We start from the raw sequence: 144,179 nt of genomic DNA, 5'->3' as shown, positions 1-144,179 counted from the left end.
ACTGTGGATTCAATATCCGCACTGCAAGTCAATGTCTGCTGTAGACTTTACACACAGCACATGAATGAGTTATTTTGGCTGGAACAGTATGTGCTGCGCACAAATATGTCACATGTGACACTACCCTTAGGCTACGTTCACATCAGGATTTGAGCTACCGAGGCAGGGATACGACAAGAAACTGTCAAACTGACATGCCAATATATCCATAGTCGGACAGGCACAGGTCCTGTTCATTTTAAAGGGGCACTGCAGCTGAATTTAACTTATCCTGAGGATTGGGGATAAGTGATTGATCTCCAAGGCAGGACCCCGTCTAACTCAGTGAGGAGCGTGTGTCATCTACCGCTAGACGGCACCCACTCCATTAATTTCTATGGGAGCACCAATGATGCCCTAGTGCTGGACTCGGTCTCTTTGGAGCTCCCATTGAAATCAATGGAGCACATGCTGTCTACCGCACAAGCTCCTCAGTAAGAGCCGGGGCCTGTTCCGGAGATCACAGGGGGCCCCAGGCGTTGGACCCCAGCAGTCGGATCCCCTGTGATAAGTTAATTTCAGCTGCAGTACCCCTTTAATGGCCCAAGCGTGGTCAGCTGACTACATTCAAACCATTGAAACGAATGGGGGTCCTTGTCTGTCCAAGTACATATATCTCTACATTTCATTTTGAGTTTTCCGATGTATTTGTGCCTCAGAAGCTCCAATTGGGATGTGAACTTAGTTATAGGATGTGTAAGTTACTGCAGCTGACCCCATTCAAGTGAAAGCTACAATTCCTAGATAAAGCCTATGGACAAGAGCGGTGCCATTTCAAGAACAAAGCAGCCACTTTTTCTAACAACTCCTCAAGGGGTTATCCAGGGTTAGGAAAACAGAGCTGGTTTCCTCAAAAAACAGAATCACACTCATCCTCAGGTTGGTATTGCCGCACAGTTTTATTGAAGTGAATGGAGAAAAGTTGTAATACCACAAGCAAACTGAGGATTATTTGTAGTCCCCCAACACGAAGGCCAACCCAGTACACAGCTCTGGTCTGCCATTAGCTCAGAACCAAGCTTATCTTTATGTGAAGGGGGTCACCTCAGAAGTGGCTGTCACTCAACTTGATGGAAAGAGAGAATTTAGGTCAAACAGCAGGACTCAGCTGTCAGAGCCATGACCCGGTGACATCTGCTGCAGGACAAGAAGAATGCTGTAATCCGAGCCGAGGTGACATCACTGTAGTACTACCCCCCCTATATCTCCAAAAATATCTTGCAGCAAGTATACCGACACAAAAACACTATCCTGGTAACATCAACCTCTCATGTATTTTGCAGACTCAAAACAATCTACTGAGTCCTGCAAAACAAAAGGCTATGTTTGGAAAATAGACCATATGCAATCACTACTATTTTATTTTTATTTATTTTTTCACAAGCAAAAATGCCAGAAAAACTGCCACAGCTTTTCCTGTGTTTTGGCGTTTTTTCTGGCGTTTTCCCTGGTGTGTGGAAACAGACAGTTTTGTCCCGAGGCAGTTTTCTCAGTGTCTTCAGGTACCACTCAGTGGGTCGGATGCTGAGCGCCCGGTCCACAGAGTGTAAGGAGATGAGGAGTTATGTATAGCATCTCTACTCACCTCCCCGGCAGTATAGTACCCCGGGGGGCATATCTATAGGTAGCTGTATATAGTGTATACAGAAGACGAGGTCCACTTGCCTCCCTCGCTCCCTGTCGAGTCTGTGTAGCTCCGCCCCTAGTGATGACATCATTAGGGGCAGAGCTACAGATGGGAGCCAGGCTGGTAAGGGTGTGAGGCTCTATTCACATTGTTCGTTTTGTATAATGTGAACAGACCCTTCTGACAGTGTCCTCCCAGACAGGGAGACTCCAGCTGTTGCTAAACTACAACTCCCAGCATGCCCACAGAGCCAAAGGCTGTCTAGGCATGCTGGGAGTTGTAGTTTTGCAACAATTGTAGGTTCACTGTTTGGGAAGACATTGCATTATGGGCGATCTCAGCGGAGAGCGCCAAAAATGTCCTAACTAATTTTTTGTGTTTCTTTTTTCTTCTCGTTTCAGATCCGTGTATGCAGAGGATTACGGCGGATTCAGAGGACTACTATGGATGAACTGGATTTTTTTTCCTTTCAATAAACTGGTTAATGAATGCTGTGGGGGAGTGTTTTTTTTTTTTTAAATAAAATTATTTTTCCAATGTGTTTTTTTATTTTTATTGAATTTTCAGACTTAGTAGTGGAAGCTGGTCTTATCGACGGAATCCATTACTAAGCCGGGGCTTAGCGTTAGCCCCAAAAACAGCTAGCGCTAACCCCCAATTATTACCCCGTTACCCACCGCCACAGGGAAGAGCCAGTAGCAACAGGTCCGGAGCGTAAAAAATGGCACTCCTGGGCCTAGGCGGTAACGGGCTGGCTTTATTTAGGCTGGGGAGGGACAGTAACAATGGTCCTCGCCTACCCTGGTAACATCAGGCTGTTGCTGCTTGGTTGGTATCGGGCTGAGAATAAGAATATGGGGAACCCTATGCATTTTTTAAAAATAAATAAATAAAAAATGCATAGGATTCCTCGAATTCTTATTTTCAGCATGATACCAACCAAGCAGCAACAGCCTGACGGTACCAGGGTTGGCCAGGACCATTGTTACTGGCTCTCCCCAGCCTAAATAACGCCAGCCTGTTACCGCCTACCGCCCAGGAACGACATTTTTGACGCTCCGGACATGTTGGTACCGGCTCTTCCCGTCACCCCTGTGGTGGTGGGTACCATGGTAATAATTAGTGGTTAGCGATAGCTGTTTTTGTGCTAAGGCTAAGCCCCAGCTTAGTAATGGATTCTGTCAATAAGACGGCTTCCACTACTAAGCCTGAAAATGAAATTTAAAAAAACATGACACATTGGAAAAATTATTTTATTTTAAAAGACACTCCCATACAGCCCTCGTTAGCCATTTTACTAAAAGGAAGAAAAAAAACTGTTAATCCGCTGTAATCCTCTGCATACACTGATCTGAAACGAGAAGGGAAAAAAAAGAATTGATTAGCACATTTTTGCACCCATAATGCAATGTCTTTCCAAACAGGGAGCCTCCAATTGTGGGCATGCTGGGAGTTGTAGTTTAGCAACAGCTGGACTCTCCCTGTCTGGGAAGACACTGCCAGATGGGTTTGTTCACATTTTACAAAACGTACATTGTGAACAGAGCCTCACACCCTTACCAGCCTGGCTCCCATCTGAAGCTCCGCCTCCTAATGATGTAATCACTAGGGGGAGGAGCTACACTGAGGGGACTGGAGGAAGTTAAGCCGACTTCGTCTTCTGTATACACTATATACAGCTATCTATAGATAGCTGTATATAGTGTATACCACCCAAAGGGATAACCTACACTGTCCTGCAGTGTAAGTTACCTCTTTCCTTGCTGGGCTGGCGCATAGCGCACAACGCTGAACTGAAAAACGCCAAGTGTATATGGCATTTTGCAGTTCCCTATTGACTTGCAGCCAACATCTGGCCGCAGCGTTTATTCACAAAAAAAAAAAAAAAAAAAAGAAAAACGCCATGCGGCAGAATGGGCGTTTTTATTGGCGTTTTTGCCAAAAGAAAAAAACAAGTGGAAACCTAGCCTTAGAAAAAAGGATGCAGAAGGGATGGAAAAAATTGTATTTTACGAAATTTCTATTTTTTTTGAAGAACAACATTTTTAATAAATTTTTAACCCCTTAAGGAGGCAGGGTTTTTTCATTTTTGCACTTTCATTTTTTCCTCCTTACCTTTAAAAAAAATCATAATTCTTTCGATTTTGCACCAAAAAATCCATATGATGGCTTATTTTTTGTGCCACTAATTTTACTTTGTAATGACATCAGTCATTTTACCCAAAAATCTACAGCGAAATGGAAAAAAAAATCATTGTGAGACAAAATTGAAAAAACAAAAATGCCATTTTGTAACTTTTGGGGGCTTCCGTTTCTACGCAGTGCATATTTCCGTAAAAATTACACCTTATTTTTATTCTGTAGGTCCATACGTTTAAAATGATATCCTACTTATATAGGTTTGATTTTGTCGGACTTCTGGAAAAAATCATAACTAAATGCAGCAAAATTTATACGTTTAAAATTGTCATCTTCTGACCCCTATAACTTTTTTATTTTTCTGAATATGGGGCGGTATGAGGGCTCATTTTTTTGCCCCATGATCCGAAGATTTTAGTGGTACCATTTTTGTATTGATCAGACTTTTTGATCGCTTTTTATTCATTTTCTCATTATATAAAAAGTGACCAAAAATACACTATTTTGGACTTAAGAATTTTTTTTGCGCGTACGCCATTGACTGTGCGGTTTAACCCCTTAAGGACCCAGCCAATTTTCAGTGTAGGATCCGGCCATTTTTTGCACATCTGACCACTGTCACTTTAACTCCTTAAGGACCGGGGTTTTTTCCGTTTTTGCATTTTCGTTTTTTGCTCCTTGCCTTTAAAAAAAATAACTCTTTCAATTTTGCACCTAAAAATCCATATTATTGCTTATTTTTTGCGCCACCAATTCGACTTTGTAATGATGTCAGTCATTTTGCCCAAAAATCTACGGTGAAACGGGAAAAAAAATCATTGTGAGACAAAAAAAATAAATAAATAAAAGAACCAGTTTTGTAACTTTTGGGGGCTTCCGTTTCTACGTAGTACATTTTTCGGTAAAAATGACACCTTATCTTTATTCTGTAGGTCCATACGATTAAAATGATACCCTACTTATATAGGTTTAATTTTGTCGTACTTCTGGAAAAAATCATAACTTCATGCAAGAAACGTAATACCTTTAAAATTGTCATCTTCTGACCGCTATAACTTTTTTATTTTTCCGTGTATGGGGCGGTATGAGGGCTCATTTTTTGCGCCGTGATCTGAAGTTTTTAACGGTACCATTTTTGTATTGATAGGACTTATTGTTCGCTTTTTATTCATTTTTTCATGATATAAAAAGTTACCAAAAATGCACTATTTTGTGCGTACGCCATTGACCATGCGGTTTAATGAACAATCGGGCGCCCCCGATCTGCTATTGGTCATCGCTTCTTGACGACCATTAGCAGGGATAGGAGGGGTGGCACCCCTGCCACCTCACACCTATTCCTTCAGGGGGATCGTGGGTGTCTTGGACAACCCCGATCCCCCTTATTTTCTGGGACACCGGGTCACCATAGACCCGTGTGACTCGGAATTGCACAAATCGCAAGTGTGAATTCACCTGCAATTTGCAGCGATCGATGACATGGGGTGTCTGATGACCCCCTGGGCATTTGCACGGGATGCCTGCTGAATGATTTCAGCAGGCATCCCGGTCCAATCCTCGCCCGGCGGGGACCGGAATTTCCCACGACGTACTCGTACGTCATGGGTCCTTAAGTACCAGGGTGCCATAACGTACGCGTATGTCAAGGGTCCTTAAGGGGTTAATTAACTATATATTTTTATAATTCGGACCCCATATGCTTATTTTTATTTGTTTGGTTTTTTTTATGGGAAAAGGGGGGGTGATTCAAACTTTTATTAGGGAAGGGGTTAAATGATCTTTATTAACTTATTTTTTTACTGCAATGTTATAGTCCCCATAGGATAACATTGATCAATGATTCTGCCACTTGACTGCTCATGCCTGGATCTCAGGCACTGAGCAGTCATTTGGCGATCGGACACACAGGAGGAAGGTAGGGGCCCTCCTTGTGTGCTCCAGCTGTTTGGGACCGAACAGCCCACTGAGCTAGCCGAGAGTAGTTTACTTTAGACGCAGCGATCAACTTTGATCAATACAGATCACGGCATCTGCAGCATCGGGTCACTTAATTGGATGATCGGGTCGCTGCCGCGGCGATCCGATCATCCAGCACGGCAGCCGGAGGTCCCCTCCCCTGCCTCCGCTGCCTTCCGGGAGTCTTCTGCTCTGATCTGCTTTCCCGCAGACCAGAGCAGAAGATGACCGATAACCCTGATCAGTGCTATGTCCTATACATAGCACTGAACAGTATTAGCAATCAAATGATTGCTTTAAAAAGTCTCCTATGGGGACTATTAAAGTGTAAAAATAAAAGTAAAAGTAAAAAAAAAAAAATGTGAAAAAAACCCTCCCCCAGTAAAAACATAAATTGTCCCATTATCCCTATTTCACCCCCAAAAAGTGTAAAAAAAATATTTTATATACATATTTGGTATTGCCGCATGCGTAAATATCTGAACTATTAAAATAAAATGTTAATGATACCGTACGGTGAACGGCGTGAACGTTAAAAAAAAGAAAAAAAAAAGTCAAAAATAAACATTTTTATTCTAAAAAAATATTTATAAAACATTTATTAAAAGTTTTATATAAGCAAATATGGTATCAATAAAAAGTACAAATGATGGCGCAAAAAATGAGCCCTCATACCACCGCCTATACAGAAAAATTAAAAAGTTAGAGGTCTTTAAAATCGGGGGATCTTAAACATACTAATTTGTTAAAAAAGTTTGTGATTATTTTTTAAGCGCAACAGTAATAGAAAAGTATATTATCATGGGTATCATTTTAATCGTATTGACCCAAAGAATAAAGAACATATGTCACTTTTACCGTAAATTGTACGGCGTGAAAACGAAACCTTCCAAAATTAGCAAAATTGCGGTTTTCTTTTTAAGTTCCCCACACAAATAGTATTTTTTTGGTTGCGTCATAGATTTTATGGTAAAGTGAGTGATGGCATTACAACGGACAACTGGTCGCACAAACAACAAGCCCTCATAGTAGATGAAAATATAAAAGAGTTATGATTTTTTGAAGGCGAGGAGGAAAAAATGAAAACGTAAAAATAAAATTTTCTGCGTCCTTAAGGCCCAAATGGGCTGCATCCTTAAGGGGTTAAAAATGTATAAAGGGGACATTTAATTGTAAAAAATGATATATTTTTATAATTAATTTTGTGAAACTTTATATTAGTAATGTATTTTAATTATGTGTTTAATAAAGTGTGTGTTTTTTTAATTTTAATATTTTTTTTTTTACATCCTTTATTTTTTTTTATAGGTGCTACTACTACTCCCAGCATGGAACAGACTGTTCAATGCTGGGAGTATACTAACCTGTACACTCCAAGCATTGTACTAACCTGTACTAATAGACAGATCGCTCCGGGTGTCGCTTCTGACACCCGTTGCGATCCTGCTATTAGGGCTGGGCGGTATACCGGTTCATACCGAATACCGAAATTTTTGGGCTGCACGATATCAATTTTTCCCATTCCGCAATACCGGTTAGGCCCCTAGCGCTGCGCTGTCCCACATCGGGGAACTAATCATATGCGACCCGCCAGCTCTGTTCTGCTCCCCCCCAATTAATTATCAGCCCAGTGGGGTACTACTCACATATGTCAAGCACTGTCCTCCTCCTCTTTGTTGGGGGCCGCTGGTGCTGGAACTCACTGTACGCCAGTGGTCTCCAACCTGCGGACCTCCAGATGTTGCAAAACTACAAATCTCAGTATGCCCAGACAACCAACGGCTGTCCGAGCATGCTAGGAGTTGTAGTTTTGCAACAGCTGGAGGTCTGCAGGTTTGAGACCACTGCTGTACGCTGTATCCCTATGCCGGCTTCTTACATGACAGTGGGCTCAGCCTATCACTGGCCGGGGCGGGACATCGCTCCGGCCAGTGATAGGCTGACGGCTGTCCGACGATCCAGTCCCCAGCGTAAGGCCGATGTAGATAAATTAAAGTTTATTTTCTTTTTCTTTTGCAGCCCGGGAATAGGGATACAGCGTACAGCAGTGGTCCCTAACCTGCGGACCTCCAGCTATTGCAAAATTACAACTCCGGGCATGCTGGGATTTGTAGTTTTGCAACAGCTGGAGGTCCACAGGTTGGAGACCACTGGCGTACAGTGAGTTCCAGCGCCAGCGGCCTCCAACAAAGAGGAGGAGGGCAGTGCTTGACATATGTGAATAGTACCCTGCTGGGCTGATAATTAATTGGGGGGGGGGGGGGGGAGCAGAACAGCGCTGGCGGGTCACATGATATTGAGGGAGGGGGGGGGGGAGCAGAACATCGCTCGCGGGTCACATGATTTTGGGGGGGGGGGGTGGGTGAAAGAAATACCATTATATACCGTGAAACCGACATAAGTGACAAAAATACCGTGATACACATATTTGGTCATACCGCCCAGCTCTACCTGCTATATAATCTATAGAAGCGGCTGGCCACACTTCTCCGCTCCCCTGCACTGTACAATGTGATGTGAAATTCTCTTCACATCACAGATTCATATTTGCCGCTCAATTACAATTAAACGGCCCCTTTATACATTTTTTATATTGCCGGCTACATTTTTATGCCCGCCCACATAAATTGGTCCCCGTTCAAAAAATGTATAAAAATTTTGTTAAAAAAAATATAAATTTTGTTAAATACAATGTTTTCTATCCCTACTGTATCTTTTTTATTAATTTTTTTATGGTACCCTAAGAAAAAAAAAAAAAAAAAAAAGTAAAAACTGCCTGCAAAAATGCTTGTTAAAGTTAAAACCTACATGGTGATTTTCTATGGGAGAAAAATGCCACGATTTCAGTTAAAAAATGCCATAGACTCAACATGCTGCAATTTAGAAAAATTGCCAAGAGGCAGGAAAACTCCGAAGAGGAGTGAAAAAAATGCCAAAAGGATAAAAAAAAAAAAACTAACTGAAAAACGCCAAGTGGAAAAGGCATTTTGCGTTTTCCTATTGACTTGCAGCTAAGTTTCCACTTGTTTTTTTTTTTTTTTTTTTTAGAAAAACGCCAAATCTGCCGCATGGCTTTTTTCAGCGAAAAAACGCTGCGGACAGATGTTAGCTGCAAGTCAATAGGAAAACGCTAAAATGCCTTTTCCACTTGGCGTTTTTCAGTTGGATTAAAAAAACAAAAACTAACTGAAAAACGCCAAGTGGAAAAGGCATTTTGCGTTTTCCTATTGACTTGCAACTAACATCTGGCCGCAGCGTTTTTTCACTAAAAAAAAGCCATGCAGCAGATTTGGCGTTTAAAAAAAAATAATAATAATTAAACAACAAGTGGAAACTTAGCCTCATGGAGATTTTTCAAAACCTGTGTAGAGTAAAAGTTAACCAGGTGCCCATAGCGACCAATCAGATCGCTTCTTTCATTTTTGAAAAATGAAAGAAGCGATCTGATTGGTTGCTATGGGCAACTGCTCAACTTTTTCTCTGCACAGGTTTTGCTAAATGTCCTCCTATGAGGCTACGTTAACACGACAGAATTTGCGAGCGTAATCCGGCAGAAAAATGTTGTGCTTTTCCGAGTGGTCCTAGCGCCGGCATTTATGCAGATGCCTTTTACTTGCAAAATGTTCAAAACATTTCTGCCATTTAGACATGGCCTTAGGGTCACACTACGGACTCTCCGCTTGGATGAATTCAAGGCGGAGATCCTGGGGGCACCCAGCGCAGACTGATTTAGGTACTAGGACTGCGTAAATATTGGTGGTCCTCACAGATGACAACGTATTCCGCCAAAAGATTGAACATCATTTATTCTTTCGGCAAGTGAATTTTAGTGGTGGAAAACTCTGCCACTGAATTTCTGTAGTGCGAACTGTGCAGCGGAATTTACAAGAGAATTCCAAAGAGGAATTCTGCTCTGGGAAATCCGTAGTGTGCAAATCACCAACCTGAACAACAACAGTAAAAAATGTTGTCTTATTAACATTTCGGAAACTTTGAGAAATTACATACATCAGAATGTGTTATTTGTAAGTGAGAAAGCCAAACCAAACCCCAACTCACTATCATTTATAAAGAAAAAACCTGACATGTCAAATGTTTTGATGGGTCAGGGTCTGTGTACTAAGACCCCCACCAATCACTAGAATGAGTGGAAGAAACTCTCAACTGAGGGCTTCTATTTTCATTGCAGGAGACGGACTGTATAGAAGTCCATGGAGTCTGTATCCTGCAGCGAGAGAGGAGGAAACATCACAGGCCATGTGATCAGCTGACAGAACTGAAAAAGGGGTATTTTCAGGCTGTGATTCACGTTTGATGGGGGTATAAAGGTGGAATACCCCAAAGATCTCATTGAGGGGAAATTACATTTAAGTTTGCAGCAGGATACATGTGTAAATTTGTCAATTCTGCAACTTCAAATTCACAGCGGTTCTAGTATATGTGAATACACTCTTTGGATATGTTCACAACCTGCTGCAGATTTTTAGCTGTGGAAATTCCGCCGTTGCTCAAATCTGCAGTGAGAAACACGTGGCAACCCCCTGTGTAAACGCACCATGAGGCAGTGTTGGCATACTGTTGGTTAGAATTTTGAAACAGCTGGAGGCATCCTGGCTGGAAAACAATGCTCTAAGGCCTGTTTTACATACTGTCCTATTACAACTGCAAGCCACGGCCTGAGCGAGGGATCAGTGACGCAAAATGATACCTAGACTTGCGGTCAGGCCAGGACTTCCAACCTTAAAGGGGTACTTTTTTAAATCAACTGGTGCCAGGGAGTTAAACAGATTTGTAAATTACTTCTATTAAAAAAATCTAAATCCTTCCAGTACTTATCAGCTGCTGTATGATCCACAGGAAGTTCTTTTCGAATTTCCTTTCTGCCTGACACCTCTATCCATGTCAGGAACTGTCCAGAGTAGGAACAAATCCCCATAGAAAACCTGTCCTGCTCTGGACAGTTCCTAAAATGGACAGGGGTGTCAGCAGAGAGCACGGTGGTCAGGCAGAAAAGAACTTCCTGTGGATCATAACAGCAGCTGTTAAGTACTGGAAGTATTAAGATTTTTTAATAGAAATAATTTACAAATCTGTTTACCTTTCTGACACCAGTTGATTAAAAAATAAATAACATAAAAATAAAGTTCCACCGGAGTACCCCTTTAATACATCTGTCAAAAAAAGGGCCTAGGGTCAGAGTCTGAAGTAAACTTATATCTGGTCTTTCAAAGTGAATGGGCGCGCCGCTATTGAGTCCATCCAAAAAACGACAAGGTATGTGATTGACCCTGGTGGTTCAGGTGACCGTCACAACCTGCAAAATGTAATGTAAACTGTGGGTTAAAAACAGAAGAAAAAAAATTCAGTGCCAAAATTTCAAAAATCACATCACATGATCCGAGTCACATAACAATCCATTCTACAAATGTCTTTGTGGCTCCTGCAGCTGTTGTGGAACTATAAGTCTTATCATTCCAAGTGGCTGGAAGGCCCTGCTGGGATCTGTAGTTCCACGAAAGGTGTGGATAGATAGTGACCCACAATGTCGTCTCCTTGGTTACTACACACCAAGGTAACCTATTGCCATGGTAACTCATTTTCCTCCCTTTCCCAATGTCTCACCTCTCAATGCCCCCAGACTCCTTCCCAGACCGGTCCCTCTCAGCCTCCGCCATTGCAAGGGATTGTCACAAGCAGGAACTGCCGAGGCCGCCGGGAATTGTAGTTCAGTGCATTCGCTCCATAGGGTAGAAGGCGCCGTGTTGGACCACAACTCCCGGCAGCCCCGCGACTGTAATCAACGCGAAAGCGAGGCGGAGGCAGGCTGGTTGCCTAGGTAACTAAATACAAGCAGGCATGGAAGCAGGTGGCTTCTGTAGGCCTCAAGTGACCAGTATAAAAATACTCCTATACCCACAGTCACACTCTTATGTCAGCAGACAGTCAGCCATCTTTACCCAGTGACGGGGTTTACTGGGTGCTATGGGCTACAGTAGCCATTACCCTGTCACTTGTCATACAAAAAAATGGCCCTTTGCCAGAGGCCACAGACCTGAGCAACAGTCGTGCATAATTAGACTTACTATATTTCCCTAGAAAAGTGTTTTCCAACCAGGGTGCCTCCAGCTGTTGCAAAACTACAACTCCCACCATGTCCGGGCATGGTGGGAGTTGTAGTTTTGCAACAGCTGGAGGCACCCTGGTTGGGAAACTGTGCCCTAGAAGTTCTCTTTATGGTTGCTGTCTATTAGACTCAACTTGTATGAGTGTAATACATTGTAAATATATCCTAATACTGGTATTGGTGCCGGTATCGGACATTTGCATCAGTACTTGTACAAGTGCAAATTTCCTCAATACCCGCAGACCATTAAAAAAAAAAAAAAAAATATCCTCTGTTCCCTCCATTATCCAGAGTGGTGCAGGACCTGCAGGGCGTGACAACGTAGGTCCTGCACCACTCCGGATGACGGAGCAAAACAGGAGGTCCCTGCACCACAAACAGAGCAGAGGATGCTGAGACCTCAGTGAAGGAGTGAAGGGAAGGTGATTGGGATTTTTATTCTCCTATTTTAAAGTGGACTTATTTGGGTAAACTACCTGATAGGAGGTTCCTTACCTACCTGGCTACCTATCTACTGGGGGCTTCAACCTAAAGGGAGAGGATTCCCTACCTACTGGGGGCTTTTATGTAACAGGGGTGTTTCCTTACTACTGAGGGCTTCTACCTAATAGGGGGATTCCCTACCTACTGGTGGTTTCTACCTAGGATTTCCTACCTAACTACTGGTTGCTTCAACATAATACAGGGGATTCCCTACTAACTACTTTGGGCTTCTACCTAATAGGGGAAGGATTCTCTACCTACCAACTGGGGACTTCTACCTAATAGGGGGGGGGGGGGGGTTACTACTTACCTACTGGGGGCTTCTACCTAGTAGGGGGCATTCCCTACTAACTACAGGGGGCTTCTACCAAATAGGGGGAGGATTCCATACCTACCTTCTGGGGGCTTCTACCTAATAGGGAGAATGTTCTACTTACCTACTGGGGGCTTCTACCTAATAGGGGGGAGGATTCCATTCCTACCAAACTACTGGGGGCTACTACCTAATAGGGAGGGATTCCATACCTAGATATTGGGGGCATATCCTAATTATGAGTGAGGGTCTCATGTTTGACTTCTGCCTTAGGCTTCACAAAGTATAAAGCCACCTCTGATGTCACATGACATAAAAAAAACAAGTATTGGCAACTCATACATGGTCTTAAATAAACAGTATTGGGCAATCCCTAATATATATATTTATTTTCTGTACAATGAAATTTGCATGTTTGATGTTGTCTGGTCACTATGGGACACGTAGACTACATTAACCCCTTAAGGACCAGGCCATTTTACATCATAGGACCAGAGCGTTTTCTGCACATCTGACCACTGTCACTTTAAACATTAATAACTCTGGAATGCTTTTAGTTATCAATCTGATTCCGAGATTGTTTTTTCGTGACATATTCTACTTTAACATAGTGGTAAAATTTTGTGGTAACTTGCATTCTTTCTTGGTGAAAAATTTTGCATTTTTCTAACTTTGAAGCTTTCTGCTTGTAAGGAAAATGGATATTCAAAATAATTTTTTTTAATTCACATTTCCAATATGTCTACTTTATGTTTGCATTATAAAATTGACGTGTTTTTACTTTTGGAAGACACCAGAGGGCTTCAAAGTTCAGCAGCAATTTTCCAATTTTTCACAAAATTTTGAACCTTGCTTTTTTTCAGGGTTTGAAGGGTCTTCATATTAGAAATACCCCAAAAATGACTCCATTAAACTACACCCCCCAAAGTATTCAAAATGACAATCAGTAAGTGTTTTAACCCTTTAGGTGTTTCACAGCAATAGCAGCAAAGTGAAGGAGAAAATTCACAATCTTCATTTTTTTACACTCGCATGTTCTTGTAAACCCAATTTTTGAATTTTTACAAGGGGTAAAAGGAGAAAATGTATACTTATATTTGTAGCCCAATTTCTCTTGAGTAAGGACATACCTCATATGTCTATGTAAATTGTTCGGTGGGCGCAGTAGAGGGCTCAGAAGCGAAGGAGCGACAAGGGGATTTTGGAGAGTACGTTTTTCAGAAATGGTTTTTGGGGGGCATGTTGCATTTAGGAAGCCCCTATGGTGCCAGAACAGCAAAAAAAAAAATGGCATTTTGGAAACTAGACCCCTTGGGGAACGTAACACGGAATAAAGTGAGCCTTAATACCCCACAGGTGTTTCACGACTTTTGCATATGTAAAAAAAAAATAATAATTTTTTCCACTAAAATGTGTGTTTCCCCCCCCAAATTTCACATTTTTGCAAGGGTTAATAGCAGAAAATACCCCCCAAAATTTGTAACCCCATCTCTTCTGAGTATGGAGGTACCCCATAAGTTGGCCTGAAGTGCACTACGGGCGAACTACAATGCTTTGGCTTTTTGAGAGCAAATTTTGCTCGGGGGGCATGTCGCATTTAGGAAGCCCCTATGGTGCCAGAACAGCAAAAAAAAAAAAAAACACATGGCATACCATTTTGGAAACTAGACCCCTTGAGGAACGTAACAAGGAATAAAGTGAGCATTAATACCCCACAGGGGTTTCACGACTTTTGCATATGTAAATGCTCAGAAGAGGAGGAGCACCATTGAGCTTTTGGAAAGAGAATTCGTTTGGAATGGTAGTCAGGGACCATGTGCATTTATAAAGCCCCCCGTGGTGCCAGAACAGTGGACCCCCCCCACATGTGACCCTATTTTGGAAAGGAAGGACAAAGAACTGTAAAGTCTCTGTATGAAATATTCCAATGTCCATCTGCAGAGGCTGGGTACGGAACTGCACAGTGGCAGAGAGCCTCTCACCGTTAACTGTAGAGATGAGGAACGGCTTGGGTAGACGGATTACTGGAATACGGTACTTGTCAAGCAAGGAGGCATGAATAAAGTTGCCAGCTGAACCGGAATCCAAAAAGGTGGTAGTGGAGAAAGAGGACTTGGAAGAGATGAACAACTGCACGGGTATGGTGAGACGTGGAGAGGATGAATCCACACCTAGCAATGCCTCTCCCACGTTTACTAGGTGCGAGCGTTTCCCGAGCGTGGTGGACGGAGAGGACAATCTTTAAGGAAGTGCTCGGTACTGTCACAGTACAGACACAGGTTCTCATCTCTGCGGCGGCTTCGTTCTTGCGGAGTCAGGCGTCACCGATCCACTTGCATGGCTTCCACGGCGGGAGGCCCGGTAGCTGGTTGAGGTGAATGCAGAAAAACGGGATCCAGACGAGGGTAGCATCTAGGTCGAGCTTTTTCTTTTTGAAGGAGGAGTTCCTCTTGTCTCTCGGCGAAACGTTTGTCAATCCTAGTGGCCAGCAAAATGAGGTCACTAAGGGTGGAAGGTAGTTCACGTGCAGCCAGAAAGTCCTTTATCTCACTGTTGAGGCCCTTCTTGAAGGTGGCACAAAGGGCTTCATTGTTCCAGTTCAGTTCAGAGGCCAGGGTGCGTAACTGAATAGCATAGTCACCTACGGAAGAACCTCCTTGGGTCAAGTTAAGTAAGGCAGTCTCTGCGGAGGAAACCCGGGCAGGCTCCTCAAAAACATTCCGGAACTCTTGGCAGAAGTTCTGGACGGAAGAGGTGGCTGGATCTGCGTGGTCCCAAAGTGGAGTAGCCCAGGCCAGGGCCTTCCCGGACAATAAACTGAGAATAAAGGCTACCTTGGCTCACTCAGAAAGAAACTGGTCGGGCAGCAGCTAGAGGTGGAGAGAGCACTGCGACAGGAACCCACGGCACTGCTTCGGATCTCCGTAATATTTATCAGGCAGTGACAGACGGATCCTGGAACCTGCAGGCGGAGGTGTAGCTGCAGGTGCAGACGGAGGAGCTGGCTGTTGCTGAGAAGGCAGGAGCTGCTGCATCAAAGCAGTCAACTGGGCCAGCTGTTGACCCTGCTGGGCCACAATGGTGGTGAGGTCCGCTAGGCTTGGCAGGGGAACATCAGTGGGATCCATGGCCGGATCTTACTGTCACGTACCGGCAGGACTAGTAGTGGATCCTCTAGACCAGAGAGGCGATGGCGCAGGTTGTACTGGAAGACAGGTTCTAAGTAGTTACTGGTCTTCACCAGAGCCCGCCGCAAAGCAGGATGGATTTGCTGCGGCGGTAACTACCAGGTCGTATCCCCCAGTAACAACTCGACCTCTCTGGCAGCTGATATGGCGTGGCACACAGGGAGTAGGCAGGAGTGTAGTCGGACGTAGCAGAGGTCAGGGCAGGCAGCAAAGGTTCGAGAGCGAGTAGTCGGTAGCAACGGGTTCGGCAACAGGCAAGGCAATATCACACAATAGGGAACGCATTCTCAAAGGCACAGAGATCCGGCAAGGGCAGGAAGGGGCAGGTAACATTTATTGGGAAGTGGCCAGGGGTCAGCGCACCAATCAAAGGTGCGCTGGCCCTTTAAATTTACAGAAGGGGCCGTGCGCGCCGGGAGGCAGAGACTGATGGTGCAGGGAGCCAGGTAAGGCAGACAGGGACATGGCACGTGAGCGAAGACCAGCCGCCACGGCAACCGCGTCCCTGACACAAGGGAACCCGTGCTCCCGGTCAGCACGTCTGACCGGGAGGCGCCGGGATCCCGAGCAGGAGCGCACGCTGTGACACATACCTGCCTACGCTCCCCCGGTGTCTCTGGTAACCCACTCCGGTCTCCGCCGCTATCCTCTTCCTGGTTGCCGGCGGTCGGCGAGTCATACTGCACTCAGCCAATCACCGTCCGCAGCGAAGTCCCGACTCGGCCAGGGATAGGCTGAGCAGCAGTGTGACGTTTTCGGCCCCGGCACCTATGAGGATGTCTCTGTGGCTGATGACGGCGATGCAGGGGACTGAGTATTGTGATGTCACAGCTCCGCCCCCTTGTGATGTCACACCCGACCCCCTCAATGCAAGTCGATGGGAGGGGGCCTGGCATCCGTCATGCCCCCCATCTGTACAGCTGAAAGACGGGGGTGAAGCAGGAGAGCTCGTGGAGGTCCCCAGTGGCGGGACCCCCGCGATCAGACATCTTATCCTCTATCCTTTGGATAGGGGATAAGATGTCTAGGGGCAGAGCACACCTTTGAACTTTACATTTTTAAACATTTTATCTCCATCTGTTGTTTAGACTGGATAATGTTAATTGCTATGGGATAACAAACAGGACATATAGAACCTTCTGTGCTCCCATGTCTACTACTTTATGTCCCATGATCTCAGGAATCAACACTGTGGGGATGGGGCATTGTGTATTCACATCTCCTGGTCCATATAGGATACTATAAGGACATAGAGGGAGATTTATCAAAACCTGTCCAGAGAAAAGTTGCTGAGTTGCCCATAGCAACCAATCAGATCGCTTCTTTAATTTTTAACAAGGCCTCTGCAAAATGAAAGAAGCGCTCTGATTGGTTGCTATGGGCAACTGAGCAACCTTTCCTTTGCACAGGTTTTGATAAATCTTCCCCATAATATATACATTGACCTCTATAGCTTTAGTACAACCTTACAGCAGTCTATCTAGACTTGAAGTTGAGAACTACACTGATAACAACCAACTTGAAAATCTAGTCCGTGTTCCGTGTAAGTGTTCCAAGTTGCAAGAAAAAGTAAGTGAACCCTTTGCAATTACCTGGATTTCTGCATTGACTACTAATAAAGTGTGAAGCAATGCTACAGAATTTTTTCCCAGAGGCTGCACAAATCTTATTTGCAGATATACTAAACATTTGGCAGAGGTGATTGATCTTTGGGTTATCAAAATCAAAGGTCAGCTACTTTATTTCCGTGCACTGTGGATGTTTACTTGATGGGGGACATTTATCATCGTTGCTTTGGTAAGCAAGTTCTGTAGGCATTTTTTTTCTTGCTTTTGCTTATGTGTGACATATTTATTATACTATCATGGTGGGTTGATAAATTTGGCTTACATAAGCAAAAACCAATAAATCACTTTTGAATACCATTTTTTTTTTTAGCATACATAAGCAAAAACCAATAATCGACTTCAGAACACAAATTTGTCACCTGACCCTGCCGCACAACTACAACTCCCAGCATGTCCTTACAGTAAGGACATGCTGGGAGTTGTAGGGGGGCGGGTGACAACTACAACTTGTGTGTGTGTGGGGGGGGGGGGAGGGGTGACAATCTCCCGCACCACATGACTACAACTCCCAGCATATCCTTACTGTAAGGCCCTGCTGGGAGCTGTAGTTGTGCGGCAGGGGGCAGGTGACAAGCACCCGCCCCCCTACAACTCTCCCAGCATGCCCTTACTGTAAGGACATGCTGGGAGTTGTATTTGTGCCAGCCAGGGAAGCGGATGGTAATGGGCTCCGCTCCCTGGCTGCAGTGATCAGAGAATAACTGTAATTTCATATTTCCTGCCGGGTCACGTGACACGGGACCCAGCGGGAAATATGAAATTACACCAAACTCCGCTGCGCTGTGGTAAGGAGCCCGGGCTGACATAACACTGCAGCCGGGCACGGAGATGTGCAGAAGCCGTCCCTGCCATCTCTCGGCGTGTACCGCAGTGCTGAGGGATGGCACCTACACATCTCCCTGCCCGGCTGTGGGAGTCCCGGGGGGGCTGCTGAGTTATGTCAGCTCGGGCTCCTTACCAGGCGCTGCTGAGATAATAGTTGATGGAGCCCGGGCAGCTGAAGTGTGGCTAGCCCGGGTTCCTTACCACGGCGCCGCAGGATGTATGAGGAGCCCTGGCGACTGAAGTGTGGCTAGCCTGGGCTCCTTACCACAGCGCCGCAGGATATATGAGGAGCCCGGGCGACTGAAGTGTGGCTAGCCCGGGCTCCTTTTAACATCTGGCGGAGCCGCGGTATCCGCGGCTCCGAGGTATGTTAAAAGGAGCCCGGGCTGGCATCACTTTGCAGCCGCCCGCGCTCCTCTGATTCTATCCCCGCTACCCTAAGATAATGATGGAGATGGGGACACTGCTGTACATACCCCCCCCCCCCCCCCCTTGTCTTCCACCCGCCCACGCCGCACATTGTCCACCCGCTACAATACTACAACTCCCAGCATGCCCTCACTGTATGGACATGCTGGGAGTAGTAGTCTTGCAACAGGTAGCAGACAGATGGGAGATGTGTGGCGCAGGCGGGTAGTAGCTTTTTCTGCTCTATGTTTGAGTTGGAGTAAATTTAGTCAATTTTTAACCTTGCTGCGACTTTTTTTTGCACAGTTGCGACTGTCGCAGTTAATAAATACCAGACTACCCTTAGTCCATTATAAAATTATAACTACGTAGTTAAGTTTTGGAAAACTTGCTTTTCTCGCTTTCCAGTCAAAATGTCGCACGGAAAATCACGTAGTCGCAGGTGTGACATTTGTGCGACATTTTTAGTAAAAAAAAATTAATTAAATCGCATGATAAATGTCTGTCAATGTCCTCAATAAAAGACATGAGGAGTCCAACAGTTTGTGTGTTCTTAGTTTAGTTACATTGTGTTTGCCATTAATTGTGACAATTGAGATAACAAACCATATTCTATTATTAATTAGTGTACTTATTTTATGCAACTGCATATGGTAATGGTGGAACATAAAGAGAAACTTCACTCACTCAGGAGCATGGAATCCTCAGCACTTCTGTACACTAGGTATATAAAATACAAAAGCTTTATTTCTTTCTTGACTGTAAAAACATCATGGGGATACAAAATGGGATAAAAACAGGCCGACTCGTTTCGGCAAACAAAAGCCTTTCTCAAGGTCCTCACTAGAAGAAATATTCAGCCGAATAAATATACACCTTATAGCAAAAACCCCTCCCCATTAGCACATCTCTTCCCAATTAGGAACTTGCAGTAACCCTTCATGAGCTGACTCATAGTAAATGACTGAGTATCTGTGATCATGTAATACTGATTGACTTCTAACTTGCAGTTATACGTTGCTCATAGCAACCTTTGAATGAGGGTCACACCTAATGAAAACAAGGCTGGTTGGGACCATAATAATCCTTCAATAAAAGCAAATGTATATGCGTATATAACAAAAAACATACAGGAAGCATATGAATTAATAAAACAACATGACATCTGATCTATAATTCATACCCTTCGGGGCTCGGGTCGCCATTTTCATGATCCAGTAAATCTCTCTTGTATGTAATTTACAAACCTTATCTCCTCCTTTGGGTGACTTGATGACATGTTCAATCAGTGTGACCCTCATATAAGCAACGCTACCTCCGTGTTCATCTCTAAAATGTTTGATGCGTGTGAATACTGCTCCCCGACTTTGCGCCCACAACATGTTCAGAGATTCTACGTTTTAACTTGCGAATTGTGGACCCTACATATTGTTGCCTGCATTTCAAACATGAAATGGAGTAAACCACAAAATCGGTTTTGCATGATATGTAGGTTTTAACCTGTTAAGGACCCTTGACGTACGCGTACGTCATGACACCCTGGTACTTAAGGACCCATGATGTACGCGTACGTCATGGAGAATTCCGGTCCCCGCCAGGCGGGGATCGGACCGGGATGCCTGCTGAAATCATTCAGCAGGCATCTCGTGCAAATGCCCAGGGGGGTCATCAGACCCCCCTATGTCGGCGATCGCGGCAAATCGCAGGTGAATTCACACCTGCGATTTGCGCAATTCATACGGGTCTATGGTGACCCGGAAAATCAAGGAGATCGGGGTTGTCAAAGACATCCACGATCCCCCTGAAAGGATAGGAGTGAGGTGGTAGAGGTGCCACCCCTCCTATCCCTGCTATTGGTCGTATAGACGAGACAACCAATAGCAGATCGGGGGCGGGGGGGGGGGTTAACTTTCGGTTTCCCCGTTCTGCCCACCCACAATAGGCAGAACGGGGAAACCGACAGAGGAGCGGGGACGAAGTCCACTTACCCATCCATGGCGGCGGAGGCGGCGATCAACGGTGGAGATCGGCGGGCGGCGAGGTCATGCGGCTGGCTCCCTGTATCCTACGGGAGTCGGCGAGTTGCTTAGCAACATCTGGAGGGTTACAGTTTGAGACCACTATACAGTGGTCTCTAAGCTGTAAACCTCCAGATCTTGCAAAACTACAACTCCTAGCATGCCCACACAGCTGTTTGCTGTCTGGGCATGCTGGGATTTGTAGTTTTGCAACATCTGGAGGGTCACAGTTTGGAGATCACTGTGCAGTGGTCTCTAAACTGTAGCTCTCCAGATGTTGCAAAACTGCAAATCCCAGCATGCCCAGACAGCAAACAGCTGTCTCGGCATGCTGGGAGTTGTAGTTGCGTACCTACAGCTGTTGCATAACTACATCTCCCAGCATGCCCTTTGGCGATCAGTACATGCTGGGTAGCTTTGCAACAGCTGGGGGCACACTGGTTGGAAAATAATGAGTTAGGTAACAGAACCTAACTGAATCAGTGTGCCTCCAGCTGTTGCAAAAGCACAACTCCCAGCATGCACGGTCTGTCAGTACATGCTGGGAGTTGTAGTTTTGAAACAGCTGGTGGTTTGCCCCCCCCCCCCATGTGAATGTACAGAGTACATTCACACGGGCAGGTTTACAGTAAGTTTCTTACTACAATTGTGGGGGGCTTTTTCTCCTTCTCCTTTTGAGGCCTAAATTGGTGATTTGCACAGGGGTGGCTGATTTTACAGCGGTTCTGACATAAACACAAAAAAATAAATACCCACATGTGACCCCATTTTGGAAACTACACCAGTCATGGAACGTAACAAGTGGTATAGCGAGCCTTAACATCCCACAGGTGTTTGACGAATTTTCGTTAAAGTTGGATGGGAAAATGAAAAAAAAAATGTTATACTAAAATGCTGTTGTTACCCTAAATGTTTCATTTTCACAAGAGAAAATAGGAAAAAAAGCCCCCCAAAATTTGTAACCCCATTTCTTCTGAGTAAGAAAATACCCCATATGTGGATGTAAAGTGCTCTGCGGGCGAACTACAATGCTCAGAAGAGAAGGAGCGACATTGGGCTTTTGAAGAGAAAATTTGTCCGGAATTGAAGGCCACGTGTGTTTACAAAGCCCCCATAGTGCCAGAACAATGGACCCCCCCCCCACGTGACCCCATTTTGGAAACTACACCCCTCACGTACTGTAATAAGGGGTACAGTGAGCATTTACACCCCACGGGTGTCTGGCAAATTTTTGGAACTGTGGTCCGTGAAAATGAAAAATGTTATTTTTCATTTGCACAGCCCACTGTTCCAAAGATTTGTCAAACGCCAGTGGGGTGTAAATACTCACTGCACCCCTTATTAAATTCTGTGGGGGTGTAGTTTCCAAAATGGGGTCACGTGTGGGGGGTCCACTGTTCTGGCACCACGGGGGGCTTTGTAAACGCACAAGTGGGACACAATCATGAAGTGGAACGAAATTTATTGGATATTTCAAACTTTGTTAACAAATAAAAAACTGAAAATTGGGCGTGCAAAATTATTCCGCCCCTTTACTTTCAGTGCAGCAAACTCTCTCCAGAAGTTCAGTGAGGATCTCTGAATGATCCAATGTTGACCTAAATGACCAATGATGATAAATAGAATCCACCTGTGTGTAATCAAGTCTCCGTATAAATGCACCTGCAATGTGATAGTCTCAGAGGTCCGTTTAAAGCGCAGAGAGCATCATGAAGAACAAGGAACACATCAGGCAGGTCCGACATACTGTTGTTGAGAAGTTTAAAGCCGGATTTGGATACAAAAAGATTTCCCAAGCTTTAAACATCCCAAGGAGCACTGTGCAAACGATAATATTGAAATGGAAGGAGTATCAGACCACTGCAAATCTACGAAGACCTGGCTGTCCCTCTAAACTTTCAGCTCATACAAGGAGAAGACTGATCAGAGATGCAGCCAAGAGGCCCATGATCACTCTGGATGAACTGCAGAGATCTACAGCTGAGGTGGGAGACTCTGTCCATAGGACAACAATCAGTCGTATACTGCACAAATCTGGCCTTTATGGAAGAGTGGCAAGAAGAAAACCATTTCTAAAAGATATCCATAAAAAGTGTTGTTTAAAGTTTGCCACAAGCCACCTCGGAGACACACCTAACATGTGGAAGAAGGTGCTCTGGTCAGATTAAATCAAAATCGTACTTTTTGGCAACAATGCAAAAAGTTATGTTTGGCGTAAAAGCAACACAGCTGATCACCCTGAACACACCATCCCCACTGTCAAACATGGTGGTGGCAGCATCATGGTTTGGGCCTGCTTTTCTTCAGCAGGGACAGGGAAGATGGTTAAAATTAAAGGGAAGATGGATGGAGCCAAATAAAGGACCATTCTGGAAGAAAACCTGATGGAGTCTGCAAAAGACCTCAGACTGGGACAGAGATTTGTATTCCAACAAGACAATGATCCAAAACATAAAGCAAAATCTACAATGGAATGGTTCACAAATAAACATATCCAGGTGTTAGAATGGCCAAGTCAAAGTCCAGACCTGAATCCAATCGAGAATCTGTGGAAAGAACTGAAAACTGCTGTTCGCAAACGCTCTCCATCCAACCTCACTGAGCTCGAGCTGTTTTTCAAGGAGGAATGGGCAAAAATTTCAGTCTCTCGATGTGCAAAACTGATAGAGACATACCCCAAGCGACTTACAGCTGCAATCGCAGCAAAAGGTGGTGCTACAAAGTATTAACTTTAGGGGGCTGAATAATTTTGCACGCCCAATTTTTCAGTTTTTTATTTGTTAAAAAAAAGTTTGAAATATCCGATAAATTTCATTCCACTTCATGATTGTGTCCCACTTGTTGTTGACTCTTCAGTTTTATATATTTATGTTTGAAGCCTGAAATCTGGTAAAAGGTCGATTAAGTTCAAGGGGGCCCGAATACTTTCACTATGCACTGTATTACCCCTTGTAAAAATTAAAAATTTGGGGGAAAACCAGCATATTTGTGAAATTTTTTTTTTTTTTCATTTACACATCCAACTTTAACAAAAAGTTGTGAAATATCTGTGAGGTGTTAAGGCTCACTATACCCCTTGTTACGTTCCTTGAGGGGTGTAGTTTCCAAAATAGTTTGCCATGTGGTTTTCTTTTTGTATTCTGAGCATTGTAGTTCGCCCGCAGAGCATTTTACATCCTAACATGGGGTATTTCCATACTCAGAAGAGATGGGGTTACAAATTTTGGGGGGCATTTTCTCCCATTACCTTTTGTAAAAATTGTCAATTTGGGGAAAAAACTGCACTTTAGTGAAAATTTTTTTTTTTCATTTACACATCCGACTTTAACGAAAAGTCGTCAAACACCTGGGGGGTGTTAAGGCTCACTGTATGCCTTGTTACGTGCCCTGAGGGGTGTAGTTTACTAAATGGTTTGCCATGTGGGGGGTTATCTGCTGTTCTGGCACCATAGGGCTTCCTAAATGCGACATGCCCCCCAAAAACCATTTCAGCAAAATTCACTCTCCAAAATCCCATTGTCGCTCCTTCCCTTCTGAGCCCGCCGAACACTTGACATACACATATGAGGTAGAGGTATTTCCTTACTTGAGAGAAATTGGGTTAAACATTTTGGGGGGCTTTTTCTCCTATTACCCCTTGCAAAAATTCAAAAACTGGGTCTACAAGAACATGCCAATGTAAAAAATGAAGATTTTGAATTTTCTCCTTCAATTTGCTGCTATTCCTGTGAAACACCTAAAGGGTTAACAAACCTTTTGAATGTCATTTTGAATACTTTGAGGGGTGCAGTTTATATAATGGGGTCATTTATGGGGTATTTCTAATAAGGTCCCTAAAATCCACTTCAAAACTGAACTGGTCCCTGAAAAATTTTGATTTTGAAAATGTTGTGAAAAATTGGAAAATTGCTGCTATACTTTGAAGCCCTCTGATGTCTTCCAAAAGTAAAAATATGTCAACTTTATGATGCAAATATAAAGTAGACATAGTGTATATGTGAATCAATATATAATTTATTTGGAATATCCATTTTCCTTATAAGCAGAGAGCTTCAAAGTAAAAAAAAAATGCAACATTTTCAAATTTTGGGAATTTTTCACCAAGAAATGATGCAAGCATCGACAAAATTTTATCACTAATATGAAGTAGAATATGTCACGAAAAAACAAATTCGGAATCAGAATGAAAGGTAAAAGCATCCCAGAGTTATTAATACTTAACTCCTTAAGGACACATGACGTACCGCTACGTCATGTGTCCAGGTCCTGCGATATAACGCGGGGTTACACGGTAACCCCGCATCATATCGCGGCGGGCCCGGCGTCATAGTGAACCCGGGACCCGCCGCTAATAGCGCGCGACACCGATCGCGGTGCCGCGCGCTATTAACCCTTTAGCGGCTAAAAACGAAAGTGAAAGCGCCCGGCTAGCTCAGGGAGCTGTTCGGGATCGCCGCGGTATAATCGCGGCATCCCGAACAGCTGTACTACAGGAGGAAGGTCTCTTACCTTCCTTCCTGCAGTCCGATCGCTGATTGAATGCTTCAAGCCTGAGATCCAGGCTTGAGCAATCAATCACCGATTTCACTGATTGTTGCCATGCAACGGCAAGGCAGCAGTCTGTGAATGAAATCAGCCATTGCAAGCTGATAGGTCTCTATGGCACCTATCAGCTTGCAAAAAATAAAGTGTAAAAAATAGTTAACCCTTTCAGGTATTCCCTTCTGAATTAAAAGTTTGAATCACCCGGCATTTCCTAGTAACAAAATAAAACAGTGTAAATAAAAATACACATATGTGGTATCACCGCGTGCGGAAATGTCCGAATTATAAAAATATACCGCTTTTTAAACCGCACGTTCAATGGCGTACGTGCAATAAAATTCCAAAGCCCAAAATATTGCATTTTTTATCACTTTTTATACCAGAAAAAGGTAAATAAAAAAGTGATCAAAAAGTCTGATCAGAACAAAAATGGTACCGCTAAAAACTCAAGATCACGGCGCAAAAAATGAGCCCTCATAGCGCCCTGAAAACAGAAAAATAAAAAAAGTTATAGGGGTTAGAAGATGACCATTTTAAACTTATACATTTTCCTGCATGTATTCATGATTTTTTTCTGAAGTGACACAAAATCAAATCTATACAAGTAGGCTATCATTTTAACCGTATGGACCTACAGAATAAAGATAAGGTGTCATTTTTGCCAAAAAATGTACTGCGTAAAAACAGAAGCCCCTAAAACTTACAAAATAGTGTTTTTTCATAAATTTGGTCGCACATTGATTTTTTTTCCCGTTTCACTGTAGATTTTTGGGTAAAATGACTAATGTCATTACAAAGTAGAATTAGTGACGCAAAAAATAAGTCATCATATAGAATTTTAGAGTTATGATTTTTTAAAGTTAAGGAGGAAAAATTGAAAATGAAAAAACAGAAAAAGCCCCGGTCCTTAAGGGGTTAAAGTGACAGTGGTCAGATGTGCAAAAAATGGCCGGGTCCTACACTGAAAATTGGCTGGGTCCTTAAGGGGTTAATGGGATAAATACAATTGTTTGTATCCGAAATGACATGTCCTGACTCTGTCATATACCGGCATACTGAACAGGGAGACCGCATGGGACACTGCCAGTGTTTTTTTTTTACCAATTATTACCCTGCCTAAGGTTTAAAGGATTTCTTATAAAATGATTGGGTGAGTCTATTGCCTATAGTAGTATTTCTCTTAACAACACACCGCCGTCCAGATTTAAGGATTTCACACAAATTTGAATGTTTCAGAATAGATAAATTATTATGTATAATATTTCTAATCTGTATAAACTGGTTAGAAAATACAGTAGAAAAAACACTGGATTTTTAGCCACTCCCTCTGTATGGTTTAATGAATGTCGGGTTTTACCCCCCATATGTAAATATTCTGATCTGGGTTTTGACCTGGCAATGCCCTCTGCTCTAGAAATAGTACGGTGATGATAGCCCCTATTCTAAAGTCTCTCCTTAATAATAGCACATTCCTGGTCAAACAAATGGTCATTGGAACAGGCATGTTGTGCCCTGATAAACTCTCCCACAGGGAGATTCTGGATAGTATGATGTTCATGACTGCTATTAGCATGTAATAAAGAATTACCCAATATGGGTTTACTATGTCATTTTGTTTCTAACTTGTTGTCTCATCAACAAAATAATGAATATCTAGAAACACCATATCATGCTTACTGTAACAAAGGTCTGTTTTTATCCCATTTTGTATCCCCATGATGTTTTTACCATCAAGAAATAAAGCTTTTGTATTTTATATACCTGGTGTCCAGAAGTGCTGAGGATTCCATGCTCCTGAGTGAGTGAAGTTTCTCTCTGTCTACCTTGTTTGCGGCAGCAATGTCCTGACAGCACCTGGATCAGCAGGGAATCTTGGTTTTTCCTGTGGCAGAAGGTGAGCGGACTTCTCCTTTGTTTGCTTTGAATGGTGGAATATGCCTCAAGGACATCTCTAATAGGAGCCACAGCATTATGCCAGTAGCTGCTCAGTAGTTTTGCTGAGCTGTAGTTCCCTCACTACTACTATATTGACCGACTACTCAGTCTGCCTATGAACAGCCAGACTCCACCACCATCACAACCTAGAGATGTCTTCTAATGAGTATTCTCCATTTGTTTTCCTCAGGTGGCACTGGCATCAGTCCCTGTCGAAAACAGCTACATGGCCACCAAGAGTATCATCAAAAAAGAGGGCAATGAGGAAACTATTATTAGTCAGCGGTGGATACTCCTGGTTGCCAGAGATTGCCTATTCCTATGCCACACATCAACCTCAGGGGCATGCATATTTAATTACAGAAATTCTATCATAGTAAGAAATAGCTAGAGGAGAATTTGATGACACTGAAATGACTTTGTTCTTCCCAACAGATTTTATACAGCAGAGATGGTAAGTGGCCTCCAGTTCCTTCATGAACAACATCGTCCACCGGAATGTTGAACTTTCCATTTTCCAAAGGCACTGTCAAGCAAATGGTTTACAAAGCCAAGACCAACAAAACGTCCATATTTTCAACTTTGCTCTGCAAAGATCCTAAGAAGCATTGGGGTGTGTGTGGTAACACCTGAGAGCATCCACTCTACCACCATCGACTGGCAGAATCTGGAGGAGAGTACATTCACCGGGTAAGCCATACGAGATACTACTGCAAAATCAACATCTGCAGTGACCAGGGGACACAGAAATCCCTCAGCCCGGATTTAACTATCCCGTATTTAACTATATGTCACCAAGCTGGGCCTGGTAATGTATGTTCATGTTTTTCTTATAATATTATTCTTAGCTTGGGGGTCATGTTCTTCTTAGCTTGGGGGGGGTCACTATCATGTTCTTAGCTTGGGGGGGGGGGGGTCACCATCATTTTTCTTTTCTTCTGTCTCTGGCATTGAATATCTCTGCTTCTCTTTAGATGGTTGAGAAGATCTGGACGGAGATGCAATCCATGACCACCTGAGGAGTGGCCACTATCATTAGAAAAAGGAGTTCCAATAGATATAGAAGTTTTTAACACATCTTATCTTTTCTTATGTCTTGCAGGATTAGCCTGCACCTACTGGCCAGAACTTCTGGCCTCGTAAACCCATACCTTATGTGTCTACTGTTGTATGTCACCTCACCTGCTCTAAACGTCATCTCGCTCTCCTTACCATCACTGCGCACAACTTTGCAATCGTGTTAACGCTACAGGCCCTTGACTTGGCTTCTTACAATCCTGGGCTATAACAAAAAGCAGAGGCGCTCCATGGTGCAGGTTTCCTAGATAATATGGAAGGGGAGTCAGCGGCTTACCGAAGCAGGTTGTATACCCGCATACACAACAATGGTGAGCGTATATCAGGGAAATCCAGCCTGTCTGCAGCCTTCCTGAATAAATAGGATGAACAACAAAGTGACTTCAGCAAATATCAGGAATTCAGCGGCGCTGTACAGGACTTCAGACACAGGAGCCGGCAGGAACGTATAAAATCCTTTACTAGGTAATCATGCAACGCGTTTCACTGTGCATGCACAGCTTCCTCAAGCATCTGCCTGAGGAAGCTTTGCATGTGCAGTAAAAAAAGTCGCATGATTACCTAGTAAAGGATTTTATATGTTACTGCCGGCTCCTGTGTCTGAAGTCCTGTACAGCGCAGATGAATTTCTGATATCCAATCCTCTGACATTACTGCAGCCTGAAAACCCTGTACACCCACAGGAGCAGCCTGTGCTTAAAGGGGTACTCCACCCCCTAGACATCATATCCCCTATCCAAAGGATAGGGGATAAGACGTCTGATTGAGGGGTCCCACCGCTGGGGACCCCCGCAATAGAGCATGCGGCACCCACCTGTTACTGCTCCGGAAGCGCTGGAGGGCCTGGCTCTTGACCAGGGGAACGGAAGATCGTGACATCATGACTCCGCCCCCGTGTGATGTCACACCCCGCCCCCTCAATGCAAGTCTATGGGAGGGGGCAATCAGACATCTTATCCCCTATCCTTTGGATAGGGAATAAGATGTCTAGGGGTGGAGTACCCCTTTAACGTCACTTCAGCACAGGCCAGGTAAGTACTGCACACATCACATCCACTACATGTATAGGCACCCACACTTAGACACATAGTACAGGTAGATGAGATATCGGCTCATTACTGGGATTTATTCTTATTGCCATTTGGGTTCAGGAGGGAATTTTCACCCCTCATGGGGACAATTAGCGCATTCTTCACAGGAGGTGTTCATCTTCCCCTGGATAAACACAGACTAAAATAGGTTAAGTATATAAACATAATAAATAAATTGCACATGTATAAAAATGTATTTTATTTATTTTTATTTAAACCCCATGCTTACTGCACAGTTTGGATGACATCTCTGTTTAACGCTGTAGGCATGATGGGAGTTGTAGTTTTTCAACAGCTGGAGTATCAAATGTTAAAAGGTAACCACAGTAGATTTAACCCCCTTTATTAGGGAATTCCATTTATGGCCATCTTACTCAATGTACCTTTAGGGCAGTGTTACCTAACCTGTGGTTCTCCAACTGTTGCAAAACTACAATTAGGTGTAGCGGGTTTACCACTGCAAGTTTCACTACCATTCACATCAATAGGTCAGCTGGCAATCAAAATCTGCCACTATCGCAGATTTTCTGGGGATCCATTTAAGTAAATGGTTACAAAATTTGCAAGAGGAAACTTGCTTAAAATGTTATCAACGTGTGAACTTACCCTTAGTGTTAGTGTTTACACCTGACAGCCAGATTTCTTTTGATTAAATTGCATAGTTTTGGCAACATATTGCAAAAGTCACAGCAAAAATGCAATGTAACAGAAATGTGGAAGGCCAGAGAACACAGGAGGACTCTACACAGTGACTTTGACGCAACATAAGTTGCACATCATACTGCTTCCCAGCTATTGAAAGTGAATAGGGTTGTTTTGCAACCTACATGTGGCCACAGTCATGACCCCATTTACTTTTCCTTAGCTGTGATGCAGCAGTGCAACAAAGTAATCTTTGGCCATGTTACCTGTGACCATAGAATCTGTGTGAAGAAAAAGTTACCATGAACATAATCTAAAGCACTGCTTCCAAACTCTCACACTATCAAGGAACAATGGAAGATGTACACTGCTCAAAAAAACAACACACTGGGGGAAGATTTATCATACAGCCTGAAACCCTAATTGTCTGTTTTTTCCCACAGCAACCAATCACAGCTCAGCTTTTGAATCTTAACGAGCTCTTGTAAAGTGAAAGTTGAGCTGTGATTGGTTGCTATGGGAAAAAACAGACAATTAGGGTTTCAGGCTGATAAATCAGGGCCAATGTAACTCCATGTCAGTCAATCACACTTCTGTGAAATCACACTGTCCACTCAGGAAGCAACACTGATTGACAATCAATTTCACATGCTGTTGTGCAAATGGAACAGACAACAGGTAGAAATGATAGGCAATTAGCAAGACACCCCCGATAAAGGAGTGGTTCTGCAGGTGGTGACCACAGACCACTTCTCAGTTCCTATGCTTCCTGGCTGTTTTGGTCACTTTTGAATGCTGACGGTGCTTTCACTCTAGTGGTAGCATGAGACGGAGTCTACAACCCACACAAGTGGCTCAGGTAGTGCAGCTCATCCAGGATGGCACATCAATGCGAGCTGTGGCAAGAAGGTTTGCTGTGTCTGTCAGCGTAGTGTCCAGAACATGAAGGCACTACCAGGAGACAGGCCAGTACATCAGGAGACATGAAGGAGGCCGTAGGAGGGCAAGAACCCACAGCAGGACCGCTACTTCCGCCTTTGTGCAAGGAGGAGCAGTGCCAGAGCCCTGAAAATGACATCCAGCAGGCACCAAATGTGCATGTGTTCACTCAAATGGTTAGAAACAGACTCCATGAGGGTGGTATGAGAGCCCGACGTCCACAGGTGCGGGTTGTGCTTACAGCTAAAAGCAGGTTCACACTGAGCACATGTGACAGAGTCTGGAGACGCCATGGAGAACGTTCTGCTGCCTGCAACATCCTCCAGCATGACTGGTTTGGCGGTGGGTCAGTAATGGTGTGGGGTGGCATTTCTTTGGGGGGCCGCACAGCCCTCCATGTGCTTTCCAGAGGTCGCCTGACTGCCATTAGGTACCAAGATGAGATCCTCAGACCCCTTGTGAGACCATATGCTGGTGCGGTTGGCCCTGGGATCTCCCTAGTGCAAGACCATGCTAAACCTCATGTGGCTGGAGTGTTTCAGCAGTTCCTGCAAGAGGAAGGCATTGATGCTATGGACTGGCCCGCCCCTTCCCAAGACCTGAACCATGTCTCGCTCCATCCACCAACGCCACGTTGCACCACAGACTGTCCAGGGGTTGGCGGATGCTTTAGTCCAGATGTAGGACGACATCCCTCACGAGACCATCCTCCACCTCCTCAGGAGCATGCCCAGGCATTGTAGGGAGGTCATACGGGCACGTGGAGGTCAAAACACACTACTGAACCTCGTTTTGACTTGTTTTAAGGACTTTACATCAAAGTTGGATCAGCCTGTAGTGTGGTTTTCCACGTTGATTTTGAGTGTGACATATCCAGACCTCCATTGATAATTTTTGTGTGATTTTGTTGTCAGCACATTCAACTATGTAAAGACGAAAGTATTTCATACGATTAGTTCATTCATTCAGATCTAGAATGTGTTATCTTAGTGTTCCCTTTATTTTTTTGAGCAGTTTAGTTTTGCAACAGCTAGAGAGCTGTCAGGGCATGATGGGAGTGGTATTTTTGCAACAACTAGAGTGCTGGCAGGGCATAATATGAGTTGTAGGTCTGTAACGGATGTAGAGGCACAAGTTTAACACAGAACATTGCCCTAAGGGGATCATTTAGAGATTAAAGTTCCCACATGCAGGAGATGTAGCATTTACCAACACTACCTCTCTCACAATGTAATACAGAAGGCAACAAGATTTGTAGATACAGCATTAAATGTGGCTGAAGTGGAAAAAAAAGACTATAGCTCTAATAAGAGGCCTGGGTCCTGAATGGCAAATCTAATTAAAGGGGTACTCCGGTGGAAAACTATTTTTTTAAATTCAACTGGTGCCAGAAAGTTAAACAGATTTCTAAATGACTTCTATTTAAATATCTTAATCATTCCAGTACTTATCAGCTGCTGTATACTATAGGGGGAAGTTCTTTTCTTTTTGAATTTCCTTTATGTCTGACTACAGTGCTTTCTGCTGACACATCTGTCCATGTCAGGAACTGTCCAGAGTCGGAGCAAATCACCATAGCAAACCTATTCTGCTCCGGACAGTTCCTAAAATGGACAGCGGTGTCAGCAGAGAGCACTGTGGTCTGGCAGAAAGGAAATTCAAAAAGAAAAGTACTTCCTGTGGAGCATTCAGCAGTTGATAAGTACTGGAAGCATTAAGATTTTTTTTATAGTAATTTACAAATCTGGCACCAGTTTTTTTTTTTTCATCGGAGTACCCCTTTAAGCGATAACACCTAGCAGGATCTTTCATTACATACCTAGACAGACATGTTATTCAGGATCTTTCATTACATACCTAGACAGACATGTTATTCAGGATTCTGCCTATATTGAGGCACTGTGTATAGTAACACTGACACATACCAGTCCACACCACTTACTAGAATTTCATCATCATTTTATTGTAATATGATGCTAAATAATGTACTTCGGAAAGATGATAGATGGGAGGAGTACAGGTAACCGGCATACACAGAGCTTCACATTAGTGCGTAAATCAGTGTCTGCTCTACACACTTACAAAGCTGCAGCTGAATATCTGGTCATATATGAATACAAATAAAAGCATGAGCGGAGGGGGGTTGTTATGGATGAGCTTCAGGGTCAACCAAGAGAAACTTAAGACTGAAATATAATATAGAGTAATGGTTGTAGAAGTGCCTTACATACTGTAGGTGCTCAGTGTTAGATGCCACACTACAGGACACCTCATAAAATAGTCAATAACTCTGCAAACACTCATCTTGTGCTGATCTTGGGTTATAGTGTCCTATACTTTAGTCACATCCAGAGCTGCACTCAAGGGATACAAATCCAGCACGTGAGCCTAGGGTATCTGCTGTATGTGCAGAACTTCACAAAGGTTTGCTCCATTGTCATTTATTCCCTCAGCTAATATGTTTTAAACAGCTAGGAGAAAATCCACCACAGGAATAGTCTACTGCATGTGGACAGAGTTGCAGAAACCACATTGAAATGTATAGGATGTAGAGTGCCCATTTATTTTTACGTGGATGCTGAAATCCATGTAGCACACACCAGGCATATTGTTCGCCTTTCTGTGCGGCACTTACTGTAGCAGTGAAATGGATGAAATGCTAGGAGTTGTAGTTTTGCAACAGCTGGAGGCACCCCGGTTGGGAAACACTGGACTAGGCAGTTGAAATCCAACATGCCTGTCTTGTGTTCAACTTCATTTGTTAGGGCAGGCACCCATTATAAGGCTGGGTCCACACTACGTTTTGTCCCATACGGGAGCGCATACGGCAGGAGGGAGCTAAAACCTCGCGCTCCCGTATGTGACCGTATGCGCTCCCGTATGTCATTCACTTCAATGAGCCGACCGGAGTGAAACGTTCGGTCCGGTCGGCTCATTTTTGCGCCGTATGCGCTTTTACAACCGGACCTAAAACCGTTTTAGCTCCCTCCTGCCGTATGCGCTCCCGTATGGGACAAAACGTAGTGTGGACCCAGCCTTAGATGGTCTATCTGTGGGTTCAGCTGACACATCTAATGAACAGGGTGGCTTTTAGGGTTTGCATTAGGTTGTATTGCATTGTGTTAGATGTTGTCTTTTAGATCTGTACACTACATCTACTATGATGCAGCAAAGCACAGCTTGCTCTGTATAGACACTGAACCAGCAGGGGATAGCAATGAAATGCAAGCACATGCTGGGTGACAGCTAATAGCGAACTTGTAGAACTGTGAATGCAGCTTTGGATATGACTGGAGTAGAAGACATGACGTAAATCATTTGTATATGTCACAATATTACAATGTAACTTTAGACACAGCACACTGTATTCTCACACATTACTCCAGTTGCTACTGTAGTGAATATACAAAAGGGCTGCCTTCATTGTGTGCGCAGCAATTATGTTATAAATGGCTACCTAGCTGCTCTGAAGCGGCATTCCAGGTATGTACTATGATATCATAGTCTCTTCTAAGTCAAGCAGTCTCCTGAGAACAGACATTGACCACTGGCGGATCGGTAAGTGCTTCTTAAATATATAAATTAAATGTCTCATATAATTTTTTTCCTTATACCGGAGTCAATAAACAATTGCTTCTATTCTCATTGCCCACTGTCTTCATTATACACCATGGTTTTTTCTGGATTTTAACAGGGAACGGCTTAATGCAGCTCACCCATTAAAGGGCTGGCGCTGCCAGATTACATTGCATCTAGGTGCATAAAAAGCCTAGCAACCAATCCGGAATCAGTGTTTATCTGTAGTGCAAGTCTATGGACCTTGGTTATGAAACACGTTAGGCACAGTGCCAGCTTTATGCTGCTCCAAACTTATATGAATTAGATTTAATAGGGATCATATGCTGCAAAGAAATTTTGCCTGGAATACCCCTTTAACGCTTATTTTGTGTGGAATTTGCAGCTGACATAAAGTCCAATTGATTAATAGAACATGTTTATTCTTTAGACAGAACATGGATCCATGGTGGAACTTCCATAAGCTGCGACTGCTATTGCCAACAAGTTGAGCTGTGATGTTAAACACAGCCATTCACAAAAGTGGTGCTGCTACTGTAGTCTCATACAACCCCAATAAAGGGGTACTCCACTGGAAAACATTTTTTTTAAATCAACTGGTGCCAGAAAGTTAAACAGATTTGTAAATTACTTCTATTCAAAAATCTTAACCCTTCCAGGACTTATCAGCTGCTGTATGCTCGACAGGAAGTTCTCTTCTTTTTGAATTTCCTTTCTGTCTGACCACAGTGCTCTCTGCTGACACCTCTGTCCATTTTAGGAACTGTCCAGAGCAGGAGAGGTTTGCTATGGGGATTTGCTCCTGCTCTGGACAGTTCCTGAAAGGGACAGAGGTGTCAGCAGAGAGCACTGTGGTCAGACAGAAAAGAAATTCAAAAAGAAAATAACTTCCAGTGGAGCATACAGCTCCTAATAAGTACTGGAAGGATTAAGATTTTTAAATAGTAGTAAATTACAAATCTGTTTAACCAGCTGATTTAAAAAAAAATGTTTTCCAGTGGAGTACCCTATTTGCACTGGGCCCCGACTCGGCCCCAGCTGAGCTGCTGTGTGTGACGTTTTGCACACAGCAGGTCAGCTGGTAGAAACACACCCCTCCATTCAGCTCTATGGGAGAGCTTTCCTGTGTCACTGCCTCTCCCATAGAGATGAATGGAGGGGAAATGTTTCGACCAGCTGACTTTCTGGGCACGAAACACACTCTAGAAGTGCAGAGCTGGGGCCCCACACGGGAGATAGCGCGGTGTCTGACCCACCACGATCTCCTGTACAGGGCCCTGGCTCAGCCCTGTGTATAGGGGACAACTTTCTTAGCACTGGACATCATTGTTTAATTTTTATTTATGTTAAACTGAAAAACCCTTTTAAAAGGGTCTGGTCACACACAGTATATCTGCTGCAGATTTTTCACGTTTTAGTGAGGAAAATATTCACTATTTACAGTAGCAGAAAAGTGAGTCAGATTAAAGTGGATGAAATACATGCAAAAGTTGACCCATAAGTAGACTTTTGAGCCTGCGCCAAGTCAATTTTGGCGTCAAAATTCTTGAAAATTTATTGTGATATTTTGCTGCAGCAAGATCCGCAAGTGAGGACTTTAGACAGATTATTAAAAATTTTTGTAAATATAATTTACATAATTCACACTGGAAATCCACACTAAAAACCAAATGATAAGGTACAGAGTTTCCATAGTAGATTTCAGTATGTAAATGCTAAGGATTTCTTTCCTGCAGCATTTCAGCTGTGGGTGACCATACCCTTAGACACATTTCTTAGTAATGCCTTTATTAGATGCTCACTTAATAAAGCTGGCCTTACACATGATAATTTGGTCAGTATTTTAAGCAAAAACTAGGAGTAGGTCCAAAAACACAGAAATGGGTGCATGACTTTCCATTTTAGTTTTTTGTGTTGGTTCCACTCCTGGTTTTGGCTATATATAAATTACCAAAATAAAGAGCAAATGCTGACCAAAATACAACATGCAAACCCAGCCTAAGGTTCACACAGTAATTTCTCCTCTTTTTGGTCAGTAGTTGTACCAAAACCAGGAGTGGGTCCAAAACATAGAAAAAGGAGCACATTTTACCATTACAGTTTCATTCTGTGTCCTATACACTCCTGGGTTTTGGTAAACTTACTAACCAATATTCCAAAGAGAGAAACCGAACTGGCACTCCTTACTGTCCTTTCGTCATTTAATGACATATGGCCCCTGAAGTGGTAAATGCACTGAGGCAAGCACTAATATGGTGGTGCAAAAAGCCTTATAAAGCAGGACATCCAAAGTAGATCCACAATAGAAGAAATGAAAAGGATGCACTCACCAATATTTCATCTTTGAAATACATGGTGAGTGCAGCCTTTACTCACCAATATGATGCCCAAAATAGTGCAAGCTTGAAACCTCACATTCTGCAATGGATTTTTTTCCACTACTAATTTACAGGAAAAATCTATAGCAGTTCCTACCCTACAGCAGTCCTTCTGTAGGGTAAAACATTGAGACTCCAAGATGCTCTGCACTGTGCATAGTTTGTATTTTATATCCAAGGTCCTGTATGGTTGCTATGCCTTAGTGCAAACTTCACACCTAAATACAAATTCATCACCATCTCCCCAAAAAACTCATCCCTTAAAGCAGCTGGAGGCGATATAGCTATAATTTTAGACAGCGAATATCCTTTTCATATAGATTTATATAGTAATATTCAATAATAATAATGTCACTATTTTCTATCCTGACTTTCAAGTAGTAGCTAGACGATGATATATTGAGTATACTTGGTCCTGTGTTAGGCTGTAGCAGTGAGCACACGTAGGAATGTGTATATTGATTGGTGTGACTACAGTTGGCTACTGAAGTGGGTTTTCGATCTGGACTGTGCAGCACATTGGTGTCATTTTCCTCTTCTGGTAGGGCCACCATGACACAATTTCCCCTTTGGTCCCATATATGTCCCGGGTTTACTTGGTGCTTTTATAGGTTGAGTTTTTAGTGCAATTGGTGTCTCTTTTGTTGGTGGTGGCACTGAGACTGTAGGAAGACTTGGGGCCTTCTCCTCAAGCTTCATCTTTTTATTCTTTTCTATTGCTTTTATCTCTAACATGTCAGGAGAAGGTTCCGCACTCATTTTTCTTTTAGAAGGTGATGAAACGGTGGATATCCGGAACCAGTTCTGGAAACACACAGCCAGTAGTAGAACTGGGTTATTTTATGGCAAATATTACCCACAATCCCACAACATGGTACAAGTACATTTCATTCCCTAATGTCCAGGCAGCTGACTTCACACCCTATGAGCCCCACTTCTTTGACATAACACCCCATAGGGATGTCCAGTTCTCAAAGGAGAGGTGTACATAGAGCTATGCTCACCCTCCACTAGACGATAAGGAAAAAACATTAGGCATGCTTGACATGCCATAAAGTGATAAATATTAAAGGGTCTAACCACTGGGTCTCTATTGTTGCTGTAACCAATTGGATATACAGTACTCCGTGAGAGTGGGAGCTGCACAACATAGTAAATTTCTTTTACAGACTATGAAGGATATGGAAACTGCAGTCAAAATAGAAAAATACAAATACTGTCAATTATGCAAATACATTTAACCCCTTAAGGACCCAGCCATTTTACACCTTAGGACCCGGCCATTTTTTGAACATCTGACCACTGTCACTTTAAACTTTAATAACTCTGGAATGCTTTTACTTATCATTCTGATTCCGAGATTGTTTTTTCGTGACATAGTCTACTTTAACATAGTGGTAAAATTTTGTCGATACTTGCATCCTTTCTTGGTGAAAAATCCCAAAATTTGATGAAAAAATTTGAAAAATTTGCATCTTTCTAACTTTGAAGCTCTCTGCTTGTAAGGAAAATGGATATTCCAAATAATTTTTTTTTATTCACATATACAATATGTCTACTTCATGTTTGCATCATAAAATTGACGTGTTTTTACTTTTGGAAGACACCAGAGGGCTTCAAAGTTCAGCAGCAATTTTAAAATTTTTCAAACTCCCAATGTTTCAGGGACCAGTTCAGGTTTGAAGTGGATTTGAAGGGTCTTCATCTTAGCATCTTAGAAATACCCCACAAATGACCCCATTATAAAAACTGCACCCCCCAAAGTATTGAAAATGACATTCAGTAAGTGTTTTAACGCCTTAGGTGTTTCACAGGAATAGCAGCAAAGTGAAGGAGAAAATTCACAATCTTCATTTTTTACACTCGCATGTTCGTGTAGACCCAATTTTTGAATTTTTACAAGGAGTAAAAGGAGAAAATTCATACTTATATTTGTAGCCCAATTACGCTCGAATAATCACATACCTCATATGTCTATGTAAAGTGTTCGGCGGGCGCATGAGAGTGCTCAGAAGCGATGGAGCGACAAGGGGATTTTGGAGAGTACGTTTTTCTGAAATGTTTTTTTGGGGGCATGTTGCATTTAGGAAGCTCCTATGGTGCCAGAACAGCAAAAAAAAAAAACCACATGGCATACCATTTTGGAAACTAGACCCCTTGAGGAACGTAACAAGGAATAAAGTGAGCCTTAATACCCCACAGGTGTTTCACGACTTTTGCAAAAAAATAAATAAAACAAATTTCACTAAAATGTGTGTTTCCCCCCAAATTTCACATTTTTGCAAGGGTTAATAGCAGAAAATACCCCCCAAAATTTGTAACCCTATCTCTTCTGAGTATGGAGGTACCCCATAAAATGACCTGAAGAGCACTACGGGCGAACTACAATGCTCAGAAGAGAAGGAGTCATATTTAGCTTTTTGAGAGCAAATTTTGCTCGGGGGCATGTCGCATTTAGGAAGCCCCTATGGTGCCAGAACAGCAAAATAACCCCAACATGGCATACCATTTTGGAAACTAGACCCCTTGAGGAACGTAACAAGGGGTACAGTGAGCATTTACCCCCCACTGGTGTCTGTCAGATCTTTGGAACAGTGGGCTGTACGAAATTTTTCATTTGCACAGCCCACTGTTCCAAAGATCTGTCAGACACCAGTGGGGTGTAAATTCTCACTGCACGCCTCATTACATTCCGTGAGGGGTGTAGTTTCCGAAATGGGGTCACATGTGGGCTTTTTTTTTTTTTGCATTTGTCAAAACTGCTGTAACAATCAGCCACCCCTGTGCAAATCACCTTAAATGTACATGGCGCACTCTCCCTTCTGGGCCTTGTTGTGCGCCCCCAGAGCACTTTGCGCCCACATATGGGGTATCTCCGTAGTCGGGAGAAATTGCATAAAAAATTTTAGGGGGCTTTTTTCCCTTTTACCTCTTGTCAAAATGAAAAGTATAGGGCAACACCAGCATGTTAGTGTAAAAAATTTATTTTTTTACACTAACATGCTGGTGTAGACCCCAACTTTACCTTTTCATAAGGGGTTAAAGGAGAAAAAGCCCCCCAAAATTTGTTAGGCAATTTCTCCCAAGTACGGCGATACCCCATATGTGGCCCAAAACTGTTGCCTTGAAATACGACAGGGCTCCAAAGTGAGAGCTCCATGCGCATTTGAGGCCTGAATTAGGGATTTGCATATGGGTGGACATAGTGGTATTCTACGCCTGTGATTCCCAAACAGGGTGCCTCCAGCTGTTGCAAAACTCCCAGCATGCTTGGACAGTCAACGGTTGTCCGGCAATATTGGGAGTTGTTGTTTTGCAACAGCTGGGGCCCCATTTTGGAAACAGTGGCGTACCAGACGTTTTTCATTTTTATTGGGGAGGGGAGGGGGGCTGTGTAGGGGTATGTGTATATGTAGTGTTTTTTACTTTTTATTTTATTTTGTGTTAGTGTAGTGTAGTGTTTTTAGGGTACAGTCACACGGGCGGGGGATTACAGCGAGTTTCCCGCTGCGAGTTTGAGCTGCCGCGCAAAACTTGCTGCATCGCAAACTTGCAGCCTGATACTCACTGTAAGCCCCCTGCTCATGTGAACGTACCCTGTACATTCACAGGGGGGGGACCTCCAGCTGTTGCAAAACTACAACTCCCAGCATGCACAGTCTATCAGTGCATGCTGGTAGTTATAGTTTTGCAACAGCTGGAGGCACACTGGTTGGGAAACACTGAGTTAGGAAACAGACAATATTTCCCAACCAGTGTGCCTCCAGCTGTTGCAAAACCACAACTCCCAAACATTCTCAGGCATGCTGGAAGTAGTAGTTCGGCAACATCTTTAGAGCCAGATGTTGCCGAACTACAACTCCCAGCATGCTTGGAGTTGTAGTTTTGCAACATCTGGAGGACTACAGTTTGCAGACCACTAATACAGTGGTTCCCAATCTGTGCCCTTCCAGATGTTGCAAAACTACAACTCCCAGTATGCCAAAACTGTCCAGGCATGCTGGGAGTTGTAGTTCTGCAACATCTGAAGGGCCAGATGTTACAGAACTACAACTCCCAGCATGCCTGGACAGTAAGGGCATGCTGAGGATGCGTAGTTTTGCAACATCTGGAAGGGCACAGTGGTCTCCAAACTGTGGACCTCCAGATGTTGCAAAACTGCAACTCCCAGCATGCCCAGACGCCAAGGGCTGTCTGGGCATGCTGGGAGATGTAGTATACAGGGTACCATTACAGCAATGCATGTTGCTTTACGGTGACGTGCATTGCTGTAAAGGGCCCGACCGCGGATGAAGAGAAACTCACCTGTCGCCGCCGCCGCCTTCTTCATCGCCGGGATCCGGGTCTTCAGGGACGAGGTAAGTACCAGGGCCGGGCCCCAGCACTCCCCTGTCTCCCGCCGCGTCCTCCGGTCTTCCTCCCGTCCTCTCCGGACTTACAGGGGCCGGGCAGGGCGGGAGGAAGTAACCGCCCCCCCCTGCGATTGGTCTGTTAGCTAACCGATGGATTGCAGGGGATCGGAGGAGGTGGCAGGCACCTCGCTCCTATACTTTAGCATGGTCCTGGCTGTCTGTGACATCCGGGATCAAGCAAAATTACCGGGCGGTCGGGTCCCAGAGACCCGATCAGCCCGGTATCGCCGCAGATCGCAGGGGCGATTTCCCTTGCGATTTGCGACGATCGTCGACATGGGGGAGCCTACATGGCCCCCCTCGGCGAAGCATTTCAGGAGGCATCTGGTTCCGATCTCTGCCCAGAGCGCGGCAGGGACCGGAAAACGCCAGGACGTACAGGGACGTCCTTAAAGCCCAGGGTGCGGGGACGTCCCCGTACGTCCTGGGTCCTTAGGGGTTAAAGGGGTACTCCAGTGAAAAACTTTTTCTTTTTTAAATGAACTGGTGCCAGAAAGTTAAACAGATTTGTAAATTACTTCTATTTAAAAATCTCAATCCTTTCAGTACTTATTAGCAGCTGTATGCTACAGAGGAAATTCTTTTCTTTTTGAATTTCTTGCACCCAGTGTTATCATTGTGATATTGTGGTGATGCCCATCCAAATCTGCATATAAAAACTGCAGTAAGCATTTAGAATATGCCATCGGTGGGTGAACAATGGGGATTCGACCACAGGGTCCATCATTTTCATGAATATAGGTGCCCAGTACACAATGAAGAAATGCCTGCATGGGCAGAGAGAAATTGCAGTTAGCATGCTCAATGTGCCATAAGTGGCATGGAAAGACCCCTTTAAGGGCAAGATAGGGTGGAAATATAACTGATGTCTCCCCAATATCACCTCTTACCTAGCTCATCACTTGTTGCATTCACCAGGAACACAACTTCCCCCTAACCATCTCCTCACCTGTGAGTGCGTCTTAAGTATGTGATACTTCACACCGCTTTCGGAGCTGAACTCCTTCTGACACAGTAGACATCTGTATTTCCCCCCAGAGTGACTGCCCTGCAAAGATAAAACAGCCAGATAAAGAAAATGTCTCAGAAGAGGCTAGATACTCACAGTCACACTGAAAATGGAAGAAGTAACTTAATACCTTGTTACAGTTTGCAAGATGAGCCTTCAACCCAGACACACTGGAGTATATTGCTTCACAACACTGCCAACGTAAAGTATGGGTGAGTGATGGGAGAGAGAGGCGGCTACAATTATCAGTAATCTGTAGGCTAAATAAATCAACAGAACAAATCTCTCTCTGATGGTTTGTTAAAATGTATCAGTGAAGGTAAAGTGTATCCTATTGTAGTAAGCTTCTAGCTTTGAGAAGTTTTAGTTCTGTGTAGGTGTTTAGCCTCTACATATAAACAAGGGTGTTTTCATTTACTGATAAAAAGCTGAGATCTTGCACATACATTTTTATTTTACATTTTATCTAAGTTTCCCCTCTCCACAAACCACATCCACTCACATTATTGGGACAACAAATGAAGCCGTTTTCCTTCACAAGTGCTTTCCAGCGATCCAGGAGCTGGGGGTTAAAGGTCGGCAGGCCAGGGCGGAGGTAGTTCAGCTGTCACATGACATGCATGTTAGACATCCTTGCTAGATGGCTGCAGAATATATTCTACAGATGTGACATGATGGCAGGCAATAGCTGTAGACAGAGCACTTACCTATCCATCTTATACCTACAACTTCAAATCTCTGAGCACTGTACCTGTAAATGTTAGATGCCACACATTCTCATAATCTGCCTCTCACCCTCTTGCTGTCAGGTACCAAATCCTCCTTCATTCTTCTCCTGCTCCCTTCCTTTGCCAGCTCGTCCTCCGCAATTTCCTGCAAATGGAAGACTGCGACTTGCGCTGAGTGCCTCCGGACCCTACCACTTGGGGTCCGCTCAAAATCCTCCACCACCTCTGTCTGCCTTGACTCAGGCTCTGGTTCCTCAGAATCCTTATAAGAGAGACACGGAGTACAATAAGACTGTATTCACAAGTATTTACTGAGCCTTTGCCGCAGATTCCATCATATTTGAGAGGAAAAACAGCACGACATGCAGTACTATACCTCCTGTCAAAATGATGGGCACCACAACAATAGCCCCGCTTTTCCTGTCTGAAGGTTTATCTAAATCTTTAGAAATCTTCTCTGACACCAAAATAAAGACATGGATAAGGGATAGGCAGTTGCAGCCTGATAAGTACATAGAAGACAGGAGGGGAGGAAGTTGCAGTTGTTTTCTTTCATCATTTTGAGAAGGAATGCTGTGTGAGGGGAGAGGGGGCAGCAAGGTAAAAACAACCGACTGGCTGAGAGCACAAAGCATTGTGACTGTATTTTGTTTTACAATGTTGAGATAATCTGTGGCAGAGAGTACTACTGTACATGGTAGTGATGCTCATCCTATTATCAATGTAAGTCAGGAGTACTACCTACAGAGCAGTCACTTACCGCACAATGCTCTGAGCGCACATGGTAATCTCTTCCAGCCTTGGACTGGTAAGCCTTGTTACACTGAGGGCAGGAAAAGTGCAGCTTCTCCCGCTCACACTGCTGAGTGCCGCAACGCTGGGTGTGGTACTGATACCCCATCAAGCTGGAGAATGTGGCCGAGCAATTCTGGGATCACAGAAGTACACAATATACACAATTTTACTGCTGCATGTGGGAAGGAGACAGGAATATACAGTATTATACATTAAGCTTTATACCTGCTTAGGGCAGCGCAATTTTCCCATCTGCTTTAACATTTTTCTCAGGCGCTCCCGTTCTCTGGGATCTTCAAGTGGGTTACTGTCAGAACTGGAAGACTAAAGGATGTAAAAAATTATGAGAATGCAAAAACATTTATCCAGTCCTTAGCACTACACACATTTTAAAGCATCATTCCACCAGGCTGCAAAGCTGAAATCTCCTATGATCTCCTGCTTTCGCAAAGTTTGCACAGAGCATACTGTAACCATACACTGTTAAAACTGTCAGGAGTGTGAACATTGACAAACTTGCTTACGGTTTCCAATCTAGACTGCAACTCAGGATCAGGACAAGTAATGTAACATATGTATACAGTTATTCCGACAGCAGAATAGTGAGTACAGCTCTGGAGCATAATACAGGATATAACTCAGGATCAGGACAGGATAAGTAATGTAATGTATGTACACATTGACTCCACCAACAGAATAGTGAGTACAGCTCTGGAATATAATACATATAACTCATGATCAGTGCAGGATAAATAATGTAATGTATATACACGGTGACTCCACCAACAGAACAGTGAGTATAGCTCTGGAATATAATACAGGATATAACTCAGGATCAGTACAGGATAAGGCTGGGTTCACACTACGTTTTTTCCCATACGGGAGCGCATACGGCAGGGGGGAGCTAAAAGCTCGCGCTCCCGTATGTCACCGTATGCGCTCCCGTATGTCATTCATTTCAATTAGCCGACCGGAGTGAAACCTTCGGTCCGGTCGGCTCATTTTTGCGCCGTATGCGCTTTTACAACCGGACCTAAAACTGTGGTCAACCACGGTTTTAGGTCCGGTTGTAAAAGCGCATACGGCGCAAAAATGAGCCGACCGGACCGAACGTTTCACTCCGGTCGGCTCATTGAAATGAATGACATACGGGAGCGCATACGGTGACATACGGGAGCGCGAGCTTTTAGCTCTCCCCTGCCGTATGCGCTCCCGTATGGGAGAAAACGTAGTGTGAACCCAGCCTAAGTAATGTGTGTACACAGTGATCTCACCAGCAGAATAGTGAGTACAGCTCTGGAGTATAATACAGGATATAACTCAGGATCAGTACAGGATAAGTAATGCAATGTATGTACACGGTGACTCCACCAACAGAATAGTGAGTATAGCTCTGGAGTATAATAGAGGATATAACTCAGGATCAGTACAGGATAAGTAATGTAATGTATGTACACGGTGACTCCACCAACAGAATAGAGAGTACAGCTCTGGAGTATAATACAGGATATAACTCAGGATCAGTACAGGATAAGTAATGTATGTACACAGTGACTTCACCAGCAGAATAGTGAGTGCAGCTCTGGAGTATAATACAGGATATAACTCAGGATAAGTAATGTGATGTATGTACACAGTGACTTCACCAGCAGAATAGTGAGTGCAGGCCTTGAGTATAATACAGAATATAACTAAGGATCTGCATAGGATTATTAGGATAAGTAATGTAATGTATGTACACAGTGACTGCACCAGCAGAATAGTGAGTGCAGGCCTTGAGTATAATACAGAATATAACTAAGGATCTGTATAAGATTATTAGGATAAGTAATGTAATGTATGTACACAGTGACTGCACCAGCAGAATAGTGAGTACAGCTCTTGAGTATAATACAAAATTTTACTTAGAATCAGTACAGGATAGGTAATGTAATGTATGTACACAGTTACTCCATCTGACCTTTTAGTAGCTGCAGAGTTTCGAGATTATCTTACCTTATTGACATGTTCTGCCATGGTGTGATAATTCAAACCGGCTTTGGACCTGAACTGCTTTCTGCATTGTTGACACCTCAGTGCTTCTTGCAGCTAGTTATGAGAGATATGTAATGTCAGTACATGGATGGTTCTTCAGTTGCTATGTAACTACCCCCTCTCAGTTTAATGGAAATGGCACATTTCCTATAACACTAGTGTCCCACCAGTTTTTGGAGAACTACAACTCCCACCTCAGAGAAGTGTTTTAATGTATAATAACTCAGTTTTTATACACCTGAAAGTCCTTGTGATTCCGTTCTTGTTATACCAGATCACCCAGCTTTCCTAGTCTGCAATGGCAAATCTGCTTAGTTATAAGGTATGGGAATAACCTTGTAAGACCAAGATGATCTGTCATCCTGTTGTGTGGAAGAGCTGAATAACAAACCCTGTAGGAGCTATAGTGAACCATTTTGGTTGACACCCACGTTTCTAAGAGTACAGAATAGCTTTTTTAGCAAATGACTATGTATTGCAAATCACTACTACAGGAACTTATAACGTTTCAGGCTGTCTCACCTGTTCACATACATCCATGTGTTTTCTCAGCCCTGCTAAAGTTTTGCGTGTAACAGATGAGCAGTTGGGGCAAGTCACCTCACCCTTCTTACTGCTCAGACGTTGGCACTTGTCGTCCACACTGCCTAGTACAAGGGGGAGAAATGTGAGAGCAATCTGTACCCAAAGTAGAGTATTCACAGAAAATACAATAAATTTCACACGAGTGAGGTACACCGCTCACAATTTTGTAAATATTTTATTTCCGTATATCTTTTCATGTGACAATACTGAAGAAATGACACTGCTACAATGTAGTGAGTGCACAGCCTGTATAACAGGGTTTAATGTTGTGTCCCCTCAAAAGTGGAAATGTCCAAATTTGGCCCAATTAGCCATTTTCCCTCCCTGGTGGCATGTGATTCATAAGTGTTACAAGGTCTTAATATGGTGTTATCTCTCTTACACTTTCATACTGGTCACTGAAAGTTGCCCCCTCATGGCAGAGAGCTCTTTGAGGAGTTGAAAAAGACCCTAAAACTGAGCTGCAGCATGGTCGGCAACACCATACAGCGATTTCACAGGAAAGGTTCCACTCAGAACAGGCCTCTCCATGGCCCACATTCTCAGCGTCAAATCCAGAGGTAGTCTTTGGAAAAGAGGTTGAAGGGGTGAGGGAATCAGCCTGTCAGCACTCTACACACTGCATCAAATTGGTTTGCATGGCTGTTGTCCCAGAAAAAAATACTCTTCTAAAGATGAAGCACAAGAAAGCTCACAAACAGCTTGCTGAAGACAAGCAGACTAAGGACATGGATTACTGAAACCATGTCCTGTGGTCTGATGAGAGATACATTTAGTTCAAATCGTGTCAAGTGTGTGTGGCGACAACCAGGTGAGGAGTACAAAGCCAAGTGTGTTTTGCCTACAGTCAATCATGGTGGAAGGAGTGTCATGGTCCGAGGCTGCATGAGTGCTGCTGGCACTGGGGAGCTACAGTTCATTGAGGGAACCATGAATACCAACATGTACATGATCCCTCCCTTCAGAGACTGGGCTGCAGGACAGTATTCCGACACGATAATGACCCCATACACAACTCCAAGATTGCCACTGCCTCGCTAAAGAAGCTTAGGGTAAAGGTGATGGACTAGACAATCATGTCTCGCGGCCTTGACCCCATTGAGCATCTGTGGGGCATCCTCAAATGGAAGGTGGGAGAGCACAAGGTCTCTAACATCCACCAACTCTGTGATGTTTTCAGGGAGAAGTGGAAAAGGACTCCAGTGGCAACCTGTGAAGCTCTTCTGAACTCCATGTTCAAGAGGCTTAAGGCAGTGCTGGATAATAATGGTGCCCACACAAAATACTTTGGGTCCACCTTGGACATTTCCATGTATGGGTGTAGTTACTTTTGTTGCAAAGGTTTAGAGGCTATTGGCTGTATGTTGAGTTATTTTCAGGGGACACAACATTAAAGGTCATCTGTAGTGTAAAATAACTTTTCCCCTAAGTTATATAAGTTATAGATCGCGGGGGTCCGGCCGCTGACCCCCCCGCGACCTGCTGTACGGGGCCCCGGCATTCTGCCGGAAGGGAGCGTTTAGTCCCCACATGACGCGGCAGCTGAAATGCCCCCATATATCACTATGGGATAAATGGGGGGGGGGGGGGGGGGCGCGTGTCAGCCACCGTGTCATTCTGATGACAAACACGCCCTTTTCCAGCAGAATGCAGGGGCCCCGTACAGTAGATTGCTGGGTCCCAGCGCCCGGACCCCCACCATCTATAACCTATTATGGGATAACTTATTTTACACTACAGAAGTCCTTTAAACACCGCTTATCCAGGCCACACACCCACTTCTTTACATTGCAGCAGAGTCATTTCTTCAGTGTTGTCATGTGAAAAAATAAAATAAAATATTTACAGAAATGTTAGGAGTGAGACAATGTATATCACATGAACATTATCTATTCCAGTTTTTCTTGACATCAAACCATACAGGTGGGTTGTCTTGATGGGAAACTATTACTAGACAAATCCTTTCAAAGAAGTTTATCTGAAGAAGTAAACACTAGTACTAACAGTGAACAGAGACATGCTATATGCAAATTATGTTTTCTCAGTCGCTCTTCATTAGGGGACACAGATACTGATGGATATATGAAGAATATACCTGCGGTATATATACTGAGGTAATCAGTTTTATCTAGTGTTAGTAGGAGGCAAGACACAGGTCTGGGAGCTCCCCAGACCTGGTCTATTATTTTGTTATTTTCTAGTTAAGTATATCTAGTTAGGTTCTTTTTCCTTTGTTCTTTTTTTTAGGTTGGGCGACAGGAGCATGGCGCTACCTGACCTCCCACATGCGACAAAGGGGCATGGAAAATAGAGTATGGGCCGTCAACCCCTTATCGCGCAACAGCCAGCACCTGGAAGTTGTACACTGGGTCCGGGTCCCCCACTGCCCCTATTCGCCTCGCTATGGCAGCTCTGCTTGATGCAGCGTGGCCATAAGCTGGCTGAAGAGTGAGTATAAGGGTGAGTATAAAAGATGGATCCGCGGGTGAGTATGTACTAAAACGCCCTCCCCCGCTCCTCTCCCTCATTCCTCTTTGAAAATGGACTCTGTCCTTTATTGGGAGATTTCTGTGTGGGGCTCGCTCAGAGTATCCTGGGGGGGGGGGGGGGGGGGGTTCTGTGTTCTGCTTTCGGCAGTTGGCACATGTGGGGTTAACGGCACAGCTTCTCTGTGCCTCTGCACTGTACATGCTGCGATGGGTCTGCTGCTTAGCAGCAGACAGCACAGCAGCCCTCATTCCGTCTCATGTAATTCTCACCTGCAGACTCAGAAGACTTAACGGTTGGGAGTTACAGTGATCAGTTCTGTCTCAGGGCAGCCACCGACGATTTCTTGCGGCAGCTCCATGCTCTCTCCGCTGAACAGCTTTATCAGCTATTCGGCACTCCGCCGGCTTAATCAATCTTCTTGCCGGCGAAGGCATCTATCATTATGGCGGTGCGTAGCTTTGACCCTTTTCTTCCCTAAGAGCGTGATCCAGGAGGTCAGGACCTCCTCTTCCCCCTTTCGCACGCTACAGGGGTCATAAGTGCTCTATTGGCCGTCAGTCAGGGAGTCAGGGGCTGTCTCCTCCCTCTCACTCCCCTCTCAGGGCCGTGGGATTCTCCAGCCCGGCGGGTGTATTCCCAGCCAGGCACCGCTATTAATCGGAGTGGTAGGCGCTTCTACAGAGCTTGCCGCTCCCGTCCGCTTCCACATGTGTAGCCGGCGGACACAGGGACTTCGGCAGTGTAACTCAGTAACTCACATGTCTGTCGCATCCGCGGCTATCGATCCGGATTCACACTTCTAGTGTGCGATCACCGTGGATGTGTCCTGCGTGGGCTTGGACTGGACCCGATACCTGTAAGCCAGACAGTGGTCTGCGTGGTTCCTCTGCCGCCTGTCACTCATCTCATAGCTGCTGCATTAGTGGCTGGAGTTCCTGTACTTCACTGCTAGTGCGAGGTGCCCGAAGGGGTGACCCGGTGTATACTATGGACCCTGTACCAGCAAGCCAGACCGTTCTATGCGTGGTTCCTCTGCCGCCGGTTGCTTATCACAGGACTGCTGTGTCTGCGGCTGGAATTCCCGTACCCCATTGCTAGTTTTGCGGTGTCCGAAGAAGTGACCCAGTGTGTCCTATGAACCATAAACAGGACGACGGGGATACAATCAATGGCTCCTCAGCCTCCCCCGATCTCCAGGGTGGCAGAGATACTATCCATGGCTCCTGGGTCTCCTCGCCCTCCCACATGTAATACAAGGATCACCCGTCGGGGCTGTTGCTCCCTTTTTGCCACTGGCCAACACCTGGTGGTGTGCTCTATCGATGAGCCAAACCGTTGTCTGCACGGTTTCCGCCGCCGTCATTCTCCCATCACAGGGCTGCTGCGTGTATGCTGGGGTCTTCCGTAGCTTGTTGCTGGTGTGCGGAATCTAGCAGGGTGTCCCAACAGGTACAAGGGACTATATGCCATTCAGCCACTCATTGGTCTGCATTATCTCTACACCACCAGGTCGCCCATCAGCTAGACCACACTCCAGTACCCCACCTTCGGTGGACAGGTTCAGAGGAGTGACTCTTCAGGTTGAGGGCTCGTATATCAGTCAGCCAAGCTTTCCTCTGCATGGTTTACTGCTCCATCGGGTCTCCTACCAAACACCTTCCACACCACAGCGGAGGTTCGGGTAACCCACTGCCAAGGTGAGGTTCGTATAAGTGTATTCGTGGGTCCTATACAATGCACTACATAGTAACTCATAGGGTTCCCAGCCCTACCAGGTCCCTCACCTCATGCCTGCCGCTCTTTCGGCTGACATCCACTTCTGTGTTTGGTTCTGAACACTGTGCCCCGGCGTGTTCCATGGTCCCTTTGCCACTTAACCAGACTGTGTCTGCATGATTTCTCTAATCCACCAGGTGGCCTTCCCCATACCTGCCACTCCCCCGGCTGAAGTCTGGTGACCCGCTTCTTGTGGGGTCCCGGAAGAGTGACTCTATGGTTCTTTAGAACTTATACTGGGGATTGAGACTGTGACTGCATGTTTTCTGGCACCTCATGGATCCTTCCTCCATTGTGTCTGCGGCAACAGTCTTGGTGTGTAGCACCTTTGGACTATGGGGTGTGAGTGGTTCCTTCAGGTTCAATAGACCTTCGCAGGGCCAACAGCCATCTTTGTTCACCTGCCTTAGGGTGTGACATTGGTCTGCTGAGAGCATGGTTATGGCGCAGTCTCTGGTGCTATGCCTGTTTTCCATACGACTGGACATGAGCTATGCCAACAGTTGCCACCTCTTCAGGCCCTTTTTTCTTAGGGTCTAAAGTTTAGCACCATTGGGGTCTACACCTCCAAGCTGTACACCTCCATTGCTTTGACCCATTCCTGCAGGGTGGTGTTTGCATGCTCCTTCAGTACCTGGCATCCTTTGGCACTCCCCCTTCCATAGGGGGTACAGCGATCAGGGGGCTCGGCATGGTCAGTGCTTGAATTTTCACGAACGTATCAGGTTATAGCACAGCGGGTCACTGATTCTTCCCTGGGTGGCTCCTGTGCTTTCAATCTAGGGGATCCATATTGCCAAGCCAAAGTCCAACAAATACACAAATAAATGAAAGCACAGCAAATGGGGATTGCGTTTATCCAATCTCTTTATCCACAATTCTTCAGCTGTTATACAAACAGAAATGTATGGACAAAATAAAGGATAATCACCCAGTGACAAAGTAGCAGTAGTTCGTCAATCAGGCACTCTTAGAATTCATCTGCCTCCACCGAAGTCTCCTGTTCCTGGCCATGATCTGTGGCATCTCCTGAGGGCTGGAAGTCGGGCTTGCTCAGTGCATCCGAGTGCCGACCATCAGGCTGGCGATGTTTCAGGAGATTGATCTCCCTTTCTCAAGCCTATCACGTGAACACCCACCACCATGTTTAAATATATATCACTTCTCGTAAGAACATTAGTTCTATAACAAAGTAGAAAAATACATAAAAACATCAGTGAATACAATACACATTAAAAACAATCCTTCAGAGTAAAGAACTATTACAAAAATACATTAAACAAGCAATTTTCATTGATCCCACTCGGTGCTCGCGTCCCTAGCCTCTGAATCAAATATACCTTGCATCTCAGTAAATTATTTTTTAACTCTTCCTGTCCTGAGCTCTCTACTTCTTCCAGCACCATCCTCCTTAAGTCGCATACCTGATGGCCATATTTAAAAAAAATGTCTCGCCAGGCTAGTCTCACCAAATTTATCTTTCTTTTCTTCATCTTTTTTCATTACTTCTACTTTTTTCTTGTAATTTCTAATAGAGCTTTTTTGTTCATTTATTCTAATTTTAACTGTCCTGGATGTTTGACCTACGTAAGACATTCCACACGGGCATTTAATTAAATATATAGCGCCTTTGGTTTTGCATTTAAAGAAACCTTGAATCGCAATACGTGTGCACTTTGTGGAATGTGTCACAGTGTCACCTTCCATGATCCCATTACAATTCTGAAATGCTCTGCAGGGGAATGTTCCCCTATTTTTCGCCTTCAAAAACATCTGTTTGGATTTTCTCTTCTGTTGTAAATCAGATTTTACCAAGTGAATGGCTATTGACTTCCCCTTTTTATATATATTATTCAAACCAAGATTTATTAAGGAAAAAGCAGAATACAGACAATTAAGGCCTTCCAGGGCCTGAGGTAAATTCGGTAAATAATTAAAACAAGAAAGAACAAGGTTCCCCAAACATGGGGCAGATAACATTAACCACTCTAGTAGCGAGTATAGCAGTAACATGGTAAGTATAAACTCACTGTTGTATAGAAACCATAAAAAGGGGGAAGTAGGTGACAATGGTATACAAAATGTCTAAAGATAGATGGGAAGGAAGGTAAGAAAGATGGAGTAGAAGGGTCACAGAAAATAGTTGGGTCAGGAGGGAGGAGGTATTGGGGGGGGAGGTAAAGGGTCCGGTGGGGGCGCAGGGGAAGGGGGGGGTCTTGGCCAGGCCAAATTGCAGAAAAGCGGGAAAGGCTGAATAAACTATCCAAGGGCGCCAACAATTGATGTACTGATCAGTGGTGGCGTTAAGGTCTGCCAGGCATTCCTCAAGGCCCTGAATATGCAGGACTTCCCTAATCCAGTCCGAGACGGTGGGGGGAGACGATAATTTCCAGCGTCTCGGTACGACACGTCTAGCTGCAGCAAGTAATATGCTCACTAGACCCTTCTTCAACTGTTCAGCCGATCCCGGCAGCATGGAGAGTAGCAGGGCTTGGGGAGTGTTTGGGACATGTATGCCCGTGATCTCGTGTATAGCGTCTCGTATCGCTGACCAGTAGGGTGTCAGTAGGGGGCAGGAGTGCCATATGTGTATGAGCGTGCCCGTGTCCCCCCTACACCTCCAGCAGGTGGGCGAGACCGAGGGATAAAAACGATGGAGCAGGGCCGGAACCCTGTACCATCTGGACAACAACTTATAGTTTGTCTCCTGCAGAGCTACTGTTCTGGAGGCTTTATGACATAATAGGAAAAACTTTTCCCACTCCTTAACACTGGGAGGAGTAGGCAAGTCTCTTGACCAACTCCGCTGGTAGGGCAAAAGGGACTGGGGGTCACGGCTGTTAAGTATAGAGTATAGTAGAGAAATTACGTGAGTGGGGCCTGTAGGGGATATACATAGTTGTTCGAAAGAGGTCAGTTCTCTGTGGAGTTCACCAGTGACCCTCCAGGTGTTATAGAAATGCTGCAGTTGAAGATATTGGAAGGAGTGCAAGGTGGAATGTGCGGAGTCGCCCAAAATGTCAGGTAGAGTCTTCAAGGATGAGGTGTGGAGGACCCGTGTAATGGGGAAGGGAGTGTGCTTGGGTAGTCAGGAAGTCACTCCCCGAAGACCCTGGGATGAAGTCCGGGTTGCCTATTAGGGGTGTAAGGGGACCCAGAGGCCTGAGTAGACCCGTGTTGGTGATATGATGGAAGCAAGTGTGGAGGAGTATCCTAGAAACAAAGGGAAGGGAGGCTTTATTGGCTGCCATCCAGTAGGCGGGCCGAATCCAGGGGAGAGAGGTGATGTGGAAGGGGGCTAGGGCATTTTCCAGTTGTATCCACAGCTTGGTCCTGGCAGCATGAAACCAGTCTAGAATGCGGGTCGCTGCCGATGCTAGGTAATAGGCGTAGGGATCAGGGAAGGCCAAGCCACCCGTTGTTTTAGACTGTGACAGAGTGCTGTTGTAGAGCCTATGTCATCCCTGAGACCACACAAAGTTACTGAACAGTGTGGACAGGGGTTTGAAAAAGATGTGAGAGAGCATCACTGCCCCTTTTTATATATATAAACCTCGGGCATTCCTTGAACAGCACTCCATATTTTTCATCAACCTTTAGTAGCTCCCAATATTTATTAATCACTTTTTTTGTCAATTTAGCATGTCCGTCATAGGTCGATAGGAACATAAATCTATCTCCATTTTCAATTTTTTTCCTTCTTAGCTGTTTCCTTGGTATTTTTCCCACCTGCTGTGTGACCTCTTCCAATTCAGACCTCTCATATCCCCTCTGTATACATTTTTCAATCATGTTGTTTTTATTCTTCTGATATTCCTCCTCAGAGCTACAGATCCTCTTAGCCCTGACCATTTGTCCTTTTGGTATCCCTTTGAATACCTGTGGGGCATGTGCGCTCTTGTTGTGAAATAAAATATTTCTATCACTCTCTTTCACATAGAGTGTTGTCTCTAATTTGTTATTAACATTTTTCACTTCCAAATCAAGGTAATGGATGTGGGTCGCACTTGCCTCACAAGTAAATTCAATAAGAGGATGACAGTGACTTAAATACTCTACATATTCACACAACTCCTGTCGTGTGCCCGTCCACAGGACGAACACGTCGTCCACATATCTTAAAGGGGTAGTCCAGTGCTGAAAAACGTATCCCCTATCCTAAGGGCTGTGGGCCCCCCCCTTGATCTCCTGTACGGGTCCCCGACTCGCTGGCCAGATAGCGGATGTCGACTACCGCCCGAAGCGGCGGCCGACACGCCCCCTCAATACATCGCTATGGCAGAGCCGGAGATTGCCAGAGGCAGCGCTCCGGCTCTGCCATAGAGATGTATTGAGGGGGCTTGTCTGCCGCCACTTTGTGCGGTGGTCAACACGCCCCCTTCCCACGGGGTGCCGATGCCCCGTATAGGAGATTGCGGGGGGGCCCCAGTGGTCGGACCCCCACAATCTGAAACTTATCCTTAGGATAGGGGATAAGTTTTTCAGCACTGGATATCTCCTTTAACCATTTACTCACCTTACCTCCCAATGGATGTGCTGGAACGTATATCTCCTCGAATTTAGCCATGAAAATGTTAGACAGACTAGGGGCTACTGGAGACCCCATTGAAACTCCTTGTCTCTGTAAAAATAATTCATCACCAAACCTAAAATAATTTTTGGTAAGTATAGGTTCCATCAAACCCATTAGGAAACCTATTTTCACATTAGTAAGTGTGTTGTCTTCAATCAATTGTTCCCTGTTGGCTACCATACCTTCATCAACCAGGATATTAGTATACAAACTTTTGATATCCAATGTGCAAAGTAGGTATGTTTCGTCTGTATTCATTTCTGCCACATGATCCAAAAAATCATTCGTATCAGATAAGCAATTTGGAAGATTTTTTACTACTTTTTGTAGGTATCCGCCCACATACACAGCAAGGGGTGTAGGACTGAGTTGACCCCGGAGACTATAGGGTGTCCCGGGGGGCAACTCAGGTCCTTGTGGACCTTAGGAAGTAAATACAATACAGGAACACGAGGTGTTTCATTAAACAATGCATTCTTTAGTTCATGTGTTATAATTTCATCGCAAGCAGCATCTTCTAACATCAATTTTATGATTCAATTTTATGAATCTCTCTAAATGCTTCATACTTCATACTCTCTCTTCCTTAGAAAAATAAGATTTTAATTTATATCTCTCTTTATCTCATTTCATTGTAACTTCACTAATCACCAATTGTTGGAAACTATCTAATAGGCTGCTATTCACACTGGGGAAGAAGAAGAAAGAAGAAGTTGCTCTTCTTTCTAAGTTTGTCCGGCATACACTCCATATCCATAGTTTTCCTCATATTTCGGTTAATGTCGAAAAAATACATTTTCAAACGAATACTCCTACAAAATTTATAGAAGTCAACAAGAAAGTCAAAGCTGGAACTATTGGTTGTTGGTACAAAACTTACTCCTCTATTAATAAACCTTTCCTGTATCTCAGTCAATTGTATAGATGAAATATTAATCTTGAGCTCACCAGTTTTGGAGGTTTCCCTTTGATCTTTGACTTTGTGTGTGCCCCGTCTGTCACACCACTTGTTTTTGTTTTTTCTTTTGTTTTAGTTTTTTGGCGTGCGCCTAAAAAGTTCTGGGCTGCGTTTCTCGGTGCTTTTTCACTTGTACTGTAAGGACCCCCAAGACAAATACAGTAGGGGGGCCGCATGGAAACATGAACCATAATATAAGGTTTGATGTTGCGGCTCCTGTCCTTCTGTATTTGTCTAGGGGCTTGTTCTAATGTCCTTAACTGCAGATTCCTCGTGGCTGGCAGTTGCAGCTCCTTCTCCGCTGATTGGCTGTAATGCCCGTGCTACTGGCAGTTTTCCTCCTTTTAAAGCGGGTGACGGAGAGGTTATAGTCACTTCAGCCTCCGGATCAAGAGAGAAGAGGACCTCGCTGCTCCTGTCTTAATTTTTCCTGCACCATGGAAGATATTTTTCACCAGCTATTGTCCAGGGCTGAAGCCGAGGGTGGTTTACCTTGGCTGCGTCGCTGCTTAGACTCCTCGTCCCTCGGTGATGACGTCCTGCCTTCAGCTGACCGGCCTTCTTCAATTGGAGTCTGCGATGCAGAGGCGGGGCCTAGATCGGCTCCACTTGCTGGCACTTCTTATGGTCGCTCTGGTATTTCATTAGCTCCCCCTGCTGGACAGTCTTCCAGAAGATCTTCAAGGAGCAATACCAGGAGCATTAGAAGATCCTGTAGTGGGTATACTCCGCCTCCCGCTGTTCATAGTGGTAGTAGGTGTAGAGGATCCCAGAAACGCCAGCAATCTCCCATAGCAACTGATGTCCTTGTTGACAGTCAGCCTCTCCAGGACCAGTCAGCTGTGGACACGAGATCATCAGCTCGAGCTGAAACAATTGGTGAGATGTCTGTTAACCCTCCTCATCTCTCTCCTATCTCTTTAACCCCTTCTCTTCCAACTTTGTCTGTTCAAACTGATTCTGCTGTTTCTGCTTCTTTGAGGGATGAATTTTTTTTTATCTCTGAGGATTTTTTGGCTAGGCACTCATCTGCTTCTTCTGCTTGGTCTGCACCTGATGCAAGTTTATCTGCTCCTCCACCTGCTAATATACGTCCTTCTGTTTCAGATTTTCCTCTGTCTAACAATGTTTTTCCTATTTTGGAGAAGGGTTCTGGTGTTAGTCAGACTTTTCTTAAGGAATCCATTCCTTGTGAATTGTCACCTTTAGGTTTTCACCTTTCCAATTGTGTTAAAGAAAAAATTTGGAACCTTGAGTACATTGATATTATGTCTTTGGGTCCGGATTTTAAAGATACTGTCTTGGAAGAAGGGAACTAAGATAAAAAAGATGTAGACAAAAAATTTCCTCCTACATTTAATTCCTGGTTGTATGCTTTTTGTATTTTTTCATCAGTTTTGGGAGAGAAGAAACCGCAACTCTGCTCAGGTTTATTCCGTCATTTAGAAATTATTTTGGAAGCTTTTAAATCTTTTGGCGGAAATTCTTGGTATAATTATGATGTCAATTTTCGCCAGAAATTAGCCGTTTTTCCCAATTAAAAATTTGGTTATAAGGATGTTGGTTTGTGGCTCAGTATGATTGCTCCTTCAAAACAGTTTTTTCGCCCCTTACCATCCTCCTCTTCAGTGCCTTCCATCCGTAAAGGACTATGTTTCTCCTTTAATGAAGGAGTCTGCAAATGGCCAAACAATTACAAGTATAAACACGAATGTGCCTTTTGCAGCAGTCCGCTTTCCATGTCCAAGTGCTTTAAAAAACTTCAATCCGCAGGTTCCAAAGAATTTATTTCAAAAAGCTTGGACTCGGGTGAACCTTCTAAGAATGCAGCCCAGCCGTTCCTAAACTGCTATAATAATAGAGCTGCAGCTAAATTTATTAGTGAAGGTTTTCTACATGGCTTTCCTGTCCCTCAATTTTTTGGGACTTCTATTGTTCATGAGAATTTACCCTCAGTGAAAAAATATCCTTCTTATGTTTTAGAAAAAAAAAATTCTGAAATTTCTCTGGGCAGAGTTGCTGGGCCTTTTCATTCTCCACCTTTCCCTTGTTTTAGAGTCTCCCCTTTGTGCATTGTACCCAAAAAAGAGCCTAATTCTTTTAGGCTTATTCATCATTTATCTTTCCCGCACAAGTTGTCGCTGAATCATGAAATTGAGAAGAGTTTGGCTTCTGTACATTATTCCTCTTTTGATGAGGCCCTGTCTATTCTCCATTCAGCGGGACATGGCGCACTTCTTTCAAAGGTGGATATTAAGTCAGCTTTTCGCTTGCTTCCTGTCCACCCGTCAGGTTTTAATTCTCTGGGATTTTGTTTTAATGGTCTTTTCTTTTTTGACAAATGCTTGCCTATGGGTTTTGCCTTATCCTGTAATTATTTTAAATCCTTCTCTACTTTAATTCATTGGGCTGTATCTTATTATTCGGGTTGCCACACACTGATCCATTATTTGGACGATTTTCTTTTCATCGGGCCTGCTGATTCTAATGTTTGCCAACATTTGTTATCTTGTTTTATTACCCTTGCTGATTATTTTGGCATTCCGTTGGCCTCCGAAAAAACAGTTTTACCTACTACTTCTATTGATTTTCTCGTAATTCTTATTGATTCCGGTTCTATGGAGTTTTCTATACCTGTTGACAAATTGTCTCGTTTAAAACATTTAATCCTTTTATTTCTTTCTAAACAAAAAGCAACTCTTTGAGAGTTTCAAAGTTTATTGGGCCTTCTTAATTTTACTTCTAGGGTTTTACCTATGGCCCGTGTTTTTTCTAGTAGGATGTATGCAGCTACTCGTGGTTTTACTTCCCCTCATTCCCATATCCGTACTACTTCTTACCTAAGAGGATCTGCGCATATGGTTACAATTTTTATTGTCCTTTAATGGTCGAAGTGTGTGGCAGTCAGAGTTTATTTCTTCTGATGCCATTCAGCTGTATTCTGATGCTGCTGGATCTGTAGGTTATGGTGTTATGTTTGGAAATCATTGGTCAGCTTCTTCCTATTAAGTGGATTGAGAATGGTTTTACAAAAAAAACATTTTGCTTTTAGAATTATTTCCTGTTTTGGTTGCCCTGACTATTTGGGGTGGCCTTTTAAAAAATTCTAGAATTCTACTCTATTCTGACAATAAAGGTGTTGTCTTTTGTATAAATCGCCAATCCGCTAAATCTATTGAGGTTATAAAAATGTTATGTCAGATTGTTCTTTGTCTTTTACATAACATTTGGTTAAAAGCTTCTTTTATCCCTGGTTGTATTAAAGGGGTATTCCAGGCCAAAACTTTTTTTTTATATATCAACTGGCTCCGGAAAGTTAAACAGATTTGTAAATTACTTCTATTAAAAAAATCTTAATCCTTCCAATAGTTATTAGCTTCTGAAGTTGAGTTGTCGTTTTCTGTCTAACTGCTCTCTGATGACTCATGTCCCGGGAGCTGTGCAGTTCCCCCATCATGCACAGCTCCCGGGACGTTACATCATCATTGAGCAGTTAGACCCCAATATCAGGCCACACCCCTACCCTTCAATTCCCTGGTTGAACTTGATGGACATATATCTTTTTTTGACCATACTAACTATGTAAGACAGAAAACTTCAGAAGCTAATAACTATTGGAAGGATTAAGATTTTTTTATAGAAGTAATTAACAAATCTGTTTAAAAGGGTACCTCTCATCAAAAAAACTTTTGATATATTATAGATTAATGTATGCAGAATAACGTCACAATTGCATGTTATTAAAAAATATTTAATTTTCCACTTTGAAGAAATGACCACTAGGGGTCTCCCTATCAGTCCTGGCAGCAAGCATTTCAGACTCATGCTGGAGTCCTAAACACTACGAGCTGCCAGTCTGCTTTGTTCACAAAGGAGAATAGTCAGAGCTGCCAGCCTGCTTTGTTCACAGCCTGTTTGGCTGTGAATAAAGCAGGCTGGCAGCTCTGAGTGTTTAGGACTCCAGCATGAGTCAGAAATGCTTGCTGACAGGACTGATCGGGAAAAATACAATAGAAAGAAGCATATTTTTCATTAACATGCTATTGGAAATTATTCAACATTCATTAATCTAAAATAGAGGTACCCTTTAACTTTCCGGAGCCAGTTGATATATATAAAAAAAAAAGTTTTGCCCGGAATACCCCTTTAATTCTTCTGCAGATGCTTTATCTAGATTTCAATTTCAGACTTTTCGGGTACTGAACCCTTCTGCAGACATTCAAGGAACCCCTTGCCCTTTGGATCTATGAAACGTAATTTTCCATTAATTTTGGATTTACTTCAAAATTCCCTTTCGTCTCAATATTGAGCAGCTTATTCTACTGCTTGGAGACGATGGAAGGGTTTTTGTTGTTCTAATCATTCTGATTCTTTTACTCAGTTTTCTTTTGTATGTCATCTTTTCTCTCTTAATCTTTCTTCTTCTTTTGTTTCCAAGACTTTAGCTGGAATCTCTTTTTTCTTTAAACTTGCTGGCTTTCCACCCCCTTTCTCTGGTTTCCTTTTCAAGCAATTCATTAAAGGTTATAATAAGTTTTCTTTAGACTCTCGTAGACCTATCTCCTTGGATCTATTAGTCAATCTGGTCAATGCTCTGTTTTTCTGAATTTGAAATTCTTCTTTTTAAATCCGCTTTTGTATCAGCTTTTTTCGCTGCTTTTAGAATTGGTAAATTTACAGCCATCAATGCCAAATCTAGTTCTCCTCTACTTATCTCTGATGTAGTTTTTCGTGACCAATTTATTCTCATTTTTATTTGTAAATCTAAGACTGATCAGAGAGGTAAGGGACATTGACTTCGTATTAATTCTGTCCCAGTTTTGTTTTTTGTCCCTTTTAAACTCTTTTATCTTGGGTCGAGCTTCGCCCTAAAATTCCAGGGTCTCTCTTTATTCACAATGAATGTAGAGTTTTGACCAGATTTCAGTTCTCAAGTGTTTTACGTAAATGTGTTTCTCATCTTGGTCTTGGTAGCTTTAGGTTGATGCCCAATTCTTTTCATATTGGGGCGGCAACTGAAGCTTATCGTATGGGTTTATCTGAATCTGTAATAAAAAGACTTGGTAGGTGGTCTTCTCATAGAGTTAACCTTTATATTCGTCCTAATCTCTCTATTTAATACTTCCTGTTCTCTCTACAGGTGTTTGTTATTACGTGTGGATTGTTGGTGATTAGTTTGTTCTTCACTCTTTTAATAGATCTTTATCTAGGCTCTCCGGTCTAAATTTATCTTTTGATTTGGATGTTGTGGATATTTCTTGGTTTGGTTTTCCTAATTTTCGGATTCGTAAATTTTTAGATAAGATTAACCATATATCTCTTTCCCGTCCTTCTCCTTCTATTATTATTTTACATTTTGGTCTTCATGATCTTGGGTTAGTTCCCACTGTTAATCTATTGTCTGAATTGAAACAAGATTTTTCGAAATTACATAATATTTTTTCTAATTCTGTTTGCTGTTTTTCAGAAATTTAGTTTTCTCCGACTTGGACTTTACCTCATTTTCTTTTTATTAATAAAACACGTAAAAGAGTAAACAGGAACCTGGCCAAGTTTCTTCCTTCTTTGGGTTACTTCAGTTTCCGTCATTTGGAACTGGAAGATGATTGTCCGGGCCTTTTTGTTCCTGGTTGTCTTATGTTATCCGCTATTGGTCTTGACATTTCGAATCTAGATTTTCAAACTATTATTGAAAAAGGCATCGTGATGTTCGGGGGGGGGGGGGGGGGGAGGGGGGGGGGGGCATTTAGTAAATGCCCCTGGTGGGGGTTAGTCGTCTGTTTAAAACAGGTGGACATAATATTAATATTCTTTATTTTATTATTGTTATTTCATTTACCATTGTTAAAGGTTTTTAACTTTAATAAACATTGCGGCCTTATTTCACCATTTAATTTGTTATTTGTCTTTATTGGTAAGTCTTACATACAAACTATTGGTTCTATGTTTCCATGTAAGGACCCTCAAGACAAATACAGTAGGGGTGGGGCCGCACGGGAACATGAACCATAATATATGGTTTGATGTTGCGGCTCCTGTCCTTCTGTATTTGTCTATGGGCTCGTTCTAATGTCCTTAACTGCAGATACCTCGTGGCTGGCAGTTGCAGCTCCTTCTCCACTGATTGGCTGTAACGCCCGTGCTACTGGCAGTATTCCTCCTTTTAAAGCGGGTGACGGAGCAGTTATAGTCACTTCAGCCTCCGGATCAAGACCCACTCTCCCTCCCTTATTTTATTTTGTCGCGATGTTTACCTGGGGGTTAGTCGCCTGTTTAAAACAGGTGGACATAATATTAATATCAATAGTCTTTATTTTATTATTGTTATTTCATTTACCATTGTTAAAGGTTTTTAACTCTAATAAACATTGCGGCCTTATTTCACCATTTAATTTGTTATTTGTCTTTATTGGTAAGTCTTACATGCAAACTATTGGTTCTATGTTTCCATGTGTTCACTGAGAAACACAGCCCAGATTTTTTAGCCACATGCCAAAAAACTAAACTAAACAAAAAAAAAAACAATTGGCGTTGACGGACGGGGTACACACAAGGTCAAACATCAAAGGGAAACCTCCAAAACTGGTGAGGTCATGATTGAGGGGGCAGGGCTTTGACATCACGAGCTCCCGCCTCCAGTGTTCGGAACAGTTTGTTCCAAACGCTGAGCAGCGGAGAACCCCATTAAAACTAGAGTAAATGAATACATAAGTAAAGTTGAAATTACAAGAAAAAAGTAGAAGTAATGAAAAAAGATGAAGAAAAGAAAGATACATTTGGTGAGACTAGCCTGGTGAGACATTTTTCTGAATATGGCCATCAGGTATGCGACTTAAGGAGGATGGTGCTTGAAAAAGTAGAAAGCTCAGGACAAGAAGACTTAAAAAAGAATTTACTGAGATGCAAGGAATATTGGATTCAGAGGCTAGGAACGCTAGTCCCGAGTGAGATCAATGAAAATTGCTTGTTTAATGTATTTTTGTAATAGTGCTTTACTCTGAAGGATTGTTTTTAATGTTTATTGCATTCACTGATGTTTTTATGTATTTTTCTACTTTGTTATAGAACTAATGTTCTTACGAGAAGTGATTTATTTATATTTAAACATGGTGGTGGGTGTTCACGTGATAAGCTTGAGAAAGGGAGATCCATCTCCTGAAATGTCGCCAGCCTGATGGTTGGCGCTCAGACGCACTGAGCAGCCCGACTTCCAGCCCGCAGGAGATGCTACAGATCACGGCCAGGAACAGGAGACCTCGGTGGAGGCAGATGAATTCTAAGAGTGCCTGATCGACGAACTACTTATACTTTGTCGCTGGGTGATTATTCCTTATTTTGTCCATACATAATCTGTCTGTATAACAGCTGAAGAATTGTGGATAAAGAGATTGGATAAACGCAATCCCCATTTGCTGTGCTTTCATTTATTAGTGTGCTTGAATTTTCCCCTCGTCTGCCCTTTATTTTTCCCCTCCAATGGGGGACTTTTTCGTAGAGCACTTTCTACCGCCAAGACGTGGCCATCTCTCTTCCCCCCCTTCATGGGTGGAGTATCTTGCTGAGCTCTTGTTTTGCTGCGGTGCTCCTGCCCAGACTTCTCCGCTATCCTTTGGTGGAGAGGTATTTCTGCTCCACACTTCTTGTCTCGACATGCAAGTAAGTCACCCAGAGCGTCTCGCAGATTTGAGGTTGAGGGGTGGGAATCCAAGGAGACTTTGGAACCTCCAGTTCCCATGTTGGCCGCTACGGTGTTCGGGATGCTCCTACTCAAAGCGTTCCGCTCCTTGTTTGGCCGGTTTTTGCTTTTCTTTTTCCTTCTCCCTCTGGGTATACTCCTGGGATGGAGGGTGTTCCGGTCAGTCGGATTACACCAGTCCGGCCAAATTCAGCTTAGGCGTCCCATTCTTACCGCTGTTCTGTCTCTGTTTCCTGCTTTCCGCTACTTCTCCTGGGTGCTCGTGGCATGCCTCTGGAAGGCTGGTTTTGGTGCCTGCAATTTTTTTGGGTCAGGTCATTGGTCTCCTGCACTATGGCTCTCCGAAGATGGTTCACATCTCTCTTTTTTTTTCTTCCTGGGGTTCTGATCTTTACCTTGCCTCTGATCGCCTAATGCTCGTATGCGGGCTTATGCAGGCGTACGCAGCTCTGCAGGGCGGTTCTAGCCTTGTTCTCTTGACTCTGTTGCTTCTCTGGAAGGGGTTCATTTGTCCTTCCCTTTTCATTTTTGTTTACCAGCCGGGCTAGCCCTCTGTCTGGTTCTTGATTTCCTTGGAAGAGGGTTTTCTACCTCCTTCCAGGATGGTTCTGGCCTATCTGGCCACCGAGATGACCCTTTGGTATTGCTCTATATGGACTATTGGTTTAGAGTCTCTTCCTTTGGCATCCTAGTCCATCTCCATGGTCGGTGGGACTTTCTGGTCACTCAGTATTTGGATCTCTGTTGCCTCTTGGCCCAGTGTCTCGTCCGCAAGCCTGGCGGACGTATGGTGCTCAGTCTCCGTACTGACTCCCTTCCTCTGGTGGTTGTTGTTCCCACCCTAGGGGACTGCTTTGATACGTCCCATCAGTATCTGTGTCCCCAATGAAGAGTGAAAAGGAGAACCGATAAAAGGAGATTTATTTGTACTCACCGTAAAATCTCTCTCTCGTAGCCTTCATTGGAGGACACATCACCCATATTTTTCTTCATGTCTAGTCCGGATTATCTTTTCTGTTTTTTTGGGTTTCCATCCGGGGTGACTTTCTGGGGTCCTTTGGACTTCTCTCTTGGTTGTCTTCACCTACTGCTTTGTGACAAAACTGATGACCTCACTTCCAGCGGGCAGGTATATCCTGCCAGGGAGGAGCTGACTTTTTTTCCTTAGTGTCAGCCCCTCCTAGTGGCAAGAGCATATACCCATCAGTATCTGTGTGTCCCCCCCCCCCCCCCCCCAATGAAGGCTATGAGAAAGAGATTTTAAGGTGAGTACAAAAAAAATCTCCTTATCTGAGTCTCAGAGAAATCCCTTCCAGGAAATCAGGGAGGGGTGATGTATTTGAAAAATATGCGCTGCAAGGCGCAATGACGAGTGACGTCTTCAACGCAACGTCACTCGTCATTGCGCAGCGCATAGCAACAACGCAGGAGACACCACACCGGAGCCAGAAGCAGCGCGGACCCGACCCCGGCAACAGGTAATTATAAAACCGGGGATGGGGGAGGCAATGGGGCAGTGGCGCCGACAGCCAGGGGGAGAGAAGCGGCGGCAGCAGGGCTTTAGACCCCAGGAAAGGCAGGGGGAGAGAAGCGGGCAGCGACAGCCTCTCTCCCCCTGCCTTTCCTTGGGGCTTCTGCGGGGTCAGAAAAACCAGGGAGGGGGGATGCAATGGGGCAGCGGCGCCGGCAGTCTCTGGACCCCAGGATAGGCAGGGGCAGAGAATCGGGCAGTGACGGCAGGTCTCTGGACCTGCAAAAGCCGCTGCAGTTCATTGATTTAAAGTGCCCGCTTTAAATCATTGAACTGCAGCGGCTTATCGGCATATAACATATGGTAAATACGGTAAATAGCAAAGTGTCTTATAATTACATAAGGAACAATATAGTAAAAATTTTGTTTGGTGACAGGTACTCTTTAAATACCTAGCTGGTGCATGTTGCTCCTTACCTGAAGCGGGCTTCATTATGTGCTCCAGTCTTAGGTTTGCACTATCAATCTTCTTCTTTTGTTCCTCTGCTCTCCCCTGTACAATCCGTCCGTGTCTTCCTCTGGACTTATCCTCTGTCTTTCCCAAACCTGTAAAGACAGGAGATTTTCTTATACTTACTGTAACATCTCTTTCTCATTGGGGGACACAGGAACCATGGGTATATCTTGCTGCCACTAGGAGGCTGACACTAGGCCTTAATAAAAAAAGAAGTTGGCCCCTCCTGGCAGGATATACCCTGCCCACTGACTCTGAGCTAATCAGTTTAGTCCCAAAGCAGTAGGAGGAAACCGGCAAATAACTACAGAGAGTCCGAAGAAGGCCCAAACAAAAAACAACCAAGCAGTCCACAGACAGGAAATCAGCTATTAGGACAACAAACTATTAAACAATGGGTGGGTGCTGTGTCCCCCAATGGATCCTCCGAGAAAGAGATTTTGAAGTAAGTATAAAAAATCTCCTTTTCTCGTTCGGCTCCATTTGGGGAACACAGGAGCCGTGGGACGTACCAAAGCAGTCCCCGGGGTGGGAAAACAGAACCCAGCCAGAGAATCAGGCAAATGGCAACACCACCGCAGCCTGCAACACTTTACGCCCAAAACCTGCGTCAGCAGATGCAGAAGTGTGCACCTGGTAGAACTTGGTGAACGTGTGTATGGACGACTAAGTGGCCGCTTTACACATCTGCAGGGCCGAAGCCCCATTGAATACCACCCAAGAGGCCCCAAAAGAGCGAGTGGAGTTAGCCGGAACCCGGAAAGGAGGAGCCTTTCCCTTAGAACAATAGGCCTCCGATATGGCAGACCAGATTCAATGGGAAATGGTCGCCTTTGAAGCTGGAAGCCCTTTGCACCGGAATGACGAAAAGCGAATCAGAATGCCAAAAGGAAGAAGTGGCAGAGAGCTCTGACCATGTCCAAATTGTGGAGAGAGCGCTCCTTAGAGTGAGACGGAGACGGACAGAAGGAGGGAAGGACGATATTCTTGTTCAGATGAAAAGAGTAGACCACCTTCAGCAAAAAAGAATGTACCGGCCGAAGCACAGCCTTGTCCTGGTGGAGGACCAGAAAGGGGGGTCAGTAGGATAGAGCTGCCAATTCCGACACTCCCCGGATGGAAGTCACGGCAATAAGAAAGGATACCTTCCAAGAAAGGAAGTGGAGAGAGATCTCTTGAAGGGGTTCAAATGGGGCGACTTGGAAAGCGCTGAGAACCAAATTCAGATCCCAGGGTGGAGTGGGAGATTTGAAAGGAGGAGTCACATGTGCCACATCCTAAAGGAAGGTGCAAACATGAGGATCGGAAGCCAGGGGGCGCTGAAAAATAATGGAAAGCGCTGACACCTGTCGCTTGAGGGAACCAAGAGCCAAACACGTTTCCAGCTCCGACAGCAGAAAGGGCAGTAGATTCGGCAAGGAAAAAAACAATGGAACACAGGGAAGGGGCCTCGCACCACCGAAAATAGGCACGCCATGTCCTGTGATAAATCCTGTAAGAGGACGGTTTACGTGCCCAAAGAATGGTGTGAATGACCTGGAGAGAGAAACCACGAGCCCATCAAACGCAGCGGCAGTGAATTGGGATGGCAAAGAGGACCTTGAAAGAGAAGGGTGGGCCGATCTGGGATCCGCATGGGAACGTCCGCCCCGAGACAACCTCGGCGAACAACAAGTGCCGGGGCCAAGCCGGCACCACTAGAATTGCTAAGACGCCTTCCGTCTTGAGCTTCCTCATCACCCTAGGCAGGAGGGGAAGCGGAGGGAAAAGGTAAGGAAGGGCAAACTGAGACCAGGGAACGACCAACACGTCCACAGCCAGAGCCAGAGGATCGCGGGACTTTGCCACGAAGGCGGGAACCTGCCGGTTTAGACGGGATGCAAAAAGGTCCACGTCCGGGGTCCCCCAATGTTCGCAAATTGCTGCGAACACCTCCGGGTGGAGAGACCACTCCCCGGGGTTGGTGAGGAGCGACTAAGAATGTCCGCCACCCAATTGTCTACCCCAGAATGTGAATCGCCGATATGGAGGGAACCTGACGTTCCGCCCAGACAAGAATCGTTGGCACCTCTGCCATTGCAGCAAGGCTGCGAGTGCCCCCCTGGAGATTGATATAAGCCATGGCCGTGGCATTGCCCGTTTGAATCCGAACCGGATGGCCCCGGAGAAACAACTCCCAGTGAAGGAGACAAAGAAAGATGGCCCGAAGTTCAAGGATGTTGATGGGGAGACGAGCTTCCTGGGAAGACCAGCAGCCCTGAACCGTCCGATCCTGAAAAACATCCACCCAGCTGAGGAGGCTCGCATCGGTAATTAAGACCTGCCAACGCAGTGGGAGAAACGAGCGTCCCTCCTGAAGGAGCGGAGAGCGGGGCCACCAAAGGAGCGACCGGCGAGCCGTGGGGGGCAGACGAATGCGGCGGTGGATGGACCGAGGACACTTGAGACAGTATGGCGCACTGAAGAGGGCAGCACCGGAACTGAGCAAAGGGAACAGCTTTCATGGCCGCCACCATCCTGTGCAACACTTCCATGCACGAACGGATGGACACAGACTCTGGGCGGCGCAATAGGCAGATTCAGGTGGAAGTAGAACCCGAGCCTTTTCGTGTCGAATTGAAGCCCCAGGAAAACCAGAGACTGGGAGGGAGAAAGGTTGGATTTCTCCCGGTTGGTCAACCACCAGAAACTGGTCAGAGTCTGAAGAGTGATATGGAGACTCTCTTGATTTTGGGCCAAGGACGGAGCTTTGATCGACAGGTCGTCCAGATAAGGAAGCATCGAACCCCCCCCCCCCGAGAGCGGAGGATGGCGATCACTGCCGCCAAGACCTTGGTAAAGACTCTGGGGGCCATGGCCAGCCCAAAGAGTAGAGCCACAAACTGAAAATGACCTGCCAGAATGGCAAACCGCAGAAAACATTGGTGTGCCGGAAAAATAGGGAAGAGGAGGTATGCATCCCAGATGTCCACCGAAGACAGGAATTCGCCCTTATCCAAGGACGCAACAACAGAATGGAGAGACTACATTCGGAAGTGCAGCAGGCGCAAATGCCGATTGAGGAGCTTCAGGTCGAGAATAGGACAAACCGTTCCCCCTTTTTTGGGAATGGCGAAGAGATTCGAATAGAAGCCCAAAAAACGTTCCTGGGATGGAATCGGCGCAATGACCCCTTGTGCAAGGAGGGTGTGGAGAGCAGACTGAAAGGCTGCTGCCAGGGTCGGAGAGCGGGGAGGCCGGGACCGGAAAAAAACGATCCCGGTGAAAAGAACCAAACTCGATTCGGTAGCCATCTGAAACGACGTCCCGAACCCAGGAATCCTGGACCTGCACCAACCAAATAGGCGACTGCCCATCCGAGGGAAAAGCTTGGGTGGGGGCGCCCCTTCAGGCAGATATAGGCTTACAAGTACCTGATTTAGCGGGGAAAAGTCCAGAACGGCCGTCCTGCTTCCAGGAAGGGCACGCTTTGAAGGTAGGAGCCTTCCAAAACTGCAAGGACGCTGGCTTGTCCTGGCGACCTGAGCCAAAGTACCGAAATGAAGAGGACTTGCGGTAAGAATCGGTGCGACGCACCTTATTCTGGGGTAACAGAGAGCTCTTACCGCCTGTAGCCTCAGAGATTATTTCATCTAGGCGTTTGCCAAAAAGACAGTCGCCAGTTAAGGGCATCTCGGTGAGGGATTTCTTGGAGGCCGCGTCAGCATTCCAGGCCTTCAACCACATGGAATGGTGGATAGCCACCAAGTTGCCAGAAGCAAAGGCCGCACAGCGTGCAGATTCCAAGGACGCTGAGCAGAGATAATCACCAGCGTTGGAGATCTGGAGAGCTAAGTCAGCCAGTCATCATCTGGAGGAGGCCCGGATAAAACGCCTTGGCGAAGTGGAGAGGCCCAGGCCGATAGGGCTTTGGATACCCAAGTCGCGGCGAACGCTGGAAGCAAGGACGAGCCAGCCGCCTCAAAGGCGAATTTCACCAAATTCACAATTCGCTTGTCCACGGGGTCCTTGAAGGAAGCCACATCAGCCAGGGGAAGAGTGGTGGATTTGGCCGTTTAGACCCTTGGAAGCGCTTCTCCGGGTGCTTCCAGGCAGTCTCCAAGCAGGTCATCAAACGCCGTATGAGTATTGAAGACCCTGGGAGAGCGGCGAGTGCGGCGGAAGGAAACTTCTGGAGCTGGGTCCGAAGTTCCAGGGTCCTGTAGGTGAAAGGTGTCCTTGACAGCAGACACCAAACTGTCCACCCAAGGAGACCAGGAACGAGCAGTGGAGGCTCTAGATCTTGGTGACATAGATCTGGCCTGGTGGGCCGGGGATCGGGAACAGCCCCTAGGGGAGCGACCGCAGGAGAAAGGACACTGCCTAGAAGATGGAGATAGGGAGCAAGAGCATTGTGGAGACATTCCATCGGGAGAGGAGTCAGAGTAAATGACCCTGGGGCACTTGTGAGGTGTCGGTGGTCAGAGGAGGCTGAACGAGCCTCCCGGGGGAGAGAGGATGCAAGGAGGAGTGCTTTAAGGCAGTTGCCACCTCTCTTGAAACCTGCGCCAGATCAGAGATCGTCTGGGAGAGAGGACACCCAAACCGGTGAGACCAAACGCTCCAGGGAGCCATCCTGGGCGGAAGGCACAGGGGGGTTGGGACGTGAATTGGAGCAGGCAGAGCAGGTGGATTCAGCTGAACCACCTGGCAATTTAGTTTTACAGCCCGTGCAAGCATAGTAAGTGACTAAGGCAGCGACCACCATCTGGGAGGGGGTTCGGAGCTGGGGACGGACATGGAAGGAACAGATAAGTCAGCCAACTCAGAGAAACAAGGGACAAGCTCACCCAGGTTCCTGTGTCCTGAAGCAGCAGAGCGGCAGTGCAGGGGGGGTCCCTTGCAGAGGCGGAGGTCCCTAAAAAGAAGGAGAGCTCTTGTTCCAGAAGCTGCAGAAAGCACCGCGCAGGAGCAGCAGCAGCGTGCAGGAACAGCAGCAGCGTGCAGGAACAGCAGCAGCGTGCAGGAACAACATCAGAGTGTAGGAACAGCAGCAGAACATAAAAACTGCAGCAGCAGGTAGAACAGAATCCCTGAGGAGAGCAGCTGGAGGCATCATGTGACTATGAGGGATCAGCCCAGGAGTGCATAGCCTCCCATAGGTAGAGGGACCCAGAGGGAGGAGACCTGTGACCCCTGCAGCGTGCGTTAGATCAGTAGAGGCCGACACTGACCTCCCGTGCGCGCGCTAGCAGGGGATTGGATAGGTGCATGACGTGCGAAAATAGGGGGCGGAGCTACCCACCGAGAAGTGGGACCGAAGCCGCGGACTAAATTTCCAGCTGCAGCCCACGCTCCTGGACATACGCGCAGCCGGAATAATAAAGAGACCAGCTTCGGGCTGGGGCAGCGGCAGGAACAGGGGCCGCATGCGCATAAAAACGCTGCGGCTCAACAGAGAGCAACAGTCAGTAAGACTGTCGCACCAGAATAATGAGCGCTGCTGGTCAGACTCCGGAGGGGAATGCCAGCAGTCTGAATGCAGTATAAGAGGGGAGACTGGGCTCCCAATCAGGCGCCATTTCCCCAGAAGTAAAAATAAAGAATAAAAAATTATAAGGAATCCCCAGAAGCCCAAGGGGATAGAGGAGAGGGAGAAGGGAAAGGGATACTTACCCAGAAGATGTCCCATTATACTCACCTCTGAAGTCTTCAACCAGACTGGTGCCACCTGCAAAAAGGGCTGCAAAAAGCGGGGTGAGCAGGGGCAAGAGTACATCCCTTAGAGATGGTCGGTGACGAAAAAGGGTTAACGGTGCATACTTTATGGACCGTGATCTTTGCTCGAAAATGGGGGACCAGACAGCGCCATGCTCCTGTCGCCCCAACCTAGAAAAAATTATAAAGAAGAGAAAAAAGTAACTCTAATAACAAAACAAAATAAAAAGAAGACCAGGTCTGGAGAGCTCCAGACCTGCGTCTGCCTCCTACTGACACTTAGCTATAAACTGATTAGCTCAGTCAGTGGGCGGGGTATATCCTGCATTTTTTATTAAGGCCTAGTGTCAGCCTGCTAGTGGCAGCAAGATATACCCACGGTTCCTGTGTCCCCCCAATGGAGCCAAACGAGAAAGTTAGAATTTGAGTTCCTCATGATTTTGATCTCAGGGCTATTATCTACCCACTGATTGCCAAGAGAAGAGGGCAGTAACGCTGAGCTAAGTGATGCCCCCTTCATTTCTGATTGGCTTTCCTTGTATTGCATGGCCATTCTTAATGGGGTTTTCCAATGAAATACGATTGATGGCCTATCTACTAAACAAGCCATCAGTAGTTGATGGGTAGGGTGCCAACAAGGGGCACTCCTGCTGATTAGCTGTTTGGAGCCTGCAATACATAGCAAATGGCCTGAAAGCAGTTGGCTCTGTACTCTGTGTAGTGGGGGCACAACATTGCAGCAGCCTCAGCTCCTATTCACTTCAACAGGAGTTGAGGCTGCAGTAAAGCAGCCCCACCACTACATGGGGTATAGGGTCACTGCTCCTGGTCCATGCTCCTAGTAGATTGGCACCTCCACAATCAACTACTGTTGGCCAATCCAGTAGACAGGCCATCAATAATATTTCACTGAAAACCCCTTTAATATACCTCCCAGCGGAAAGAATGACATCAATGTGTGACGTGCTGTAGCAATTATTTTTGTCACTGAATACACAGTGGTACCATACAGGACCCATCTAACACATACAGTGGCACAAGCAGTACACAGCATGCCATAAATTGCCTTAAATACAAAGAGCATCATAGTTTCCCCAGGTTGTGTCATACAGTGCCTACACAAGGATTAACAGTAACCACATTGAGTCATACATTACTGGCAAGAAAATAAGAAGTGCCCAGAGAGTGCTACACTTTGCCTACATCAACACAGTACTACATACTGTATATGGTGCATACTTACTGCAAACAGTTAAACATAGGGGAAGTTTAATCGAAACCTGTGTAGAGGAAGAGTGGGGCAGTTGCCCATAGCAACTAATTAGATAGATTCTTTCAATTTTTAAAGATGCCTGTGAAAAATGAAATAAGCAATCTGATTGGTTGCTCGGGGCAACTACACCACTTTTTATCTACACAGGCTTTGATAAATATCGTCCCTAGTGCCATATATTGTCCATGAAAGACCTAGAATTTCCAAACAAAGAGCATGAACTGCACTGAATTAACTATCTTGCTCTTTGCTGAGGAATAATGGTGCACTTTACTGGCAGTAGCTCATTACTTTGACATTACTGCAAGTAACACAATGGGAGAGAGAAGAGTGCTTGAAATCCAGGAATATTCTGATTCTAGAAGCAAAGGGAAAATTGTTCTTCATACAGTGCAATAAGAGAAATAAACATCCATTTGCCATTACCTTTTAAGCCAAAGGTGGTAGTGATAGACGGCTGCTCTCCTGTGAACTTCTTTGGAGTCCTTTGTTTCCTTCCTGACTCATGAAAGAGCAGAAATAAATACAATATATGAAAATAATTTTGGAGGGAAAGTAAGCAATAAGAACCAATAAGAATGAGGCAATGACCATACAATGACTAATAAGCCCTCCCCTTACTGTGCCTCATCCTTTCTGGGTCCTCATCAGAAAGACATATATCCCCTTGTGTTTCATTGTTCCTGGGATGCAGGATGTCTCCATTCTCCCCTGGAGTCTGCACTGGATGTGGTTTCGAAACTTTGTTTCCAGTGGGTCCTTTTTTCATCGCTCTGAGGGAAACATGAAGACAACATCACAAGACAGACAAGCAGGAAAAAACTATTACCAGCCATAGCCATATAGCAGTGTTCCCCAACCAATGGTTCTCCATTTGTTGCAAAACTACAAGGCCCACCATGCCTGACAGTCATCTTGAAACCTTTCAGGGCAAGTAATCGCAAATCTACAATCATATCATGCTCTGACGGCATTTCAGCCGTTGCTAAAAGGAGATTTTTTTGTGCTCACCGTAAAATCTCTTTCTCGTAGCCATCATTAGGGGACACCTATACTGATGGGTATATGCTCTTGCCACTAGGAGGCTCTGACACTAGGAAAAAGTCGCTCCTCCCTGGCAGGATATACCCCGCCCACTGGAAGTGAGGTAATCAGTTTTGTCACAAAGCAGTAGGAGAAGCCAACAAAGAAATATGTCCGAAGGACCCTAGAAAGGAATCCCGGATAAAAACCCAAGAACCGGAAAAGAGTATCTGGACAAAAAATGAAGAAATGGGTGGGTGGGGTGTCCCCCAGTGAAGACTACGAGAAAGACATTTTACGGTGAGTGCAGAAAAATCTCTTTTTTTGGTCTTCATTGGGGGACACCTATACTGATGGGATGTACCAAAGCAGTCCCCTAGGGTGGGAAAAACAATCAACAGCAAAAGGGGAATCAGTCCAGAGACAGAACCCACACGACCGTAAGGCCAGTGGACAAGATCCTGGCAGAGACAACTGAGGCCCACAAACTGAGCTCCCGGAAGACCCCCCCCGTCCATGAGATGGATTAGGACGCCAAGGAAGAGACCGTCCGATGTAGAGTCTCCAAAGCTACGGTCCATAAAGAGAAACATGAAAAGGTTGACTAGGAAGCCAGATGGGTCGGAACCATCCCGGGAGGAGGTAGAATCAACTCCAAGGAACACAGAACCAGACAGAGGGCTAGCCCGGCTGGGAAACAAAAATGGAAAAGGGCACAGCAAAAGAACCCCATCCAGAGTCAACCGATTCAAGAGAACATGGCGGAAAAAATGCCAGGGAGAGCAGAGTACGCATGAGCAGAAGGCAAGTATGGGAGGTGGAGACCAGAAAAACACTCGAAAAAAGAAAGATGGAGACTGGCTGTGGAGTTGCCTGGTGTGGAAAATCAATGAACGGAACGGCTGCAGACCAAAAACCCCCGTCCCAGGGGCCCGCCGCGAGCACCTGGGAGGCGAAAAATGCTTAAGTAGCATAATCCGGATGACTGGAACGCCCACCGCCTCGGGAGTATATTGACCCACGAAGGAGGAGATGGAAGGAATAAGGCCAAAAGGGAGTGGAATGCACTGAAGAGCATCCCGGAACACCGGAGCGTCCGACATGGAAACTGGAGGTACCAGGTTCACCAGGAAGATATACACGTAAAAGTAAATGGCCAAAAGGAGCATCCCGGAACACTGGAGCAGCCGACATGGGAAATGGAGGTTCCCGAGTCGCCTGGAAGACGTACACCTGTAGAGTAAGTAAATCCAATGTCCACGAAATGCTCCAGGTGACAAACTTCTATGTCTAGACTAGAAGAAGTGCGGTACACAAAGGCCACCCCACAATTGGGATCACGGAGAAGTCGGGGCAGGAGTGTTAACCTGCCCGAGACCACAACCATCACTAAAGCCCAAAGAAGGGCCGACCTAGAAAAGAAGGTACGCTACAGCATACTAGGATAATGTCCAAGACAAGGAGACATACCATACATGAACCCCTGCTGTCTGAGCGGACCGAAGCAACATCCCGTCCGGATGGAAACAGAGGGGGAAACAAAAGGGAAGGTTACTCCAGAAGACTGTAGTGTCAGTGTAGCGCAACTGAAACCGACAAGGAAGGAGGAACAAACCCCTCCAGGGAGATTGCACCGAGGGAGGAGGAGAGCAATGGCAGGACCCAAAGAACCGAACGGTGCTAGACCAGCTGTCGCAAAGCCATACATGATTGCATAAACTCCTCCAACAGAGGAGACTGCCAAGTCTGTATGAGCAGCAGTAGATAACCAAGAAACAGGAAGAGAGCCAGGCTGCAAAAGTGCGCTCAGCTGATTGGTCTCAGCAAAAAAATAAGGGCCCAGCCAGGTACCCCACACCTATATAGAGGAGGGGAAAATAAGGGGTGGTCGCTATGAAACCCAGACCATGCCAAGCTCCCTGATCCCCATACCCCCTGTGGAAGGGGAATGGTCAAAGTGCGCCAGACACTATAGGAGCAGTGAAATGCCACCCGAAGGCTAGGGGGCAAAGTAGTGGGTGGACATAGTCCCCAGGAACCCTGCAACAACATATCGAGGAATGGAGGAGCTAATATGAGTCCCCGGAGAGATAAGAATCTGGACATTGGTGCTGGGCAAAAGATACAAAGACATGACTACGAATGGAAGTAAGAAGCATGCGTACACACAGCAAACAAAGAGTTAAGAGGAACACCTCAACGTGGTGTAAGCCTGGACCAGAAGGGCATCAACTGAGCCATCCTGGTCGTTTCCTAAGGCAACAGAGCCGACGTCTGAACCACCCTGCACAGGAACCCAGGACAGATACCTGGAGGCATAGGGGGTGGCTGAACAGACTGTGTCACCCCATCATGCCTCATGCAATAACAGAGGTGGTCAACCGCCGTAAATCTGTGGAAACAAGATCACAGGAAGGCCCAAGGCACACCCCACCGAACAGAAGGGAAGGTGGACTCTTCACTTGCAGAGTCGCCTAGCATATGTAGGGACACAGACGTAGTTATCGCATGATAGTAGAGGGGTACCAAGACTGCAGACTTGAAAGAAACTGCAGACATTCAAAAGTCCGGCAGCATGGTGTCACAACCATGGCCCTAGCAGACCAATGTTGCACCCTTAGAAAGGGGAACAGTGTGTGCTGCTGACTGTGAAAGTCCATGGAACCTGCAGGAAACGCCCACACCCCATCTCTTAATGGTGCCACACACCAGGAATGCTGTCGCAGACACAAGGGATGAAGGATGTATGGAGCAGGAAACATGTAGACACAGTCTGACTGGCAAGTATAAAAGATCAAATGAACCACCAAAACACTCTCTTTGGAACTTCACCTGGAAAATGAGTCACCGGACTGTAACCGACGGAGTAGCAAGAATGGGGAAGGTGACCTGGCGGAGTAGAAAACCATGAAGACACAGTCTGGCTATCTGGCATAGGGACCATGGCCACACCGGGTGCTGCAGACAGAGAGGCCTTCAGCCGAGGGAGCGGCAGGCATGTAGGGAGGAACCTGGTAAAGGAGGGAATCCTGCAAATTAGTATGTGGTGTATTGTATAGGGCCCATGGAGCAACATGGGGAGACTCACTCGTAACTACACCTTGGCAGTGGATAACCTGAACTACTGTCCACGGTGTGGAAAGTGTATGGCAGCGGACTCACGTAGTAGTAGAACATGCAGACAACCATCTGGCTGACTGGTATAGGATTTCTGAATGCTCAGGGACACTCCATCGAACCCCCTACAGAAAGTGGGGTATTGGAGTACGACCGAACTAACGAGCGACCTGGCGGTGTAAGAGACCCAGCAGACGAAAGTCTGGCTGACTGGCATCAGTCCCGAGTATCTGCAGGGACCCTCATCCAGAGTCCTTACACCAGCAGAGAGGTACGGGAAACCTGACCAAGCCCGCGGCAGCCCACATATGGGAGACTGACAGCGATGGAGACCGTGCAGACGACAGTCTGGCTGAACAAGTACACCTCCAAGCACTGGATAAAAGCGGAAGACAGCCAGATCACCGTGCCCCACTGTAGCATGTGGGAGGGAGGGGAGGCCTAGGAGCCATAAATAGTATCCCCGCCAGCTTGGGAGATCGGGGGAGGCTGAGGAGCAGCGGAATGCATCCTTGTGCCCCGTCTAGGGTCCATAGGACACACTAGGACACATCTTCATACACCTCTCACAGCAGAGGGTTACTGGAACTTCAGCACAGATACACTAGCCGTGTGTTGAGTGACAGGCGACTGAGGAGACCATGCAGACCACTGTCTGGCTTATTGGTATGGGTCCATAGTATCCAACGGGTCACTCCTTTGGATAACTCGCACAGCAGTGGGGTACCGTAACTCCAGCCGCAGACACAGCAGCTGTGTGATGAGTGACAGGCGGTGGAGGAAACCATGCAAACCACTGTCTGGCTTACTGGTATAGTAAACAACGGTCACTCCATCGGACACCTTGCATCCGCAGTGGGGTACCGGAGTGCCAACCGCGGACGCGGCAGCTGAGAGATGCGTGACATGCGAGACTACTGTAATTCAGCCATGGGCACGAAGGGCATGACATGGCATGGCACTCAGTGGTAGTCACTGAAAATATCCCCGACAGTTTTCAAGGGATCGAGACATCCCTGGCAATAACTCGTCACATCGGTGCAAATTTGTTCCCTGAAAGAGTGAGAACCCTGCAGAAAATAGATACGCCAGAGGCATACCACAACGGACAATGTAAATAGTCTAAAGCAGGCCACCGTACAGGGTGACTGAAGGAATAAAGCGGCCCCTGATTCAGTCCCTAGAAAAGAGACCCTGCAGATATTAAACTGATAAAAACAGATGCGTCAGACCAAGGCTGTAATAACGCTTGGTTGCCAGGGCGCAATACACTTGATAGCCACAAGAGGGTGCCAGTGGTGAATTTGACAGACAGCGCAGCCTGCCGAGAAGGGAGGACGCGCTGGAAGAACACCGCCCCCGGAGGCTGGCCTCATACTAGAAGGAGAACCGGGAGGGGGGGGAACCTGCAGTAAGATGCCGCCGCCTCCTCCGTCATCCAGCAGCATGGGACCGGAGCAGTTAGAGCGGTCGCCCACGTGGAAGCGGAGACCCGCTGCCTGCAGCTGAAGGTCTCCGGTAGGCCTATAAAGAACGCGGCCAGGACACTGTGCCTGGCCGCAAAACGATAGGAGTAAGTGTAGGACCGGAGACCCGCCGACTGCAACTGTAAGTCTCCGGTCAGCCTGTAAGAACGCGGCCAGGACATTGCGCCTGGCCGCAGCAGATAGGAGTAAGCGGTCTGGTGTGCCCGCACTGAGAACGTGGTCAGCCGCGTGTGACCGGAGACCCGCTGTCTGCAGCTGTGGGTTAGCCTAACAAAAAGGTAGTAAGCGGGCAGATAACGCCCCCACTAGGGAAGTGGATGGCCGCATGGGACAAGAGAACCGCTGCCCCAGAGACTCAAACTGGGTCAGCAGCATAGAGTCTCCAGCCGGTAGTGAAGAAAACGTGGCCAGGGCACTGTGCCTGGCCGCAATACATGTGGGGTAGAAATGTGTGGTCCGAAGAGGGAGAAGGGAAGGCCCACCGGACTGTCTCCTCCAGAATGGCGCCATGAGGGGTCCGGCCCAGTACAGAGGAGCTGGGCACATCAGAGAGAGGATGAGCAAGAGGGAGGGAAAGGAGGGTTGTAGCACATACTAACCCACAGCTCAATCTTCTAATACTCACCCTGAAGTCTTCAACCAGCTTATGGCCACACTGCATCATATCAGGCTAATATAGCGGGGCAAGCAGGGGTAAGTGGGAGACCCGGACGCAGGTTACAACTTCTAGGCGCTGGCCGTCGGTGATAAGGGGTTGACGGCCCATACTCTATGTTGTGTGCCCCTTTGTAGAAAATAGCCCTTACAAGAAAATAATAAAAAAGACCAGGTCTGGGGAGCTCCCAGACCTGTGTCTTGCCTACTAGTGACACTAGCTAAAACTGATTACCTCACTTCCAGTGGGCGGCTATATCCTGCCAGGGAGGAGCCAACTTTTTTTTAATAGTGTCAGCACCTCCTAGTGGCAAGAGCATATACAGCATCAGTATAGGTGTCCCCATCAGTATAGGTGTCCCCCAATGAAGAGCGACCGAGAAACTACAACTACAGCTTTTACAAAACTACAATGTCCATCATGTCTGACAGCCTCAATGGTCTGACATCTGTCTCATCATGCCTTGTGGGAGTTGTAGTTTTTAACGGCTGGAGAGCCGTAGGTTGGGGAGCACTGCCTTGTATTTAAGTATTACAAATGAAACTGCCTAAACTGTGCAGCCATATCTAGCTTTAAGAAATATTGGGGTACCCTTTGCACTTCTCTTTTGCTCCATCAGAGACCACTTGTGGGCTTGTCCTGTTTTCTCTACTCTCCTCCTTCTCCGAATGATTCCACATCAGGTGTTTCTGCAACTGAGGCCTTGAAGCAAAGACTGCTTCACAGTGTGGACAGGAGAGGACCATGCGGGATACGAGCGGAGCCTAGATGTGAAGAGACCGGAAATGAGGTGTAAAAAAAAGGGCACAGTGAAGAGAAGTGGATCAACACATCTGCAAGTAATTCCTATGTATTAAATTATATAAAGACACCATGCTATTACTGTCCCCTGAAGAAGTTGCCTAACAGTGATGGAATGCGTGGTGCTCTGTGAAAACACATGTCGTGATTATCTTTTGCCCGTCTCTGTCTGATCCTTAGCCTGGCATCCTGCACTGTAGTTCGCATACCTAGCATTTACGTTTATTATACAATTGTGCGCTGAGGGATAGCCTGCCTAGCCCATGCATACATATATTCGGTAGCATCTGTAGTTATTTTATTGTATATTGATCTTTTTCTGAATTTCTGGATTGCTGCCGTAAGTGCTTTTTGCATGTGCAGTTGGGGCTTGGGACATATAGAGTAATGTGTATTTTGTGTACATGTGCCTGCTTGAGGATGGAGATATTTGCCCCCTCATGTCTAGTAGGAGATAGCTAGAGTTCAAACATTTTTAATTGTTGTTAATCCTGTTTGTGTTTTTTTGCTATCCTGTACAAATTTCTTATTCATGTTTATAAAGATTATTTTAATTATATATCATTGTTGCCATTTTTTTAGCGGTGTGCATTGAACTATAGAGTATTCACTTTGGCTCTGTATCAGCACACATGTATTTTAACAAATATAACCAAAGAATGTATAGATTATCAATAGATCATACTATATCTGTATAGGTGTGAGAGCTTTGTTTTTCTCATATAGAGCTCCCTGTTAGGGAACTGCTGTATGTACAATTCCCTAAGTGACACTTTCTCTCTAACTTTCGGGCCCCCTATCTGCATTTAATCTGCCTATGCCTTGTTCTTACCCCTTGGCATCGTTGATAATGTTGTTTCAGTCCGTACACACTGGGAAACTCCACCCAGCAACCCGAGCTTGGACATCGTACCCGTGACAAGGTCTTAAACATTTCTTTCCACTCGCTGATTAAGGAGGGCTGAAATATAAGGGAACATAAATAACATTCTATATGTGAAGATCACATCTGACTGTAAGGCAACTGATTTCAGCAGAAGCCCTCTTCTTTTTTCTTGCCCTTATTTAACCTCTGTAAATAGAGGAGCCTAAATCCCCTGCGGACAGCAACTTCTTCCCACCCAGTAATGTCATGACTGGACACATTTCCCAGCATACCTAGCCAACAGTTCTCTAGGGATCTATGAATGCTAATCTATATATTCAGTGTTTCTATATTACTGCTATGCCTTGTATAGATTTCGGTGTTTGTGGATTATATCATTATAACCTTTATATCTATGCATTGTACGGTGCTGTCCTGTCAGTCTTCAGCTTTCTTGGAATGCTTGCACTTGTGGAAACATAATAAGCCACTAGACTTATTGCAATAAGTTAAGCTGCAGTCATTGATTGCCAGAGCTAAAAGAGGAAGGGTGAAAGCCTTACACAAAGATACAAACTTGTAAATGATCTCTGTGACTGTGTCAGAAGTCTTAGCTCAATTAGAACTAATATGGCGGGCAGAAAGTAACTACTTCTTTTGTTACAAACTGAAGGCAGGATCCTGTATACCATATAAAGATCACTGGAACTCCTGTATATACCGATTTGCCTTTCAACCATGCAGATCCTAGTCACTGAAAAGAGTCAGCCGTGCTCTTCTCAGATTCTCTTTGCTTTTGTGGCCCTACACTACAGAAGACATGTTTCCCCTATTCTGGTTGTCCAGCTTTGGTACATCTACCATTATACGCTGCTTACCGGTATTCCTCGCAGTTCACGGTTTTCCGGTCTGGCATATCTCTTCTGAACTGTCCTCCTGTTGTAATAGCTTCCTGGAAACATACAAGCAGATAAGTTTTACAATCAAACTATAAATTTCACTATTTTTTTTATCATACCCTAGTGAAAATCTCTGTACCAAACAAATGAATTCCATTAGGAAAAAAAAATCATCTATTCCCTCCAGTTCATCTCCCACAGCGTCGCTCCACTCCCAGCATCTCTGCCATTCATAGCTCACACCTCGCCCTCAGTTCCCGGTATTATTACACATCTCCGCTTACAAACCGCCCATCCTCCTGCTCCCTAGGAATCATCACTTACTGCGTGTCACACCTAGCATGCTACAAATGTGCCAATGATAAAGATGCGCTCAGAACAGAGCAAAAATAACTCTTAAAGGGCAACTACACCTGTAACTCTGCTTCATATGAGAAATTAGGTCTTAAAAGGGAATCTACCTAATTCTGTATGTAAAAAGGAGATTACTTACTGTAAAATCTCTTTCTCTGAGGATCCATTGGGGGACACAGACCTTGGGTATATGCTGCGGTCACTAGGAGGCTTGACACTATAGCAACAAGAAAAGTCGGCCCCTCCCAGCAGGATATACCCGCCTACAGGCACCTGAGCTAATCTGTTTTACTCCCAGAGCAGTAGGAGAGGACCGATAGGTAAGAAAAAAACTGAAACTGTCCAAGGAACCGCAGAATAAAAATTTACTGAAACACTCTCGGACAGGTAAACGAACCAAGAACACCAGAAAAATGGGTGGGTGCTGTGTTCCCCAATGGATCCTCCGAGAAAGAGATTTTACAGTAAGCATAAAAATCTCCTTTTCTCTATCGGCTCCATTGGGGGACACAGACCTTGGGACGTACCAAAGCAATCCCCAGGGTGGGTAAAAGAGGAGCAAGCTAGGTGGAAGGTTGGACCCCAGCCGTCTGACCAGGACTAGCTTCAGTAGATGCAAAGGTATGAACCTGGTACAATTTTGTAAAAGTGTGTAAATATGACCAGGTGGCCGCTTTACAAACTTGCGAGGCCGGAGCCCTGTTGCGGAGAGCCCAGGAGGCCCGACAGAACGAGTGGAATGAGCTGAGACCCTGAAGTGTGGAGTCTTCCCCTTACAGCACTAAGCTTCCGAAATAACAGACCGGATCCGAAGCAGGTAGTCCTTTACGACGAAAAGAAGAAGTGACTGAGAGGTAGGTCCAAACAACATCAAGTTTATTGAGCAAACGTTCCTTTGAATGAGATGGGGTTGGACAAAAGGACGGGAGGATAGAGCTGCCAGCTGGGAGAGAGAAAGTAACGGGGGAAAAGGCATGAGACTCACACCAATGAAAATAAGACCGCCAAGTGCGGCGGTAAATCTTCGCAGAAGAGGGCTTGCGCGCCCTGATCATAGTGCGAACAACTTGGTTAGAAAACCCCCTGGCTCTCAATACCGTGGTCTCAACCGCCACGCCATCAAATGCAGCGACTGTAAATTGAGGTGGCAAAGAGGACCCTGAGAGCAGGTCTGGACAGAGTGGGAGGCGCAGTGGTGTGTCGTCCACTAACCGAACCACGTCTGCGCACCACGCCCTCCTGGGCCAGTCTGGAACCACGATAATGGCGAGGATGCCTTCTGCCTTGAGCTTCCTCAGGACCCTGGGAAGGAGAGGAAGAGGAGGGAAGAGATAGGGCAGGGCAAAGTGCGACCAAGGAATCACCAGAGAATCCATGGCTAGAGCCAAGGGATCCCAGGACTTCGCCACAAAGCGAGGAACCTTCTGGTTGTGGCGCGACGCAAACAGGTCCACGTCTGGAGTGCCCCAGAGATTGCAGATTTCCGCAAACACTTCTGGATGAAGAGACCACTCGCCTGGGTCATCTGAGGAGCGGCTGGGAAAGTCCGCCTCCCAATTGTCCACACCCGGTATGTGAATCGCTGAGATGGATGGAACTCCGAGTTCTGCCCAGAGAAGGATTTTGGAGACTTCGGCCATCGCTGCTGGCAATGGATATACGCCACAGCTGTGGAGTTGTCCGACTGGACACGAGCCCGAAGAAGGTGCTCCCAATGATGCAGGCAAAGATAGATTGCCCTGATTTCCAAGATGTTGATGGGGGGAGGACCAAAGGCCCTAGACTGTCCGGTCCTTGAAGGCTCCTCCCCAACTGCTGAGACTGGCATCCGTCGTGATGACTTTCCATGTGAGGGGCAGAAAGGATTGTCCTAGACAAAGAAGAGGGAAGCGCAGCCACCACAGAAGGGAATGACGAGACCTGGGGTGAAGGACGATCCTGCGATTGAGGGATAGCGGAGATCTGTCCCATCGGGAAAGGAGAGCAAGTTGAAGAGGTCGATAATGAAACTGGGCAAAAGGAACAGCTTCCATGGCCGCCACCTTCCAGCCCAGGACCTCCATTCAGAATCGAATGGAAACTGGCACAGGTTTCTGTAGAATCTAAACTCCTGATAAAAGAGCCATCCGCTTGTACGACGGGAGCCGGATCCTGGCGGACGCCGTGTCAAACTGGAGTCCCAGGAAGAATAGAGACTGGGTGGGAGTCAGGTTGGACTTGTCCTGATTGATCATCCAGCCGAACCGAGACAAGGTCTGAAGAGTGAGGTGGAGACTCTCTTGATTCTGGGCCCCGGTTGGAGCCTTGACCAAGAGATAGTCCAGGTAGGGGGATCACTGATACACCCCATGCTTGCGAGAGGGTGACCACTAGGGGTGTGAATCGCCAAGAATTTGGCGATTCGATTCGAATCGCGATACCAGAGTGGCGATTCGATATATCCAGATATATTGCGATACCGTCTAGGTGACGATACATCGCGATATATCCCGATTCTGTCTAAAAAAAACAATGTCTTTTACACTTTTATTAAAACTTTATTTTTATTTTATTTTTTTTATACACTTTATTAGTCTTTTAGGAATCATTAGATTCCTCAGACAGATGAATAGAGTTGAACTCCATTTATCTGCGATCCATTGATAGAGCCTGGTCCAGCCAGGCTCTATCAATGACAGAGCCACGGAGAGCAGGGAAGCAGAGGTAAGCCCTCCGGCTACCTCCACAGTGGATCGCCCGCCCGCAATCGCGCTGCGGGGGGGCGATCTAGCCCACCAGGGAGCATACACATGTCCCTTTAGACGCCGCTGTCTGCTTTGACAGCTGCGATCTAAAGGGTTAATAGCCAGTCGCGGCGATCGCCGCATGCTGGCTATTAGCGGCGGCCCCCGGCTACTGAGAACAGCCGGGGGCTGCAGAGTATGGAGCGGGCACGAGTCCGGAGCCCGCTCCATACACACTGCAGAGCACCGCATGCTGGATACTAGCGGCGGTGATGCATCAGCGGCCCCCGGCTACTGAAATCAGCCGGGGGCCGCAGAGTACGGAGCGGGCACGAGTCGTAGCCCGATCCATACACCCAGAGCGCCGCCGCGTCAGATCCGGCTGACAAAATGTGGAACTTATATCTCCTGATGCCCGGGACATGCTGTTCCGGGGATCAGGAGATACAAATTCCACATCACTAAAAGAATCGATTCAAAAATATTTTGAATAGATTCAGTATCGGCAAGTGAAAAATCGCGATAATCGCGGGAATCGATTTTTTCTTACATCCCTAGTGACCACTGGCGCTAGGACCTTGGTGAAAACCCTCGGAGCAGTGGCTAGTCCGAAAGAAAGGGGCACAAAATGAAAATGGCCCACTGGAACTGCGAAGCAAAGCTAATGCTGATGTGATGGAAAAATGGGGATGTGGAGATAGGCATCTCGGATGTCACAGAGGAAAGAAACTCCCCTTGATCCATGAACGCCACTACCAAACGAAGAGACTCCATACGGAAATGACGAAGGAGTAGATGTCGGTTGGGGCGCTTCAGGTCCAAGATCGGGCAAATGGAACCCCCTTTTTTGGGACCACAAACAGGTTGCAATAAAAACCTGAAAAACGGAAGGAACCGGGATAATCACTCCCTGAGCGATAAAGGACCGAAGCACGCCCTGAAAGGCCCTTGCCACAGAAGGGGAACGAGGGGAGAACGAACAAAAAAAAGCGATCCTTTGTAAAGCAAGCAAACTCGATCCGATAGCCGTTGGAAACAACATCTCGGACCCAGGAGTCCTGCACATGGGCAGACCAGACGTCCCAGAAAAGTGACAGACGCCCTCCCACCCGAGAAAAATCTGCAGGTGGGGGCATCCCTTCAGGCAGAGGTAGGTTTACGAGTGCCCGCCTTGGCCGCAAAACGTCCTGAATGGTTCTTCGATTTCCAGGAGGGACGGGCCTTGAAGGAAGGAGCCTTCTTGTCCTGTGAGGGCGCCTGTCTGGTCGCCCTACCGGAGTTTTTTTTTATACGTCAGAAAGGACTGAAAGGAGGTCGACCTCCGCCGGGAGTTGGTATTGCGAGACTTATTCTGAGGCAATAAGGAACTCTTACCTCCCGTAGCCTCTGAGATAATCTTATCCAGGCGTTTGCCAAACAGGCGAGAACCTGTAAAAGGAAGCTCCGGTAGAGATTTCTTGGAAGCGGCATCAGCGTCCCAGGCCTTGAGCCACATGGAACGATGAAGTGCCACCAGATTACCCATGGCAAAAGCCATACAACGGGCCGACTGCATGGAAGCAGAGAACAGAAAGTCCCCAGCAGTGGAGAGTTGAAGTGCAAAATCCGCCAGTTCCTCCGTAGGGGACCCAGATAAAATACCCTGTCGGAGTTGAGAAGACCAGACAGAAAGGGCTTTTGACACCCAAGCAGAAGCAAAAGCATGAAGTAATGAAGAACCTGCTGCTTCAAAGGCGAATTTTGCCAGATTTTCAATCCTCTTGTCCGCCGGGTCTTTAACCCCTTAAGGACTCAGTGTATTTCCATTTTTGCACTTTCCTTTTTTCCTCCTTACCTTTAAAAAAATCATAACCCTTTCAATTATGCACCTAAAAATCCATATGATGGCTTATTTTTTGCACCACCAATTCTATTTTGTAATGACATCAGTCATTTTACCCAAAAATCTACAGCGGAACGGAAAAAAAAAATCATTGTGCGACAAAACTGAACAAAAAATGCCATTTTGTACATTTTGGGGGCTTCCGTTTCTACGCAGTACATTTTTCAGTAAAAATAACACCTTATCTTTATTCTGTAGGTCCATGATTAAAATGATACCCTACTTATTAAGGTTTGATTTTGCCATACTTCTGGAAAAAATCATAACTACATGCAGGAAAATGTATACGTTTAAAATGGTCATGACCCCTATAACTTTTTTATTTTTTCGCGTATGGGGCAGTAAGAGGGCTTATTTTTTGCACCGTGAACTGAAGTTTTTAGCGGTGTCATTTGTGTATTGATCTTACTTTTTGATCGCTTTTTATAAATTTTTTCATGATCTAAAAAGTGACCAAAAATACGCTATTTTGGACTTTGGAATTTTTTTGCGTGCACACCATTGACCGTGTGGTTTAATTAACAATATATTTTTATAACTCGGACATTTCCGCACGCGGCAATACCAAATATGTTTATTTTTATTTACACAGTTTTTTTTTTATGGGAAAAGGGGGGTGATTCAAACTTTTATTTGGGAAGGGGTTAAATGATCTTTATTCACTTTTTTTTTTTTTTGCAGTGTTATAGCCCCCTCTAGTGGCTATAAAACTGCATGCCCTAATCTCTTACATTGTTCAATGGTTTCTCATAGGAAACCATTGATCAATGATTCTGCCGCTTGACTGCTCATGCCTGGATCTCAGGCACAGTGCAGTAATTCGGCGATCGAAAACCAGGAGGCAAGGCAGGAGACCCTCCTCATGTCTTACAGCTGTTCGGGATGCCGAACAGCCCCCTGAGCTAACCGGCAACATTTTGATTTCACTTTAAACCCGGCGTTCTAAATTAGCCACGGGTCCCGGACGTTGTTAGAGGTTGTGGCCCCGTGTTATAGAACGGGAGCGGACTGAGGACGTACAGGTACGCCCTGAGTCCTTAAGGGGTTAAAGGAAGCTGCGTCTGCCAAAGGCAGAGTAGTGGATTTTGATGTCCACCTTGCAATAAGGTCCCTGGCAAAAGGAAATTGTGCCTGAACCTTTTTAGTACCTTGAAAAACGCTTATCACAATGTTTCCAGGCAGTTTCCAGTGACATTGAATTCAGCATGAGAGCTGAAAACCTTAGGTGAGGGACAAGAACGGTGAAAAGAAACTTCTGGAGCTGCGTCCGAAGTTCCTGGGTCCTCAAGGTGAAAGGTGTCCCTTATGGCTAAAACCAAGCTGTCTACCATGCCAGGCGTGTTGGTTCGGTCAGAGGCAGATCCTGAGACCTCATCTTACAGTTCCCCAGGAGAGTGGGAGCGGGTGGAGGCAGCCTTGGATGAAGGCAAAACTGACTTGGTACGCAGATCTGGAGACCCAGAGCGGCGACCAGGAGAGTGGCCCATAGAATATGGGTGGTTTCGGGGAGCCGAGAAGGATGGGCAATACCTATGTGGGGAGAGCCTATTTCTACTCCCGGACTCTAGAGACGAGCCAGAGGACAAACCCCTAGGGCGGTTGTAAGGGCGCCTGGAATAAGTGGAATGAGAGCCAGGGTATATGGAGGGTAGGCGTAAGGAAGCCTTCTCCAAAGCAGTCACCACAGAACGGGAGACCTGCGCCAAATCGGCAATAGACTAGGAGAGGGAAGATATCCACTCCGGAAGGGAGAGCAGAGCCCAAGGGTTCCATTGGGACATCCTGGGAAGATATATCAGGAGGGCCGGGAGGCGCAGTGGTGCAGGCAGAACAAATGGGTTCAGAAGAACCATAAAGCATTTTAAGTTTGCAGTCCCTAAAGGCATAATAGGTGACCAGGGTCCTAGGTACCTGTCTGGAGGGGGGTACCTGTCTGGAGGTACCTGTCAGTTCTGGGTTCAGACATAGCTCAAGCCAAATAAAAAATAAGCAGTCCCACACAAGTCTGTGTCCCTCCTGAAGAGAAGAAGCAGGCTGTGTGAGGAAAAAAATCCAGTCCTCAGTCAGAGATAGCTCCGGAGGGAGAGGAGCAGGAGGGCTAGTCCAATGAAAAGGAGGGGGCCGGACTAGCATCATGTGGGCCCCCATTGGTTAGAATGGCCCCCAGAAGCATCAGCCCTGCGCTGATAGGGTAATCATCAGGCTCACAATGTGCATGCTAATGCATGATAGGGCCTGAATCCCTGCCGGGAGAGAGTGGGCGGGGCAAAGGTCCGTGAGCAGGGTGTGCCGCGGCCATAATGAATTGGCCCCCTAATGCCGGCAAAGTAATTTGGTTGAGGCGGGAGGAGACAGGGATCCGCCGGGCTAGCGCGAACAGCGCTGCCGACAGGGTAAGGGATCCCCGACACTCCGGTCGCATCGCAAAGTGATGCGGCCGAAGCAAAACTAAAATATATATACCGCCGCATGCGCATAAAGTAAGGGCCGGTGAAGTACGTGTGAATAAAAGTGAACATTATTCCTACACCACGTGAAGTCCCTTATATCAGAATGGCCGAGCAGGGCAATCCCTAGAGGGGAATAAAAAGGAGTGGGCACTAAAGCAGGGGGCTACAGAGGTTAAGAATCCAGAAACCTGAAAGAAAAAGGGGAGGAATACTCACCTTTCCATAGAAAACTTACCTCATGATGCCTTCAGTGAGCATTTAGTCACCTGCATTATGCCGGGCTGAGACAGCGAGACGAGCTGGGAAGGTTGGGGACCCGGACCCAAAAGGTACAACCGCAGGCGCTCAGGTGCCTGTAGGCGGGTATATCCTGCTGGGAAGGGCCGACCTTCCTTGTTGCCATAGTGTATATATATATATAGCCGACTTTGTAATACTGCCAATCATTAATGCTTTGCAACCTGGCACGGCATTGAGGAGTAAGGGAATTGCCATGTGCTCAGTAGGGAAAAGGTCTGGTGGATGTGACCTCTCCCCTTTGCTAATCCATGCCACCATGTCATCTCTTGGTTCTGCTCATTCTGAGTAGCCACATGGTTGGCCGTTATAGACAACAAACAACCATGACACAGCCCTGGAAAAGCTGACCAGAGTTGACAGAAGACAAAGTGTCACTATGTTTTTTTTTATAGCTTGCACTAGGGGTATGCGAGGGTAACACTCTTAAAATCCCTGTCCATTGGGCATATGCTACAAATGTCTTTAAAAGAGTTGTAAAATATTACAAAAGTCTACTTTTGTTTTGTTCATTTTTTTCTATGGAACAGCGCCACTACATGGGTCATATCTGGTATTGCAGCTCATTCATCTGTCTTGCACTACCCCATTTCATACATAATGATTTCATCAGTGTGTAGTAAACCAAACCATAGTTTATTTCTAGGCACCCTTCGGCAAAGGAAAGGGTCTCCTGGGTGCTATTTGAAAGCATGACGCCATCCAGGACAGCCTGGTGAGAACTATGCCCCAGGCATTTACGTAACAACCCTTTGAAGATGTACCAGAGGGACCTAGAGTGCAGAAACTACAGGAGAGTGAACCATGAATAGTGATAAGAATAAAATTGCCAACACAGTTTGAGAATCCAGCATCTTGTGGGAGACCTGAATGTACTGTTGAGTGAGGGGATCAGGCATTATATCCCACTGCTTACCAATGTGCATAATAAAGGGGATAGAACTCAAGAGAAGGGCACTGGTGACAAATGCTGGCCTGTGAATTGTTAGCTACTATGGGTACTGAAAAGATTATACTGCAGCTGGGCACAAAAAGGTAAGGCTCCTTTCACACTATTAAATTCATCCGTTATTAAACATCTGTTTTCTGTGTAAAAATGGATCTCACCGACTGAATCATGCCTCTTTTTGAATATCTTAAAACATAACTTTTAATGTCGTACCTTAAAAAATGATTACTAGCTATTAATCAATTATACTAAATACATAACGAACGAAGATATAAATGTGGTGCAGTGAATAAAGAAAAAATGTGTATGTGAGTGAATGACTGGTAGCGGTCACGGGTCGCGGAGCATTGGGTAAATAGATATAGATGTTAACCTTAATAGGGTGAGGTGGGGAGGTAATGGTTAGATAAATAGTTAGATAGATAATGCATACCACAGGCTAGATGATGAATCGTCACTGCAGGATATAGTGACTGCAATCAGAATAAAAGATGGAAGAAGGGGTATGTGCACGCTAAGCTAGATGGCCCCTCCCTCTGTCCCTACCTTTTGAGGGACCCACCTCCTTAACAGGGTAGCCTCAACCACGATGACGTTCCCTACCTTAGATAAGTGAGGGGAAAATAACAAACAGTACAAAAGATGTAATAATAGGTATGCTCAGCAATCCGTGACCGTCCAGACCTCACTTGTGATAACCAACTAAACTGTGCAAAAGCTAAATAAATTTATATACAACAACTACCTAATGTTTAGGTTAAAAAATAGGTTACAAATTATTTTTACATTAGTCCAACGCGTTTCAACCATCTATTATTTATGGTCTCATCAGGGAACCAGTAGGACCTGTTAACATGAATAGCTACAGAGGGAATGATGCCCCTTGCACATATCAAATATAATAACAAGATAGACCGATAGCCAGTAGCTAGGTACGGGGTATAAATCAAGGTATCACCCAATAGTCTAGTCTGCAATGTTATAACAGAGTAATGTCCATCATATCATAATCATGAAATCTGCAGGTATATATAAGAGTTGATAGATTGTTTAGATGACAAGATGAAAGCACAGAGATAATCACCCTATAACAGCTAATATAAATCTAGATCGATTTACAGGAAAACCCAGACACTGGATAGTACCAGTTGCAGTTTATAGACAGGGGTAGTAAAAAATCATATAATATATTACATCAATATAACTGTCCCCTCAAAACACCAGATGATAACTGGGGCCACATACTACAATTGTTGATACAGAAACAAATACATCTCTCAGTAAAAGATATCCAATGTTGAGAGATGATGAGCTTATACAGGGTGGGCCATACTTGAGGGGACTGCAGCAGTTAGTGGAGCATAGCAAACGATAGTGGAGGAGCGTGTAATGGCACGCTGCCTCCTGCTACTTATCCCCCAGGGTGGATGGGATAATCCTAAACCGAGTCCTCATTAGATGGTATCCCCCTCTGTAAGATGGTTGCGGCTACGACTTACCCTGATGTCTGAACGGTTTAAATATCCTGCTGTAGCCGCGCTGCCGGTCGTGACACGCCCCCTAATTCCGGCGTGCGTGTCAGGCACAGGAAGCAGCAAGTCCTCCTATCGCTGATGTAAATGGTGAGCCACTTCCGGTATCTGCACACACGCAAGATACGGCATGCGTGTCAAACACCGGAAGTCGCTTTCTTGCAGCCAGGCAGGCGCATGCCTGTGTTTTCCTGAGCCTGGACATGCGCACTAGGGTTTGCGTGTCAAAGTGTGTTCCATTCATGCGATATTGCCACCACCGGGGTCACTATATCCCAGGGTAGTGGCGATATATGGGAAAAACTATCCGGCACTGGGTATCTGGAAGTAAGGATGGACAAAAAATACTATTTAGACCGCAAAAAGGTGGAACCTGGTTAAATGATGCTGCGGATGTAAATACTAGACAATTATAATGTTGGGTTTCTCATGCTGTATAATGAAACTACTACAAGCATTTTGCAAACAGTTGTACTGAAAATACCCAACTGTGTGCATGATACGCTCTATGGTACACAGAAATTATGTCAGACATTGGGCATTGGGTCGTATATCAAAACATAATGTTGTTGGTAGTTAGTTCAGATATGCATGAAAATATATAAAAGAATGGCCAAATATATTTGGTAGATGTTTAATGTTTTATCTTGTTTATTTTAGTTTTTAGTCTAAAGTGTTGGCAAAACGAAACGAGAATTTCGCCGCCACATACTGGAACATCTTGGTGACATCAAACACCAACGAGATAAACCGTTACCTAACCACATGACACGAGTACATACCGATAATCCCACTAAAATATATTTCCAAGCTATAGAAGTTGTACATCTGGGCATTAGAGGGGGAGACGTGGATCGGCGTCTACTACAAAAGGAGACGCAGTGGATATACCGTTTGGGTACCCTCAATCCGAGGGGCCTAAACGATTTTCTATCGTTTACATCATTTATTTAATTCCCCTGACTATATCTTTTATAACTTAAAATTTAAAACTAAAGACTAAAAACTAAAATAAACAAGATAAAACATTAAACATCTACCAAATATATTTGGCCATACTTTTATACATTTTCATGGATATCTGAACTAACTACCAACAACATTATGCTTTGATATACAACCCAATGCCCCACAGTCTAACATCATTTATGTGTACCATAGAGGGTATCATGCACACAGTTGGGTATTTTCAGTACAACTGTTTGCAAAATGCTTGTATTATTTTCATTATACAGCATGAGAAACCCAACATTATATTTGTCTAGTATTTACATCCGCAGCATCATTTACCCAGGTTCCACCTTTTTTCGGTCTAAATAGTATTTTTTGTCCATCCTTACTTCCAGATACCCAGTGCTGGATAGTTTTTCCCATATATCGCCACTACCCTGGGATATAGTGACCCCGGTGGTGGCAATATCGCATGAATGGAACGCATTTGACACGCAAACACTAGTGCGCATGTCCAGGCTCAGGAAAACACAGGCATGCGCTTGCATGGCTGCAAGAAAGCGACTTCCGGTGTTTGACACGCACGCCGTATCTGGCATGTGTGCCGATACCGGAAGTGGCTCACCATATACATAAGCGATAGGAGGACTTGCTGCTTCCTGTGCCTGACATGCACGCCGGAATTAGGGGGCGTGCCACGACCGGCAGCGCGGCTACAACAGGATATTTAAACCATTCAGACATCAGGGTAAGTCGTAGCCGCAACCATCTTACAGAGGGGGATACCATCTACCGAGGACTCGGTTTAGGATCATCCCATCCACCCTGGGGATAAGTAGCAGGAGGCAGCGTGCGTGTTTTAAATTTTTTTTTTGTTTGAACATGTTGTCTGCACTCTTCCCCACCCCCTCAGCCCAACCCTATATAAGTAGTAGTTAGCTACACATGGGCCTTTTCTTTCCTGGCAGCCTCCCAGTTTGACTGGGAGAGCATGGTAAGTGTGCTATAACATACTGTTCACACTGGTGTGGTGCTGTGCGGCATCCATTGCTGCCGTGGCGCCGTGTCTGCGGGGAGGTGCGACCCATGGACTGGTTTGAGTGGCGTTGGGGCCGCTCTGCCAGTGGGTCGTTCCCCCTGTGGGCACTGGTGTCGCGGCGGTGGTGGTCACCGCCCAGTGCTACGCCATTTTATGCTAGGGACGTTAGGGACCCACTCTAATAGGTGGCCTTGGCGTGGCGAGTGGGCTTTGCACTTTTTGATCAAAACGTATATACTAACAACCTGTTCGTTTTTGTAATTATGCGGAGAAGCAATTGGATCATTGTGCAAGATTGTAGATGTGCACCATGTCTGTTTTCTACTTGAGTACACATTGTGTTTTCTATCCCCTCTTTTTATTTTTTTTGTTTGAACATGTTGTCTGCACTCTCCCCAACCCCTTCAGCCCAACCCTATATAAGTAGTAGTTAGCTACACATGGGCCTTTTCATTCCTGGCAACCTCCCAGTTTGACTGGGAGAGCATGGTAAGTGTGCTATAACATCCTGTTCACACTGGTGTGGTGCCGTGCGGCGTCCGTTGCTGCCATGGCGCCGTGTCTGCGGGGAGGTGCGACCCATGGACTGGTTTGAGTGGCGTTGGGGCCGCTCTGCCAGTGGGTCGTTCCCCCTGTGGGCACTGGTGTCGCGGCGGTGGTGGTCGCCGCCCAGTACTACGCCATTTTATGCTAGGGACGTTAGGGACCCACTCTAAATAGGTGGCCTTGACGTGGCGAGTGGGCTTTGTACTTTTTGATCAAAACGTATATACTAACAATCTGTTAGTTTTTGTAATTATGCTGAGAAGCAATTGGATCATTGTGCAAGATTGTAGATGTGCACCATGTCTGTTTTCTACTGGAGTACACATTGGATATATTTTACTGAGAGATATATTTGTTTCTGTATCAACAATTGTAGTATGTGGCCCCAGTTATCATCTGGTGTTTTGAGGGGACAGTTATATTGATGTAATATATTATATGATTTTTTACTACCCCTATCTATAAACTGCAACTGGTACTATCCAGTGTCTGGATTTTTTGTAAATCGATCTAGATTTATATTAGCTGTTATAGGGTGATTATCTCTGTGCTTTCATCTTGTCATCTAAACAATCTATCAACTCTTATATATACCTGCAGATTTCATGATTATGATATGATGGACATTACTCTATTATAACATTGCAGACTAGACTATTGGGTGATACCTTGATTTATACCCCGTACCTAGCTACTGGCTATCAGTCTATCTTGTTATTTGATTTGATATGTGCAAGGGGCATTATTCCCTCTGTAGCTATTCAAGTTAACAGGTCCTACTGGTTCCCTGATGAGACCATAAATAATAGATGGTTGAAACGCGTTGGACTAATGTAAAAATAATTTGTTACCTATTTTTTAACCTAAACATTAAGTAGTTGTTGTATATAAATGTATTTAGCTTTTGCACAGTTTAGTTGGTTATCACAAGTGAGGTCTGGACGGTCACGGATTGCCGAGTATACCTATTATTCCATCTTTTGTACTGTTTGTTATTTTTTCCCTCACTTATCTAAGGTAGGGAACGTCATCGTGGTTGAGGCTACCCTGTTAAAGGGGTTGTGCGCTGCCCTGCAGTTCGGAGCTCCGCTCACAGCGTCCGGAAGTTCATTACTCCGAACGCTGTGTGCGGGCTTCCGTGTTCGCAGCCACCGGGCATGACGTCACGCCCGGCCCCTTCGTGACGTCACAACCACCCCCTCTACCAAAGTCTATGGGAAGGGGGCATGACAGTGGTCGCGCCCCCTTCCCATAGACTTTCGTTGAGAGGGCGGGCGAGACGTCACAAGGGGGCGGGCGAGACGTCACGAAGGGGCCGGGCGTGACGTCACGCCCGGCGGCTGCGAACACGGAAGCCCGCACACAGCGTTCGGAGTAATGGACTTCCGGATGCTGTGAGCGGAGCTCCGAACTGCAGGGCAGCGCACAACCCCTTCAAGGAGGTGGGTCCCTCAAAAGGCAGGGACAGAGGGAGGGGCCATCTAGCTTAGCGTGCACAAACCCCTTCTTCCATCTCTTATTTTGATTGCAGTCACTATATCCAGCAGTGACGATTCATCATCTAGCCTGTGGTATCCATTATCTATCTAACTATTTATCTAACCATTACCTCCCCACCTCACCCTATTAAGGTTAACATCTATATCTATTTACCCAATGCTCCGCGACCCGTGACCGCTACCAGTCATTCACTCACATACACATTTTTTCTTTATTCACTGCACCACATTTATATCTTCGTTTGTTATGTATTTAGTATAATTGATTAATAGCTAGTAATCATTTTTTAAGGTACGACATTAAAAGTTATGTTTTAAGATATTCAAAAAGAGGCATGATTCAGTCGGTGAGATACATTTAAATTAACCTCTTTATTGTTAACGCATGGGATTGGCATTCCCCAAATACTAATTAGCCTTTCGGTGATTCATGTGTAAAAATGGATGTATAATAACGGATGAAATAACAGGTGCTAACGGCTGAATAATGTCTGTCAAAATAACGGGCATATTCATCCGTTAAGACCCGTTATAACATCCCTCATGTACGGCTGTTTTAACACCTCTGCCTACAGACTCCCACAGCCGGGAATACTAGTACTCCCATCATGGAACAGACTTGTTTCCATGATGGGAGTAGTAATTCTCTGGCTGTGGGAGTCTGCAGACAGCTGGGGAGGCTACATTAGTGTTTGTACTACTACCCCATCATGGAAAAGAGTCTGTTCCATGATGGGGGTTGTAGTACAGGGGCTGAGGGATTGATCGCACCGGGTCTCACTTCTGAGACACGATGCGATCAGAAGTTAAGCAGGAGAACGGGCGGCATGGTCTGCAACCCTGCAATGTATCCTGTGTTTTAACTTTCATTTTTAAATCCCCCGCGGGGAGCCCTGAATGGCCAGTACAGAGGAGCCATTCAGGGCTCCCAGCGGGGAGTTAAAATGAACATTGTGAGTGGCAGCAGGGGCCATATGTGACCCCCCCCCCCCCCCCAGAGCATTTGTCATAATATGCCCTGCAGCGCTATGAATGAAAAGTATATCTATCAGCAGCACATAGTGCCAGCAGCAGGCCGACCCGATCATGCTAATAGAAATACTTTTCATTCATAGCGCTGCAGGGGTTTATGTATAGAGATGCGATGGGGGCCAGACATATAGCGTTATCTGCCCCCCACAGCACTTCTATATACATATGCCGCCGCAGCGCTATGTATGAAAAGTATTTCTATCAGCATCATCGGCCCACCTTGCTGCTGATAGATATACATACATATATATACAGTACAGACCAAAAGTTTGGGCACACCTCATTCAAAGAGTTTTCTTTATTTTCATGACTATGAAAATTGCAGATTCACACTGAAGGCATTAAAACTATGAATTAACACATGTGGAATTCTATACATAACAAAAGGAGATCTTTATGCTTACCGACACAGACCATGGGTATATGCTGCTGTCTCTAGGAGGCTTGACACTATGGCAACATGAAAAGTCGGCTCCTCCCAGCAGGGTATACCTGCCCACAGGCACCTGTGGTAATCAGTTTTAGTCCCAGAGCAATAGGAGAAGACCGACAGGTCAAGAGAAAAACCACAAACTGTCCGAGCAACCAGAAGAAAAAGGAAACTGAACACACCCTCGGACAGATAACTGAAATAGGAACACCAGAAATGGATCCTTCGAGAAAGAGATTTTACGGTAAGTATAAAAATCTCCTTTTCTCTATCGGCTCCATTGGGGGACACAGACCATGGGATGTACCAAAGCCGTCCCTTGGGTGAGTAAGGAAATCAGTCAGGTGGATGGCTGGACCACCGCCGCCTGCAACACCTTACGGCTCAGAGGAACATCAGCTGATGCAAAGGTATGAATCTGGTAGGACCTTGTGCAAAGACGACCACGTGGACGCTTTACAGAGCTGCGAGGCTGAAGCCACGTAGCGGAGTGCCCAGGATGCCCAGAAAAACGGGTGGAATGAGCCAAAACCCTGAAGGGTGGGATCTTCCCCTTGCAGCGGTAAGCTTCCGAAATAGCAGACTGGATCCACCGAAAAATGGTGGCCGTAGAAGCAGGTTGTCTTGTACGACGACCTTCCGGAAAAACAAAAAAGGGAGTCACACTGCCAAAAGGAAAGAGTGACTGAGAGACAAGTACGAACAGCCCTCACCACAACCAAGTGGTGGAGCAAACTCTCCCAGGGATGAGAAGGGGCCGGACAAAAGGACAGTAGGACGATGTCCTCATTGAGATGAAAAAAAAACAAAACCATCTCAGGCAAGAAGGACGGACCTGGACGGAAAACAACTTGTCCTGATATACAAACAGGAAGGGAGAACGGCAGGAGATGGCTGCCAGCTCTGACCCCTGCTAACAGAGGTAAGAGCAATAAGAAACGCCACCTTCCGGGGAAGGAGGCAAAGAGAAATGTCCCTGAGAGGTTCAAAAGGGGCGCCTTGCAGTGCACCTAAGACCAAGTGTAAGTCCCAAGGGAAAGAAGGGGAACGATAGGGAGGGGCAGCTTGTGGCACTCCCTGAACCAGGTTCGGACATGATAATTGAACGCCAAAGGACGTTGAAAAAGAATGGAAAGGGCCAAACCTTTGACCCTTAAGGGAGCTGAAAGCAAACCCTTGGGCCAGCCCCCGACTGGAAAGGGGTCGGGGAAGGAAAACCACGACCGGAGAAAAAGGCTGAGTTTCACACCAACGAAAATAAGACCGCCAGGTAGGGTGGTAAATCTTGCAGAGGAAGGCTTGTGTGCCCTCAACATGGTGCGAACCACTCAGGAAGAGAAACCTCAAAGGTCCTCAGAACCGCTGTCTCAACCGCCACGCCGTCCAAAGCAGAGACGGTAAATAGGGGTGGCACAGAAGACCTGAGATAAGAGGTCTAGACGATAGAGAAGGCGCAGCTTTAAGTCGTTCAGGAGCCTGACCACGACGACGTACCACGCCCCCAGGGGCCAGGCTGGGCCACGAGAATGGCGGAAACGCCCTCTGCTGAGAGTTTCCTCACGGCCCCGAAAATAGAGGAAGGGGAGGAAACAGATAAGGTAGTGCAAATCCCGACCAATAAACAGAAAAGGTAGGGCAAAGCCCGACCAAGAGAGAGGAACGCTTCGGTTGTGGTGGGACGTGCAGAGGTCCACGCCTGGAGCACCCCAGGGGTTGCAGATCACTGCAAACATCTCCGGATGTGGGGTCCACTCGCCTTGGACAACTGAGGACCGGCTGAGAAGACCACATTACAGAGATGCCCGGAATGAAGATAGCTGAGATGGCCGGAAACCTGAGTTCCGCCCAGAAGGGAATTTCCCAAGAAGCAAGCAAAGAAAGGATTGCCCTAGGCCCAACATGTTGAAGGGGAAAAGGGCTTCTCGGGGGACCAAGGCCCCAGACCGGCCGGTTCCTGAAGACATATCCCCAGCCCGACAGACTGGCAGGGAGGGGCAGAAAGGAGCGCCCCTGGAAAAAACAGGGGGGAAACAAAGCCACCATAGAAGGGACCGACAAGACTGTCGAGAGAGAACGATCTTGCGGTCGAGAGACAATGGAGACCTGTCCCACCAGAAGAGAATCACCAGTTGAAGAGGTCGGTGATGAAACTGGGCAAATGGCATGGCCTCCACGGCCGCTGCTAACCGACCCAGGACATCCATGCAAAAGCGAATGGAAACTGGAACTCCAGGAGAGCGGTTGGACTTGTCCCGACTGACCATCCAACCGAAGTGAGACAAAGTCTGGAGGTTGTGATTAAGACTCTCCAGGATCTGGGCCCTGGCTGGAGCTCTGATCAGGAGGTCGTCCAAGTAAGGAATCACGTAAACAACTGTTGTCCGTAAAAGGGCTATCACAGGCACCAGGACTCTGGTAAAGGTCCGCAGAGAAGTGGTCAGACCCACAGTGGAGAGCCACAATAGAAAATGACCGTCCGGAACTGCAAAGCGGAGGTACCGCTGATGATCGGGAAACAGTGAGATGTGGAGGCAGGCATCCTTGATGTCCATCGAAGAACAAAAATTCCCCATGAATCAGGGATGCCAGCACCGAACGGAGAGACTCCATTCGGGAAGAAAGCAGAAGATGCTGGCTGAGATACTCAAGAACCAAGATAGGGCGAACAGAAATGCCTTTCTTGGGGACCACAAAGAGGTTGGAATAAACCTCGAAAACGTTCCCCTGAAGGAACCGGGACAATTACTCCCTGGATAAAAAAGGAGCTGGATCCTGAATGTGCGTGGTCCAGGCATCCCAGAAGTAAGAGGCGACCAGCCACCCGAGAAAGGTCGGCGGGTGGGGGCGACCCTTCAGACCAAGGAAGGCCTACGGGTGCCTGATGGGGCCGCAAAACGGCCGGAACGGATAGCCGACCTCCGGGAGGGACAGGTCCGGAAGGAGGGAGCCCTCTTCCCGTGAAGGCGCCCGGCTGGACCCTTTGTTGGCACCAAAGGTTGGCAGAACCCGAAGGAGGACTTACGACGGAAAGCGGTCCTGTGAGCCTTATCCAGAGGTAATAAAGAACTCTTTTCCGCCCGTCGCCTCACTTCCTGAAGGTGGCGTCCACATTCCAGGCTTTAAGCCACATGGAGGGACGGTGGCTATAAGGTAGCTTGTGGCAAAGGCAGCCCAGTGGCTGCGCATGGAAGCAGAACACAGAAAATCTCCAGCTGCGGAGCATCGGAGAACTAGATTAAATAAATTCTCCAGAGGGATCTTGAAGACTACCCTGGCAGAGATGGGAGACCATACTCAAAGGGCCCTTGACACCCAGGCCGAAGCAAAAGCAGGAAGATCCTGCTGTCTAAAAGGCAAAGTTTGACAAAGTCTCCACCTTCATGTCCGCTGGATCCTTGAAGGCAGCCACATAGGCTAACTGCCAGGTAAGCGCCTGAGAGAGGCGGGAGACCGGCAGATCCACAGTTGGAGAGGAGGTCCACCGAGCAATGAGGTCCTTGGCGAAAGGATACCGCGCTTGAACCATCTTTATTTCCTGAAACTTCTTGTCAGGGTGCCTCCAGGCGGATACCAGCAGGGCGTAATATTCAGCGTGAGAGCTGAAGGTCTTGCGTGCCGGTTGGGCACGAAAAAAGGAGACTTCTGGAGCCACGTCCGAAGTTCCTGGGTCCTTTAGATGGAAGGTGTCTCTTATGGGCGAAACCAATGAGTACACCACATCAGGCATCCGTGCGTTCCTTTGATTCGGAGGCCGAATCAGAAACCTCATCCACAAGTTCTCCATGTGAATGGGAACGAGGTGAGGCAGCCCTGGAAGAGGTCGGGCATGATGAGAGGAAACTTCTGGACCACGTCCGAAGTTCCTGGGTCCTCTAGATGGAAGGTGTCTCTTATGGCCGAGACCAATGAGTGCACCATGCCCGACATATCCGTGCGGTCCTCTGAAACAGAGGCAGACTCGGAACTTCATCCACAAGTTCTCCAGGTGAATGGGAACGTGTGAGGCGGCCCTGGAAGAGGGGGAGACTAACCAGGTACACGGGTCTGGAGAGCCAGAGCGGCGACCATGGGAGCGTCCTCTAGGGGAGCGACGCTTGCTACAGGGCGGAGTAACGGGGCGATGCCTGTAAGGGGAGCGCCCGTGCCTGCCAGAAGACTCGGATGATGAGTCAAATGAAAAACACCCCTATGACGCTGCTAGAGCGTCAGAATAGGGGGAGAGAGGGACCCTCCGGGGGGCCGGGAGGGCCTCTCCAATGCAGTCACCACATAACGGGAGATCTGAGCCAAGTCGGATATAGACTGGGGGAGGGAGAGAACCCAGGCTGGAGGGGCGGCCGAACCCACAGGGGTAGAATAACAGGGGGGTCTGGGGGAGCAGTGGAGCAGGCAGAACAAGTGATTCAGCAGAACCAGACAATTTTAGCTACAGCTTTTACAGATGTAATGAGTGGCTAACACTCCAGTTAACTGTTTAGAGGGAGGAACAGTTCTGGGTACGGACATAGTAAAAAAATAACTATCTCATCCAAGTCTGTGTCCCCAGGGCAGCTGCTGTGAGGAAGACTTCGCTCTAAGTCAGTCAGAGAGGAGAGAAATGATGGCCAATGGCAAGAGAGGGGCGTGCTAGGAGCAGGGCGCCTGACTGATTGGCCCCTGCCACCCATATGCGCGCACACAGCGCTGATTGGTGGCCAGTTTGCGCCATGCAGAAGCGCCGAAGAACAAAGAGAAATATTAATGGCGCCCGCTCCCTGCTCCCAGCGCACATGCGAATGCATATGCGCTCGCAGGGAACGGAACGGGCGAAGATGCCGCCGGCAGCCGCCGCTGCCGAAAGTGAAAGTAAGACGGGCGCAATGTGCGCCCGCAGAGAATAAAAAGTTACGGCGCGGCTGCCGAAGCGAGCCGCATCAATAACAGTGTCCCACACACAAGTGTGTAATAAACTGTGCCCCACACATAAGTGGCCAGAGCACATATGTGGCCAAGTGAGATAAACTGTGCCCCACACATTTCACTGCTCACCCCAGTAATAAAGAATAACCCCTGTCCAGCCCACCCCTCAGTAAAAGTGGGCCACAAACTGAGGGTCTTCAGAGGTTGCAAATCCGCACCTGAGGAAAAAAGGGGGAAAATACTCACCTCAGTCAGAAGAACTTACCTCATGAAGTCTTCCTATAAAGTCTTCAGCCAGCATTGTCACCTGCAGCAAGCCAAGCTCAAAGTGGTAGGGGACCCGGACCCATGAGGTACAACCCCAGGCGCTGACCGTTGGCGAGAGGGGGTTAACAGTACATCCAAGATGCCTGCCCCCTCAATCGCAATGGGGAAACAGTGAACAGCAGTTCCTGAGTCCCTACCTAAAAACAGGAAAGAAAACGGAATAAAAAACTAACACATCCCTAAATCTAGGAAAATAATAAAACATAAGACCTGGTCTGGAGAGAACTCCAGACCATGTCCAGCTCCTTAAGACACTAAGGTGCCGGTGGGCGGGTATACCCTGCTAAGAGGAGCCGACTTTTCTTGTTGCCATAGTGTCAAGCCTCCTAGAGACAGCAGCATATACCCATGGTCTGTGTTCCCCAATGGAGCCGATTGAGAAAAAGTGTGAAACAACTGAAAATATGTCATATTCTAGGTGGAAAGTGTCCCCAAGTGCAGTCACAAAAACCATCAAGAGCTACAACGAAACTGGCTTACATGCGGACCGCCCCAGGAAAGGAAGACCAAGAGTCACATCTGCTGCGGAGGATAAGTTCATCCGAGTCACCAGCCTCAGAAATCGCAGGTTAACAGCAGCTCAGATTAGAGACCAGGTCAATGTCACACAGAGTTCTAGCAGCAGACACATCTCTAGAACGACTGTTAAGAGGAGACTATGTGAATCAGGCCTTCATGGTAGAATATCTGTTAGGAAACCACTGCTAAGGACAGGCAACAAGCAGAAGAGACTTGTTTGGGCTATAGAACACAAGGAATGGACATTAGACCAGTGGAAATCTGTGCTTTTGTCTGAGAAGTCCAAATTTGAGATCTTTGGTTCCAACCACCGTGTCTTTGTGCAATGCAGAAAAGGTGAACAAATAAATAATGATGGTCCAACTAAACGCAAACCGGATGGAATAGCATGCCGCTGCAAGATGCTGTGGTAGCCATGCTGGTTCAGTATGCCTTCAATTTTGAATAAATCCCCAACAGTGTCACCAGCAGAGCACCCCCACACCATCACACCTCCTCCTCCATGCTTCATGGTGGGAACCAGGCATGTAGAGTCCATCCGGTGTGGGGGTGCATAGAGTCCATGATGGTGTGGGGGTGCTTTGCTGGTGACACTGTTGGGGATTTATTCAAAATTGAAGGCATACTGAACCAGCATGGCTACCACAGCATCTTGCAGCGGCATGCTATTCCATCCGGTTTGCGTTTAGTTGGACCATCATTTATTTTTCAACAGGACAATGACCCCAAACACACCTCCAGGCTGTGTAAGGGCTATTTGACCAAGAAGGAGAGTGATAGGGTGCTGCGTCAGATGACCTGGCCTCCACAGTCACCAGACCTGCCAACAAGTGCTAAGCATCTCTGGGAACTCCTTCAAGACTGTTGGAAGACCATTTCAGGTAACTACCTCTTGAAGCTCATCAAGAGAATGCCAAGAGTGTGCAAAGCAGTAATCAAAGCAAAAGGTGGCTAGAACCTAGAATATGACATATTTTCAGTTGTTTCACACTTTCTTGTTATGTATATAATTCCACATGTGTTAATTCATAGTTTTGATGCCTTCAGTGTGAATCTACAATTTTCATAGCCATGAAAATAAAGAAAACTCTTTGAATGAGAGATTTATATATATATATATATATATATATATATACACACACACACATAAATGCCCTGCGGGGGTCATGTCTTTATTAATGCGCTGCAGGGGGGGTATATATATATATATATATATATATATATATATATAAATGCGCTGGCCGGGTTATATGTTTATTAATGCGCTGCGGGGGTATATATATATATATATATATATATGCGCTGGCGGGGGTATATATATATATTTAAATGCGCTGGCGAGGGTCATGTCTTTATTAATGCGCTGCGGTGGTGTGTGTATCTATATATATATATATTGCACTGGCGGGGGTCATATCTTTATTAATGCGCTGGCGGGTGTGTATGTATAAATATATGTATATATATATATATATATATATATATGCGCTGGCGGGGTCATATCTTTATTAATGCGCTGTGGGGGGCATATTATAAATGTGCTGGGGGGCTAGATATATAGGCTATATGTCTGCCCCCCTGCAGCGCTATATATTTTGCCCCGCACAGCGCTTTTAATATACATATGGCCCCCGCTGCCACTCGCAATGTTCATTTTAAAAAAAACCCGGAGAGCCCTGATCAGTACCGACCATTTAGGGCTCCCTGCAGGGGATTTGAAAATGAAAGTTAAAACACACGACACATCTTAGGGTTGCCGCCCGCTCCCCCGCTTAATAACTTCTGATCGCATCGGGTCTCAGAAGTGAGACCCGATGCGATCAATCCCTCAGCCCCTGTACTACAACCCTCATCATGGAACAGACTCTGTTCCATGATGAGGGTAATAGTACAAACACTAATGTAGCCTCCCCAGCTGTCTGCAGACTCCCGCAGCCAGGGAATTACTACTCCCATCATGGAAACAAGTCTGTTCCATGATGGGAGTAGTAGTAGTCCCTCAGCACTGTAGGAGTCTGCTGATGTCACCTCTTCTGAGCATGCTCAGAAGTAATAACGGATATTATAATCCAGGTGCAAACGGATGACATAAAGGCTCATCCGATTGCCATAGACTTTAATGTTAAGAATAACGGCCGTTAATTTACCCGTTTCTTGTTACGGAAGAAAAATTAGTGCATGTGCTGTTTTTTCTTCCGTCACAAATAACGTCTGTTATTCATGACGGGATATAACGGGTCATAACAGATAATCAAAAAATCCCATAGACTTGAATGGGATTTTGTAGCGGATGTTTAACATCCGTTATTAAGGCTTTTCTAATGGATGTTTATAACAGATCTTTTAACAGAACAACTTTATAGAGTGAAAGGGGCCTGACATCTATCTATTGATATTGTTGGGCACAGCATAAAGTAACGGGCACAGTATGCAATATGGTTGGTGCAACACAATGCACCTTTGTCATGACATAAGGCCCTGATTCCCAATTATCAACACTTTTCTCTATGTGAGGGTATGATCACCGGGGTGCAACCGCTGGCACCTGCGGCAATGGAATGAGGTTCCCAATTGAAACTGCTTGGCAGACATGCATGTGCACTGCAGCTCCACTGACTGTCTACAGGACTGCTGCATATAGCATTCAGCTGACAACTCATTTTGGAGCTGAATCTGCAAAAACAATGAACCTGTTCATTGTTTCTGTGGACACCGGAATCGGGATTTCCACGGCAGATGTTTCTGCCACGGAAATTCCGCCATGTGCACAGTGCAGTAGAATCCCATTGAAATCAATGGGACACTGCTGCAGAGGAATTTCTGAGCTGAATATTTCCGCAGAATTCTGCTAAAAAATTCTGCTGTGTGAACATGGCCTTACAAGAGCAGCTCAGCCAATCAGAGCACTTACCTGAGTCAGATGCAAGGAACTGCAGCTGAGTGGAAGCTCTGGATTTACTGATACGGGGGAACTGCTGTCTGGATCCAGTGGCCAGAGAGTCAGCCATGGCTGTCAAGAGGTCAAACAGAAGGTAAAATGGTGATAAGAGCAGGGTAAAACACAAGATACAGACAGCAGTGGGGTTGTGAGGCAAAGTATCACAGTGCCTGGTAGCTACTGTAAGTTACAAATGAAGAAGAGAGGTATGAGGTACAGGGCCAGGAAGGCAGAAGATGTACAAGGCAGGTAATTATGAACAATAGAGAGATAGTTATGATGTATGGAGGTCAGAAAGGTGGAAGGTGAGATACCAAATGTAGGCACAAGATGGCAGTAAGGTATGAGGCACTCAGTACAAGCAATGAGATATGAGGTACTCAGTATAGGAAGAGAGGTATTAGGTACTCAGTACAGACAATGAGGTATGAGGTATTCAGTACAGACAGTGAGGTATGAGGTATTCAGTAAGCAGTGAGGTGTAGGGTACCAGGTACAGGCAGAGTGGTATGAAGTATCTGGTACATGCAAACGGGGAGGTATGAGATACCTGATATAAGCAGTGAGGTATGATGTACCTGGTACAGGAGGACAGCGAGGTGCTTCATACGGCATAGCCTACCAGTACCTGGATACCTCAGTATCAGCTATTACTTCATACCTCACAGGTATTTGTGAGCAATTGAAATATAGTTATGATGTATATAGGTCAGAAGGGTGGACAGCGAGGGATGAGGTACCAAATGTAGGCACAAGATGGCAGTAAGCATGGGGTACAGATTACAAACAGTGGGGAATGACGTACTCAGTAAAAGCAATGAGGTACTCAGTACCTGTCCATGCTCTAAGTACTATCTCACAGGTTAGGCCCCTTTCACACTAACGTTATGACATGGTAGTGTGACGGCCGTCGGGCCGCAGGGGAAAATAGCAGGAGAAAAAATACAGCTTGCACCGTCTTTTACTTCCGCTGAAAATCAGCGGGCCCCGATGGACCTCATTGACTATAATGGGGTCCATCGGGTCCCGCTGTTGCCCATTGCGCTCTGTTAAAAAAAAAAAAAAAAAAAAAGAGAGAGAATTTGATATCTGTTCTTGACGCGGCGCAACAGTAGTATGACTGAAGCCTTAGGTACAAGATAGACATCTTTGTGGTGTATTAGGCACTGGGTACAAGCAGTTAAGTATAAGGTATATGGGACAGAAAGTAAAGGTAATGAAGTACTCTGTGAGGCCATAGAGGTCTGGGGTACTAAAAGGGGTACTCCGGTGGAATTTTTTTTTTCTTTTTATCAACTGGTACCAGAAAGTTTTGTAAATTATGTCTATTAAAAAATCTTAATCCTTCCAGTAGTTATTAGCTGCTGAATACTACAGAGGAAATTCTTTTATTTTTGGAACACAGTGCTCTCTGCTGACATCACAAGCACAGTGCTCTCTGCTGACATCTCTGTCCATTTTACATATGCTGCTCTGGACAGTTCCTAAAATGGACAGAGGTGTCAGCAGAGAGCACTGTGCTCAGGATGTCAGCAGAGAGCACTGTGTTCCAAAAAGAAAATTATTTCCTCTGTAGTATTCATCAGCTAATAAGTACTGGAAGGATTAAGATTTGTTAATAGAAGTAATTTACAAATCTTAACTTTTATTAGAATATTTTAAAATGGGGAACATCCCCAAAAACCAGCAACAAACCAAAAATTTTAACAAAATCAGGACCTGAGAAGAGTCAGGCTCTCAGCAATCACCATCTGTATTGCCTCCAGCATCAGCCATCATTCTATCTATGATTAAGTATGCAGCCCCCAATCGTCCCCTGATGAGCGAGGGGGCGTGAAACGCGTTTCAATCTGTGACTTGATATGAATATGCAATATTGCTGCTTGGTTTTTTACTGGCTTGGTTTTTTAGGGAAAGTGATAGGTAGTGGCCAATCACCATTCATGGCCTATTACCCTTCCCCCTCTTTCCCCACCTATACTCCATCCCTTATTGTGAGGTCATATGCAAATTATATTTCCTGACCAATGTGGTTGTCTATAGGGCCATTTTTGTATCGGTTTTTGAATAATCTGTGGGATTACATGGACTCTTATCAGGTCCTGATTTTGTTTAACCCCTTAAGGACTCAGGGTTTTTCCGTTTTTGCACTTTCGTTTTTTCCTCCTTACCTTTTAAAAATTATAACCCTTTCAATTTTCCACCTAAAAATCCATATTATGGCTTATTTTTTGCGTCGCCAATTCTACTTTGCAGTGACATTAGTCATTTTACCCAAAAATGCACGGCAAAACGGAAAAAAAAATCATTGTGCGACAAAATCGAAAAAAAAACGCCATTTTGTAACTTTTGGGGGCTTCCGTTTCTACGCAGTGCATATTTCGGTAAAAATTACACCTTATCATTATTCTGTAGGTCCATACGGTTAAAATGATACCCTACTTATATAGGTTTGATTTTGTCGCACTTCTGGAAAAAATCATAACTACATGGAGGAAAATTTTTACGTTTAAAAATGTAATCTTCTGACCCCTATAACTTTTTTATTTTTCCACGTACGGGGCGGTATGAGGACTCATTTTTTGCGCCCTGATCTGAAGTTTTTATCAGTATGATTTTTGTTTTGATCGGACTTTTTGATCACTTTTTATTCATTTTTTAATGTTATAAAAAGTTACCAAAATACGCTTTTTTGGACTTTGGAATTTTTTTGCGCGTACGCCATTGACCGTACGGCTTAATTAATGATATATTTTTATAGTTCGGACATTTACGCACGCGGCGATACCACATGTTTATTTTTATTTTTTTTACACTGTTTTATTTTTTTTATGGGAAAAGGGGGGTGATTCAAACTTTTATTAGGGAAGGGGTTAAATGACCTTTATTAACACTTTTTTTTTACTTTTTTATAGGTCCATAGGGACCTATAACACTGCACACACTGATCTCTCATCCTGATCACAGGCGTGTATTAACACGCCTGTGATCAGCATTATCGGCGCTTGACTGCTCCTGCCTGGATCTCAGGCACGGAGCAGTCATTCGTCGATCGGACACCGAGGAGGCAGGTAAGAGCCCTCCCGGTGTCCGATCAGCTGTTCGGGACGCCGCGATTTCACCGCGGCGGTCCCGAACAGCCCGACTGAGCAGCCGGGATACTTTCAGTTTTACTTTAGAAGCGGCGGTCAGCTTTGACCGCCGCTTCTAAAGGGTTAATACCGCACATCGCCGCGATCGGCGATGTGTGGTATTAGCCGCGGGTCCCGGCCGTTGATTAGCGCCGGGACCCACGCGATATGATGCGGGATCGCGGCGCGATCCCGCTTCATATCGCGGGAGCCGGCGCAGGACGTAAATATACGTCCTGCGTCGTTAAGGGGTTAAATTATTGGTTTGTTGATGGTTTTTGGGCATATTCCCCATTTTAACATATTCTAATAAAAGTAAAGTATTGGTGTTTTTCGGTGACCCCTATTTTGTTACACTAATAGCAAAATTCTAAGTCGGTGATTTTTTTTAAATTTACAAATCTGTTTAACTTTCTGGCACCAGTTAATTAAATAAAAAAATAAAAAAGGTTTCCACCTGAGTACCCCTTTAACAAGTACCTGTCACCAAATAAACTGTTCTAAACTAACTCAGGCTATGTTCCCTAACTACTCCTAACACCCATCCCACCCTTAAAAAATGTTTAAGAAGCTGTGTATCATACCTGTCTTTTTTCTCAAATAGTGCAATTTCCCAGCAAGAGAAAGTGGGCGGTTCCCAGCAGGCATGACATCACTGAAGCCTGCTGGGGGACCACTTCTGCCCTCACATGGTTGCAGAGCTGTGATGAATAGAAGACCTCAGGCTCTATGCATGTTTCAGTCTGTGTTGCTATCAGTGAGGCTCTCATGCAGATTTCTGTCTGTGCAACTTTCTGTGAGAATCTGTGAAGCTTTCACTTTCTGTGCAGTTGTTAATCAAGCTCAGTGCAGAGAAACACTTCCTGAGTTTGGACTCCTGCCAGGCCGGGAGGAGACCAAACTCACTGTATTAATTGTGGAAGGGAACAGAACAGCGCCACCAGGTGGCCATGTTTTATATTACATTTTAAACATATCTATGTTGATACATTTAAAAGCAAGTGAATGGGAAAGTGTCTGCTAATTACACAAGGAACACTATATTAAATGTTTTATTTGGTGACAGGTACTCTTTAATACAGAAAATATGATATTAGGCACCAGTACAGGCAGTGAGCTATAAGGCACCCAGGGGAGAAAGTATAAGACACTTGATAAGGTAGTGAGACAATCAATAAAGGTACTGAAATAAAAGCTACCAGCGACAGAAAGTGAGGTATGAGATACTCGGTACAGTGAGGTATGAAGTACAGGATGTCTATGAGGTACTCAGTACAGTGAGGTATGAAGTACAGGATGTCTATGAGGTACTCAGTAAAGTGAGGTATGCAGAACAGGATGTCTATGAGGTACTTAGTACAGTGAGGTATGAAGTACAGGATGTCTATGAGGTACTCAGTACAGTGAGGTATGAAGTACAGGATGTCTATGAGGTACTCAGTAAAGTGAGGTATGAAGTACAGGATGTCTATGAGGTACTTAGTACAGTGAGGTATGAAGTACAGGATGTCTATGAGGTACTCAGTACAGTGAGGTATGAAGTACAGGATGTCTATGAGGTACTCAGTACAGTGAGGTATGAAGTACAGGATGTCTATGAGGTACTCAGTAAAGTGAGGTATGAAGTACAGGATGTCTATGAGGTACTTAGTACAGTGAGGTATGAAGTACAGGATGTCTATGAGGTACTTAATACAGTGAGGTATGAAGTACAGGATGTCTATGAGGTACTCAGTACAGTGAGGTATGAAGTACAGGATGTCTATGAGGTACTCAGTACAGTGAGGTATGCAGAACAGGATGTCTATGAGGTACTTAGTACAGTGAGGTATGCAGAACAGGATGTCTATGAGGTACTTAGTACAGTGAGGTATGCAGAACAGGATGTCTATGAGGTACTTAGTACAGTGAGGTATGCAGTAAGGGATGTCTATGAGGTACTTAGTACAGTGAGGTATGCAGTAGAGGATGTCTATGAGGTACTTAGTACAGTGAGGTATGAAGTACAGGATGACAGGGAGGTATGAGTTACTCGGTATGCAGTACAGGATGTCTATGAGGTACTAAGTAAAGTGAGGTATGTGGTACAGGATGACAGGGAGGTCCTCTGTACAGTGAGGTATGTGGTACAGGATGACAGGGCCTAAGTACAGTGAGGTATGTTTTACAGGATGACAGGGAGGTCCTCAGTACAGTGAAGTATGTGGTACAGTATGATAGGGAGGTCCTCAGTACAGAGAGGTATGTGGTACAGGATGACAGGGAGATCCCCAGTACAGTAAGGTATACAGTACAGGATGACAGGGAGGTCCTCTGTACAGTGAGGTATGTGGTACAGGATGACAGGGAGGTCCTCTGTACAGTGAGGTATGTGGTACAGGATGACAGGGAGGTCCTCTGTACAGTGAGGTATGTGGTACAGGATGACAGGGAGGTCCTCAGTACAGTGAGGTATGTGGTACAGGATGACAGGGGGGTCCTCAATACAGTGAGGTATGTTTTACAGGATGACAGGGAGGTCCTCTGTACAGTGAGGTATGTGGTACAGTATGACAGGGAGGTCCTCAGTACAGTGAGGTATGTTTTACAGGATGACAGGGAGGTCCTCAGGTATGTGGTACAGTATTATAGTGAGGTATGAGGTACTCGGTATGCAGTACAGTATTATAGTGAGGTATGAGGTACTCGGTATGCAGTACAGTATTATAGTGAGGTATGAGGTACTCGGTATGCAGTACAGTATTATAGTGAGGTATGAGGTACTCGGTATGCAGTACAGTATTATAGTGAGGTATGAGGTACTCGGTATGCAGTACAGTATTATAGTGAGGTATGAGGTATGAGGTATGCAGTACAGTATTATAGTGAGGTATGAGGTATGAGGTATGCAGTACAGTATTATAGTGAGGTATGAGGTATGCAGTACAGTATTATAGTGAGGTATGAGGTACTCGGTATGCAGTACAGTATTATAGTGAGGTATGAGGTATGCAGTACAGTATTATAGTGAGGTATGAGGTATGCAGTACAGTATTATAGTGAGGTATGAGGTACTCGGTATGCAGTACAGTATTATAGTGAGGTATGAGGTATGCAGTACAGTATTATAGTGAGGTACTCGGTATGCAGTACAGTATTATAGTGAGGTATGAGGTACTCGGTATGCAGTACAGTATTATAGTGAGGTATGAGGTATGCAGTACAGTATTATAGTGAGGTATGAGGTATGCAGTACAGTATTATAGTGAGGTACTCGGTATGCAGTACAGTATTATAGTGAGGTACTCGGTATGCAGTACAGTATTATAGTGAGGTATGAGGTACTCGGTATGCAGTACAGTATTATAGTGAGGTATGAGGTACTCGGTATGCAGTACAGTATTATAGTGAGGTATGAGGTACTCGGTATGCAGTACAGTATTATAGTGAGGTATGAGGTACTCGGTATGCAGTACAGTATTATAGTGAGGTATGAGGTACTCGGTATGCAGTACAGTATTATAGTGAGGTACTCGGTACTCGGTATGCAGTACAGTATTATAGTGAGGTATGAGGTACTCGGTATGCAGTGCAGTATTATAGTGAGGTATGAGGTACTCGGTATGCAGTACAGTATTATAGTGAGGTATGAGGTACTCGGTATGCAGTGCAGTATTATAGTGAGGTATGAGGTACTCGGTATGCAGTACAGTATTATAGTGAGGTATGAGGTACTCGGTATGCAGTGCAGTATTATAATGAGGTATGAGGTACTCGGTATGCAGTACAGTATTATAATGAGGTATGAGGTACTCGGTATGCAGTACAGTATTATAGTGAGGTATGAGGTACTCGGTATGCAGTACAGTATTATAGTGAGGTATGAGGTACTCGGTATGCAGTACAGTATTATAGTGAGGTATGAGGTACTCGGTATGCAGTACAGTATTATAGTGAGGTATGAGGTACTCGGTATGCAGTACAGTATTATAGTGAGGTATGAGGTACTCGGTATGCAGTACAGGATGACAGCAGATGCCTTATACCTAACAGGATGCCTGTAGGAGCTTCTCACTGCAGGTACAAGGCAATGAGGTATGAGGTACTCGCTCTAGACAGTGAGGTATGAGGCACCCGGTACGGGATGACAGGTGGGCTACTCTGGGGTATCTAGGAGTGCTCGGTCTCGGGGTGTGGCTCCGGTCCCGGGTGAGCTCCGGTATGCCGGGATCTTACCTGTCGGGCCCCGCCGCTCGATGTCGGTCATGCGCTGAGCTCACTCCGCCCCCGGAGCCCAAACTCTCGCGGTACTGAAAGGGGGGAGACCGGGGGGAAGGGGGATGAGATCTGTATCTACCGGGTACAGCCGGGGACACCGAATGGGCGAGTCACGTGACACTTTCTCATGCACTGATATATCTACAGAGGTCCTCACTAACCTTATACATATATCTACTAATCTTATATACCTACCCATCCTATATATGCATCCGATATACCTATTCATCCTATATATACATCCCATATATCTACTAATCCTATATATACACATCACATATACCTACCCATCCTATATATGCATCCGATATACCTATTCATCCTATAAATACATCCCATATATCTACTAATCCTATATATACACATCACATATACCTACCCATCCTATATATGCATCCGATATACCTATTCATCCTATAAATACATCCCATATATCTACTAATCCTATATATACACATCACATATACCTACTCGTCCTATATATACACCCCTTATATATCTACTCGTCCTATATATATATCCCATATATCTACTCGTCCTATATATATAAATCACATACAGCTACTTATCCTATGTATGCATTCCATATACGTGCACATATGTGGTATAGCGGGGTGCAATGCAGGGCAGAATTGTAACCCTGGGGGCAGATGTTATTATCCCCTTCTTGTCGTGACACCAGGGAGTGGTTTAGCCTTAACAACCCGAAGGTAATACCGCTGGGTATTAGCTTTCCTGATGTAAGGCTGGGTCCACACTACGTTTTGTCCCATACGGGAGCGCATACGGCAGGAGGGAGCTAAAACCTCGCGCTCCCGTATGTGACCGTATGCGCTCCCGTATGCCATTCACTTCAATGAGCCGACCGGAGTGAAACGTTCGGTCCGGTCGGCTCATTTTTGCGCCGTATGCGCTTTTACAACCGGACCTAAAACCGTGGTCAACCACGGTTTTAGGTCCGGTTGTAAAAGCGCATACGGCGCAAAAATGAGCCGACCGGACCGAACGTTTCACTCCGGTCGGCTCATTGAAATGAACGACATACGGGAGCGCATACGGTAACATACGGGAGCGCGAGCTTTTAGCTCCCTCCTGCCGTATGCGCTCCCGTATGGGACAAAACGTAGTGTGAACCCACCCTTAGACAGGTGATACAGTCTATGCAGTACAGCCAATATCCCATGGAGGTTACCAGTGACACACGAGGACCTCGCAGGCTTGCTGGGACTTGCAGTATGTAGAGACACTTTAGTGCAGGCCACGGTGACTATATAGAAGACTTTATTTGACTAAGGCAGGGTTCATATCACGTTTTCTCCCATACGGGAGCGCATACGGCAGGGGGGAGCTGAAACCTCGCGCTCCCGTATGCCTTTCTATGTGCTCCCGTATTTAATTCATTTCAATGAAGTCGGCCGGAGTGAAACGTTCGGTCCGGTCGGCTCATTTTTGCGTTGTATCCGCTTTTTCCCCGGACCTAAAACTGTGGTCAACCACGGTTTTTGGTCCAGTTGTAAAAGCACATACGGCGCAAAAATGAGCCAACCGGACCGAACGTTTCACTCCGGCCGACTCATTGAAATGAATTACATACAGGAGCGCATATGAAAGCCTACGGGAACGCAAGGTTTCAGCTCCCCCCTGCCGTATGCGCTCCCGTATGGGAGAAAACGTGATGTGAACCCAGCCTGACTTGACAATTGACATGAAGATGACTTTGAGCTGACTTTGTGGCTGCAGACTTTAGGTTTGAGGCCTCCAATGCTCTGGACACACACTGAGACGTCTTGACTGAACTGGACCTCAGGAACAAGAGCTAAGAGCTCCAAGAGATTGCAGCCCCTCCCCTGATTTTATAGGGGAGCTTAGCAAGGATCCCATAGGTCACTTGGGGGGTCACCTGGTCACTAGTGTCTCCTGGGTAACAAGCACATGGTATAATATTTAAAGCAACAGTACACTAGTGATACAAACATATACAATAGGGGTTACACTGTAAGGGGGGCCCTGGGGACATGGAGGGACAAACTCCCCCTCTTTAATAAAGTCACCCTCGTCGCCCAGTCCTGGAGGGTGGAGGACCGGATTGACCACAGGGGCCACAGACAGTTCCTGGGGCATTTCAAACAACGTCCATATCCAGGTCTGAAATTAGTAATTGGATGCATATAAAGAGTCCTTGTAGCATAAAATGTCCATACACGCTCTGAACTATATGAAGACTTGTTAACCTTATAACTGTTTTAAGGGTATGACTCTAATACATTATACATGATAATAGACACAACTTGAACGGATTTGGCTGACGGAGGCTTTTTACCCAGTGTCTTGGCTATTGGGGTCCCTCGGTGGACACACTTCTCCCTAGAACTATGCATTTCTAGACTACATTAGACATTTGCTACCTTATTTTTGTACGTGTGCAGTGGGTTAACAGGAATACCTTATGGCCAGTAAAGTATCCTGGGCACGTGGACACAAGAAAATATTAGACATTAACCCCTTAAGGACCAATACAAATAAACCTGTACGCCCCTGAAAGACCAGGCCTGTTTTTTCAAATCGGGGATGTCTGTCTTTATTAGAGAATAATTCTGGTAACGTTTTGCCAATCACGATAATTCTGACATTGTTTTTTTGTCACAAGTTGTCCTTCATGTACATAGTAAAAGTAAGCCGATATCATTTGTAGTTTTTTTTTACAATGCAAAAAATCATGACATTTTTCCAAAAATTTGCGATTTTTTGCTATTTTAACACTAATAGGTTGCATATACCGTATTTATCGGGGTATACCACGCACCGGCCTATAACACGCACCCTCATTTTACCAAGGATATTTGGGTAAAAAAAGTTTTTTACCCAAATATCCATGAAAAAATGAGGGTGCATGTGTGCGCGTGTATACCCCGATATACCCCCAGGAAAGGCAGGGGGAGAGAGGCCGTCGCTGCCCGCTTCTCTCCCCCTGCCTTTCCTGGGGTCTAGAGCGCTGCTGTCGGCCCTTTTCACCCCCTGGTTATCGGCGCCGCTGCCCGTTCTGTCCCCCTGACTATCGGTGCCGGCGCCAATAGCCAGGGGGAGAGAAGCGGCGCCGACAGCCAGGGGGAGAGAAGGGGCAGCGGCACCCATTGCCGGCGCCGTTGCCCCGTTGCCTTCCCCCATCCCCGGTGGCATAATTACCCGAGTCCAGTCCGCGCTGCTCCAGGCCTCCGTCGTGCGTCCCCAGCGTCGTTGCTATGCACGGCGCGGCGCTCTGACGTCATGCGCCGCGCCGTTCAGCGCATAGCAATGACGCCGGGGACGCACGACGGAGGCCTGGAGCAGGGGGACAGAACGGGCAGCGGCGCCGATAACTAGGGGGTGAGAAGGGCCGACAGCAGCGCTCTAGACCCCAGGAAAGGCAGGGGGAGAGAAGCGGGCAGCGACGGCCTCTCTCCCCCTGCCTTTCCTGGGGGTGTATCGGCGTATAACACGCACGCAGACTTTAGGCTAAAAATTTTAGCCTAAAAAGTGCGTGTTATACGCCGATAAATACGATATTTATACATACTGACCAAATAGTTTATGAAACTTATACTTTCAGATGTCTACTTTATTTTGACATCATTTTTTTGTTTTTAATTAACATTTTAAATTCGTTAGAAGCCTAACAATTTAACTTGAAATTTTGAAAATTTGAAAAGTACATCTTTTTTTGTGTGCTATGCAAGGTTTGCAGAAATTAAAAGGTAGTAGAACATAGGACCCCCCCCCCCCCCAATGATTTTAAAAACTAGACCCCTCAAGGTATTCGCTAGGGGGTACAGTGAGTATTTTAACACCATAGTTTTTTGGCAGGAATTATTACAAAGTCAGTGTTAAAAATTAGAAATTTGCAATTTTTCACAAATGCATCATTTGGGGTGCATATTTTTTGTGCATCACTTCTGATATTGAAAGAAATGCCCCCTATATTTTATTTAGCTGCTTGTCCCATGTTCGGAAATACCCCCGCTTTGGCCATATATGGTTCCTTGGCCGCGTGGTAGGACTCAGAAGGAGAGGAGCGCCATTTGGCTTTCAGGGCAGAACAGTACCCCCACCCCCACAAGTGACCCCATTTATATACCGCACCCCTACAAGTTATTGGCTGCACCAGGGACCACTCTGATTGGTCCTTGGTCGGCTGGCAGTACAACGCGTCTGTCTGTGACAGTTAAGGCTCCTGATGGATATATCCGCCATGTTGTGGGAATAAGCACCTGCTCATGGCGAATATATCCATCACTGCTGCGGCTGGGTAGCTCAGTGTGTCCGTTCACACATATATATATATATATATATATATGTTTGTTTGTTTTTAAATTTTTTTTTTTTTTTTTTCACTTTTATTACATTTTTATTTATTTTTACACTTTTTATTTTATTTATTTATTTATTTATTTTTACACTTTTTAATGCTTTGGAATACTTAGTATTCCAAAGCATTGCAGTTATATGCTGCCTGACAGTTTTCACTAGCAGGCAGCATATTAGGACGTGCCTCTGGCACGTCCTTTCAGGCAATACCCAGGGCAGACTTGGGGGTCTTTGTAGGACCCCCGGCTGCCCAGGTATGCAGCAGCACCCCGCGATCGCGCTGCGGGATGCTGCAGAGGAGACAGAGGGAGCCCCCTCCCTCTGTCAGAACTCCTTACAGCGCGCGGTCACTTCTGACCGCGGCTGTAAGGGTTAAACTGCCGGGAGTGAAGTGAACTTCACTCCCGGCAGTGCGGCAGGTCCCGGCCAGCCGCGGCCACACACAGCACCCCGCGATCGCGATGCGGGGTGCTGCAGGAGTGACAGAGGGAGCTCCCTCCCTCTGTCATAACACTTACAGCCCGTGGTCACTTCCGACCGCGGCTGTAAGGGTTAAAACTGCCGGGACCGAAGTTTACTTCGGTCCTGGCAGTGCAGCAGGGTCCCGGCTGTGTGATACAGCCGAGTCCCTGCCGCGATCTCGTGGGTGCACTGGGCAGCACCCATGAGAATAATGGACGAGTATAGACGTTCAGGTGCTGGAACGGCCGCCAACCTGGACGTCTATACTCGTCTGTGGTCGTTATCGGGTTAAACATAAACATTTTGTGGACTGGTACTAAGGTAAATGGTACAGTCCTATTGTGATTATAGACATATGTGCATGACTTAACATGGTGTCAGCGGACTAAGTGTAGCACAGGACTTTATGTGGTATTTTAATCTTTATACCTAGCTGGAACTTGGCCTTGAGTGAACCGTTGGGACCTACGCAGCACCACCTCTTGGGATTCAGGAATGCCTATTTCTTCGGGAGCTCTTGACTCGATTGGAATTGCAACAGGCTGTCCCTCGTCGAATGTTGGAGTAGGTAGCAGTTCGGGACTGGCAGGACTTGGACTTGTTTGCAGAGACATTGGTGAGGCAGGTGATCGGGAGATTGAGGTATAGACTGGTGCCAACGGTGACAGGACTGCGACTGGTGTGGCGACTAAGGTTGGTTGAACCGCTCCCGGGTTTGGCGAGATACAGAAGACCGCAGGTTGACTTGGGGAGAACATAGGGACATCCATGGATGGGTGGATTCCCTCGCCCGGCACATACTCCCTCGCAGGTCTGACAGCTGGTGAAGAAGGTGCTAGGAGCACAGTTAGGTCTTCCTTGAGACACAGCTTGATTCTGTTACGATGGACAACTTGCGACTCGTACCCAAGTTTTTGTACCTTGTACACGTCAGAGTCTGGATAGGGTATGGCTGTCACTGTGTATGGTTCTGTCTCCCAGATAGAGTCCAGTTTATGAGTTCTCAGGAACTTCCGCAGCCAGACTTTGTCACCTAGCTGGAGGGGTTTGGCAGAGGCGTGACGGTTATATTCATGCTGTTGTCTTCGTTGAGCCTCGTCCATCTTTCTGCCAACAATCTCTTTTGCTTCTTGGATCCTTCTTTGATGGTCAGAGACCCACTCCATGGAGGCTTGCAAGGAGTTATTGAATGGGGCCTGAAGCCTAAACGTCCGGTCCTTCGGCAGCTGCCCATGCCGTCCCATCATCAGGTAGAAAGGGGTGTACCCGGTAGAAAAATGGACCGTGTTGTTATAAATCTCCAACAATTCGGGCAACAATCGAGGCTACTCTTCATGCTTTGATACAGAAGCTGCTTGCAACATGTGTATGAAGACTTGATTGATGCACTCACAGAGCTCGTTCCCTTGAGGGTGGTAAGCTGTAGTCCGAAGTTTCTTACTGGCGTGGAACTGACACAGCTCCTGGAAGAGTTGGGCCTCGAAAGTTGTTCCACGGTCTGTTAGGACAGACTCTGGACATCCAAGGGTTTGCACCCAATTGGAGTAGAACAACTGGGCCGCTGTCTTGGCTGTGAAGTCTTTAACCTCTTAAGGACCCATGACATACGCGTACGTCATGAGTCCGCTCCAGATCTATCGGGTTGGGCCCGGCCAAAGTTGAACGCCGCGTCTAAAGTGAAAGTAAAACCATGCCAGTTAGCTCAGGGAGCTGTTCGGGATCGCCGCAGCGAAATCGCGGCTTCCCGAACAGCTTACAAGACAGCCGGAGGATCCCTACCTGCCTCCTCGCTGTCCGATCGCCGAATGACTGCTCAGTGCCTGAGATCCAGGCATGAGCAGTCAAGCGGCAGAATCATCGATCAGTGGTTTCTTATGAGAAACCACTGATCAATGTAAAAGATCAGTGTGTGCAGTGTTATAGCCCCCTATGGGAGCTATAACATTGCAAAAAAAGTGAATAAAGATCATTTAACACCTCCCCTAATAAAAGTTAGAATCACCCCCCTTTTCCCATAGAAAAAAAACCAGTGTAAATAAAAATAAACATATGTGGTATCGCCTCGTGCGGAAATGTCCGAATTATAAAAATATATAATTAATTAAACCGCATGGTCAATGGCGTACGTGCAAAAAAATTCCAAAGTCCAAAATAGTGCATTTTTGGTCACTTTTTATATCATGAAAAAATGAATAAAAAGTGATCAATAAGTCCTATCAATGCAAAAATACCGTTACCGCTACCGCTAAAAACTTCAGATAATGGAGCAAAAAATTAGCCCTCATACCTCCCCATATGCGGAAAAATAAAAAAGTTATAGGGGTCAGAAGATGACAATTTTAAACGTATAAATTTTCCTGCATGTAGTTATCATTTTTTCCAGAAGTACGACAAAATCAAACCTACATAAGTAGGGTATCATTTTAATCGTATGGACCTACAGAATAAAGAGAAGGTGTCATTTTTACCGAAAAATTTACTGTGTAGAAACGGAAGCCCCCAAAACTTACATAATGTCGTTTTTTTTTTCAATTTTGTCTCACAATGATTTTTTTTCCGTTTCGCTGTAGATTTTTGGGTAAAATGACTGATGTCATTACAAAGTAGAATTGGTGGCGCAAAAAATAAGCCATCATATGGATTTCTAGGTGTAAAATTTTAAGAGTTATGATTTTTTAAAGGTAAGGAGGAAAAAACGAAAATGCTAAAACGGAAAACTTCCGGGTCCTTAAGGAGTTAACGGGTACCACGATAACCCATTTGCAGTAGTGATCCACCATGGTGAGAGCATACGTGTACCCGAACCAGGTAGGAGAAAACTTGACATGGTCTAGCGCGACCAACTGATTAAGCCTTTCACTCTGGATGGAATGGAGGGGTGCACTTGCATCCTTGTGCACATTCTTGGTGAGGTTGTGGACTGCACACTCACTGCACCATTTCTCAATGCCGCTCCGCATCCCAATCCAGTAGAATCTTCGCCTGACAGTAGCCTCGGTCTTGTGGACTCCAAACTGTCCCGACTGATCATGATATGCATTGAGGACCATCACCATGTCTCTTCGGGGAACCAGAATCTGATAAAGTCGATAGACCGGATCCAAAGAATTTCGGTACAACAGTCCCTTGTGCATGAACAGTCGCTTCCTCTGTCACAACAGACGTTTCATGTAGTCTAACAGATCCCCCATGACTCGACTTTCGTCTTGTAGTGTCTTACAGGTGTATAGGTCTTCTTGGACCTTCTTGGACCTGGGTTCACCATCCTCAAGGGCGGTCACAACATTCTGATTCACAAACTTCTGGTAAAATGGGCGCATCTCCACTTCTTCTCTTCCTCTTCCCACTCATCTTCGACAGGTGGTTCTTCACCGGGGGTCAACCGAGACAGTACTTTGGAGTTGACATTTGACTTGCCGCTCCTGTACTTGATGGTGAAACTGTAATTGGTCAATCTTGAGGCCCAACGCTGCTCAATGGCACCCAACTTGGCAGTATTCTGATGGACCAACGGGTTATTATCCGTGTAGACAGTGAATGACATGGCAGCAAAGTAGTCCTTAAACTTTTCAGTCACTGCCCATACGAGGGCAAGAAATTTCAGCCTGGAGGAGCTGTAGTTTGCATACTTTTTTTCTGCTTTCACACAGGTTACGACTGGCATAGGCTATCGCACGCTTTTGCCCTTCTTGCACTTGGGACAGGACAGCTCCCAGAACTTCGAAGCTGGCATCAGTATATAGCCAGAACGGCTGACTGTAGTCTGGATACGCCAGGATGGGTGGTTCTGTCAGCAGATATTTAACCTCTTAAGGACGTAGGGCGTACCTGTACGCTCTATGCCCGATCCCGGTGTTTAAAACGGGGTCATGCCGTGAGCCCGCATCACACCAGGTCGGTCCCGGCTGCTATTCATAGCCGGGACCCTGGGCTAATAGCGTGCGGCACCGATCGTAGTGCCGCGCACTATTAACCCTTCAGACGCGGCGATCAAGTTGACCGCCGCGTGTGAAAGTAAACGCTTCCCGGCAGCTCAGTCGGGCTGATCGGGACATCGCGCTACAGGCTTGAGCAATCGAGCCCCTATTTCACTGATCCATGCAAAGCTATGGCTTTGCAGGGATCAGCATAAGAGATCAGTGTGTGCAGTGCTATAGCCCTGCAAAAAAAAAAAGTTAACAAAGGTCCTTTAACCCCTTCCCTAATAGAAGTTTGAATCACCCCCCTTTTCCCATAAAAAAAAAAAATTGTGAAAATAAAATAAACATATGTGGTATCGCCGCATGCGGAAATGTCCGAACTATAAAAATATATTTGGTAATTAAATCGCACAGTCAATGGCGTATGCGCAAAAAAATCCACAATAGCAAAGTCCACAATAGCGTCGCTTTTTAGATCATGAAAAAATGAATAAAAAGCTATCAAAAAGTCCGATCAATACAAAAATGGTACTGATAAAAACTTCAGAACACAGCACAAAAAATGAGTCCTCATACCGGCCCGTACGCGGAAAAATAAAAAAGTGATGATTTTTTCCGAAGTACGACAATATCCAACCTATATAAGTAGGGTACATTTTAACCGTATGGACCTACAGAATAAAGATAAGGTGTTATTTTTACCGAAAAATGCACTGCGTAGAAATGGAAGCCCCCAAAATTTACAAAATGAAATTTTTTCTTCAATTTTGTCACACAATGAATTTTTTTTCTGTTTCGCCGTGAATTTTTGGGTAAAATTACTAATGTCACTGCAAAGTAGAATTGGTGGTGCAAAAAAATAAGCCATCATATGGAATTTTATGTGCAAAATTGAAAGTGTTATGATTTTTAGAAGAAGGTGATGAGGAAAAAATTAAAATGCAAAAACGGAAAAACCCTGCGAGTTCAGAACGCTGTCTCTTGCTCTTCGGCCCGTTCAACAGGTAGTCTTCCACTGTAGTTCTCCTTTGCCATACCCTGCAGGAGTGCTGTGAGGGGTTCTCCAATCTGGGGGAAGTTGGGAATGAAGCGGCGGTAGTAGCCGGCAAATCCCAGGAAGATTCTGACATCTTTCACCGTGCGCGGGGTAACCAGTTCTTGACAACCTCCACCTTTTCAGGATTGGGCTGGACTCCCTCGGCGCTGACAACATGACCTAGGTAGCGTACCTGGGGTTTAAACAAATGACACTTTGACAGCTTGATCTTCAACCCATGTTTGATCAGGACTTGGAAGATGTCTGACAAATGACTGAGGTGCTATTGGTAGGACTTGAAATACACAATGACATCGTCCAGGTACAATAGGCCACTTTGAAAATTTAGATGGCCCAGGCACCATTCCATCAGACGCTGGAATGTAGCAGGGGCATTACACAGCCCAAACAGCATAATTTTTTAACTCGAACAGTCCCATGGGAGTCAACACAAAGCGGATAGTTCTGTCTTTTTTCTTGACCAGAACAAGGGGCGCCGCCCAGGGACTCTGACTTTCTTGAATGACCTCCGTCTTTTTCATGTCGGCTAGCATCTTCTTGACAGTCTTATACATGCCTGCCGCAACCGGATGATGCCTTTCTTTAATTGGTGGGCTGTCACCGGTAAGGATTCGGTGTTGGATCATGGACGTATGTCCAAAGTCTGTGGGGTGTTTACTAAAAGCCTTGTGGTACCTTTTGGCGACATTGACAACTCCCTTGACTTGATTCCTTGGGGTAGTATCGTCTCCTACTTGGAGTTGCACCCACCAAGGCTATGGAGAACTCGTACTGGATCCTTCAGCCACCTGGGCCGCATGCTGTCGGGCCACCTTGCGCTCTGTTAGGATGTCCCTTGACTCTATGAGATACAGCTGGGCGACTGGGGTGTATTTAGGTAACACAGTAGCAGCATCAGACAGATTGACTAATCGGACTGGGACTCTCCCGTTGGTAACTGTGACAAGACTTCTCGCAGCTCGGACAAGAGGATGATCTTCGAGTTATATAGGCTCTAGCAGGGCTTGATAGTCCTTTTTTTTTTATATAATTCTTTTTATTATATTAAATAACAGTACAAAAAATCTGTATCATTTACATACAAAATTATCCACTCTTATTGTCCTACCCCCACCCATATATGTCTGCGTGGAGAGAAGAAAAAAAACAAAAAACTGTTTCCTACCACCATCCCCAAGTGGTCTCGTACTCTTTCCTTGTTTTCTTGGAACCTCCGATTCTCAACTTTTCAAACTTTTTTATTTTATTAACTAACTCTTTCCATTTGCTGATGTTAGGGTGCCCTCAATGCAAACCATGTACAAGCAATAAGGTATTTAGCCAAGATAGTCAGTTTTGGTATACATTTTTTCAGCATGCCCATCTCTAAGTCACACCCGATCACCACAGAATTTATATCCCATGCACGCTTATAATTAAATTTATTTTCATGGAGTTCCCTGCTGTGCCCCCAAAAATCAGCCACCTTCGGATATGTCCATACAACATGAACAAAGTCGGCTCTACTTTGCCCACATTTAGAACAACTATGATCACTTCTACATTTCATCTTCTTTAACTGTTTCTTGAACCTTAGTACTTTTAATTGTTTAATTAGACCTCTATATATCCTTCTTAATGATTTAATTCGCCCTTGCGAAGCACTTACAAAGTAGGTTAAATAATGTGAAGTGATAAAAAGTGCATCCTTATTAGATGTGTTCCTAAAAGCCTCTCTTATCTTTAAATACCAAAAATAGTTTCCGGTGTCTATGAAATTCATAAGTAAGCATTTCAAACTTGATTAACTCCCCTTTTCTACTAATTTGCCCAATATATTTAATCCCCAACCGTACCCAAAACCCTGAATATATTCCTTTATTAAATTCCAAAAAGTTTTAGTTTCTCCATATTGAGGTAAACTCAAGACTATTTACCACCTTACAAATTTGTTTAATTTTACTCCACTGCTTATAATACAACCCAAAAAAAAGACAAAGACTTCCCTATGTGTCTCTCTGGGTGCACTTCCAAGACTTCTATTATCTTATCATATTTTCCTTCAAACAAGTTCAGCATATGATTTTATATGGGGTTATTCTTCTCATTCTTGATATCTGTAATTTCTTGTATGTGATGGTGTTTGATAACTGTCTCTCAATCTCCCATCTGTACATGGACGTATCCATCACCACCAGTGAGCCCCCTTTGTCCGCCAGCTTAATTGTGATATTTTTATCTCTGGATAGTGCATTAAGGGCTGAGGACTCAATGGTAGTGAGGTTATGAAAAATGTTAAAATGACCCTGTTTGATGACCTTCTTGACCTTCTTTTCTATGGCCCCCACTTCACCTTTTACCAAATGAATAAATGTTTCAACCAGGTGATTAGATTTAGGGGGGTTACATACAAGAAATTACAGAGGGTCTGCATACCAGAAATGAAACAAAAAGTCGGTCTGTTCCTTAATACAGCTCTAGAACAGGGAGTGATTGACACCAAAATGTTTACCTTTCTCAGCAATGATCACCCGATTACACCAGTGTTTTATGTCCTTCCCATGGTGCATAAAGATCCCTTCAACCCACCAGGTAGACCCATTGTGGTCTCAGTGGACTCAGTTCTCTCACTCCTGTCGGTTACTTTGGAGAAATGTCTTACTCCACTGATTAAAAACACTAAGGCCTTCCTACTAGATACCTCAAATTTTTTAGACATATTGAAAGGTATTCATAACATCTCAGAGGAGACTTGGCTGGTCACAATTGATGTTGTGAGCCTCTATACCTCTATTGAGCATGAGAGAGGTATAGAGTCCACAGGATGGCTACTAGAAAAAAGCACATACAGTGAGAGACAAAGAGCATTTTTAATGTTTTTTTTAAAACTGGTACTTTTTGAGAACTACTTTATGTATGGTGATACCTTCTATTTACAGTAACGGGGATCAGCGATGGGGGCGAAGGTGGCCTCCCCTTACGCTAATGATTACATGGCTCATTTCGAGGAGATACACATCTATAACCATGATCTTTTCCGCAAGCATGCCACTTGCTGGAAAAGATTTATAGATGATATTTTTCTGTATATGGGAGGGACCTCTTACTACTCTCAATCAGCTTATAGAATACATGAACAACATCAGAAATGAATTCCAGTTCACTATGTCCTGCAGCCAGACCCACATCAGCTTTCTGGACACCCTAATCCTCAAGAATGGGGATGGGGGTCTTGAAACTGACTTATACAGGAAACCCATAGACTGCAACAGCCTATTACACTTCACCAGTTCCCATCCCAGCGCTGTTAAACAATCACTTCCCAGAGCCCAGCGTCAGAGAATTGAACGCATTTTGAGTGACCCGCAAAAGAGGGAGATAAAATTACAAGACCTTGTTAATAAATTTAGAGAACGGGGATACCCAGAGAGAATATTGGAACAGGCAAGGACCCCCTCCACTAGAACACGTATAGAAACACCACATATCCCATTTGTCCATAACTTTCATCCCCTCTCATACAAAATAGACAATGTAATCAAAAAACACTGGTATCTACTTAACAGATCCTTCCCTAGGATTAAGGAATTCACAAACCCTCCACTCATCTGTGATAAAACGGCACCTAACTTGCGTGACAAATTAGTTAGGGCCGACATTGGCTCCACACTTACCACTACACGCCAGACCTTTTTACAGAGTAGAAAAACGGGACATACCTGTTACGCCGAGCGCTCCGGGTCCCTGCTCCTCCCCGGAGCGCTCGCGGCGTTCTCCTCTCTGCAGCGCCCCGGTCAGACCCGCTGACCGGGAGCGCTGCACTGACACTGCCGATGGGGATGCGATTCACATAGCGGGCGCTCGCGGATCGCATCCGAATCCACTTACCTGTCCCGGTCCCCGGCTGTCACGTCCTGGCGCGCGCGGCTCCGCTCTATAGGGCGCGCGCGTGCCAGCTCTCTAAGATTTAAAGGGCCAGTGCACCACTAATTTGTGCCTGGCCCAATCAGTGTAAGTAGCTTCCACCTGCTCCACGCCTTTATAACCTCACTTCCCCTTCCCCCTCCCTGATCTTGTTGCCCTTGTGCCTAGTGAAAGCGTTTCCTGTGATTGCCATACCAGTGTTTCCAGACCTTCTGCCGTTACCATTGACTACGAACCTTGCCGCCTGCCCTGACCTTTTGCTACGTCTGACCTCGCCTCTGTCTAGTCCTTCTGTCCCACGCCTTCTCAGCAGTCAGCGAGGTTGAGCCGTTACCGGTGCATACGACCTGGTTGCAACCGCTGCAGCAAGACCATCCCGCTTTGCGGCGGGCTCTGGTGAATACCAGTAGCCGCTTAGAACCGGTCCACCGGTACGGTCCACGCCAATCCCTCGCTGACACAGAGGATCCACATCCAGCCTGCCGAATCCTAACAGTAGATCCGGCCATGGATCCCGCTGAGGTGCCACTGCCAAGTCTCGCTGACCTGGCCACCGTGGTCGTCCAACAAGGACAGCAGCTGTCACAGTTCTCCGCCATGCTACAGCAGCTTCTGCCGCTTCAGCAGCAACCATCTCCTCCGCCAGCTCCTGCACCTCCTCGGCAGCGAGTGGCCGCTCCTAGCCTCCGCTTGTCTCTGCCGGACAAATTTGATGGGGACTCTAAACTCTGCTGTGGTTTCCTGTCCCAATGCTCCCTTCACTTGGAGATGTTGTCGGACCAATTTCCCACAGAACGGTCAAAGGTGGCTTTCGTGGTTAGTCTTCTGTCTGGAAAAGCCTTGTCTTGGGCCACACCGCTCTGGGACCACAATGATCCTGTCACAGTCCAGTCCTTCTTCGCTGAAGTCCGTAGTGTCTTCGAGGAGCCAGCCCGAGCCTCTTCTGCCGAAACTGCCTTGTTGAACCTTGTCCAAGGAAATTCTTCTGTGGGCAAATACGCCATCCAATTTCGTACCCTAGCCTCTGAATTATCTTGGAACAATGAGGCCCTCTGCGCGACCTTAAAAAAGGCCTATCCAGTAACATCAAGGATGTGCTGGCCGCACGAGAAATTCCTGCCAACCTGCATGAACTTATCCATTTGGCCACCCACATTAACAAGCGTTTTTCTGAAAGACACCAGGAGCTCCGCCAGGAAAAGGACCTTGATCTCTGGGCACCTCTCTCCCGGAATCCTTTGCAGTCTACCCCTTTGCCTCCCGCCGAGGAGGCTATGCAAGTGGATCGGTCTCGCCTGACCCATGAAGAGAGGTCTCGTCGCAGAGATAAAAATTTATGCCTCTACTGCGCTAGTACCGAACATTTTGCCTCCTCATAGCCCCCTTCCTGGTAACACTCTGCCCCGTGGCAAGCTTCACCCTCTGCCCCCCCTCCCCATTCCCACTTCTTCTGGATTGCCTGCCATTGATAAAGTTACCCAGGACTTCTCTGCCTTCCGGAAGGAAACTCAAGAATCGCTCCCAATGGTCTCGTCTTGTATGAAGGGTCAAGCAGACAAAAAGAGGGGGAGGCCTAAGGGGGGGTACTGTTACGCCGAGTGCTCCGGGTCCCTGCTCCTCCCCGGAGCGCTCGTGGTGTTCTCCTCTCTGCGTCAGACCCGCTGACCGGGAGCGCTGCACTGACACTGCCAACGGGGATGCGATTCGCAGCTTCCACCTGCTTCACGCCTTTATAACCTCTCTTCCCCTAACAATACCGTTGCCTACACGGTGCCCAGTGTAGTCATGTCATCAAAGGAGACACTTAACTGCATCCACAGATCGGGGAGAATATAAAAATCAAATCCTTTTACACCTGTGACTCCAAAAATGTGATATACTCCATCAAGTGTCCATGCGGTCTCCTATACGTGGGTGAAACCACACAGCGTATAGGGAATCGCATTAAAAGACATAAATCTACAATCCGTTGTAAGAACCTACTCTTTCGAATCCCATACCATTTTGACAGAATGGGCCACAACATTTCACAGTTGAGGTTCCAGGTAATAGACCACGAGGAGAAACCACGTAGGGGTGGTAACATCAAAAAACTATTACTCAAGAAAGAAGCTTTTTGGATTAATCGTTTGAACACTTTAGAACCCAGGGGCCTCAATCAAGACTATGAACTTAGCCAGATTCTATAAATGATACTCTTGTATATATATATTTTTCCCTTTTTTAATTACTTTTTCATTCCTTTGTAGATTCACTGTTGATATCTCTCCAAGCATAGAGCACGGTCAGAATGGTTCCCCATGAATCAGTATATAGCCTCATATCAGGTTGTATTAAATATGACACTCTGATGCCTTTTGTTATTTATTGGTTATTTATTTATCTTTTGTGGGTTTATTGTGTTTGGGATTTATTCACACCCCCCATTATCTGTAAAGTGAAGATGCCTTCCGGTATATTGACAGGTGTTTTTATCTATCACCCGGAAGGGGATGGCTTCCTCTCCCCATTTATACCTGCTGACTTCAGCGTACAGGTAGATCAGTTGATGAAGGCCATGATGTGGCCGAAACGGGTCCTGTGTGTCGCTATACTGCTCTGCATATTCGTGAATAAACACTTCAGGTGATTTTGCATCCATCTGTGTGTTGGGGGCTTCTTCTACCTATGCCCTGAGAGGGGAGACTGACGTTGGTGGAGACCATGCAGACAACAGACCGGCTGAATAAGTACACTTCCATGCGCTGGTGAAAAGGGGACAGTCAGGCGATCACTGTGCCATTCTGTCGCATGTGGGAGGGAAGGCCTAGGAGCCGTGGATAGTATCACCACCAGGGCTCGAGTCCTGCAGTAACGCACAGGAACGGCGTTCCTTTGCTTTTTCCACAGGAAGAACGCCGTCCCTGTTTCATTAGTCCTGCAGGACCGACCTCTCTCTTCTTACCCTCCCTCCGTTTCCTCCCCTGGCCTGGACTGCTAGATTCTGGAGGTATAGGACCTCTGATGATGTCACCATCACATGTTGGGGGCGGAGCTTAGCTGTGGAGGAGAGGAAAGATCATGGCTGAAGGACCTGTGTGATGCTGTGGAGGAGGCGGGGCTGAGGTGGAGGAGACATTTAACATGTCACCCCAGTAAGGTAATTACATGGAAGGAGATTTGTTGCAGTGTGTCACCACAGTAGTAAGGTAATTACATGAGCAGGAGGTTTGTTACAGTGTGTCACCTCAGTAGTAAGGAGATTATATGAGGAGGGGGTTTGTTACAGTGTGTCACCCAAGTAGTAAGGAGATTACATGAGGAGGAGGTTTGTTACAGTGTGTCACCCCAGTAGTAAGGAGATTACATGAGGAGGGGGTTTGTTACAGTGTGTCACCCCAGTAGTAAGGAGATTACATGAGCAGGTTTGTTACAGTGTGTCACCTCAGTAGTAAGGTAATTACCTGAGGAGGAGGTTTGTTACAGTGTGTCACCCCAGTAGTAAGAGGATTACATGAGCAGGAGGTTTGTTACAGTGTGTCACCCCAGTAGTAAGGAGATTACATGAGGAGGAGGTTTGTTACAGTGTGTCACCTCAGTAGTAGGGAGATTACATGAAGAGGAGGTTTGTTACAGTGTGTCACCTCAGTAGTAGGGAGATTACATGAGGAGGGGGTTTGTTACAGTGTGTCACCCCAGTAGTAAGGTGATTACATGAGAAGGAGGTTTGTTACAGTGTGTCACCCCAGTAGTAAAGATATTACATGAGGAGGAGGTTTGTTACAGTGTGTCACCCCAGTAGTAAGGAGATTACATGAGGAGGAGGTTTGTTACAGTGTGTCACCCCAGTAGTAAGGAGATTACATGAGAAGGAGGTTTGTTACAGTGTGTCACCTCAGTAGTAAGGTAATTACATGAGGAGGAGATTCGTTACAGTGTGTCACCCCAGTAGTAAGAGGATTACATGAGGAGGAGGTTTGTTATAGTTTGTCACCCCAGTAGTAAGCAGATTACATGAGGAGGAGGTTTGTTACAGTGTGTCACCTCAGTAGTAGGGAGATTACATGAGGAGGAGGTTTGTTACAGTGTGTCACCTCACTAGTAGGGAGATTACATGATGAGGAGGTTTGTTACAGTGTGTCACCCCCAGTAGTAAGGAGATTACATGATGAGGAGGTTTGTTACAGTGTGTCACCTCAGTAGTAAGGTAATTACATGAGGAGGAGGTTTGTTACAGTGTGTCACCCCAGTAGTAAGAGGATTACATGAGGAGGAGGTTTTTACAGTGTGTCACCCCAGTAGTAAGGAAATTACATGAGGAGGAGGTTTGTTACAGTGTGTCACCCCAGTAGTAAAGAGATTACATAAGGAGGAGGTTTGTTACAGTGTGTCACCTCAGTAGTAAGGTAATTACATGAGGAGGAGGTTCGTTACAGTGTGTCACCCCAGTAGTAAGAGGATTACATGAGGAGGAGGTTTGTTATAGTTTGTCACCCCAGTAGTAAGGAGATTACATGAGGAGGAGGTTTGTTACAGTGTGTCACCTCAGTAGTAGGGAGATTACATGAGGAGGAGGTTTGTTACAGTGTGTCACCTCACTAGTAGGGAGATTACATGATGAGGAGGTTTGTTACAGTGTGTCACCCCCAGTAGTAAGGAGATTACATGATGAGGAGGTTTGTTACAGTGTGTCACCTCAGTAGTAAGGTAATTACATGAGGAGGAGGTTTGTTACAGTGTGTCACCCCAGTAGTAAGAGGATTACATGAGGAGGAGGTTTTTACAGTGTGTCACCCCAGTAGTAAGGAAATTACATGAGGAGGAGGTTTGTTACAGTGTGTCACCCCAGTAGTAAAGAGATTACATAAGGAGGAGATTTGTTACAGTGTGTCACCTCAGTGGTAGGGAGATTACATGAGGAGGAGGTTTGTTACAGTGTGTCACCTCACTAGTAGGGAGATTACATGATGAGGAGGTTTGTTACAGTGTGTCACCCCAGTAGTAAGGAGATTACATGATGAGGAGGTTTGTTACAGTGTGTCACCTCAGTAGTAAGGTAATTACATGAGGAGGAGGTTTGTTACAGTGTGTCACCCCAGTAGTAAGAGGATTACATGAGGAGGAGGTTTTTACAGTGTGTCACCCCAGTAGTAAGGAAATTACATGAGCAGGAGGTTTGTTACAGTGTGTCACCCCAGTAGTAAAGAGATTACATAAGGAGGAGATTTGTTACAGTGTGTCACCTCAGTGGTAGGGAGATTACATGAGGAGGAGGTTTGTTACAGTGTGTCACCTCACTAGTAGGGAGATTACATGAGAAGGAGGTTTGTTACAGTATGTCACCTCAGTAGTAGAGAGATTACATGAGGAGGGGGTTTGTCACAGTGTGTCACCCCAGTAGTAAGGAGATTACATGAGGAGGAGGTTTGTTACAGTGTGTCACCCCAGTAGTAAGGAGATTACATGAGGAGGAGGTTTGTTACAGTGTGTCACCTCAGTAGTAAGGTGATTGCATGAGGAGGAGGTTTGTTACAGTGTGTCACCCCAGTAGTAAGGAGATTACATGAGGAGGAGGTTTGTTACAGGGTGTCACCTCAGAAGAAGGGAGATTACATGAGGAGGAGGTTTGTTACAGTGTATCACCCCAGTTCTAAGAAGATTACAGGAGGAGGTTTCTTACAGTGTGTTATCATGATGATAGGGACATATGGAGGTTTTTGTTACAGTGTATTATCAGAATGTTAACCCCTTCAGAACATTGGGGGAGATATATAAAGACCTCTGCAGAGAAAAAGTGGAGCAGTTGCCCATAGCAACCAATCAGATTGCTGCTTTCATTTTCAGAGGCCTTTTAAAAAAATAAAGAAGCGATCTGATTGGTTGCTATGGGCAACTGGTCAACTTATCCTCTGCACAGGTTTTAATAAATCTCTCCCATTGGATGTAAATATACATCTTGGTGCCCTGGTACTTAAAGGGGTATTCCGCCCCTAGACATCTTATCCTCTATCCAAAGGATATGGGATAAGATGTCTGATCGCGGGGGTCCCACCGCTGGGGATGCCCGCGATCTCGGCTGTGGCATCCTGCTGTCATCACTGCACAGAGCAAACTCGCTCTGTGTATAATGACTGGTGATACAGGGGCCGGAGTATCATGACTTCACGGCTTTGTTCCTTGTGATGTCACGGCCCGTCCCCTTAATGCAAGTCTATAGGTGGGGGGCGTGACGGCGGAACGTGACATCGTGAGGGGGGGGGGGGGGTTGTATTAGAAATCTTGGGTGAGTTCCCACACTTTTTTTTCCAGGACTTGATCTCTGATCACTGCCCCCTGGAAGGTTTGGGGCGGGGGGGGGGGGGGGCTTTACGAAGCCATGTATTGTATCTCCGCTGCCCCGTATCGGGTCCATAGGACACGCTGAGTCACTTCTTCGTACACCTCGCACAGCAGTGGGGTATCGGAACTCCAGCTGCAGATACATCAGCCGAGTGATGAGTGACAGGCGGCGGAGGAAACCATGCAGACCACTATCTGACTTATTGGTATGGGTCCATAGAATACAACGGGTCACACCTTCGGACACCTCGTACAGCAGTGGGGTACCGGAATTCCAGCCGCCGATACATCAGCCATGTGATGAGTGACAGGCCAGGGCTCAAGTCCTGCAGGAACGCATGGGAACGGAGTTCCTGCACTTTTTCCACAGTAGGAACACTGTTCCCATTAGCAGGACCAGCTCTTGAGTGGAAATCTTGGGTGAGTTCCCACACTTTTTTTTCCCAGGACTTGACCCTTGTGACAGGCGGTGGAGGAAACCATGTAGACCACTGTCTGACTTACTGGTATGGGTCCATAGCATACAATGGGTCACTTCTTCGGACACCTCGCACAGCAGTGGCGTACCGGAATGCCAGCTGCGGACACGGCAGCTGTGACATGAGTGACTACTGTCTGGCATATTGATATCAGATCCAATCCCAGTCCACGCAGGGACACTTCCACGGAGACCTTGCACTGGACGTGGGGATCCAGAGCACTAGCCATGGATGCGGCAGCCTGTGGAGGTAGGAATCATATTGTATGACATGCCAAGAACACCACCTTGATGGGTGACCGGCGAATCTGACAGAGGAGGAACCTCAAAAGCGTCCTTAGCGTCCGCCAGGAATGCAAAAACCCTTGCAAGTGCACCACCAGTGTCTTGCCTCGGTAGGGAGGGACTGGAAGTCGGCCGTAGACAAGACGGACATGTATGATACTCAGTGGCAGGGGAGAAAAGTCACTGAATATAGCCCCGGTAGTTACCAAGGGATCATGAAATCCCTGACTGTCACGATGCCGGCTGGCAGGTAGTGGATCCTCTGTGCCAGAGAGGGATTGGCGTGGACCGTGCTAGTGGATCGGTTCTAAGTCACTACTGGTTTTCACCAGAGCCCGCCGCAAAGCGGGATGGACTTGCTGCGGCGGTAGTGACCAGGTCGTATCCACTAGCAACGGCTCAACCTCTCTGACTGCTGAAGATAGGCGCGGTACAAGGGAGTAGACAGAAGCAAGGTCGGACGTAGCAGAAGGTCGGGGCAGGCAGCAAGGATCGTAGTCAGGGGCAACGGCAGGAGGTCTGGAACACAGGCTAGGAACACACAAGGAAACGCTTTCACTGGCACGATGGCAACAAGATCCGGCAAGGGAGTGCAGGGGAAGTGAGGTGATATAGGGAAGTGCACAGGTGAACACACTAATTGGAATCACTGCGCCAATCAGCGGCGCAGTGGCCCTTTAAATCGCAAAGACCCGGCGCGCGCGCGCCCTAGGGAGCGGGGCCGCGCGCGCCGGGACAGGAGCGAGGGAGAGCGAGTCAGGTACGGGAGCCGGGGTGCGCATCGCGAGCGGGCGCTACCCGCATCGCGAATCGCATCCCGGCTGGAAGCGGAATCGCAGCGCCCCGGGTCAGTGGATCTGACCGGAGCGCTGCAGTGGGGAGAGTGTAGCGAGCGCTCCGGGGAGGGGCGGGGACCCGGAGCGCTCGGCGTAACAGTACCCCCCCCCTTGGGTCTCCCCCTCTTCTTAGAGCCTGAGAACCTGAGGAGCAGACTTTTGTCTAGGATGTTGTCCTCAGGTTCCCAGGATCTCTCTTCTGGACCACAACCCTCCCAATCTACTAAAAAAAAGGTTTTCCCTCTGACCTTTTTAGATGCTAGAATCTCTTTGACGGAGAAGATGTCCGAGGAGCCGGAAACAGGAGTGGGAGGAACAGATTTGGGAGAGAAACGGTTGATGATGAGTGGTTTAAGAAGAGAAACGTGAAAGGCATTAGGGATACGAAGAGAAGGAGGAAGAAGAAGTTTGTAAGAGACAGGATTAATCTGACACAAAATTTTGAAAGGACCAAGATAGCGTGGTCCCAACTTGTAGCTAGGGACACGGAAGCGGACATATTTAGCGGAGAGCCATACCTTGTCTCCAGGGGAAAAAATGGGAGGAGCTCTTCTTTTCTTATCCGCGAACTTCTTCATGCGTGATGAAGCCTGTAAGAGAGAATTTTGGGTCTCTCTCCATATGATGGAAAGGTCACGAGAAATTTCATCCACAGCGGGCAGACCAGAGGGCAAGGGGGTAGGGAGGGGGGGAAGAGGGTGACGGCCGTACACCACGAAAAATGGGGATTTGGAGGAAGATTCAGAGACTCTGAAGTTATACGAGAATTCGGCCCATGGAAGGAGATCTGCCCAGTCATCCTGGCGGGAGGAAACAAAATGTCGTAAATAATCACCCAAGACCTGGTTAATTCTTTCTACTTGTCCATTGGATTGGGGATGATATGCAGAAGAAAAATTTAATTTAATCTTGAGTTGTTTACAGAGAGCCCTCCAGAATTTAGACACGAATTGGACGCCTCTATCCGAGACGATCTGCGTAGGCAACCCGTGAAGACGAAAAATGTGTACAAAAAATTGTTTAGCCAACTGAGGCGCTGAAGGAAGACCAGGAAGAGGGATGAAATGTGCCATTTTGGAGAATCGATCAACGACCACCCAAATAACAGTGTTGCCACGGGAAGGGGGTAAATCAGTAATAAAATCCATACCAATCAGAGACGAAGGCTGTTCGGGGACAGGCAGGGGATGAAGAAAACCAGCGGGCTTCTGGCGAGGAGTCTTATCCCGGGCACAGATAGTGCAGGCTCGCACAAAGTCCACAACATCCGTCTCCAGAGTCGGCCACCAATAGAAGCGGGAGATGAGTTGCACAGATTTCTTGATGCCCACATGACCTGCGAGATGGGAGGAGTGACCCCATTTGAGGATTCCGAGGCGTTGGCGTGGAGAAACAAAGGTCTTTCCTGGAGGAGTTTGCCTGATGGAGGCTGGAGAAGTGGAAATCAGGCAGTCAGGAGGAATGATGTGTTGCGGAGAGAGTTCAACTTCCGAGGCATCCGAGGAACGAGAGAGAGCATCGGCCCTAATGTTCTTATCGGCAGGCCGAAAGTGAATTTCAAAATTAAATCGGGCAAAGAACAGAGACCACCGGGCCTGGCGAGGATTCAGCCGTTGGGCAGACTGGAGGTAGGAGAGGTTCTTGTGATCGGTGTAAATAATAACTGGAAATCTTGATCCCTCCAGCAGATGCCTCCATTCCTCAAGTGCTAATTTGATGGCTAGAAGCTCTCGATCCCCGATGGAGTAGTTCCTCTCCGCCGGAGAGAAGGTCCTAGAAAAAAAACCACAAGTGACAGCATGCCCGGAAGAATTTTTTTGTAGAAGAACAGCTCCAGCTCCCACTGAGGAGGCATCAACCTCCAATAGGAAGGGTTTGGAAGGGTCAGGTCTGGAGAGCACGGGAGCCGAAGAAAAGGCAGACTTGAGTCGTTTAAAGGCGTCTTCCGCTTGAGGAGGCCAAGACTTGGGATCGGCATTTTTTTTGGTTAAAGCCACGATAGGAGCCACAACGGTAGAAAAATGTGGAATAAATTGCCTGTAATAATTGGCGAACCCCAAAAAGCGTTGGATAGCACGGAGTCCGGAGGGGCGTGGCCAATCTAAGACGGCAGAGAGTTTGTCTGGATCCATTTGTAGTCCCTGGCCAGAGACCAAGTATCCTAGAAAAGGAAGAGATTGGCATTCAAACAGACATTTCTCAATTTTGGCATAGAGTTGATTGTCACGAAGTCTCTGAAGAACCATACGGACATGCTGGCGGTGTTCTTCTAGATTGGCAGAAAAAATTAGGATATCGTCCAGATATACAACAACACAGGAGTATAAAAGATCACGAAAAATTTCATTAACAAAGTCTTGGAAGACGGCAGGGGCGTTGCACAGGCCAAAGGGCATGACCAGATACTCAAAGTGTCCATCTCTGGTGTTAAATGCCGTTTTCCACTCATCCCCCTCTCTGATGCGGATGAGATTATAAGCACCTCTTAAGTCCAGTTTAGTAAAGATGTGGGCACCTTGGAGGCGATCAAAGAGTTCAGAGATGAGGGGTAGGGGGTAGCGGTTCTTAACCGTGATTTTATTAAGACCGCGGTAGTCAATGCAAGGACGTAGGGAGCCATCTTTTTTGGACACAAAGAAAAATCCGGCTCCGGCAGGAGAGGAGGATTTACGGATAAAGCCCTTTTTTAAATTTTCCTGGACGTATTCAGACATGGCAAGAGTCTCTGGGGCGGACAGAGGATAAATTCTGCCCCGGGGTGGAGTAGTGCCCGGGAGGAGGTCGATAGGACAATCATAAGGCCTGTGAGGAGGTAGAGTCTCAGCTTGTTTTTTGCAGAAAACATCCGCAAAGTCCATATAGGCCTTAGGGAGACCGGTTACTGGAGGAACCACAGAGTCACGGCAAGGGTTACTGGGAACCGGTTTTAGACAGTCCTTGGAACAAGAGGGCCCCCAACTCTTGATCTCCCCAGTGGACCAATCCAGGGTTGGGGAATGAAGTTGAAGCCAGGGAAGTCCAAGGAGAATTTCAGAAGTGCAATTGGGGAGGACCAAAAGTTCAATCCTCTCGTGATGAGATCCGATGCACATTAGAAGGGGCTCCGTGCGGAAACGTATGGTACAGTCCAATCTTTCATTGTTTACACAATTGATGTAAAGGGGTCTGGCGAGACTGGTCACTGGGATGTTGAACCTGTTGACGAGAGAGGCCAAAATAAAATTTCCTGCAGATCCAGAGTCCAAGAAGGCCATAGTAGAGAAGGAGAAGGCAGAGGCAGACATCCGCACAGGCACAGTAAGACGTGGAGAAGCAGAGTAGACATCAAGGACTGTCTCACCTTTGTGCGGAGTCAGCGTACGTTTTTCCAGGCGGGGAGGACGGATAGGACAATCCCTCAGGAAGTGTTCGGTACTAGCACAGTACAGGCAGAGATTCTCCATGCGGCGTCGTGTCCTCTCTTGAGGTGTCAGGCGAGACCGGTCGACCTGCATAGCCTCCACGGCGGGAGGCACAGGAACGGATTGCAGGGGACCAGAGGAGAGAGGAGCCGAGGAGAAGAAACGCCTCGTGCGAACAGAGTCCATATCTTGGCGGAGCTCCTGACGCCTTTCGGAAAAACGCATGTCAATGCGAGTGGCTAGGTGAATGAGTTCATGTAGATTAGCAGGGATTTCTCGTGCGGCCAGAACATCTTTAATGTTGCTGGATAGGCCTTTTTTAAAGGTCGCGCAGAGGGCCTCATTATTCCAGGATAATTCTGAAGCAAGAGTACGGAATTGTACGGCATACTCGCCAACGGAAGAATTACCCTGGACCAGGTTCAACAGGGCAGTCTCAGCAGAAGAGGCTCGGGCAGGTTCCTCAAAGACACTCCGGATTTCCGAGAAGAAGGAGTGTACAGAGGCAGTGACGGGGTCATTGCGGTCCCAGAGCGGTGTGGCCCAAGACAGGGCTTTTCCAGACAGAAGGCTGACTACGAAAGCCACCTTAGACCTTTCAGTGGGAAACTGGTCCGACATCATCTCCAGGTGCAGGGAACATTGGGAAAGAAAGCCACGGCAAAACTTAGAGTCCCCATCAAATTTATCCGGCAAGGATAGGCGTAGACCAGAGGCGGCCACTCGCTGCGGAGGAGGTGCAGGAGCTGGCGGAGGAGATGATTGCTGAAGCTGTGGTAGTAACTGCTGTAGCATAACGGTCAGTTGAGACAGCTGTTGGCCTTGTTGCGCTATCTGTTGTGACTGCTGGGCGACCACCGTGGTGAGGTCAGCGACAACTGGCAGAGGAACTTCAGCGGGATCCATGGCCGGATCTACTGTCACGATGCCGGCTGGCAGGTAGTGGATCCTCTGTGCCAGAGAGGGATTGGCGTGGACCGTGCTAGTGGATCGGTTCTAAGTCACTACTGGTTTTCACCAGAGCCCGCCGCAAAGCGGGATGGACTTGCTGCGGCGGTAGTGACCAGGTCGTATCCACTAGCAACGGCTCAACCTCTCTGACTGCTGAAGATAGGCGCGGTACAAGGGAGTAGACAGAAGCAAGGTCGGACGTAGCAGAAGGTCGGGGCAGGCAGCAAGGATCGTAGTCAGGGGCAACGGCAGGAGGTCTGGAACACAGGCTAGGAACACACAAGGAAACGCTTTCACTGGCACGATGGCAACAAGATCCGGCAAGGGAGTGCAGGGGAAGTGAGGTGATATAGGGAAGTGCACAGGTGAACACACTAATTGGAATCACTGCGCCAATCAGCGGCGCAGTGGCCCTTTAAATCGCAAAGACCCGGCGCGCGCGCGCCCTAGGGAGCGGGGCCGCGCGCGACGGGACAGGAGCGAGGGAGAGCGAGTCAGGTACGGGAGCCGGGGTGCGCATCGCGAGCGGGCGCTACCCGCATCGCGAATCGCATCCCGGCTGGAAGCGGAATCGCAGCGCCCCGGGTCAGTGGATCTGACCGGAGCGCTGCAGTGGGGAGAGTGTAGCGAGCGCTCCGGGGAGGGGCGGGGACCCGGAGCGCTCGGCGTAACACTGACATACCCCCCAGGGTGGTATGCATGTGGTACGCTACCTGACAGATTGAGAACCCTGCAGAGAATAGGTATAGAGCCATACCCCAACTGAGTCAATGTAATTTGTCAATAGTAGGTCACCCACAGGGTGACACAAGCAAATAAAGCGGCCCCCACTACAGTCCCTAGAAAGGGACCCTGCAGATATTAAACTGATAAAAACAGACATGACAGGCCTAGGCTATAATAGTGTTTGGTTGCCACAAGGGGGAGCTCAGTGCCTGGTGCCACAAGAAGCAATGGAAAACAAGGGCACAATACAATTATTGGCCACTAATTTTGCTAATTTTGGAAGGTTGTGATTTCACGCTGTACACTGTACGGTTAAAATGAACAGTAAAGAAAATGTTTTCTTTATTTTGTGGGTCAATACGATTAAAATGAAATCCATGGTTACATGGTTTTCTATTTTTTATAAATTTTTTTGGAATGTGAATGTATTTATTAAGTTTTTTGGAATGTGATGTGACAAAAAAAGCAGCAATTTTGGACTCTTTTTTTTACATTTAGACGGTCACTGTACAGGATAATTAACATAATATTTTGATAGTTCGGACATTTACGCATGCAGTGATACCAAATATGTTAATAGATTTTTTTAACGCTTTTTAGGATAAAATGGGAAAAAAGGTTGCATTGAAATTTTTAATAGGGAAGGGGCATTTTAATTTTTTTTTTTTAAACTTTTTTTTTTTTTTACACTTTTTATGTCCCCATAGGGGACCATTTACAGCAATCCTTAGATTGCAGATACTGAACAGTGCTATGCATAGGTATAGCACTGATCAGTATTATCAGCAATCTACTTCTCTGGTCTGATCAATGTCAGACTAGAGAAGAAGACCCCGGGATGACAGCCGGAGAAGGTAAGGGGCCCCCTGACCATCATGTTGGATTATCGGATCATCTATTTAAACTCCCGAGGATGCAGTGATCTGTATTGATGGCGATCGCTGATGTCTGCCATTAACTGTGGGTCCTTGGCTGCTGATAATAGCCAGGACCTGCAGTGCATGATGTGAACACCGCTCCAGTGCTCGCATCATGTACAGGACATAAATGTATGTCCTGGTGCGTTAAGTACCAGGATACCAGGATGTACATTTACGTCCTGTGTTGTTAACGGGTTAACATAAGGAGGGCCTAGGCTATAAGAAGATTGAAAAGACCCTGAAACTGAGCTGCAGCATGGTGGGCAAGACCATACAGAATTTTAACAGGACAGGTTCCAATCAGAAAAGGCCTTGCCATGGTCGAGAAGAAGTTGAGTGCTCAGTGTCCTATCCAGAGGTTGTCTTTGGAAAATAGACACGAGTGCTGCCAGCATTGCTGCAGAGATTGAAGGGGTGGGGGTCAGCCAGTTAGCCATATGCCACTCACTGCATCAAATTGGTTTGCATGGCTGTCATCTGAGAATGGAGTTTCTTCTACAGACGATGCAGAAGAAAGCCCACAGTTTGCTGAAGACAAAGTCTAAGGACATGGATTACTGGAACAATGTCCTGTGGTCCGATGAGACCAAGATAAACCTTTTTTGTTCAGATGGTGTCAGGTATGTGGTGGCAACCAGGTGTGGAGTGCAAAGACATGTGTCTTGTCTACAGTCAAGCATGGTGGTGGGAGTGGGATGATCTGGGCCTGCATGAGTGATGCTGGCACTGCGGAGCTACAGTTCATTGAGGGAACCATGAATGCCAACATGTACTGAAGCAGAGCATAATTTCCTCCCTTTGGACAATGGACAGCAGAGGAGTATTCCAACATGATAATGGCCCCCAACACACCTCCAAAACAACCACTGCCATGTTAAAGAAGCTGAGGGTAAAGGTGATGGACTGGCCAACTATGTCTCCAGACCTCACAAGAGGCCAAACCTTCCTTTGTGCTCTGTCATGCAAGTAATGTCATCAGGCGCCTGAACGCAGAGGAAAGAAGAGGCCATGCTGATTGAGTCAACGGGAAAGAAGACGAGCAGCAGGAGGTAAGTATGCCGGGGCCAGAGGGGGATGGACGGGGGACTGCTACCTACCCAATGTGAGGGAACCGCTGCCTGAAATTAGCAGCTCGGTGGTGTGTCGTTTGTTTTTCCTGCAACTTTTAACCTGTATTGGAATAAAGCTTAAAGTTTTAAAGGAATTGCTGGATCCTCCATCGTTGTTCTTTACTGGAACTGCTGCCTACCTAATGTGGGGGACTTCTGCTGTCTTCCTAATGTGGGGGACTTCTGCTGCCTACTCAATATGGGGAACTTTCTACTACATTCCTGCCTAGCTAATATGGGCACTAACTACCAAGCTAATAAGGAGGCACCTAATACCTACATAGCTTATATGGGGGTTTTCATACAGGGGACAGCTATCTGGGAGAGTTACCTTCAGGTATGGGTGGGCCATACCTACTCGGTGCACCTATGTGATGGGGGGAGGGGGGCATTATTACTGTTTGGAGCATTATAGGTGCTGGGAAAGTGTGGATCCTTAAATGTTTGGCAGGTTCTGCAGCTGATTGGCCTGGCGCCCGCACCTCCTCATTGGCCAGGCCAGCAGCGTCACTCATTAATGAACAGTCCTGCAAGGAAGGAGGATCGAAGCCAGCTCTGGAACCAAGAGCAGGTAGGTATGTTACAGCATCCTTTAAACCTGAGACAACTGGAGCAGTTTGCTTATGAGGAGTGGGCAAAGATACCTGGAGATACCAAGTGCAGAAGTCTCATTAAGAGTTACAGAAATTGATTGCAGTGACAAAATACTAAATTTAGGGAACCATCATTTTTGTCCAGGCGAATTTCATTATTATTATTATTATTATTATTTTTTTTTTTTATGATTTTCAGTAAATCTTTATTCATTATTACTTCTGTCAGGTTAAAATTATTTAAGGAAGCATTGTGGGTTACTCTGTCTTTAAAGGAGAGCTTCGGCAAAAATTACCCTATTTCCTATCCATAGGATACAGGATAAGTAGCTGATCGCAGGTGATCTGACTGCTGGGACCCCCCCGCCATCTCCATGATGGAACCCGGTGCTCAGTGAGGAGTGGGTGCTGCAGACAGCACACCCTCCATTCATTTCTATAGGAGTACCAAAAATACCTGAGTACAGCACTCCTATAGAAATTAATGGAGCATGTGCTGTCTACAAGTCAAGTAGACGACACACACCCCCTACTGAGAGAGCTGGGGTCCCGTCTTGGAGATCGCAGGGGTCCCAGCAGTTGGGCGTATCCATGTCTGTATATACACATTCCATACAGTATAAATACTTATCCTACATATACATCCTAAATATCTTTGTATCCTACATGTGCACATCCCATATACCTACTGATTTTATAAATATATTTATTTATATATTGATCCCATATAGCTACTGGTCCTATAGGCACATCCCATATACCTAGTGATCCTATCTATACACATCCCATTTACAATGAAACCTTTTCAAAAGACCACCTCTTTAAGAAGATCATCCACACTACATCCCATACACCTTTTATACACATCATATATATATATCCTATATATATTTTGATCCTATATACACACCTCTTATACCTACTAAACCCAGCATTTCTACAAGTGTCTCTTACCACACTATACATTTATACCTCACTATTCTATGTATTGTTACACAGGGTTCCCCCATGCCTCTGTGCATACCTCTCAGCTATGTTATATACGAGTCTCCCACGTTTCATATTTACCTATATAAGTATGTGCTGTATGTAAAAGTTATCTTAGCAAAGAGGGATTGCAGCTTTATTTGCATAAAACTGGAAAATCCCTTTAATATTTGTGCAGTAAAAAGTTGCCGAGAACACCTTTTGTGGGCAACAAAAGCAGTTGACACACTTTTAACCCCTAAATCCACACTCTTACCTCTGGGGTTCCACAAATCTTAGTTGAGATATTGTAATCCAAAGATTATTAGAAAGACAAGCCTCAAGATTATCAATGAACGTTTATTCAGA

At 46.0% G+C, this 144,179-nt stretch overlaps 2 protein-coding genes and 2 long non-coding RNA genes across 10 annotated transcripts in view; 1 reads left to right on the top strand and 3 right to left on the bottom strand.

The window, feature by feature from the left end:
- The window catches only part of UCKL1 (uridine-cytidine kinase 1 like 1), a 59,753-nt gene extending 48,177 nt beyond the window's left edge, over nucleotides 1-11,576 (bottom strand). The window contains exon 1 of one of the 4 annotated variants that reach the window (XR_008849182.1): nucleotides 11,384-11,574. Coding sequence is in view for 3 of the 4 variants with exons in the window: in XM_056547771.1 (XP_056403746.1) it covers nucleotides 11,384-11,436 (53 nt within the window). In the remaining variant the exon portion in view is untranslated. Of the gene's footprint in view, nucleotides 1-11,383 lie in introns of all 4 variants that reach the window. The other 3 variants (XM_056547771.1, XM_056547770.1, XM_056547769.1) reach the window with 3 other exon arrangements.
- A 15,486-nt stretch (nucleotides 11,577-27,062) lies between these two features.
- Nucleotides 27,063-28,698, top strand: LOC130296344 (uncharacterized). The gene is made up of 3 exons (XR_008849183.1): nucleotides 27,063-27,187; nucleotides 27,664-27,918; nucleotides 28,203-28,698. It is a non-coding gene; the product is annotated as an uncharacterized LOC130296344 (long non-coding RNA).
- A 4,221-nt stretch (nucleotides 28,699-32,919) lies between these two features.
- LOC130297017 (uncharacterized) lies at nucleotides 32,920-114,446 on the bottom strand. The gene is made up of 2 exons (XR_008849369.1): nucleotides 114,351-114,446; nucleotides 32,920-33,963 (listed from the first exon to the last, which is right to left on the bottom strand). It is a non-coding gene; the product is annotated as an uncharacterized LOC130297017 (long non-coding RNA).
- ZNF512B (zinc finger protein 512B) lies at nucleotides 35,484-115,392 on the bottom strand. 4 transcript variants are annotated; one of them, XM_056549166.1, is made up of 17 exons: nucleotides 115,262-115,392; nucleotides 106,130-106,228; nucleotides 81,769-81,842; nucleotides 80,858-80,986; nucleotides 79,816-79,988; nucleotides 73,564-73,715; nucleotides 73,369-73,440; nucleotides 65,936-66,064; nucleotides 46,432-46,556; nucleotides 45,871-45,963; nucleotides 44,101-44,199; nucleotides 43,841-44,008; nucleotides 43,148-43,342; nucleotides 42,855-42,956; nucleotides 42,483-42,545; nucleotides 42,293-42,391; nucleotides 35,484-37,735 (listed from the first exon to the last, which is right to left on the bottom strand). In XM_056549166.1, the coding sequence occupies exons 2-17, from the start codon at nucleotides 106,224-106,226 to the stop codon at nucleotides 37,457-37,459; spliced, it is 2,049 nt and encodes a 682-aa protein (XP_056405141.1). In that variant the 5' UTR covers nucleotides 106,227-106,228; nucleotides 115,262-115,392; the 3' UTR covers nucleotides 35,484-37,456. The 4 variants fall into 4 exon arrangements, with proteins under 4 accessions (XP_056405141.1, XP_056405139.1, XP_056405140.1 ...); XM_056549164.1 differs by lacking the exon at nucleotides 115,262-115,392 and adding an exon at nucleotides 113,503-113,639; XM_056549165.1 differs by lacking the exon at nucleotides 115,262-115,392 and adding an exon at nucleotides 113,313-113,460.
- Nucleotides 115,393-144,179: the final 28,787 nt, after the last annotated feature.

The sequence above is a fragment of the Hyla sarda genome, chromosome 12 (assembly GCF_029499605.1).
Source record: "Hyla sarda isolate aHylSar1 chromosome 12, aHylSar1.hap1, whole genome shotgun sequence".
In the NCBI taxonomy this organism is placed as follows: domain Eukaryota; kingdom Metazoa; phylum Chordata; class Amphibia; order Anura; family Hylidae; genus Hyla; species Hyla sarda.
The sequence above is the reverse complement of the archived record's forward strand: the minus strand, read 5'-3'. Positions and strand labels throughout refer to the sequence as shown.

Bases quoted from the DNA above. Each gene is read 5' to 3' on its own strand.
- ZNF512B (XM_056549164.1), bottom strand. From the start codon at position 113,533: ATGACCGACATCGAGCGGCGGGGCCCGACAG. The intron at 81,843-106,129 runs GTAAGTGCTCTG...GTATGTTTCCAG, and splicing joins GTTCCTTGCATCTGACTCAG to GAAGCTATTACAACAGGAGG. The intron at 42,392-42,482 runs GTATTAAGTTAC...TTATCTTTGCAG, and splicing joins ATCTTGCAAACTGTAACAAG to GGCAGTCACTCTGGGGGGAA.